At 41.6% G+C, this 144,179-nt stretch overlaps 1 protein-coding gene across 3 annotated transcripts; it reads right to left on the reverse strand.

Annotated features, from left to right (window-relative positions):
• Positions 1–50,720: 50,720 nt before the first annotated feature.
• LOC148039744 (transcription initiation factor TFIID subunit 4b-like) lies at positions 50,721–101,902 on the reverse strand. Of its 3 annotated transcripts, none has more exons than XM_087693593.1 (14): positions 101,594–101,902; positions 101,328–101,502; positions 79,209–79,492; positions 79,022–79,117; positions 78,547–78,939; positions 64,923–65,170; positions 62,950–63,037; positions 59,311–59,446; positions 59,166–59,221; positions 58,993–59,049; positions 58,771–58,914; positions 52,020–52,085; positions 51,751–51,889; positions 50,721–51,669 (listed from the first exon to the last, which is right to left on the reverse strand). In XM_087693593.1, the coding sequence occupies exons 1-14, from the start codon at positions 101,630–101,632 to the stop codon at positions 51,335–51,337; spliced, it is 2,256 nt and encodes a 751-aa protein (XP_087549719.1). In that variant the 5' UTR covers positions 101,633–101,902; the 3' UTR covers positions 50,721–51,334. The 3 variants fall into 3 exon arrangements, 2 of the variants coding, with proteins under 2 accessions (XP_087549719.1, XP_087549717.1); XM_087693591.1 differs by having other exon boundaries at positions 78,547–78,945; XR_015693229.1 differs by having other exon boundaries at positions 51,532–51,669; positions 51,751–51,897; positions 78,547–78,945.
• Positions 101,903–144,179: the final 42,277 nt, after the last annotated feature.

Below are 144,179 nucleotides of genomic sequence, written 5' to 3' on the forward strand. Positions count from 1 at the left end.
TCATAGTTTTGTGAATAAGTCCATCATGGACAAGCTAAATTGTGTTCCCACAGATATATAGCAGCCCATTAGAGTTCAAGTGGCTAATGGTGAAGAGGAAATTAGTACACAGATATGCCCACAGGTTTCTTTACAATTGGTTGAAAATTTTGAAGCCAAGGTAAACCTGATCACTCTGGAAATGGAACCTATAGATATTGTACTCGGTTGTGATTGGTTGATGACACTAGGCAGGATCACTATGGATTTTTGACAGTTGTATATGGAGTTTATCTCTAATGGACAGCTTATCCATTTACAAGGAATTCCTAATAGATCAGATTTTCAGCTTATTACCATTCAACAACTCAAAAGAGAGTACAAGAAGCGCTCACAAATATTTGTTTTGCATCTGAATAAAGAAACACAGGATCAGCCCAATAATTCAGTAGACCATCCAGCCTTGGCATCTCTTCTTGAGGAGTATAGAGATCTGTTTGAGGTACCTACTTCATTGCCTCCTAAGAGAGCAGTAGATCACCCTATTGACTTGGAGCCCAACTCAAAGACAATCAATAAGCCACCTTACAGATTATCAAAGTGTGAATGAGAAGAAGTAGCCAAGCAAATCAAGGAACTTCTTGAAATGGGATTCATTGAGCCAAGTTCTTCACCTTCAGAATGTGCATTGACTATAGGGATCTCAATAAGATCACAGTGAAGAACATGTATCCTATACCCAAGATTGATGATTTGCTTGTTGAGCTTAAGGGGGCTCGATTTTTTACGAAGATTGACTTGAGGTCAGGGTATCATCAGATTCGCATGCGAGAGGGTGATGAAGTCAAGACTACTTTCAGGACTGATCGTGGCCTCTATCATTTCTTAGTGATGCCATTTGGGCTTACAAACGCTCCAGCTACCTTTCAAATCCTGATGAATAAGATTTTACAGCCTTTCCTCTTTCAGTTTGTCTTGGTGTTCTTTGACGACATTTTGATCTACAGCAAGACTTTACAGGATCACTTGGCACATATGAGGAGGGTTTTTGATGTATTGAGACATCATAGGCTTTTTGCTAAGGAGAAGAAGTGTTCTTTCATGCAGACTGAAGTGGAATACTTGGGATATATTGTCAGTGAAAAAGGAATACAGGCTGATCCCAAGAAGGTGCAATGTATAAAAGATTGGCCAACGCCTACTACTACTACCTCTCTTAGAGGATTCCTTGCTTTATCTTCATTCTATCGCCGATTTATTAAGCATTATGCGGCAATTGCAGCTCCTTTGACTGATAGGTTGAAGAAGGAGGCTTTCTTTTGGGATGTTCTTGCAGACAGTAGCTTCAACCAGTTAAAGGAACTCCTTACCTCTGCTCCTATCTTAGTATGCTCGGACTTCTCCAAAGAATTTACTATACAGTGTGATGCTAGTGGCCGTGGCATTGGGGCTGTTTTGCTTCAGGAGCATGGAGTAATTACATTTGAGAGCCGTAAGCTTACAAATAAAGAAATGGCCATGAATGTTTATGACCAGGAGATGTTGGCTATCTTGCATGCAATCAAGAAGTGGCACCATTACTTATATGGCAGCCGATTCAGAGTACTTAGTGATCATAGGGTACTTAAGTATTTTCTTACTCAATCCAATCTTACTCCAAAGCAACGTCGTTGGGTAGCTAGATTACAGAATTATGATTTTGACATCACTCATACAAGGGGCAAAGATAACATAGTGGCTGATTCTCTTTCTCGTATGTGGGCCTGCAAAGTTTCAGCTATGACAGAATTGCATAATGACGGGATTGAAGAATTACAGGAGGCCTATCTTCTAGATGAGGAATTTAGCCAAATTTTTCAGAAATTACAGCAAGGTCTTATAGAAGAAAACTTGCATTACCAGCTTAAAAATGGTCTTATTTGGTTGAAAGGCAAGATTGTTATTCTCTCTACTTCTTCTTTTAAGCGGAAAATTATGGAGGAGCTATATTCTTCGCCTCTAGCTGGACATTTAGGAGTTTTCAAGACCTATGACCGGATCAGTAAAAGTTTTTATTGGAAAGGACTGTGGAAAGATGTCAAGGACTTTGTTATGTAGTGTATGCCTTGTCAGCAGAATAAGGATAGCACCCATAAGCCAGGAGGTTTGTTACAGCCATTGCCTAGTCCTATTGGTAAATGGACTCATATTACTATGGATTTCATTACTGGCTTACCTACTACCAAGAAGGGATGGAATAGTATTTATGTGGTGGTAGACAGACTCACCAAGGCAGCCCATTTTATTCCAACCAAGATTCAGTTTACTGCTTCTCAAGTGGCCAGCCAGTTTATGGAGCAGATTTTTAGACTACATGGATTACCGCAGGTGATTGTCCATGATAGGGACTCAAAGTTTATGAGTAACTTTTGGCAGGTGGTATTTACATCTATGGGCACTAAATTGGCTCCATCTACGGCTTATCATCCTCAAAACTGATGGACATACAGAAAGAGTTAATAAATGGTTGGAGACTTATCTTCGCCATTTTTGCTATGATGTCCAAACCTCATGGGATTCTTGGTTACACTTGGCTGAGTTTGGTTATAACAATTCTACTCATGCGAGCATAGGAGTTTCACCCTTTGAGGCTTTGTATGGTTACAAGGTGCCCTTGCCCACAGTCATCTTTAATGAAAAGATTAATCCTCATGGAAAGGAAGAGTTGGAAAGCACACCCTTCTTCAGCAATGTAAGGTGAATTTAAGGAAGGCTCAAGATCAAATGAAGATGTATGCTGATGAGAAGAGGAGGCCTTTAGAGTTCCAAGAAGGAGAGTTGGTTTTGTTGAAGGTGCCCAAATCCAAGTACTCTACATTAAAAGATGGATTTAGTAATAAGCTTGCCCACAGGTTTTATGGCCCTTACTGGATCCTTAAGCGAATTGGAGATTTGGCATATAGACTAGAGCTTTCCTCTTCCACAAAGATTCATAATGTCTTCCATGTTAGTCAACTCAAGCCCTATTATGGTGATCCAGTGGATATAGTTGATGAGCTGCCACCTATTGATGAAGACGGTCTTATTCAGTACATCCCAGAGGCTGTTATAGGTCAGCGTGAGAAGAAGCTTTGATCACGTTCTATTGTGGAATATTTGATCAAATGGAGAAGTTTACCACCAGAAGAAGCTTCTTGAAGACCTGATTCTATATTGGATGAGTTTCCTTTCTTAAGGGATACATTGGTGGTGGCTGAAGCCTATTGCTTATGGAGCTAGTGATGATGCAGACAAGTTCAGGACAGCACGCTATTTTAGAATAGTTTTTATCGTGCCTAATTTTCAGAATTAAGCTATCTACATGGGCTTAAAGTACTCTTCAAGAGCTTCGTTTTGATATATGGTACGTCCCATTTGGACACTTCTACTAGAAGTTATGGCAGATTTCGTCCAGCAGGGTCTGTTTACACAGCAAGCTGTCTACTTTGTTTTGAGATTATTTGTTGAAGACTTTATGGCTCCATATGCTTTTGAAGTACTCCAAATCATGTATATAGCTGGGGCTTACTTCCGTTCTTCAATTTTAGATCATGTAGTTTGTCATACTTCATTCATTTTCCATTTGTAAAGCTGTAAAAAACAGAGTAGTACTCTGTTCTATCCATCTTTTTCTAGTTATTTCCAGGTTTGTTTTTGAGGGCAAAAACTTTCAGGAAGGGATGGATTGTAAGAAGCTAGGAATAAGGATTTAGTGTAAATAACATTGATATTATGCCATGTCACACTGACATTGGTATAAAAGGAGAGGACATATAATTTTACACATATTTAATACAATTACAGTCTTCCTCTCCCATCTTGCTCACAACTTCTATGGCTTCTCCCTCTTTCATGTCTTTCTCTCTCTAAATCTAGTCTTTCTCTCTCCTCGTCACTCTTTTTCTCTCTCTTCTGCAGTCTTCTCTCTCCTCTTTCTCTCTCCCTACTTCTCTCTCTGACAGCCTTTCGGACCTTCCTCCAATCTGAGAACCTGAGACGGAGGCGATGATCGATGCATTAATGCCCATGGACGTCGAGTCATATGATCCACTAAGAGAAGAAGTATCTATACCATTATATGATGGGTGCTGAGCATCTCACTTGAAAACGCTGCTTGTGCTCCTAAGTGTGTATGCAAAGTATAGGTGGAGCGATGCGAGTGTGACCAAGTTGTTCAAGTACATTCTATACTCCGTTGATTTTTTTAAATCTATTATAAAATAAAAAATAAATATTTTACTCTTCAAGGCATCTTCTGATTTTTTTTCAGGTTGCTAAAGTATCATATATTACCACCTGAAAACACGATGCCTGAGTCCTGTGATGATGCATGATTGGTGTTACAAAAGCTTGGCATGGACTACAATAGCATCTATGCATGTGTCAATGATTGTGTGCTATTCCAAGGAGATTATGGGACTATGGAGACATGTCTGAAGTGTGGTGCTCATAGGTATTGATAATACTTGCAAGGGCAAACCATTCCTCAAATGGTTCTCAAATACTTATACCACGTATATGGCATATGTTTTGTACGTCGGGAATGGAGAGCATAACATTGTGGCATGCGCATAATAGATCCATAGATGGAGTCCAACGAATATAAGCAAATTCACACTCATGGAGCCACATTGACTCCATCTTTCCAGGCTTTGCATAAGAGCTAAGGAATCTTCGGCTTGGTCTTGCTATGAATGGCATGAATCCATTTGGTCTCCACTCAACTTCTTACAATGTGTGGCCTGTAGTTCTTATTAACTGCAACATCTCACCATGGCTTTCTACGAAGAAAGGACACCTGATCCTTAGCTTGCTCATTCCTAGGTGCTACAAAGTCAAGAACATGGGTGTTTATCTCCGTCCATTAGTTGACGAGCTCAAGATTTTGTGGGAGGAGGAGGTTGCTATGAAAGACATGAGCAAGTATGATGGTCGACAATCCGCTAATATACAAGCCATTCTCATACGGATCATGCATGACTTTTCAGGATTCGAGGAGTGCTCAAGTAAGTGGGCTCATTCAAGTTTGTGACATCTAACATAACTCATTCAAGTTTGTGTTGACTAGATAGGGGTGATGCAACATGTCTGCTTACCTCAGGTTGTCATGCATATCCATTGTGTGGGCCATAGTTATAGACTCCCAAAGGTTACAGACCATTGTATATCAAGGACATGCCGCTTTCTTGCCAGAGGGTCATGAACTAAGGAAAGGTTTTCTTGGATGACCTCCAGTACGAATGAATGCCCAAAGCTTGTAGGAGTTGAAAATGGTCCACAAGGAGTTACATCTAAGCAAAATGCGACGGTTCTCTGTTTTCTAAGAGTTACCATATTAGACCCATTTACAAATCAACCATTTGTTGGATCCCATATATATTTTCGAGAATGCGGACAACTTATTATGGGACCACATCATAGGAAAGTTAAACACTATAGGGGCATGAATGGATTTGATAGAGGTAGGCAAGATGGAGGCACTTTGGCCACAGTAAAGCACCGATGGTCGCTTGCAACTATCTCACCCTCCTTAGGTCATGTCCACTAAAGAAGAGTGCATCCTGAAGCAAATTATCAAGTTTATCCACACCCCAATGGGTATGATGTATTTTCTCATGTCAACTTTCTTTAAAGACGACTAGCTATTAGGGTGGAAATCCCATGATTGGCATAAGATATGTTAGGTTTGTCTTGATGTTGATTGCAAGTAGCCTCAATATTTCACTATTTAGTGTCTACTTGATGTCTGTAATGCTTTTCCATTTGTGACAATTTGTACTGCCAATCGCAATCGTGGGATGCCTCACTCTAGAAATACGCGAGGTGTTTTACAAGTTGTTGAATTTAGTGCAATGGATCTCACAGAAGGAGATCAAGACATCCTCTATTGAATCCGCAAGGTGGGGAGCGGTGGAGACTATCTGTCTCTTTGAGAGATACCTATGCACAAGTATGCTCACCATACAAACTCACCTCCTAATGGATCTCATAAATGAAGTGGATATTGTGGGACTTGTCCATACACAATGTATGTTCTTCTTGGAACCCTTTATGAAAACGCTGAAGGACTTTATGCGACAATGAGCTCGGCCTAGCATGGCTGAAGGTTGACTAGTGTCGGAGGCATTAGTACAAATTTCAGAGTGGCTACCGACGGTGGATTCAAACAACAGTATGTTATGGTCACTGAAGGATGATGATAGACTAACCGGAGATTTGGTGGTTGGAAATGGAGTAGAAAAAAGGATGGATACTGCCATGGAGGAGAAAATGAATTGTTTTTGCATGTTGCATCATGCATCCATGGAGAAGTGGTTTTGCTAAGTACGAGCAGGCCAGAAAAGGTTAGGAAGAAGCACGATTGGAATTTCGATGCAGTACATGGCATTGATCGATTTGATATCTTGAGGGCATGGAGGAGATGCCGCAGTTTATGTCTATGCAGTGGTTACATGGAGTTTTGATCGTTCGCAACTTCTCACAAAGGGGTAGAGGTCTCTACCGAGGAGTGGGAATTCTCGAGGGGACGTAGTTCGAAGGTGACTGCATGCTTTATTTATTGTCGTATCTAGATTTCATGCACAACAACTAATCTAATCGTTTTGGTGTACAATACAAAATCTACAATGCAGCAGCATGGTCGCATAGGCGACATTTTCGTGTTGAGCACATCGATAAAATGTGCTCCACAACGGATTGTGGTGTCATGGCAAAGTTCAAACAAGACAGCCAATGGCGGGCCATAGATTCAAATACCATGGTAGATGAGATGGAGTATTTTGGAAACTTTCAAAGTGTTATCTCAGTGGATTGCCATAGCTTCTCCATGATCATATTTGACGTACAATGGTTTAAAGTGGTGTTGGAAGGAGTTAGTGCAACCATTCATGACGACAAGGTACATTTGGATTTTTGGAAATGGATTCCAAGAAAAGATAGACATATTTGCATGACACGTTTATCCTGACATGTCATTGTGAATAGGTGCATGAATTTTTTTCTTTTTTCCATGATGCAAAACAATCACAAATATCGATTCACTCTTATATGTCATATTGAGCATGTAATCTTCTATCCAAATCCCCGACAACCTCAATGGTGGTATGTTGTGCCGTCAACTCCTCAGAGTGCACGAGTGTATGATGAAAGCAATGTTCCCAGCATAGGCAAGAAGAGTATGCAGGTGGAGGGGTTGATATTGCGAGGGGTGGAGGGCGAAGAGGGCTTGGACCATGCAGGGGAGGCATACACTTGTAATGTAGACGAAGAGACAAGAGGCCAAGAATTTTTTGAGAATGAAATGGACTCCTCTATCTAAGGTGACTTATCTATAGACCTTCCAGGTATGCCGAGCTATGCCAAGAGATTGACATGGGGCCATACACCAAGTCGTATTTGCATCCGCTTACTTAATTCATTCATGATTAGCTTTTAAGGGTACTTTAGTATATGTGTTTTAATTAGTAGCATTTTTTCAAAGTTATATTGTCATGCTTTACCTAAATCTTCATATTGATTATGCTAACATCATTTTTTATGTGTGCAAGTTACCTCTAACGATACCCAATGACCAATGAGGAGTAGCAAGAGATATTCACATGTATGTCTCTAGATCAGATGGTCCAATTTAGAGATATGGCAGATCAGGAGTTGTCATAGACATCATCAGGCTATTCACAGTGAGGTCTACTTCGACATGCACTGATGCTTTGATTTCTAGTAGATGAGGTCGATGCTCTAGACTAGCCCTGGATGGAGGGAGTGGTTCTAGGGGGTGTTGCGGGATGTGGATGTTGTGAGATTGCAATTGGTTCCAGAGAGGGTCGCTATTGCTAAACTCTCGTATCGGTTCTAGAGAGGGTGGCTCAGGTGGGTGTTGTGGAGGCACTAATGTAGTGTCTCCGTCTCGTCGATTTGGTGGACACTTGTCGCCTCCAAGATTTGCTTTGCTTGTAGGGGCATCTACTCCTGTGACTTTAGATTTTGCTTAGCTATCCGTAGGTGGCACCCCTATGGGTGCTACTCCGAGAGATACTACCCTTGTAGGCATGTCAAAAATACAAGGGTCTCTTAGTTATGCCCTAGATCATGGTTGCAGGTGGGAGAGGCCACACCTTAGACATACCCCAATAGGATATAGCTACCTCATAGATGATAGGACAAGTGCTGTAATCATGAATGATGAGGGGAGGAGGGCGATTTCTCGCATGAGGGAGTTGTGCCAACAAGTATTTAGGCACAACGTCCTTGGCCATTAGAAGAATATACCCGAGGGAAGCAAGGACTATGTAGTGGTGTCCTTGCATAAGGAGTTTCTAGTACCTATGGTGGTGGCATAGAGGTTCTCCATTGGGTGGATGATGGAGTGTATGCGTGCATACATGTCACACAAACGATCAGACACACACAAGTGTTAACCCTTAAATGAACAAAGGTGGAAAATCTGGAAAAGCTAAAGCAAAAGACAAGGCCAAGGCAAAAGTGAAACGGAAGACGAAGGCACGCCAAGAAAAATATGGAAACACAAGAAGTGTAGAAAATTCCTAAATAAAAGAAAAAGGCGCACAACATTCGGCCCTTTCTACTCGGCCCTCGGATGGGCCGAATCGGGCACTCGGCCCCTGCAATTTAGACATGTTGGGCCGAATTTAGATTTTTTTGAATTTTAACCTGAAGAAAGTGAAACTGACCGAAAGACCATATAGAGCCGAAACCATATCGTAGACCGATCACTGGGTTGAAATCTAGAGCAAGTAGTTCAAAATTTGGCTATGGACGGTCTTTCAGATCGCGCATGGGATTTACCATAACTCCCCCTCTGCACCTCCCCTAAGTAGGTTGGAGAGAAAATGCGCGTCGTGACAGGTCCTCCAAATTGGACCCTAGTGTAGTAATGGCTCTACAGGAGCATGGATTCTCACTTGCAAAAGAGCAACTAGAAGCCCATACCCGAACAGAGACAAATAGAGACCCTAGAACCTCAATGGGCCAATCTAGCCAACAAGGGCAAAAAGGCCACACTGCAAAAACATGTACGTGTTGCATTCGGACTGCATCTAGTCAAAGCGGAAAGCAACAACATCACACTACAACAACGAGAATGACTAGATATGACAGTCCTGACGATAGATGCTCCTTGAATAGCACTGCACTGACGATCCAAGACATCAGTGGAGAATCCACATTTGGTCATGCAGTTGGGGACTCAAGGGCATTTGTCAAAAGGCTTAAATTTACAAGCCAAGACCCATAAGATGAAGACATAGTACCGCTTGCTTATCTTAGGGTCAAACTCACCGCGAAAAGAGAGCACACTATTGATGCTCTGATTGATGAAGGAGCAGATTTTAATATCTTGACCTATGAAGCATGGACCCTACTAGGCCAACCAGAGCTCACACCGACTAATGCAACTCTTAGCCCTTGCAGGGGACACCCACAAGTACTCATAGGGAAGTGTAAAATCCTTGCGATAATTTAAACTGAAAGCTTGCCTATCCTATTTCATGTTCCTCCAAATAGTGCTAATTGCGGGAAGGAAACCCTCCTAGGAAGACCCTTCAAAAGGGCGACTAAGTGTGAGGCCGACTATGTAGCGCAAAGAATACACCTGACACTACCGGGGGTGAGGATAGTCACAACCTTTAGCAAGGGTGACCTCATCGAACCTCGAGGGAAAGGCAAGGAAGGTGCTGACATAACAGTCAACCTGACGAGAGCAAGGACTTGTTGGAAGAGTTGATACAAGCACAGGTCAAACAATGAGAACCAGTGAGAGTGAGGCCATGCCTGAAACAAGAAGGTCAGGAGACAATGCCAAGGACGGGCTTTGGACTTATAAATATCGTAGAAGACCCCAAAAGAAGCCCAAGCCTTATAGATGAAGGCATCGATGGAGAGCCAATAAAACGTCGAGATGGATATCCAAAGTGTTGCCACGTGCTCAAGGGTATTATGCAGGTAACCGATGGATTTGGGTAGCAAAACCCCCTACTAAACCACCTCTATCAGCTGAAGGCCAGATTGCATCAAAAGCAACAAAGCACATGAGGAACTCTAAGAGAAGCTCCAGGTCTCGAGGCAAGAAACCAAACATGAGCGTTTGAAAGAAAGAGCCTCAGCCTAGCATGCTTAATAAGCAGGTGTCATATGTAACCATTGAGTGTGCACAAAGATTACTAGTGCTCAAGGAGCTTTTGACTTCCCAAGAGGATAATGAGAACCAGAGGCACAACGCTGCTCGTGAGAAGGCTGATTGCTCAATAAAGCAAATGGCACAATCGTCTAATAGCCTCGAGCAAATCATTCAGCCAGTGCTAAGTCCACCTAAGAGTCCTAGATCTCCTACACCCTCTTTTCCCAAGCGGACACAGGAAGCACAATAGCAGTCGTCAAGCGCGCGACTGCTCAATCCCAATTTCTATCTCCATCTAAGCTTCCAAATTTCCAAGAGGTGGGACATGATACCATCCGTAGCTCTCGACCCAAGGATATGCCTGTGCAACCTAATGTGACTAGCTCAACTCATGCTCGATCTACACAGGTGAATGCTCAAAGGGCAACAAAAGACACAACCACTTTCGATCGCCCTAAGGACTTGACACTGCAATCTACTAGCAGTAGCCAGCCCACTAAAATAGCTGCGACTACTTCCAATCAGGGATCATAGCAGTCACAACCCTTGGCCGTGACAACGCTCCTTGCGGAACGTGTCCTTAGCAGTTCACCTGTGGAGGAGGTGCTGCAACCAACTTCCTTGACAACTCCAACACTTCTAAAGTGCCTAAATCCTAGGTTGGAGGAGTTAAACAGAAGGGAATTGGCTAAAGAGCTAGCCTCTCCAAAAAGGGAGGCAGTTGTACCCTCACAACCTAGCGAGGCTATTCAGTAGGCCACGACTATGTCCCGTGAGGACACACTAGAGAAAGATAATGCTGAGTCCCAACCAAGCACATCAACGGTTGACCTAGTCCAGGGTCCTGAGTCTTTTAGAGATGCACCTTCACTGACTAAGAAAAAGAGGAGGAAACAACAAAAACAACAGTAGTTACAAGTGGTTGTGGACCCCAAGAGCATTGAGACCAAGAGTGCTGGAGAATTGAGGAATAAAGCACCAAGTCCATCCACCAATGAACCCATTGATGTCTCTCCTGATTGTAGTGAAACCTCAGACATATCCGTGTGTTTTGAAAAATCAAAGCAGTCGTTACCATCAATGGTTGCTTACAACACTCAATCCTTTGACAAACAGAACTTGCATTGACTAATCAAGAGTGGATACAACACTGTCACAACAGGGTGACAAATCTATACCAGTCACATTCGAGGAGAACCATGACAAAATAGCAGCAAAACCTTAGGAAAAATGCACAAACCCCGAGAGCATAAGCGATCCTAGCATTGACCAATCTTGCTCATCTAGGCCTGAGCCCCCAGCTATGCTAAAGCCTAGGGAAACTCCTAGAACCTTGCATGAGATAGCAACCGAGCAAGCCCTCGTTGAACATAGAAGTGTCACTGAATGCTTAATTGAGTTGGATGCTAAACTCAAAGTATTCGCACGTGTCTACATCCTTATGGACATGGGTGCATTCCCTAAGGAGCAACTTGAAGAATACTTGCCATTTTCCCTATCCTGGGAAGAGCAAGAACATCTTAACAAGCACTATGATAGGCTCTTGCATGAACACATGCGACTCATCTCTGACGAGGAAACCGATGAACTACACTTAATTATAACATTCAATGATGTGCTCTGCCAACCAAATCTCTTAGAGATAGAGCAACTAAAGCGACAATCAAAGGGTCGAAGTCAATTTGAAAAACGTTGGTTGGAAAGCCGTGTTGCAATGGCCAAACTAGGAGCCCAGATTATGACAGTCTCAGAGGAGAGATTGGCCAAATGGCGGTCTCAAAGAGACCCAACCTATGTAGCGCCAACTTCCTTTCGAGTGCTAACTGCCATTCGGGGTACGGACTTAGCTGAAACTAGCCAAGATAACTCTTTGACTGATAAGGTTCTCACTGAGGAGGAGCTACATGTTGCAAGTAGACTCGGGACAAGGTACCATGATACTTGATGTTGCAAAATACCTAATGTTATTAAGAAGGCTGCCACGAATATTGGATGCATGTGCCACACTCCAGTACAATCCTGAGTTCTACAATTGATTTTTATCCTTGTGAAGTGACATGGATTCGTAAATATATATATAAATAAACAATGAATTTTGTGACCTTGTATAGACAATATCAACACACGCAAGCAATGATAGTCAAGCGCAGGGAGAAGAGTTGGGTTTGACAGGCTAAGCTCCTTAGGTCCTCCTCTCACCACACATTTAGAAGTTGTGTGACCATTCCCGCCTCTAGGTGGAGGGCATGCAACCCTCATTACTGCCATAGGAAGCCCTGACCAACATCTCTGATGGTGTAGATAGGGTACCATTCCTTTCTATACACCTTTCCCCCTTTTCGGTCTATCCTTCTGAGGATGAGCCCTACTCCACTCTATGACAACCAGTCCAAGCAACTTAGCATAAGCCAATATCTGCTAATGGATGAAGGAAAAACAAACATCATCATGGGAGCCATCCCTCTACAACAAACACTGCATACCTCACCTCTCCCCTCCTCATTATATGCGCTTGATAACCCACTGTCTAATCCCTTCCATGCGAATAGTTTTATCCTGCCTCAAGGCCTAATACTTGGTTCGCATTTTGCAGGTCCCCCTACGGTAGCCAACGTGAGCACCCAGTGTAGCTGGCTTGCAAGGACACTATCCGCCCATTGAAGGGAGCATGTAGCACAAGCTCCTCTGTCGGAACGCTACGTACCTATCCTTAAAAGGTATGCAAAGAAACGAGACCCCAAGCAACACCGCCCCGGATGTATGCCAAAAAATCCCTAGGCCAGGGGAATAGAAGCTCAAGGGAGCACATGGGACATGGCAATATCGGTCGTGCAGGCTCTTGCCAGATGCTCGGGCACCAGGTGCTCAAAAGAGGAGAGGGCAGCTCGAGACAAGTAAGAATTTGACGCATTGTTTAAAAGCATTCTGGAAACAGTTGCGGCCAGGGACTACACAATTCGGGTTCCAATCGACAATTTCCCCACCCAGCCTCACAGGAGCCCCTCACCAGCACAGCCTCAGTCGCCTGACCACCTAGACTTGCCCCGCCTCGTATAAATAGAGTAGCCCCATCTTGTATAAAAGGCTTATCAAATGCTACCTGGCCATGACTTTTTGTCCTTAAATGGTTAAGTGCTGACATGTTCCCCAATTGTACAAACTTTTCATATCTGCATTTAATATATTTCACGTCTTTAGCAAACGAAAAAGCTAATCAAGCACAGGTGATAAGTATCTAAGTCAACACCATGGAATTCAGATAAGTGATGTCTCCTTGCGTTGCACTGGTTTATTATAGTTGCAGCATATGCCGTGCATGTACTCTCATGAAATGACAAATGGATGCAGGATGACGCAGGTCTTTGTGCAAAAGTGTTCAATGCCCAAGTCACCGTAAGACCACTGACCCCACAAAGAGTTGCGACAAAGCCATGCTGCCGAAAGCAAAAATCACCCGTGCGAGTGCCCATGTCGCATGGCCCAAAGCATGATCTTAACCACTTTCCCTTTCTGGGTTACACTCTACGCCGGGCACTCACGGCAGCTGTTACCCCAATTGTACCAACATCGCATGCTCCAAAGAGGGTTGCAATATCTCAAGTGTATCTCCCCACCTCAATGACTGCTTCTCTAACAATGAGGCTAGGGCACAATCATCACTGTAATATCCATTTCGTGAGCCTTCGAAGCTTGACATTTCCCAACCCATTGAAAGGCTGATAGCCTCAACATATTGCAATGGTTGTACTTAGGCAAGTCAAAAAAAAAAAGAGAGAAAGGAAAAAGAACAAGAAAGGAAAAAGAAAGAAAGGAAAACGAACAAGAAAAGAAAATGAAAAAGAAAATGGAAAAGGAAAAAAGAAAATGAAAAAGAAAAAAAAACGAAAAGCTACGAAGCACCCACAATCACATCACAGCACCTAGGGGTCCTCAAATTAGGTACGTCCAGTGACCTTGGTCGGCTGGCTCCGTCCCTAGTCCCCTAGCCCTTTAGCATCACCCACAATTGTTCAGGGCACATCAAGGGCATGACATACCTATGGAGCTTGTCTCGCCTGTGGTTAGACCTGTCACCCTGACCCATTCACACGATTCCCTCTTGCACTTTGCCTTAATACCATTGCAATCAATTGTGGTGAGCACTGCACGAATGGCCATGAAAAGTACACCGTCCTCATCAAGCAAGTCCCATAGCTCCCAGCTAGTGAAAGTGCGGTGTCCCTGTGTTCAATTATGCTACATCGTGCAGTCACAATGCAAAGGATGTCCCATACACCTTCATGTGTACTTCTTCTCAACATGGACAACTTTGCTTCATCCACACATTGTTACGAGAAACTAGCCCGTGGTCTTCTAATTACGTAATATCTAAGTATGCACGAGCACTCACATAATATCTGCACCAAAATATATACACAGTTTGGGTCCTCAAGTGTAGGACAATACTCTCACCTTGCTTAGAGTTCCAACATGTCTCCCAAACTAATTGAACTATGTCTTGTGCACAATAGAGAAGACTAGCACTACCCCTAGGGAGAGATCACCTATGAGAGGTTTTCAATTGCAGGTATTGAAGACTCCAACGAAAGTGTCGTTCGCTCTTCATCGACACCCAACTCTGAATTCTTATCCTTTATCGTCCTGCAAGCCCACCAAGAATCGTCATGTGTAGAATCCCTAACAAACCAACACTTGTGCTGGCCATCAGTGCAATCCCCAATAAAGAATAGTCTTACCACCAACTCCAACAACCCTACCACCAGCCACCTAGGCCACCAACGACCTTCCTCCACACCACCACCAACACTCCTCCACGGCAATCACAGATGGCCCTTCCACCCATGTCTTCGGTGCATACCAAAGCCTGCTACCTACAATGGTGAGTGCCATGGGATTGGCACTCATCTAGGAGGGGGGTAATGTTAACCCTCAAACGAACAGAGGTGGAAAATCTGGAAAAGTTGAAGCAGAAGACAAGGCCAAGGCAAAAGTGAAACGGAAGACGAAGGCATGCCAAGAAAAATATGGAAATGCAAGAAGTGCAGAAAAGTCCTAAATAAAGGAAAAAGGCACACAAGAAAAGACGCAAGTCAATACTTTTGTAAAAAAGAGCAAGGGCACCATGATTTAATTTAAGGAGCGCCGGGCTCTCACTCGTGAAATTTGTAAAGGTAGATGGGCGGTAGGAAGGAAGCTAGGAAGATAGAAGAACAATGGGAAAAAGGGGACTAGGCCACGACTGGCCATGTAAAAAAGGGGATAAGGGGATGACCGCCCAAAAGGGATTTAGGGTTTTGTATATAAAGTTGAAAAGTGAATGAGAAGATCATTCTTGTGTGTGGCCAAAAGTGGGTCTCCTCTTCTTCTTCTTGCTTGCTTGAGCTTGTGCTTGAGAGAGGGAGTGTGAGAGTGTGAGGGAGTGAGTGTATGAGCGTGAGGGACCAGGGAGGAGAAGCTCTCCATCTTCTCCTCTCTTATTCTCTTCTCTTCGCTTCTTTTGTCTTGCTCACGGCTATGGAGCTTGGAGCATGGAGCTTGCTTGAAGCTTGCACTTGGATCGTGGAGCTACCGGAGTGTGCGAGAGAGGAGGTAACTCGATCGGCATGGAGGTAAGCTCACTACACCTGTAGATATGGATGGCGCGTCGGCTATGTGAGAGGTAGCCATTAGTGCTCGGCTTGGAATGCTTGAAACAATAAGCGGTTCGTGGGTCTTGGCGGTCCCTCACTAATTTCGTCACCACTAATTGCGTCACTATTTGCTGTTGCTGCCACCATTGTCCCAGAGAATCTATCTCTCCTTCCTGAGTCTCCACCAATCCTTTGCGTCTAGCTTCTCGGGCTTTGAGGCACCACTAATTCCATGAGCATTGCAAAGCGTCACTATTTGCGTCACATTTGCGACACTAATTGCGACACTCTCTACAACGAATTTGTAGAGATGCTATGAGGACCCCCACTCCCTCCCCCTCTGAAACTATTGAAAGGGGGACATCCCCCCCGGCTTGGAATGCTTGAAACAATAAGCGGTCCGTGGGTCTTGGCAGTCCCTCACTAATTGCGTCACTATTTGCTGCCGCTGCCACCATTGTCCCAGAGAATCTATGGCCTCCTTCCTGAGTCTCCACCAATCCTCTGCGTCTAGCCTCTCGGGCTTTGAGGCACCACTAATTCCATGAGCATTACAAAGAGTCACTATTTGTGTCACATTTGCGACACCAATTGCGACGCTCTCTACAACGAATTTGTAGAGATGCTATGAGGCATGTATCTTATAGTGGACCCCCCACTCCCTCCCCCTCTGAAACTATTTAAAGGGGGACATCCCCCCCGGCTTGGAATGCTTGAAACAATAAGCGGTCCGTGGGTCTTGGCAGTCCCTCACTAATTGCGTCACTATTTGCTGCCGCTGCCACCATTGTCCCAGAGAATCTATGGCCTCCTTCCTGAGTCTCCACCAATCCTCTGCGTCTAGCCTCTCGGGCTTTGAGGCACCACTAATTCCATGAGCATTACAAAGAGTCACTATTTGTGTCACATTTGCGACACCAATTGCGACGCTCTCTACAACGAATTTGTAGAGATGCTATGAGGCATGTATCTTATAGTGGACCCCCCACTCCCTCCCCCTCTGAAACTATTTAAAGGGGGACATCCCCCCCGGCTTGGAATGCTTGAAACAATAAGCGGTCCGTGGGTCTTGGCAGTCCCTCACTAATTGCGTCACTATTTGCTGCCGCTGCCACCATTGTCCCAGAGAATCTATGGCCTCCTTCCTGAGTCTCCACCAATCCTCTGCGTCTAGCCTCTCGGGCTTTGAGGCACCACTAATTCCATGAGCATTACAAAGAGTCACTATTTGTGTCACATTTGCGACACCAATTGCGACGCTCTCTACAACGAATTTGTAGAGATGCTATGAGGCATGTATCTTATAGTGGACCCCCCACTCCCTCCCCCTCTGAAACTATTTAAAGGGGGACATCCCCCCCCCCCCCCCCCCCCCCCCCCCACCCTTCTTTTATAATCTCATCACACAATGATGAGGAGACTACTCTTGAGAGTGAAAAATTCATTAGATGTAAGGAAATTCTACAAAAAAAGAGAGAGCCATGGTTTGTGCCTCACCACCCTACTTTTGAATCCTTTCTTTTCTACCACCCTTTTCCTATCCACCACTATGGCCCCAGACAAGTGTATCCATGTGGTGAAACCATTAACTAACCAAGATATCGAGAATACGGTCATAAATACGACCCAAGTACAATATTTTATTTCCATAAATGATTTGTGATATTTGAATTTTATTCATATATATTTTAAAAAAATAACAAATTTAAAACTTATTACATATTTTTTAGAATTTTAGTTATTGATAATCTGTTAGATTAAAAATATAGCTAGAATTATGTCAAACTTTTTAAAAATTATTATTTTAGAGTTAAAAATAGATGTAATTAGCAAAAAAGTATAATTAATCTTATAATAATCAAAATATGCTTTAAAAATAAAATAAATTTGGCTAAAAGTTAGATTTTAATAAAAAAATATTTATGATTAAAAATTTAGTTAAATTACTTAAATACTTTTAAAAATAAGATAAAATTATAATTCTACATTACAAATTACTTAAAAATTTAAAGCTTTTGATTTTAAAAAGATTAAACTTTTAGGTAGATTTTGTTTTGTTAAGCCATTAAATAGTTAACAGAAAATGAATGTCTTATTGCTATAACTTAGAAATCATATCAAGAAAAATAATATTTTGATAAGTAGTATTTTCACTTTCATATTTAGTGAAAAAATATATAATTATTCATGAATTATTCCTTTCATGTTTTTTTTGAAAAAAAATCAATTTAAATTTATTGTTCTTTTATTGACATATGTTCATGCACATGGAATATTAAAGTGCATTTATTCTTTTATTGTTCTTTTATTGAAGTATTCATGTGTATCGGATGTTAAAGTGTATTCACACACACAATATAAAACTCAATTTTATGAGTTGGACTATTAGTGAATGAATGAAAATCAGATAATAGTTCCAATTAGAATATTTCAAATTTACTAGAATAACTAACTCCTTGTTTGGAGAGGATGATTATTAAATATTTGCAAACTGATTGTGATTGCATTAAATTATGGAAAAATATTTTAATTATGTTCGTGTTTCAATCATATGGGATTGAGGAGTGATGCAATCCCCATGGTTACCTTAGATACTCTTTATGTAGAGTATATATAGACTACGGTACATTTGGTCTCCTGTATAGGAAGGCGTTGCCTTATGGTGGGTAACAACCAATAGGGCTTTGATTTGAGATTGTAATCTCACTCCCAGTCCTAAGATAGGGAAGGAAAGCTATATGAGCCCAATGTGGTTAAGTGTTGAAAGGGCCAAGATAAATAGGGCAAGGATGACTACTCAATTTATAGGTTGGTTCACTCCTTAGAGTGCGTTGTAAATATGATAATAATATGAACTATTATATTTTCAATAAGGAATGATTTAGTTTTTGTATTTAAAGGCATGATAATGGACCCCACGTAATATTAATAAGAAAATTTGTTTTTTATGCATTCTAATAGTGTGGTTAGTATGCTTGCTTAAATAAGTACAATATGCTATGTCACTTACAGGAAGTAGGTGGACAGTCTTTTTGATGAAACCGTTCTATAGTTGGGTGGACCTGGTTAGTCGAGTGGGTTTCCTTGAGTTTGAACAATATAAAAAAACATGAGTATTCCTAGGATTAAGTCTAAAAATTGGCTAAGCACTCTTTTAAGGGGCCAGTGTGAGACTGTGTCTCATGGGCGAAGGGGTTGATGCTCAACTCCCCATCATTTCTCACTCTCATTAAACCAAGTGCAGTGCTCGCCTACCTTGAGTCTCTAACGACTTGTGAAATTATGGCCATCTTAGCTTGATGCTAGATTATTGATAGTGATCATAGTTGTGTCATTAGGAGCCCACATTCAATCCTTGTGGGATGAGGTTAGATGCTTTGCTTGTAAAGTAGACCTATGAAATACCTAGTTGCCTAAATTAGGACCAACATCCCTTCCTTACCCTTGATTCTTATCATCCTTGGTAGAATTGGAATCTTATAGGTCTTTTGAGTCTAGAGAATGCTTTGGTTAGCCACATATATCACCTTCTAATAAGAGATCACCATTGGTTGGTAATCAAAGCCAATATTGTTTGGGGTCTCCATAAAAGCAAGGTGTAGTGGAAATTGACTGCTATGGAAATGTGGCTTAATAAGACTCCATTAAAATGGAAAGTTTTTATTTGGAAAGTGATGATAGGTAGCTTGGTCCTCACCTTGGACTCTTATTTCGAATGATAAGTGCCAAACTATGCTCTAGATTAGACCATCAACTCTCTTCAACAAGAGGCAATAATTGAAGGTAAGCAAAGTATGCACATCTCTCCTCATGCTTTATTAAAGATGCAAGGAATTGTGCAAAATTCAAATGTGGTTATTTTGCATGATGATAGTAGCTCACATGATTTTATTTGTAAGAATTTGATTAGAAGACAACATTTGGAAGCCACTTCATCATTGTATAAGGTAAAATCACCATGCATATTTCTTAACTCATACTCCTGTCTTGCAATTACTTGATTTTAACTAGCCTTTCTTTTTTATTGTTACTAATACTAGTGGATCAATAATAGATGATGTACTCATGCACAATGACCATCCCATTGGCTATGAGAATTACAAACTAAAACCATCCAAGCAAAATTATATAACCTATGATAAAAAATTATTACCTATTGTTCATGCTCTATATATTTGGAAAGATTGCCTTATGGGTTCAAAGGTTTTAATAAAAACTAATCATCAGCGAACCATAAAGCGTCTTTTATCTCAGTCATTAATTTCTAACATGCATATTAAATAGGCTTCTTTTATTCAAAATTTCCATCCTATGATTCAATATCAATCAAGACGTGCTAACATTGTAGCTGATGCCCTTAGCCATCACCCCCACGATCATGTTTCTACTCATCATATTCTTGGTTTTGACAAGATAAAGACTGTTTATTCAAATTATGTTTCTTTAGCAGCAGTTCAATCTTTGGATTCCATGATTTCTACTTATCCTCCTGATCCTAATTTTTGTGAAGTATAGCATCATATGCATGAATCTAACCTTTATGTTTTTAATGATTATACTTTTGTTAATTGATTTTTTATTTTTGAAAAAAAAATATTTATACAATTTAGAGTTATGGCTATAAACAAAACGCATGCACCTCCCCACCCTATATGGATCATAGAAATATTAAATCTACTCTAACTACTTGCAAATAAAATTTATATTGCCCTAATTTAAAACATGATGTAGCTCAAATTGTATTCGAATGTCTTCTTTGTTAAAGAGCTAAACGTCATCATGGTAAAACATTTGATTTACTCATGTCTTTATCCATCCCTACCAATAAATACAAAACATATTTCCACAGATTCCATCACTAGTCAACCACTTACTTCAATCCATAATGATATGATTTGGATCATTGTTGATAGGTTTAGCAAATAAGCCTATTTTATTCCATGCAAGAAAAATTTAACTGCTCCTCAAGCTACCAAGCTTTCCATTAGTACTTTTTTTTGCACCATGGTTTTTCCTAAATACTTCTATCTGGCTATTCCAGGAGTTTGATTTTGAAGTGGTCACTAAGGCTGGCCGTTCCCATGTCCTAGCCGATCATCTATCACGGATCCCTTAAACTGCAGAAGAGGAACATGATGATCCAGACCTTCCTGATGCTTCCTTGTTTCTAGTTGAAACAGTTACTCCTTGGTATGCAGACATAGCCAACCTCCTGGCAAGTCAACAGTATCCTCATGGCATCTCAAGCCGTGAGAAGAAGAAGCTTCTGTTAGGATCATCCCCCTACACCTTGCTAGGCGGTGCACTGTACAAGAGAGACAAAGATGAAGTGCTACTAAGATGTGTTGCAGGGGATGAAATAGGCATAGTATTGAAAGCATGCCATGATGAACCATGTGGTGGACACTTTGCAGGAGAAGCAACAGCCAGGAAGGCTCTGTTAGCGGGATATTGGTGGCTGACCCTCCACAAGGATGCACATGACTATTGTAAGAGATGTGATGCTTCTCATCAGCGAATGGCAAAACCCACCAAAACAAGTGCCATGCCACTGCAACCCATTCTTTTCCTAATGGGGGATTGATTTTGTGGGTCCCATTGATCCAGCCACCAGACGGAAGTAGAACATATACATCTTAGTATGTATGGATTATGTCACAAAGTGGTGTAAAGCTAAAGCTCTAAAGCGAAACGATGGTAACAACGTAGCCTTGTTCATGTACGAGAATATTATTACCCTTTTTGGCAGTTCCCTCGAGCTGGTAAGTGATAGAGGTGCTCATTTCCTTAACAAAATCATGGAGGAGCTGACAGAGCTATATAAGATCTGCCATCGCAAGTCCACTCCCTATTATCCCAGAGCCAACAGCCAAGTTGAAGTCACCAATCACATCCTTTGCTCGATCCTGACAAGATCGATTGCCGCACATCGTCGCGACTGGGATGATCGACTTACAGAGGCCCTCTGGGCATATAGAACTTCCCATAAGGCAGCTACAAGACAGACCCCTTTCCACAGACCCCTTTCCAGCTAGTGTATAGTATAGAAGCCGTCTTCCCTGTTGAACTGGAATTGCCCTCTTTGCGAGTGGCAGTTAAAGAACTCTTGGGAGATGATGAGTCACTGCAATGCCGCCTCCTACACTTGGAATGCTTGGGAGTGGCAGTTAAAGAACGCTTGGGAGATGATGAGTAACTGCAACACTGCCTCCTACACTTGGAATGCTTGGATGAGATACGGCGGATAGCCCTATAGTGTATGGAAACCACTCAAGCGCGACGCAAGGCCTATCATGACAGTTTTATCAAGCACAAGGAGTTCAAAGAATGTGATCTTGTCCTAGCCTATGATTCGAGATTTGGCAAGTTTCCTAGCAAGCTTTAACAACGGTGGATGGGCCCATACAAGGTACTTGCTGTCAATCCTAATGGCTCTATTCAGGTGTAGACCGTTGATGCCTCTGATGATCCTTTTCTGATCAATGGCTATCGTCTGAAGAAGTACTTCCCTCCTTGGGGAACTTGACAATCACAGTCGACCTACCCTTCCCCTTTTGGGCGTCGCACTGTCTTTCTCTTCATGCTTCTAATAGCCCTTATGATTCTCCTCATGAGGCGGTCTCGTTCTGCTAGCTCCTCACAGATACCTCTCAACCCGACCTTGTTCTCTTCTCGTGTGATCCAACAACGGTGGCAAGGTTGGTCCTGACACATGGTATTTCTACCATTCTCTTTCTTAACGAAAAAAAGGAAAAAAGAAAAAGAAAAGGAAAAATCCAACAAACAAAACTGTTACGGGAGAAAAGGAAGAAATTCCCTGTCATAACAGGCCTCGTTCCAAGAAAAGGTGGAAACACCCTTGGATGGGAAGCTGACTGTGGAAAAGGTGGTAACACCCCGCACTTCAGGATAGCTGATTCATTAGCACAGCAGAACCTTTCCAGCAAGTAATTTGAAGCAACCTCCCTTGGTGAGTTGTCTCTGCAATATCAGTATGTCTGCCCTTTTTAACAGATGATCTTTCTTACAAATCATTGAAGTACAAGACTTGTTGGCTGCCTCCCTGGGTATGCCTCGTCTTCAAGATCCTGATGACAACAACCGCCGACATGATCTTCATCACCAACCCCTTGAGTGATGTGAGCTTTCATCCTAACAGGATGGGGACGTGTGTATGGGCTGCCCTCTGTATCTATCAGCAAGTGAGATAGAGGGTGGGGTGAGTGACCAGTCTTTCCCTTCAAATCAAATGAGAGGTGAGATGTGTGAATGGAGTGTTGCACGCACGGGATGGGCCTCTCAATGCACAATGCACGATTTGTTCCTGTGCACTGCACCATAAGGCTCCTTGGCCTTCCTTCTTGCACTGTATGCTGGCACCAGGCGGGATGCACGGTTGCACCATCAAAATCGCACAAGGTATACAAGTTTTGCACGAGTGACAGTGAGGATTACATTAATGGGTTTCGGGAATGGGCTACCCTCTGTATCTTTCAACAAAGGTGGGCTGAGTGTGACAGATGTTTCTTTAATCAAGTATTGAGTGGTGAGGATTGAGGGACGTTACGACCATTGGAGTTAGGTATGTTTCTGTTTCCCTCTGCACCCATGGGATGGGTCTCTGCCATCAACATAGGACACGCCACTTTGTTCTGAACACTGCACTGCAAGGCTCCCTGGCCTTCCTACTTGCACCTATGCCAGACGGGTTGGATGCACTGATGCACCATTAATTGTGCACCCTGGCATACTCTCCCTACACCACCCCCTTGTCGATTCCTAAACTAGGTGTGAGATCTGGGTTTCCATCAATATTACCTTGAGTGACGTAAGTTATGGGGCGAGTGACTGTTCACTCATTCCACCAGCTACCTCCTTGGGTGCTGCTGCATGGTCCCTGCCATGCTGGCTGAATGTTGGAGCAAGCCATGGTACCTCCAATAGCTAACTTCAACCCTTCTGTGCAGTGACGGTTCCTTCGACCATATGCAAAACATGCCAAGTCTTTCTAACCTTATCCTTATGATTGCAAGTGTACATAATGTTTTAAGTGTGGGAATACTAGAGTTCAGTCGGTTGACGAGTCCTAGGTTATGTTGCTGCATCTAACCCTGTCCGTTAAGGTTTTAAGTGTGGGAACGTGTCCCTGTGCGTCTATGATGCATACCCCCTGCATATGCCTCACTTTAATCCTGTATGTATGCCATGACCTGATTTTACCTTGATGGGTCCCTTTCCCACCCTGCCGTCCCTATTCAGCCCATCATTGGGACTGTTTCTTCCCTATTTTCCTTTATCCCTTGTTTTGATATTTTGATATTTTTCCATGTGACCACATCCTACGTTCATTGAAACCCATATCCAACCTCACAACCCTGTTCGTTCCTTTGACCTGACTATTTTTTCTTTTTATCAACCCCTGTTCTGGTCGACGGTTCTTGCGTTATTAATTTTTGACGTCTTTCTCGTAAATTGGACAGTTTTCCATGTGAATGTACCTTTATTGCTTCCGAGCAACAATCAGATATGACAACCCTGTCCTTCATCTTCCTCCTGACATTTTTTCTTTTTGCTCCCTGTCCTTCCGATGCACGGTTCATCCAATATTAATTTTGCGCGTTTTCGGGCCATTTTCATGTATATTTTTAACATTTTTCCATGTGAACATGCCCTATTTTCACCGGAATTCTAATGTCATTTGACTGCTATGTTTTCTAGCCTTTTCCCACGTTTTTTCTTTTTCTCTCCACCCTATTTTGACTGCTGTATTTTTCGTTCTTAAAATTTCAATATATTTTCGATTCCGTTTTTTGTAATTTTCACATGTGAGCCCCTTTTAACTCCATCTGAAGTGAGTTTTGACATGACAATCTTGTGTATCCCCTTCCGTGAACATTTTTGCTTTTTACTGACCTTCATTTCGCTGCTCGGTTCTTTTCGTATTTATCTTTGAGCCCATTTTCGGATTCGTTTTTTGGGTTTTTTTCCATGTGAACGTGTCCTCTCTCGGTTGGAACTGTGTATCAACATGATAGGATTATTGGGCACATTATTTGGCACATTTTGCCTTCTTTTCGCCCTGTGTTCCGGCGAGCGGATTTTTCCATATTCATCCTCGTATGTATTTTTAGAGTCATTTTTCGTGTTTTTTCCATGTGAACACCCTGATTTCTCCCCGGAACCTGTGTCACATTTTTCTATCATCTTCCCCTTGTCTCCCGGCACATTTTTTCTTTTTACGGACCTTCGATCCGATGTACGCTTTGGGTTTTATTAATTTTTCTTCCTCTTGACGTGTGGTTGCATCTCTCGTGTCGCGTGTGAACGCGCCTGATTTTGGTTTTAAGCGCCTCGGGACGCCTTCCGTGGTGTTTGTGCCTCGTGTGCTGCCATCCCCGCCCCGTTTGATCCTGCCGATGCAAATTTTTTTTTTCTCTCCCGCCCCGCACATGTGCGCGAGACACGGATGTGTTACCTTTTTACTGTCTTTCCAAACAAATACTAAAACCACCCCACACACACAATCCAAAAAAAAAAACCAAAACAGAAAGACACAAATTAAAAGAAAAACCAAAATGAAAAAAAAAAACCAACAACCAAACACTTAAACAAAAAAAAAACACAAAACACAAACAAACAACACAAAAAAAAACAAAATTACTCACTCATTTTTTTTTCACCACAACAATTCAAAAACAAAACAAAAACAAAAACAAAAAAAAAACAAAAAATAAACATAATTAAAATAAATTAAAAAATAAAAAACAACAATAAATAAATAACAAACAAACAACTACTTATATGTTTGTCCCCTCCTCTCCTCCATCGCGTTGGTCCTCCATCTCCTTGGCCCATCACCCGCAATGCCTTCTCTCTCTTCCTCTCCAGCACCTCCTCGTTCTTCTCCCCATTGCGCCTCCTCCCTCTTCTCCATCGTCCCTCCCCTTCTTCTTTGCGGTTGCCTCCGCCGCCTTCTCCTCCCCTCGTTGCCTTCTTCGCCGCCTTCTCCTCCCCTCCCTCCCTCTTCCCCTCCACCGCTTCCTCCTCCCCTCGTTGCCTCCTCCACCACCTCTCCAACCCCTGTGAGCCCATCTCCGTCAACCCCATGCCCCAGTCCTCCTAAGGCCTCCTCATCCGCCTCCACCCTCGCCCACCTTTCCCCCATTCATCATTACCACCATAGCCCCTCCACTCTACCCCCATCTTCATCCATGATGCCTCCACCTCCTTGCCTTGCAGCGTCGACAACATCTCCCCTTTCCCATACCCTTCATCATCCATGTACCAGTGAAAGCAGGCATCGACATGTATTCAATCTCCTCCTATCATAATGTCTTTGACCTATCCCTTATCCACATGTCAAATTCTGGAGTAATTCTTTTTCAACCTCTAAACCTTTACATCACCAAAGCCAACGTCCTAAATCTTTAATTATAAAATCCTTCTCTAAAGTACATTCATATGAAGGTTGCTACAAGACAGACCCCTTTCTAATTAGTGTATGGTACAGAAGCCGTCTTCCCTGTTGAACTGGAATTGCCCTCTTTGCGCATGGCAGTTAAAGAACGCTTGGAAGATGATGAGTCACTGCAACGCTGTCTCTTGCACTTGGAATGCTTGGATGAGATACGACGGATAGCCCTACAGTGTATGGAAACCACTCAAGTGTGACGCAAGGCCTATCATGATAGTTTCATCAAGCACAAGGAGTTCAAAGAAGGTGAACTTGTCCTAGCCTATGATTCGAGATTTGGCAAGTTTCCTAGCAAGCTTCAACAACGGTGGATGGGCCTATACAAGGTACTTCATGTCAATCCTAATGGCTCTGTTCAGGTGTAGACCGTTGATGCCTCTGATGATCTGATCAATGGCTATCGTCTGAAGAAGTACTTCTGTCCTTGGGGATCTTGATAATCACAGTCGACCTACCCTTCCCCTTTTGGGCGTCTCACTGTCTTTCTCTTCGTGTTTCTGATAGCCCTTATGATTCTCCTCATGAGGCGGTCTTATTCTGCTAGCCCCTCACAGATACCTCTCAACCCGACCTTCTTCTCTTCTCGTCTGATCCAACAATGGTGGCGAGGTTGGTCCTGACACATGGTATTTCTACCATTCTCTTTCTTAACGAAAAAAAAGGGAAAAAGAAAAAGAAAAAAATAACAACAAACAAAACTGTTATGGGAGAAAAGGAAGAAATTCCTTGTCATAATAGGCCTCATTCCAAGAAAAGGTGGAAATACCCTTGGGCGGGAAGCTGACTGTGGAAAAGGTGGTAACACCCTGCAGTTCAAGATAGCTAATTCATCAGCAGCGCACCTTTTTAGCAAGTAATTTGAAGCCACCTCCCTTGGCGCGCTGTCTCTGCAATATCAGTTCGTCTGTCCTTCTTAATAGATGACCTTTCTTACAAATCATTGAAGTACGAGACTTGTTGGCTACCTCCATGGGTATGCCTCGTCTTCAAAATCCTGATGACAAAAACCGCTGCCATGATCTTCATCACCAACCCCTTGAGTGATGTGAGCTTTCATCCTAACAAGATAGGGACGTGTGTATGGGCTACCCTTTGTATCTATTAATGAGTGAGATAGAGGGTGGGGTGAGTGACCAATCTTTCCTTTCAAATCAAATGAGAGGTGAGATGTGTGAATGGAGTGTTGCACGTACGAGATGGGCCTCTCAATGCACAATGCATGATTCGTTCATGGTGCACTACACCATAAGGCTCCCTGGTCTTCCTTCTTGCACTATATGTTGGCACAGGGCGGGATGCACAGTTGCACCATCAAATGTGCACAAGGTATACAAGCTTTGCAGTGAGGATTACATTAATGGGTTTTAGGAATGGGCTACCCTCTGTATCTTTTAACAGAGCGTGAGACAAAGGGTGGGCTGAGTGTGACGGATGACTCTTCAATCAATTATTGAGAGGTGAGGGTTGAGGGACGTTACGACCATTGGAGTCAGGTACATTTTTGTTTCCTTATGCACCCACGGGATGGGTCTTTGCCATCAGCACAGGACATGTCACTCTATTCTGTATAGTGCAGTGCAAGGCTCCCTGGCCTTTCTGCTTGCACCTATGCAAGACGGGTTGGATGCACTGATGCACCATCAATTGTGCACCCTGGCATACTCCCTCTACACCACCCCCTTGTCGATTCCTAAACTGGGTGTGAGATCTGGGTTTCCATCAATATTACCTCGAGTGATGTAAGTTATGGGGTGAGCGACTGTTCTTTCATTCCTTTTGAGTGCCCGTGAGCTGCGTGACTCTCCTTCATCAATGACACCTCCCCCGACGAACTTCATCAACCAGCTACCTCCCTGGGTGCTACTACATGGTCCTTGCCATGTTGGTGAGGGAGCCGTGGTACCTCCTGCAGTCGATTACAACCCTTCTATAGTAGTGACGGTTCCTTTGACCATACGCGAAACGAGTGTGTTGAGAGTGGAAAGAGATTGCATTTTTGACTGATTTTTGTTGTTTTTGAGGTTTGAATGGTTGATTTTTGATGGATTTAGAGTGACATATGGTTGTTAATGGAAGTGTTTGAGAGTGTTTTGGATTATGTTGATTATGTTTTGGAAGTTCATGATGATTTTTAGTGGAAATATGAAGCTCTGTAATGTTCTGATATGTTCTGTTGAGGTGCTAATTGGTTCTGATACCTTCTGTATAGCTTCTGTTTGGTGCTGATTTTCTTCTGTATAAAGCATGGATTGATGATTGATGAAGGTTGAAATATTTTGAAAGCTTATTGAATATTTTTTGATATTTTGGAATGGTTTTAGTATGAGTTATGAGGATTTGATGTTCTCTGATGACCTTCTATAATCCTTTGTAAACCTTCTGTAGAGCCTCTGTTTCTGTTCCTCTTTTGTTCTGTTGTGTTATGTAGATCTTCTGTAAGTGTTCTGTAGAATGTATGTGTGACTTTGGGAAAGTTTTCTAGCTTTTGGAAAGGATGAATCTAAGTTCAAAATAGCTAAAAAAAATGGAAGAAGCAGCTGCTGAAGACTGAATAGAAGACTGGAGTGACAGAGACAGTAGTGAGCTATGAAGAGACACTGTAGTGGCTCTAGTGCCTCTTCGACACAGACATACCTCTTGGGAGGTGCATCCACGACCTAAGAAGGATTATTGAGAGTCATTATTGAGTATTGTAGTGAGGAGATGATGTATTATTGATAGATAGATAGAGAGAGAAATCTAGCGATAGCCGATCCTATGAAAACTATGTACCTTTCTATGAGAGATTGAAAGAGAAAACTATGAAGACATTGAAGATGAATACTATGTGATTGATTTCCATTCAAAAATGGTGTATTCTTTTATATTCCTCGTTCTATTGACGGATTCTATGAAGATGTTGAAGATTATGTTGATTCTATCAAGTCCGTGGGAGATTTGTTGTGTAAAGAATTGTTATTTTCTTTGTTTTGGCCATCAAAAGAATGAAATAAAAGTTTGTTGATGTTACAAGATAGATTTTCTTGCAGTAGAATCCCCTTTTCCTTGGTGTCTCTCTTGGGGCTCCAGGCTACTATCAAGATGATCTAGTCTTGGGGGAACTCTTTGCTTTCTAGAGATCATCCCTTTAGGTGCATGCCTATTGAAGGGATCCCTAGTTAAAGAAGAGATTCTTTAAGATCATGAGAAAGAAGGTAAGTGCATATATGTAGCATATAAGAGATTATGACAAAGAAGGTGTCCCTAGCTAAAGAAGAGATTATGAGAAACAAGATAAAATGTATTAATGTAGCATGTAATATACTTTAGAGTATAGGATTGTGAGTCTATTGTGATCTTTTTTCAAACGATGAAATATTTCACGTTACACCCTTTGAGATGTTACAAATACTTATTTTATATATTTTGCATTATCACACACATATATAGCTTGCACATGTACTAACCATTTGCACATGTATATGTGTATGCACACATGCATACACGCGCACTCATAGAGGTCTTACGATATAAGCTGTAAAACAAAATTTTGAGGTTAGATAATAACATATTTGTGTGAATTGATTAGTTCAATTTGAGACTCTACCTCAATTGAATTTTATCCAGATTGCTTTAGAGATTTGAGACATATCCCATTTTAACATTTTAATATACATATCGTATTTAGAGATTTGATACATTTTAATATACATATCCCATTCAATTATTATTATTTATGTTCACACTCAAAATTTCTTTACCTTCACTAAGCTTTTAAAGTTAGCCTCTTCTATTACCTTGTGATTCATACTGTCACTTTGTCGGCCCATTTACTTGATTTGAAATCCAATATAGTTCCACAAAAAAAGAAAAAAACAAGCGTATTTGGGTAAATTTATCAAAAAACTTTTAGGAGTATTGTCTCGGTATTGTTGAAAATTCCACAAAATTTTAGATATTTTTGGTAACTTACCCTGAGTAATTGTCAAATTAGGGGATTTTTATAATTTACATTTTTTTTGAAAATTATGGCTAAATTAGATGAAAAACAAGTTAGACAATAGAGTCCATGAAGAAAATCAATTATGCAGTTGCTAAAAAGAAAATCATATATAATAATGTATCAACAACTTTAATCAACATGCCAAATCATGAACTTGTTGATATCCAAGCATCACTATTAGAGGAGGAAAAGAAGCTAAAAACTAAGGAAGAACCAAGCACCTCTAGAGATGAACATGCATTATATGTTGGCAACAACAAGTACAAAGGCAAGAGGGATCAGCTCTTCTGTGACTTCTGCAAAAGGACAGGACACACCGAGAAGGTCTGCCACGCCAAAAAAAGGTCCCAAAAGGCCTATCTAGTTGCACTCAAAGATGAAGAAGAAAACGGAACAAAGGAAGAAGAAGAAGAAGAAGAAGACAAAGACCACCAGGAGAAGGACAAACCTCATCAGTCCTTCTATTCAGATAGACTTTTTTAGCTTTGCATTTCCTAGCCCTAATGCCTTAGACATAAACTTGTAAACTCCTCAGTTAGCCATGTACTACAACCTCTATACACTTTGTGAGGCCCCTGCTATAGCCTCTGGATGTCCATCATGTTTGTGGTACCAACACTTAGCCTCTTTTGCAACAACCTCTAGAGTTTTGCTATGTTTATGATGTGCCCACACTTTGCAGGTGTTGCTTTTACTAAAGCCTCTACACACTTTGTACTTCTGGTTATGATTGAGGAGGAGTGTTGAGATATTTGCAATCACACCTATTTCCGTCCCTTTGTAAGGAGCAGTGAGGGCTCATGACCAGAATCCCATATGCACAATAGGAGAAAGTACCACCACTCAATTCCTATAAAGCATTGTGCTTGCACTCTTTTTCTAATGCAATGATAGTACTCTTTTCTTTCGAGTAAAGTGTCATGTCACTGTCAATACAAAAGATTGTGTTTATGAGTCCAAGTCTCAATCTTGGAACCTAATTCACTTGTGTAACAATTTGTCCTTGTCAGGGTCAATGTCTTCATGAGTTTCTTTTTCCTCTTTCAACCTCCATAGCTTCCGCATCTGCCATGCTCTAGATCCCGCGTATTCTAACAAACTTGACAATGAGATTGTCTAAGTATCCAGCTTTGAAAAATCTCTTAATGAAAATATTCTTTTGGCTATTAAAGTTGTTGTGCTCAATGTTGCCTAAGCTAGTAAGCCAAGTTTGTCCCTTGTCTCCTAGGCAAAGTCCAAAAGCTTATGCATGTTGAGCAAGGTCCATGAGGTTGTTTGCCTCACACACTTGCTCAAACTACTCAATGAAGTTGTAAGGATTGTTACCTACTTGATACTTCTCAAGTTTCTCTGCAACTATAGGTATCTTGGTCTGGCTTCTAGTATTTGGGGTGATTCCCAGTCTAGCTAGCAATGAAGTTGTTAGGGCTACTCCACTTTGCTCTATGGCAATGTTATCTAGCAGTCGCTTCCTAAGAAGCTCACTCAATGTGAGATCAGAGAGTATCTTGTCAAAATTAGATTTTATGTTTCTAAGGCTAATCATTCACATTATGTGAGAATGGGAGATACATGTTTGGTTACCATAGTCATCTATGTGGATGACTTGATCATTACAGGTGACAATGATAGTGGGATCACACAAGTCAAGAACCATTTGAAGAAGAAGTTTGAGATGAAGGATTTTGGTGAGCTAAGGTACTTTATTGGTATTGAGGTGATCAAATGTGAAGATGATATATGGCTATCCCAAAGGCATTATGGCTTGATAGTATGTAAGCCTCTTTCAGTGCCATTAGAGCAAAATGTGAAGTTGAGTGTTGATATTGGGGATGAGATAGAAGACCCTACTATGTTCAAGAGGATAGTAGAGAGTTTGATTTACATGACTATCACAAGGCTAGACTTGAGTTATGTTGTTGGGCTTGTTAGTCAGTTTATGCAGATACCTAGAAAGCCTTGTTTGAATATAGTTAGATGCATATTGAGGTATGTGAAGTTCACTTTGCATTATGGGCTTTGTTATAAGGCAAGTAAGGATATAAAGGTGTTTGGATACACATATGAAAATTGGACTGGTAGCATTTTTGACAAAAGATATACTAGTAGATTCATGTTTTCCCTTGGTATGCAATTGTTGGGGTAAAGGCGCCTCCGCCGTGCCGCCCCGTGTATTACTACACTGACAGTACCCGCCACTACACACTGCAGGTGGCGGGCGCCCGTCACGTCACTTTATTCTTTACATTCATTTTAGTGACTAGTAAATAAAGGAAGGCCCGGTCACACATTGTGACTGTTGGAGTTCCCATTTCTTGTCTCTCTCTTTCTTGCTCTTGCTCTCCCACCATAGCTCGCGTGCAAGCTTCAATCCTTCTCACCTTTCAATTGGTATCAGAGCTTGGCTTCCTCTTGCTCGAGCTCGACTCGATGCTTCTCTACCTTCGCATCGACTCCCTTCAAGCATTGGATCTCCATCCCGGCAACCATATCCGATCTCCCCGAGCTCCTGTCACTCCTCAGTTTCCCGAGCACCTTCCCGGCCTATTGAGGCACCTTCAAGGCATTGGTACTGAGGTATTTGATCATTCTTTCAGGGTTTTATTTCAGTCTACAGGTTGCAAACAGCAAGGGCAGCCATGGCTTCAAACCCTTGAAGCTTATTCCCCTCATATTGTGCCTTACACTTATCAAGGCTCAAAGAGGCTTATCATAGGCCTTTGATAGGCCCTTCTTGAGCCCCCCATTACCCCCTTTCAGCCCATGTGGAGCAGCAGCAAGTTCAGCACCAACAGGGCAGATTGCGCCATTTTTTCTAGGTTGTTAAGAGGGCTATTAGACTTCATATTTGATGTCATTCAAGCTTCGGGCATTGGTTTTGATCATTCGGGGCTGATTTCTTCATATTTGGGACTGTCATAAACTGTCATAATAGGCTGAAAACAGGGCAGCACCATTGGCATTAGCATTTGTTGCTTATACTCTACTCCGCTTACCTTGTTTGATGCCCGTATGCGGCCTACATGATGCCTAGTGCCTTGGGAATGTATGCACATGATTATGCCATGATTTTGGCCTGAAATATTGGCTGAAATTTCTCAGTTTTGATAGTCAAACTTGGCTGTAATAACAGTGGGCTGAAGGTACTTTGGATGCTTTGTCACTTACCTATTGGTACCGGATGTATGATTTGGGATTTGCCATCATATATCTGACATTTGGGGACGACTTTGAGCTCATGTTTGAATCTATGGAATGTATTTGAGCTACGCATAATCTCCGTCTTGGTTGGTATTCACTGGCATTTGGACCGACTTGGCATGCTCTTGGACCGCTTATGCCTCATGTCTATGCTTGACAGTTAGGCTTCATACATTACATGCTTTGGTTCGTGATATATGCCGCTTGGTTCGTCTATGCTTTGCCGACATTGGGAGCTTTTCCTTGGATGTATTTGAGCATTTCCGACTTAGTTTGATCATTTACTTGGTTGCTATCGGATGTCATTGAGTTGACAGAGATCTTATTTTGGGATTATGTATTGCTCGTTGGTTGCTTCCATCAGTTGCTTCATGTATGCCATGCTCTTGGGATGCGTATGATGCATTGACTTGGTCACTTGTCACTGGTACTTTATCTTGGGTTGCTTGAGCCCTTAACTCGTTTGTACGCCTTTTGTGCCAATGGGAGCATCTTGCATGCTTACTTGACCTTGAGCAGGGATTACATGCTATTGGAGAAGTTACATATATTGGAGCAATCTATGTCATTGAGCAGTTACAGATGTATTGAGACTTTGGGATTATACTCCGACAATTGGATGTTGCATTGAGTATATGTCTTGGTTCACAGGATGCTTATGAGCTGAGTCTCAGTTTTGGATCCGCTTTCCTTTGAGCAGACACCTATTTGTGTCAGGTTTTGGCAGTTGCAGGTACATTTTGCTTGGATTGTCTGGGGGTGTGCCTCTTACTGGTAGATGCTATTTGACATCTCTCGATGTTATGCTCATGTATTTTCACTGTCATTTGGCTTTGCTTTGTCCTCTTTATGCCGGCTTTGGACCTAGCATTGTTTAGTTGACATTAGATCCACTTTTGGGACAGTTTGCTCTCATTATTGCAATTCTGAAATTTATTACAGCAAGCATTTATTGGTGGACTGAGAAGTATTTTTTATGCTGAAATATCTTGATTTGGTGTACCGCACCTAGTACTAAGTGGGCAACATCTTTTGGCACACTTTTCTCGCCATTTGGAGCTCATTTCAGCGAATTTTGAGCATTTTCTGCAATAAAACAGCCAGCAGTTTTACATTGTCTGTGCATTTCCAGCCTGCATTATGGCATCCTCTTCAACTGATAATGCCATATTTAACATCAACAAGTTGGATGGTACCAATTACTCTTATTGGAAGAGTCAAATTTGGCAGGCCTTGGTGCAAAAATCTCAGATTAAGCCACTTCGGTTGAGCGGGGAGTAGCCTGAAACTATGGACAATGACGACTGGCTTGAACTTGATGAGCTATGCAAGTCCACGATTGTATTGTCTCTCACTGAACAGGTACATTATAATGTATTTGAGGAAGCACAGAGTGCATGGGATCTATGGAATAAGATCAAGAATCTTTATGATAAGAAAAGTCCGGCGAGTCAGATGTACTGGTTGAAGCAGCTTATGGATCTGCGCATGAAGGATAATGCGACTATGTCTACTCACTTCATCCAGTTCCATGCTATACTGAAGAACCTGACTTCGCAGGATATCACCTTTGGAGAGGAAGTAACTTCTCTTTTCTTGCTTGGGACTCTGAATGAGTCATGGGATGTATTCCGCACTGCCCTATGTGCCTCTAGTGCTACTCTGAAATTGAATGATGTTGAGAGTGCTCTTCTGCAGGAAGAGGTTAATCGCAAAAACTTGGATGCCTCTCGTGTTTCACATGCTTTGACAGTTAGAGGCAGGAATGACAGGAATGATCGTGGTCATGGCCGTGGCCGTGACTCACAGAAGGGTCGGTCTAAATCTCGTGGAAAGTCGCGTAGTAAGTCGCGTGGGCGCAACGCTAATGTCACTTGTCATCATTGTGGGAAAAAGGGCCATATCAGACCACAGTGTCATGAGTTGCACAATGAGAAGCGCAAGGATCAGGGGAAAGAGAAAGTGCAGGAGAAGTCCTCTAATCGCAACATAGTACCTGCGAAGTCCAGCGTCAAGATTGAAGAAATTAATGTCACGCAGACCGAGGATTCCGATGGTAGTGATGAGTTCATACTTGCAGCTAGTTCTTCTGATGCCTCACACTTGACTGAGACACCTAGTATGTATGCACAGTGCTGGTTATTGGATTCAGGTGTATCCTTCCATGTGACGCCTTACCGTGAGTGGTTTCACTCTTACCGTACTGTATCTGGATCAGTCAGATTTGGAGATGACAGGTCTCTTGATATTGTGGGCTGTGGAGATATTCAGTTGCAATTTTCCATTGGCAGTTCCTTTTTGCTCAGGGATGCATGTCATGTACCTACGCTTACGCGCAGTCTTATGTCTGCAGGACAGTTGAATGATGCAGGGTTTCATGTCTGTTTTGGGGATTCTGCCTGGAAGATTACCAGAGGCAGACTTGTGCTTGCTAGAGGGGCCAAGGCTGGCAGCCTCTATCCTCTTGTTGTATCTGGGTCTTCTGTAGACCATGTTTTGGCAGTGGGCTCTATCCCACATGTATCACTTTGGCATGCCCATTTGGGGCATATGTCTTTGAAGGGAATGAAAATGTTATCTGGTTTGCAGTATCTTCCGCCTTTGGACTATGCACGTTTTGACTCGTGTGATCATTGTCTTTATGGTAAGCAGAATAGGTCTACGCATAAGAAATCGGGTAGGCCATGCATGAGTGAGCCCTTGGCTTTGGTGCATTCAGATGTTTGTGGGCCCATGCCATGTATGTCTATGGGTGGCGCGAAGTACTTTGTTACCTTCATTGATGATTTTTCTAGGAAAGTGTGGGCTTATCCCATAAAGCAAAAGTCCGATGTCTTGGCAGTCTTTCAGCGTTGGCTTGCTCTTGTTGAGAACCAGACTGGGTATAGGCTGAAATGCCTTAGGACTGACAATGGGGGAGAATATGTCTCACATGCTTTTGAGCAGTTTTGTGATGACAGGGGTATTAAGCGTCAGTTGACCGCCCCTTACACCCCCGCCCAGAATGGTTTGGCTGAGCGCATGAACAGGACTATTCAGGAGCGTGTCCGCTCTATGCTTAGCCATGCAGGCCTACCACAGAGCTTTTGGGGTGAGGCAGTTAGTACGGCAGTGCATGTCATAAACCGATCGCCTTCTAGTGGATTGGATTTCCAGGTTGCAGAGGAAGTTTGGGCTGGTAAGCCACCCTCTTATGCGCATCTCCGTGTCTTTGGATGTGAGGCATTTTGCCATGTGCCCAAGGACAAGAGGAGTAAGTTGGATCCAAAGAGCATTAAATGCATCTTTCTTGGTTATGGTGATTTAGGAGAGATGGGCTATCGCCTATGGGATCCGCAAGCGCGGAAAATAGTACGCAGCTATGATGTAGTCTTCCATGAAGACAAGATGCACAGGCAGTCTGAGAAGGTGGTTGAGATCCGCAGAGTGATCTTTCAGGAGGAGCCTAGAGCTCCTGCACAGCCAGTTGGATAGCCTACAGCTACAGCAGATGCTCATGGTCAGGGTGTTGGACAGGCAGCTGGGCAGGCAGCCGAGCTTGCAGTGAGACGGTCTGCTAGAGACAGATGTCCACCTGATAGATTTCAGCCCTCTATGCATTATGTTTTGGTTACAGATGCAGGAGAGCCTTTCACTTATGATGAGGCTATGCGGAGGGGTGGCAGTCACTCCTGGGAGAGGGCTATGCAGTCTGAGATTGACTCCTTGCATAAAAATGAGACTTGGGATTTGGTTGCCTTGCCTAAGGGCAAGAAGGATTTGCCATGCAAGTGGGTGTACAAGCTGAAAAGTATCCATGGACACCCCAAGCCGGCATACAAGGCTAGATTGGTAGCAAAGGGTTTTAAGCAGGAGCATGGTGTAGACTTTGATGAGGTCTTTTCTCCTGTGGTTAAGATGACCACCCTACGCTTGGTCTTGGCTTTGGTTGCTCAGCTTGACTTAGATCTATATTAGATGGATGTCAAGACGGCTTTCTTACATGGGGACTTGCATGATGAGATCTATATGGAGCAGCCTAAGGGCTTTGCAGAACCTGGCAGGGAGCACCTAGTGTGCAAGTTGAAGAAAAGTCTTTATGGCTTGAAGTAGGCACCTAGGGAATGGTATCATAACTTTGATGCCTTTATACAGTCACAGGGCTACAACAGGAGTGCTATGGATCCGTGTCTTTACACGAAGAAAGCCCATGATGGTTCATTGCTTATTTTGGTACTCTATGTGGATGATATGCTGATAGTAGGGAAAGCTCATGATGAGCTAGATGCTCTTAAATCTCAGCTAAAGAAGAGCTTTGAGATGAAGGATTTGGGACAGGCCTCTCACATACTTGGTATGTGCATTAGATGCGACAGGCATCAGGGACTCCTCTACTTGTCATAGAGGGAGCATATTCATAAAGTCCTTGAGCGCTTCCGCATGCAGGATGTAAAGCCTATTGGCTATCCATTGCCTTCTTATGTGAAGGTATCACAGGCCGATTGTCCGCAGACAGATGAGCAGAAGGCCGAGATGGCCCAGATCCCTTATGCTTCAACCGTGGGTAGTTTGCTGTATGCCATGATAGCCACTCGTCCAGATATTGCCTTTGCAGTTGGTGTTGTGGCATGATATATGGCTACACCTGGCAGGAAATATTGGGATGCCGTGAAGGGTATCATGAGGTACCTGAAGGGCACAACAGATATGTGTATTTGCTATGGCAGCCAAGATAGAGGGGTTGTGGGGTACACTGACTCCGATTATGCAGGACATGCAGATAGTAGGAAGTCCACTTCTGGCTATGTATTCACCTATGTTGGGTGTACGGCTTTGTCTACCACTGAGGCCGAGTATGTTGCAGCCACTGAGGCTTGCAAGGAGGCCATATGGCTAGGCCGTCTAGTTGCTGACCTTTGGATTGATGCTATACCTACACTGCATTCGGATTCTATGAGTGCCATTCAGTTGGCTAAGAATCCGGTCTTCCATGCGAAGACGAAACACATTGAGGTGAGGTATCACTTCATACGTGGTGTCGTGGAGGACAAGTCTGTTGACCTTGTCAAGATCTCCACTGACGAGAATCCTGCAGATCTGCTCACGAAAAGCCTCACTACTGAGCGCTTTGCCTTCCTCAGGAGATTGATGGGCATTGGATGAGATGTTGCCTTTCCTCATCCCTTGTACCTATGTACAGTTGTATTGTCTTTTTCTTTTCTTTTCTTTTCTCTCTCACTGGGGCAGATTCGCCTTTAAGTGGGAGGTTGTTGGGGTAAAGGTGCCTCCGCCGTGCTGCCCTGTGTATTACTACAATGACAATACCTGCCACTGCACACTGCAGGTGGCGGGCGCCTGTCACGTCACTTTATTCTTTACATTCATTTTAGTGACTAGTAAATAAAGGAAGGCCCGATCACACATTGTGACTGTTGGAGTTCCCACTTCTTGTCTCTCTCTTTCTTGCTCTTGCTCTCCCACCATAGCTCGCGTGCAAGCTTCGATCATTCTTACCTTTCAGCAATAGTTACATGGAGCTGCAAAAAGCAACCTACGATTGCTTTATCAAGCAAAGAGGTTGAATATAGAAGTGTTGTTATGACAATATGTAAGATGGTATGGTTGCAAAAGTTATTGGGTGATTGTACAAGGAGATAGTCCAATTGGCATTTACTGTGACAACATGAGTAGCATACAACTAGTAGGCTCATTACACATAGGTGGAGCAATGTATCACTTTCACACCACCTCACACATCCCCTCTTCATTACAAACACTAGAGGCCTTTTGACAACACATGCACACTATGCCTTGTATAATGCTACATCTTGTACTATAAATCACCCCACCACTAATACTCACACACACACACTGCCACTACAATATATACATACTATCACCCACACTTAATCATACAGTCACTGGTAGGATAGCCATTCACCTATCTTGCCCACTCTATAGCCACCAAAAATAGTAGGCTGCATGTTAGACCATGGGAACAAGTGATACTTACTCATGCAATCACTTGCACATAGAATCACATCTAGACTTAAACACTAGCCACACCCAATTGCCATCACAATTGGAAAATCTAGCAATTGGTACTCCTAGTCTAAGACTCGCATCACTTAGGCACTCTAGGATCCTTGTCATCTAGGTTTTCACAACTACATGGTTGAGCTTAAAACACTATCATAATGCATGCCTAGCACTAGTCACTAGATGCTTAGGGACTCAACCACCTTGTGGTGACACAATATAGACCAAACCACTCCATCACGCATACATAATAGGGTTAATTCATATAGGTCCTAAGTGGGAACCTCCACACACATGATAACATGCCCTTAGTACACATTTAGAAGCACTAACACAACCCTCCACATCCTAGTTATATATGCACACCTTAGCCTAAGAAGCACATAAGGATAAGCCTTTATCAAATCCTCATGCTCCTATAAGTTACTCATGAATATATGTGTGCATCACGTGGGTTCAAAATAAGGTATTTTTAAAATACCATTTTTATACATTTTTTACATATAGAAGGGTGTGATATAAAGGGATTATTTATATATTGAGTAGAAAAGGATTACATTTCATTTAGGAAAAAATTCACAGATAAGGACATTTATAAATAGGTCTTGAACGCACGTGATGTAGAGGATATATATATATATATATATAGTAACTTCCTCGAGTCCTCATGTCAAGTTTCCAAATAACTCATCAAACCATACTGAGACTCTCAAAGAACTAAGCACCTATACTAGCAGATGTGCAGAATCTTGATATCATGCAAGAAATGTCATTTTCACCAAGTGGAGAATGAAACTAAGTTCGAAGGTTAATAGGAGAAGTTTTCTTGTGCAAAGAAAACCATGCCTTAGATCAAAGCAAGCTCAAATTGTTCAACCATCCTCAGTTATACTCAAAAACATAGAATCCCATACTCATAGTAGCTTTCCTTCAAACTAAGGATCACACAAAGGAACTATAGCATTTGGTTAAACTTGTCAAGACCATGTACTAGATGCATGCACTACACGGAAGTCCCACTCTCTCCATTCACATTCACCCCACTAAACCTAGATTTTGGCATTGCACATGCCAACATTAGCACACCATCACTCTAGTGAGATGTTGTCGCACTAACCACACACTTTCCCTAAACCTTGTATTGCACTTGCATTAACACCACTCTAAGTATATGGAGCTAGGCACAACCCTAGACATAGCCAACTAGGAACACCTCAAATTACCTAGCTAATTCTTAGGATGCACACAGGTGTGGACTCTCACAACATATAGTAGGATTAGGTGCATGAAACAAGCCTAGGTCATAGGAAGCTATCTCACATTGGACCACCAAACATCTAGAAGGATTTTTTATTCATGGTGAACTAGAGCACTACACATAACACCATTTAAAGGCTTGTGAGTCACCATATATTGCAAGACCCCAGTCACAACTACATTCTTGAAACTATCCTCGACCATACTTCAATGCTTTAACTAGCTGCTTTTGGGACACGAAGAGAGTCATTTCCTAGGGCAAGAGGGGCTATAGAGTCCGGTTGAAACCCACAACTATAAGCCAAGAGAGGAAACCATGCTATGCTTGGAAACTCTTGAAACTTCACTCGTGCAAAAAGATAATCAATCATTGTTGAGCAACCATGAGAATTGGAATGGATAGTCGAGGGGAACAAACCAAAAGATAATCATTGAGGGTGCAAAACTAGCATCCGAACCCTAAGGAAACCATCACCTCAAGACCGTCGATGACAGAATCAAAGAGTTTGATTTGGAAATTTATTAGCTTTGAAGTGTTGTGTTGCAATTCTTATGCTAAGTTTTGAATAAAGATGCAACTACACAAAAATTGATTGAGCATCCATGGTAGGATAAAAAACCACATTGAATTCACTCACTTTTCTTGAGAAAGAATTGAAAGCCTATTTGTGCACTATACATGGTTAATTACATTTGGCAAGAAAGGGAATTTTGATGTGATAAGAAGCATGTATACATGTTGTGTCATCCAAAAAGGGTGACAAAAAATCAACCAATCAATAGAAACCAAATAAGAAAATGAAACTCAGATATCACACAAGAATTGAACCACAACAATACTAAGCTAGGGGGGAAAAGGTAACAAAACAAACCTGTGAAGTACATGAATCGAGTGAACCCTCATGGGACAAGCACCTAGACAAAGTGTCTTTCATGGGAGAATCTGTTGCTCTACCAAACCTCATTAGCATCATCAAAACCTACACAAGAACAAAAATTGACCATATCGGCATCAAGATCAAATGCTAGTCACCTAGGGTCACCTCATGAGTTTTCAGCCGAAACCTAGTAGCTCTTGGGACAATATGAGCAAAGGACACAAATAGTGCATGTGGATAGGCCAACAACATGAAATCATCATTGAGATAGATGAAGAAAGAAGGCTAGGGAAGGATCTATTGTTACAATAAGTCATGACATTCATGCAAGTGCAATGAGTCAATAGGTAAAGGAAAGAGGTCAAGCTTAGCCAAATGCAACATCACAAGGTACATGGGAATGGGGATTAATGCTGACATAAAACGAGCACGCGAAGCAAATATTACTCTAGCCACAAACTCCTAACCAAGTGACGACTGGACAATTTAGTCAATGAGTAGAATAATGTTGCACTAGCTGCCTCAATCCTAGCCAGATTAGGAATTGCACCCAATACCAAAAGCCACACAAAAAACTTGATAGTCACAAAACAAGTTGAGAAATACAAGGCAGGAGATGACCCATACAATGTCGTGGAACAATTCGAGCAGGTCTATGAGCCCAACAACCTCCAAGATAAAGTCCAACATGCATGAGCCTTTGGGTTGTGCCTAGGAGAAAAAGGGTACCTAATTCTCGAGATGACGTTGAACGCAATGATTTTGATATCCTAAATGACCTCTTGAGATGACCCATACAATTTCATGGAACAATTTGAGTAGGTATGTGAGGCCAACAACCTCCAAGATAAATTCCAACATGCATGAGCCGTTGGGTTGTGCCTAGGAGAAAAAGGGTGTACATGATTCACTAGTCTTGATGATGCTGAATGCAATGATTTTGATATCCTAAATTACCTCTTTATGAAGAGACTCTCCAAAATTAGGATACCAGATAATATAATTGTCAAATTGATGAATGTCTATCAAAAATACAAAGAGAAAATCTGTGATTACATCACTCACATTCAGAGTCTCTACAAAAGAATTTTGATAGTAGAATGACCCACTTAGAAGACTGACTCCACTATATTCAATAGGATAAATGATGAAGAACTCTACAAGGCACTAGCGAGCAACTTAGGGTTGCAAAGACACATGATAGCTAGGTGTTTTGAAGAGGCAATTTGTGTGGATGACCTGCTAAAAGAGAGAAATGCCAAGGCTATATAGCCTACTATTAGCCTTACCATCCATAGTGAGAGATCCACAATCTGTTAGTGAACAACCTCTTATAGACATCCAAGACAAAGGAAAGAGTACAGATATCTCAAATGAAGTAGCATGACTTAAATTGGAGATGGCAAGAATTCAACATGCCTTGTGATGACCCATAAGACTGCATGTCCAATGTGTTCACTATGGTAGCAATCATCTTCTATCAAAGTGTACGGGGGTCCTCGACTACCCACCTACACAAATTGTGAAAGAATGGGCCATGAGGCCATGCATTGTAAATCCCTATCTCACTTATGACTATTATGGAGGAACCAACCGAAGAGGAACCGATGTAAATCCCTATCTCACTTATGACAAAGAAGGATATCCTATCTTGATGGATTTTTGGCTAATTCCAATCATGGCCCTAGGTAGGAGACAAGGGCGAAGCATGGGAGGGAAACCCATAGCAATAACTGGTGAGATGTTAGACATGTGGCTACCCCAGGCACATATCATATAGATGCCCAAAAATAGAACAAGTAAACAAAGAGAAGGAAAATTTGAGGTGTTCAAAGTATGGTGTCAGACGCATGTACATTGATTGCCCGAGGCAGAAAGTGCTTGGCAATTGTACCATTTGTGCCACTTGAGCTCTTCAATGTTGAAACACCCAATGATGAGGCCACACCAATGCCATTAAATGTCATGACTAGAACTCAAGCCAAACACACTAGCGTTCTACTGCTTGGACCCAGCAGCTTAGACACCTCATCTATAGTAAAAAAGAATCGAAAGAAAATGAAAAAGAGAACCAAAGATGGTGACACAACTGTGATGAAAGGGGAACAAGCTCCTAACAACACTAAAGCCAAGAATTCAGCTCCTAAATTGAATGCAAGTGGGAGCACTAAAGCGGTGGAATACCTAGATCCCAAGTGACAATTAGATGCTATTGATAAAGTAAGCAACTCGGTAAAAGAGGCTCAAGTGCACCTCTACTAGGACACTAAGCCCATCATGGATGAAGGGTTGCATGACATGTTGATAATAAGTCCACCCACTTCTCCTACCTAGATAGGAGTAGAGGAGAACCATAGCCTCGATGCATGCTCTCCATGCAAGTAGGGCCTTGGCCATGGCTCAACCTCAACCACAAAAGGACCACTGGAAGTAAGATATCAATGAATGTACACCAGAGATCGGATGCTAGCTTGTTAGGTGGCTCTAACCTCAACATTGGGTTTTTACCATTTAGGAATAATACTAAAGAAAAAACTTTCACTCTATAATGCATTAGAAAGGTGGATTGATGGACCAATGTAGCCAAAAACACTTCTTATCCAAGGCAACACAGTTGACACACACATACCTAGTGTGACTCTAAATCCCACGATAGGGAACTTGCAAGTATATGCCTTCTGGGAAGGAACTGAAATATATGGAGTACTTCTTGTTATTGCATTGGGAGACTCCACTAGAAAGGGATTGTAGACATATGAGGGGGGGTCAGCATCCTCAACATATAGTATTGAAAGCTTAGGGCAACCCATCTATAGAAACTCTGTGATTTAATGTTACACTATAGCCAATGGAACAAAGGTTAGACCATTTGGTGTGTTGAAGGACTAAATATTGCAAGGGTCTAATTTTCAATGAACTTTATTGTCATGAAGGAAGTTGACTATGACATTCTGTTAGGTTGACCCTCGATGAGAAGTGCTTGAGTGATCAAGGAGACTAGGATAACAGCTTGATGTTCTTTGAAAATCACATAAAATTGTTAAGATTGAGATGGACACTTGGAAGACATGACCTACTGACCTTGACACCATCTCTAACTTGCTAAAGGGTGATGCCAAATCCACACCAAACTACAATCTTCTTATACAAAATACATCATTTGCTCGACGATGAGAGAGATTGGGTGCATATCCTTACTGCCATCAATTTTCCCTTCTTGGATGATGAGGATGATTATATGCAAGTATCCACTACAACCAATAGTGTGGAAAACTAAGGAGAAATGAAGAATAACTTAGACCAAACACCAGCATCAATTTTGATTTGCATGATGCTGCCACACACCAAGATAGCCCTTGGCATGTCCTATCATGTGCCTACAAGCAAGTTGTACTTAATGAAGATCTTGAACTTCTTAAAAGAGAGTTTGCATGATGACCCTAATGCAAACCTAAAACCGCTCAAAGAGCTTTTAGAAGCTCGACATTGGAAGTGGACCAAAGTCCATGACTTGAATCTGCTATATAACTAGGCTCTCCTCTAGATAGACAAGGGTTGGCAAGAAGAAGCAGTTATGAGTGATGAGTACTATGATGTGAAAGATATAGAAAAGCACATATATAGATTGTGAATTTAAAAAAAAACCTCAACCATTAAACTCAAAACCATAGACTATGATACTGGCAAGCATGCAATTGAGCAAATCATTGTCAATTCCAAACCTAGGAAAATGCACATGTTGCTTGTTGATGGAGTAGTCAAGATGGATTGCGATTGGACTTGGCTAGAATACTTGGAAGTATCAGATTATGCATAATTAGGCCTTAATTGAGCCAATTCAACAACATTGTATGAAGTCCAAATTTCTTTTGAGCTGCAACCACCAAGGGAAACACCCTTGTCCAACAAATTCCATAATTTGAACTCTGAATCAGAGGTCACCTTAGATAGCAACCCAAAAATCCCTTCTCTAAGGAGAAGATGGAGAGCTTCTCCACCACGGTCCCTCACCCTCACTCCCTCACACTCTCACACTCTCACACTCCCTCTCTCAAGCACAAGCTCAAGCAAGCAAGAACAAGAAGAAAAGAAGAAGAGGAAGGGAGCTACTTTTTGCCACACACAAGAATGAGTTTCTCATTCACTTTTTAACTTTATATACAAAACCCTAAATCCCTTTTAGGCAGTCATCCCCTTATCCCGTTTTTACATGGCTGGCCATAGCCTAGGCCCTTTTTCCCATTGTCCTCCTATCTTCCTAGCTTCCTTCCTACTGTCCATCTACCTTTATAATTTGCACTGGGCACTCTTAAAATAAATCATAGTGCGCCTTGCGCTCTTTTACAAAAGTATTGGCTTGCGCTTTTTCTTGTGCGCCTTTCTCCTTGATTTAGGACTTTTCTACACTTCTTATGTTTTCAGATTCTTCTTGGCGCGCCTTCATTTTTCGTTTCACTTTTATCTTGGCCTTGTCTTTTGCTTTAGATTTTTCAGATTTTCCACCTTGTTTGTCTGAGGTTAACACCAATATTGTAAACCATAACATTCCCATGGTGCCTAATGTGGTGCCAATTAAGAATTACCCATGTGCAATGAAGCCAAATGCTAATGCAATTAAGGAGAAATTGATAAGATCCTAATTGCTAGGTTAATCGATGAAATTGAGCACATAGACTGGGTTTCACCCATTATCGTTGTGTTAAAGAAGAACGAACAAATTAGAGTGTGCATAAATTGCAAGAAAGTCAATGCAGTCATGAAAAGAGACAATTATCCATTGCCTTATACCAAGCATATGTTGGAAAGAGTTGCAAGAAAGTAAACCTACAACTTCCTTGATGACAGATTTTTAGGATACAATCATGTGCAAGTTCATCTAAATGGCATGCACAAAATAACTTTTGCCATGGAGTGGAGCATGTTTGCATATATCGTAATGCCCTTCAGCCTTAGCAACACACCAACCACTTTTCAATGACTACTATGCACAATTTTCAAATGTAGCTCAATATTCCTAGGCTAGATACATCATTGTTTTTGCTAATTACTTGACCAAGTAGGTTGAGGCTAGGGCCACAATAAAAAATGATGCAAGAATGACAATAAAGTTATTATGGGAATAGTTGATCTCATGATTTTTGTACCCTAGTGATATTGTGAGCAATGAAGGTATACACTCCATTCATGTAGCGATTTCACACTTGTTGTCCACATCCTCCCCATATTACCTACAAAAGTAAATGGTCAAGCTGAATGCTATAAACAAAATCCTGATCAATGTCCTAATGAAAACTGACTCCACTCTCAAACCAATTGGAATAGTAAGTTGATGGTAGCACTTTGGGCCTATCACATAGCCTACAAGATTGTGATTGGCCAAACTCCCTCTAAATTGACTTATGGTACATATGCAAATATGCCAATCACATTCTTTTGTCTTAAGCTTGAGAATGGTAGTGCAAGAGCAGTGGAAAGGCATAAAAGCTTGGACCAACCACTTAAAGAATTTGAATGATTATTGAAACCCTAATTATTGGCCACACATGCTCTTATATGTGAAAAAGCACAAAGGAAGGCACGGTTTGACAAACACATCAAACAATAAGTTGGGAAGGGTGACCTTGTATTTCTCTAGTCCATCCAAGGGCATAAGCAAAAATTGAAATTTTGAGGCCGCCCCTTCCAAGTGAGTGCAATCGATTGAACTGGTAACGTCGAGGTTGAAACATTAGACAGTGATGAAGACCTAGGCTTCTTCAACGAAAACTGAGTAAAAAAGCATTATCCACCTACACACCCATTGCACGAAGCCCCAATGGCACTAGCACCCATTGTTATATGGGCAGTTAGAATCACCAAACTCGACCCTAAGAATGAAAGCCCCTACCTCTGTAGCTTACTTGAGTATCACTCTAACTACAAGGATATCTCACCATGTCATTACTTGATTGATGAAGGTGCTAATTATAACATCCTGACATATAATGAATGGATAAGAATTGGAAAACCACCACTCACATTGATAATAAAAGAAAATCCATATGGGGGATCTCATATGCATTATTAGGGAAATGTCAGATCACCTTGACCATTGAGACTAAAAGTCTACTCGCCATCTTCTACATGCTACCTAATACCGAAGGAGTTGGTAATGAGGTACTATTGGGATGCCCATTTAATTGACTCACCAAGTGTGTAGTTGACCTCGAGCTACAACATATCCATTTGGAGTACCCAATGTCAAGATCATCACAACTTTTAGCAAGGGTACTAACGCCTCAATAGAGAAAGCAATCCCAGTGATGTTCCCCACATAGCCTACTTTACCCCTTAAAAGGAGCAATGATTCTCTCCTCAATGAATTGCTCAAATCTCAAGCACAATATGATAGACTAGCTAGTCATGTACGTCCATTCGATATGAACTATCAAGGGTGGCTACTGTCTAAATAGGCAAAGGCAACATGCTCACTCACATAGGCATCCCCAATAAATACTAACACTAACCATGTATCTACTAGTTATTTGGGATTTGATAGAGATGTATACAAAGAGTGCATGGTAATGTAAAGGCTCTATTAATTGATCTAGTTGTACGTAGGTCTAGTAGGGTTAGATACCATGTTAAAAGATTTGGTTTTAAAGGTTATGTAGCTCATGATTATGCTTATATGGTAAAGGTAGTCAAGGATGTTGAACCCACTTGTTTTCAGTATGTTATTGGTCATGCTCAGGGTCGAGTCAATCTCCTTCCACTTTCCCATTTATATCAACATTCTTTTCTCCTGATAGTTGTGGTTCCCCTACACTTCGTGATCTATTTGGTCTTTGTAAGCTTGGATGTGCTTGTGCTTGATAACTTATGACACCCCATTTCATCATGTTAGGTTCTAGCAATTAGTTCTCTGATCATATTGAATTAATGTATAATCAAGTGTGCTACTCAATGTTCTCACAAGTTCACTAAAAAAACTTGGTCGATAAAGTGAGAAAACTCACATGAGTTCTCAACAAAAAAAAAATATGAATGGGTCTTGGCAAGTTTGCTTGTCAATTTGCAATTCTCTCAAGATTGGTAGAATTGTGGCTCGAATGTTGGTTTTAAGATCAACCCTCACTTTTATTCACTCTTGGATATAGCCTTGTGGATGATTTGAGTTTAACATAGTGCTCTTGACAGTCATAATCAACTTCTCCCTTTACACACATTTTAATGAAAAGAGAAAGCTTGTTTGCCCCAAATGCAAGTGGATACTGCATAAGGTTTATCATGAACTATGATCCTAGGTGACCTAAGCCTAATGTGTTACACCAAATGTGGTAGTAGCAATCTATTGTGCTTCTTCTAAGGACTTGATGACCCTAAATGAGGTGTGCCTTTGTGAGCCTTATCTTAGACATCTATCCAAAATGAAGTGCAAGTGGTGTGACATATGTGTACCCAAGGTTCCAAGTGTGCAAACTACAAGTGATCCTAGGGATTCCTAAGGTGTGATATCCAAGCCTACCTAAAGTGGGATGCTAAGGGTGGGGTGCCCTAAGTTGGTGTGCATTTAAATGCACACTAGTGTGCAAATGACTTGGCATAAGAAGGGTGCAAGGAAACTATCCTAGGGTTGGTATATTTTACCTAAGTTCGAGTGCCTAACGGGGCGGACCTGAGGTTTATAGGGGTGTGGTACATGCTTCAAGTGTGGTAAGTGGATAAGTGTGGCAATAAGATGGTGTGTGTTCAAAGGGTTGGATTCCTATGCACCCAAAGAATGGTAACATGGCCTAACTATCTTGTGACTAGTGTGGGCATGCACATGTGCCCTAAATATTAGAATGGTGGTAATAATGTCCACTATAGCTAAGTGTAAAGTTAAATATTAAGGTGTCCAAACAACTCCCTTTAAGTGTATATGAAGGTGCACTAGGTGGGTAACTATGCAAGGGTGCTTTTGTTGGCTAATGCAATGTTGGACAATCTAGGTTATAACTTGAAGTTCCAACTACTACTAGGGCAAACCACAAGGCTATGAGTATGCAACATGTGTAGTTTACACCAACTACAAGGGCTCGAGACTACCAAGGGTCCATGATATGAGACAACGATCAATGGTTTAGCCCTTGTTAATTGGGCAAGGAGTTGTATGCGCTAGATGATCATGTGAATTTGCGATTGCGATAGTAGATCCCTAGACTTGATGGTGGATGGTTAAGCATGTGTGGTACTACCCTTAGCCTAGCTAAGTGCTTTTAGAGTACTAACAAAAACCTTGTCAACTTATTCTTGAAGGTCACTTCAAAGCAAGCAACAATTAGACACACTAAGTGATTGCTTATTTGCAACTCTCATTGCCTTCCAAAAGCTTTTGCTTGATCTTCTTTTTGCCTTCTACAAATACCTACCCATTCATTTTCATGGTTATAGAGCCCTTTAAAGGAGCAACTTAAGTGAAAATTCACAATCCATATTTTAACCTTTCTATTCAATGTAAAATGGACAATGATAAAGAGCTCACAAGAGTAACCACGTCCTCTAGTGACAAAAACAACACGTAGACACTATGATTTGTAGCAATACAAAAAACATCAAAAGACCATGAGCATTACCTCTACTTCTCATTTATTTGGTAAGAGATCGTTCTACTACACTAAGAGCCACTCAAGTTGTGAGGCTAGTAAAGCTAATCAAAATAATATTCTCAAACAATTGAGTGCTCCCTTTTTTGCATTGCCCATTAGGACATGCTATTTACAATAATATGATGACAAGGTCATTCTTCTTCAAAAAATTACCCCTAGTCAAAGGGGCACTCTTAGAAAGAATGCTAATAGCAAAAGGGCAATGCTGCTTCACACTCCCCTACATGCTTGTTTATAGTAGCACCCATAAGGACCCAATAGCAAATTTTTCAATGAACCTATTTAAAGTTCAACTATGGAAACTTTGTGGCTATAACACATAGATTCGTATTGTGACATATCCTCTAGCACCTTGACAAAATGACACATTCTCTGTTTCATGAAATCATCACAAACATTGCTCTACCAAAAGATTGCACTTCATAATATTCTTCAAAATCACTTCGTTGAACATTATATTGATCTAAATGCCAAATCACTCCTGCAGTTGAGAAATATAATGTTTCCAAAATGTTCAATCATTTTCTATTAAGGATTTTTGAACTTGGGTGGGTGTAATGCTTTACTAACTGTGAATGTGGCAAGCCCATATCTAAGGTTGTATACACTAAAGCAAGAAAACATATGACCATAGAGACTCAGTCCCAAAGTTTTTATCCATGTGGAAGCCCAAAGCCACAATGACACCTACTTTCTGCAAAGACATATTAATCCAGTTTTGGAAGAGGCATGAATATTCATTACATCCTTTGAAGGCTGGAGCAAAATTACAAATTTGTGGTCTTCTTTTCTTATCATCTGGGAGACCACCAAAGTAGTTGTTCCACACATAATTTGCATTGAGGTGACATAATGCATTAGAAATCAGTTTTATACACTGGAGCTACTAACTAAACTTGGACCTTTGAATCTGTGCCTAGTAATATGATCCGGAACTGCAGGAAAAGGTTCAAATCGCTGAACCATCAGATGCATTTTCCATGTGTTCTAACATCTCAATATACTTGAGTTGATTGCTCTGTTTGTGGCTGTAGGTTGCAGCTACTTACCATAGATCCTCGGTCCCAAAGTCCTTGGGTGATATCATTATGAGTTTACCAGAAATGAGGAAAAAGGCTGACAGAATAGCAAGTCAACCAACTTGAGAAGTCAATGCACTCTTGTCATGTAAACGATAAAGAAGAGTGGACTTGGCCATCTGTGGTTCTGTCTCAAGGTAGGCAATCACATCCTTCACAGTTATAGTCCGAGGGGGTGTTTTTGCTATTTGCATGGCTCGTTGACCCAGCCCTTTATTGAAAGATGGACCTGCTTTCTTTAAGGCAGCAGATGCTCCTGGCATTGAACCATCCCCAGCAACCTTACTCGCTGTTCTTGCATCTCCAAATCCGGGTTTTTTATCAACTTCCCGGCTGCCAGTCAATCCACTGCTTGCCCCCATATTTGAATCATTTGATGCAGAGGCTCCTGCATGATATGAAAAACCATCAACACAGTTACATGCATTAACAAGCTACATCTATAATCCAACGGCAAGACTCGACATGCCTAATTCTCCTTCACGTTTCTGTCTGCCTTGCTCAGCCATCATTTGCCACTTCATTAGCATGTCATCAACTCCAGCTGCTGTGCGTGCTGCGATGTTAGCAGCATTAGCTCGTTGCTTGCTTTCTTCAGCCTTCTGTGCCTGAAATGCTGCTATTAGTTTGTTCAAGCTGAATTTCTTCTTCCATAAAAATACCTCTTGCAAGTGATATTTCACTTGCAAATTTTCTGCTGCTAGAGAAACTTTTGAGAGTCAATGGAATCGGCATTACCTTCTTGTCCTTCGTACGTCCATCATCCTTTGCAGTAGCTTCGTTTTGAGAGGCTTTCTCTTTCTCCTGTATGCAAATTCATGATATTCTCTTAGACAGATTTCCAGCCACAGTATAAAGCAGTAAAGATACAACGTACAATAAGAGCATTCCATTTAAGGACAAACACCTTTACAAAAAGGTACTTAAACCGCCAAAGTAAATCTATATCCCCAAAGACTCCATATACCACTTCACTGTAGAATCTGATGGCTCTAGAAATCTGAAACTTACAGTTCCTTTATAACCAGTTTTCACTTCAATAATTATGGTTTAAAAATTGCAGGCAAACTCAAAAACCTACATTATATGTTGAATCCTTTCTCATGATGGAGCTTTGAGAGGGTCCATCTTATTATTCCAAGCCATCTCAGAATGAAAATAGAGCTTTTAACTCTTGTGCTTATCAAGTAGGCTAGCATATTCCCACTAGAGTATCGTGTAATTCAAATGTTTGGCTGGATGATGCTCTATTCCATAGTTCAAACAGCCATACGATGATATCCATTGGCCATCGAATAAAACAAAATAGTTACCAAGGCTCCTTGAAACATTTTATTCTAGAAGAGAAAAGTAGAGAGTGACATAAATCATAGAGTGCAGCAGATTAAACTGAGGAAAAAGAGGTCTCCCCCAAAAATGTCCCAACATTGGATTATGGAGTATGGCAAAGAGTGTGATGAGAGTGGCTTGCAATGTGATATCCTTTTCTTTTTTAACTTTTTACTACCGTCTACAAAAGGCTGTAACGACCTATGACACCTAAGCGTGTGGTAAATATACAGATGTCAGCTCCTCCATACATAATAGAGTCAAACGAAGTGAATCTCCGTTCGAGGCCTACAAGCTCCAAAGGAATCAAAGGTCTTGCCTTGGTAAGAACCCCCAAGAGGTGTAGAGAACGCAACCCAAATAGCATTACACTGTCCTGGAGGTAGATGAATAAGCTTGGTTTGCATTTTGCTCCTTTCCATAGGATAGGGCTAACATACTTTATTACGCTTATCCGAGGCAACACTACAGCTACAATCCCAAGGAGCAAAACAAATACAACTTCCCCAATATGCATGCCAATGATCTAGAAAAGGTATAGAGGTTCCAATCTAGAAATTTGGAGTAGTCATTTGCTAGCTTCATCAAGAATATCAGCAGTTGCTTGGACCTAGCTTGAATGAATAGTCAATTAGGACATCTATAATACCCGACCATGTGGTTCTGGAAAAGAAAGAAACTGCAAGAATCCCATGTCCTGAGAGAAGCACCTCTCGTCCTTATAGTAGTCTCTGAACTGCCCTATATTCTACTTTTGTTAGCGGCCATGTGTGAGCTGCACAATCATATCCTGCCTATGACCCTCAATCTGAGTTAGACAAGGACATTAGGAGCTCTGACACTCAAGTTTGTCACATGTTTTGACAAAGCAGACAGCTCTATTTAGAGCATGCATTTCATTTCCAATGAGTTTCAGGTGTGTTCATACTACCAAAGATCAGTTTCCAGCTCCTTTATTTCTTTTCAGTGGCTGGAGGACCTGTTGATAGCTAGCAGAGGTGATCTACATTATTTATTATTTTCTGCATTAAATAATGCAGGTTGGCCAGCATTAAATGATTGGCCTGATGCTGATCGGCCAGTTGTGACAAGGGCAGCCTATTTATTCTATCCTCTTCAGTTGGCTGATCATTATCTTTTGCAGGTTTCAGCACACTCCGACATTCAGGGATTCTCCTCCGTCTTTCAGTGCTGCCTTCTATCACCAACCTGATCCAGTGCTCTCACTGCCACCTTGGGCTGCATCCAGGGACTGATCAGTCCCTTTATATTCAGCATTCCTTTGGAGTTCAGTGCAGATTTTCTTCTTCCATTCTCCTTTCATTGCAGTCTTTCTCTTCCCTTCTCTCCCCATGTTTCTATTCCTCTTCTATTGCACACTCTCACATGGTATCACTACCAAAAGTGAGGGCTCCCAAATTCTACGAAGAGAAGGCCACACTCAACTTGCTATTTGGAACAGATCTATCGCAAAAAATGCAGATTTCCTGCCTTGTTTGAGCCTTCTATGAAGTTTGTGGGCATGTAGAACTTCTCCTTGCAAGACGTAGCTGATTTTCCCTCTGTTTGGCCAGCCCAACCACAAAACCTAGAAGTTTTTTGTATGTTTGCAGGTCTAATTAAAGAGTTATGGAGTACCAGTTTGCCAGGTTTGATGAGTCACATAAGGAGACCATTTAGTCTTGACTCTTCCATCACATTACATCATGGTTCTTGGTACCACCCAAAGTCCAATCAAATCCTCCTCCTCCTTTGGCATCAGCATCCATGGTTGAGATGAGGTTTCTACTCTTTCATTGGTATTTACAGGTTTCAATATTTATCTATGACATCAGCCTCCCTTCCCTACTGTACCTACCCTTTGCATTGCATGATCATCATCATCTTTGTAAAAGGGTGCTTGGGCAAGTGAACAATTTCTCCACAGGGGACACTATCCAATGGCACCTTGGAACATGCACATTCTCATTATGTAGCATTCATCTATGCATCTCATTGTATAGAGCACCCATCACCCCTAGTTACAACAACTGGCAGTTCTATTACAACCACAATTTCATACTTCTTCATCCCTTTACTTCATCACCAACACCCTAGACAAGTGGTTGGGATAGGCTGTTTTGTGATGTTGTATGTGACCATCTCTTTATTTCCCTCATTGGCATACTTAATTAACCAAAAAGAAAAAATAAACAAGTTCAAAGTGGTTCCATTGCGTTTGCAAATCCTGGAAGGCCACTGGGCAGCTGGCGAGCACCCTTTGCCGGTTTTGTGATTTGCATTTGTCCCAATGTCAATCTGCACAAGGATACCTCAGGTCAACCTTTTGATACTCATAATCACTTTGGTTGATTCGTACTAGGCCAAATCTTGCATACAATTAGTTTGCTTAGTTAGTATTTTAATGCGCCTAGAATATCTCCTTGGATTGCTTGTCTTCGTTGTTAAGATATTTAAATAACTTAAGGTCCAGTTTATACTTCCAGGGATACACTGATTCTGACTAGGCGAGAGATCCTGACACATGATGATCCCATAGCAGCTACCTCTACACCTTGGGCGCAACACCCATCTCTTTGGCTAGCCATAAGTAGAAGACGGTTGTAGCTTCCACAACCGAGACAAAATATCGAGCTCTCTTCGATGGTACTACAAAGGCCATCTATCTGAGGAACTTGTTGGCCGCACTACAATTTCCTTGAAAGTCACCTACAATTGTCTACTGCAACAAACGGAGTACCATTCCCCTTGCGGGCAATCCTATTACTTGGACACAGCACGTGGTGCTTCATCACCACTTCACCAGAGAAAAAGTTAAGCTAGGAACCATTCACCTAGAGTTTGTGCCATCTAATGACAATTTTGCAGATATTTTGACCAAGGCGATCAACAAGCTAGTTCTACAGTACCTTCTACCACGGATCGGCTTGGATATATCCTCCTCTACTTCTTCCAATTGGCAGGGAGAGAGTACTTCCCTCTTACTTCTCCTTCCAGTTTAAGAGGGGACAGTTTCCTACTCTTGATAGTGACAGTCATGATTCTTACAGTTTTTCACTCTCAGACATTTATCTATTTTGCATTGTATATTATGGACATTTGTAACTTCATCCGCACTATCAAGATGACATAATTGTAAAAGGGCACTTGGGCAAGTAAACAATTCCCTGCGAGAGCACTATCCAAGTGACACCATTGCATCACATTTTGCATGAGCATAAAAACTTGCATCTTCCTTTGCATTACCCAATGTATTGGCATTCTACTCATGTAAACATGCATTTGTGCACATTTCCCTTTTCGGTCACCATTGAAGTGGTCGACTCCTAAACCACCATACTCGTGGCATTGCACATGGCAATCTCCAAAGGCAGTTATTCCCTATACTTGCATGTTAGCTTTGCTTGTCTTGCTTCCTTACCCGTCGTATTGCCTTTCTCTCCCTCTATTCTCCATAAGATTAGCACTTATCCTAGTAGTATGTGGGATTATTTGGCTTGTTTTATGAAGATAGTGGGGCTGTCCGTTCTCCTTTCCCATACTCTGAGACACAGTGACTCAATGGAACGAATAGTTATTTGAAACCATCACTTTATACTAAATCTTGTGAATAAATTAACCCATAACCCTCCAAAACAAAAAAAAACACTCACAAAACAAAACAAAAAGTCCATTGTTGATTCTATCTACCTTTGCAGGACTTGATAGGCCCTTGGGCAACAGATGGCACCCTTGGTCCAATGCCCTAGCCTCTCTGGGGTGATCACTTGACCTCCCTTGATAAGATAACCATCACCTCTATAGTCTTGGTAAGCCACTGAGCAATAGACGTGCACCCTTTTCCCAATGCCCTAGCTGCTTTCAGGTGGAAAGGCTTATTTCTCATGGCTCGGTTTTGGGCCTTAGAGAGGATGTTGAGCTAAAAATACATTAGCCTGACCTAAACAATCTCAAAACATGCTTAATTAATGAAAAAACCCTCTTATTTAAAAAGAAACGCAATCCTAAAGAGTTATTATGTCCCACATGCAAAACCCTAATTCGGGTGTCCCAAAATTTCTATAAATAGGCATACAAACCACTACTCTCTCTCAATCTTGTTTTTGTAGGTTTCAAGAGTCATATCTCTGTTACCCACACCCCGTTCGCAAAGGGCATTGCGGTCAAAGCTTCCCCCATCCATCTGCTACCATCTAGCACCTGATTCCAACCTTTGCCACCTGTCTAAAACTATCACCTGGTACCTTGGAGTTGTCACCTACTATTAGATTGCAATTTTTCTCTGCTAACATCATCATCTAGTATTGTCCCCATCAATTAAACACTATCGCCATCTTCAAAATCTGTGTTTGCTGAGTTTCTCTCTTCTCCAACTGTCGCTTGTATCTTCTATACAGTCGCCTGCTAATTTCAGTTGACGCCCAATTTTCCTCTCCTCACGTACCTACATTTTTAGTATTTCTCTCTCTAGCATTGTCATCTGCATCTAATCCGGCCTTCCCTAGCTGCATTTACTGGTGTTCGACACATGGAGGCTACCTTGCTGCTGCAATTCGAGATCCGTTCAAAGTATGACACACTCTCCAACTCATAAACTCTGCCTTGATCTCAAAGATACAAGAGTTTGAGGTTTAGTATTCACTGCATAGTGTGTTTGTTGCATGAGCATTGTATATTCAATATTCATTCATTTTATTATTCATTGTGTTCAGTCTTTGAGTTTACCTAACCCTAACCCTAACTATGTTCTGTGTTTATCAGTCTATGCTTTGTCGTACGATTGGTTTTGTGTTTTTTGCATTTGGAGTATTTCTTCACAAATACTTTGAGAAATTGAGGGCATCCTACTCATGTTTCTTGACTTTGGAAGTCAATTTATGACTAGTATGAGAAGTTTCATGACCACCACCACCCATCTATGCAATGGGTTGATTGTATCAAGATAAACCTAGAATACCTATGTCTAGGCCTCTGATTGTTACATAGTGCTCATATTGTATGTGGATGACATGCAAAAAGTAGTCTCAAAATGATCAAATGATGCATCATGCAAAGAAACGAATTGATCTTCATTTTCCATACACTGACAATGGTCCCTTGTTCTACTGCTTGGTATCAAACTTTAGCATATACTTCAATGTATCATCCCACATCAAAAAAGGAAAATTGATAAAATTCTTCGAAAATTCATTTTTGTTAATTCTTTCATTGTGTCTGCCCCACTTGTAGCAAATCACGACTAGGGAACAATCCTCTATTTTTGCTTTGAGCAATGAGCCACATGCTCAGAATTTAGGACATATAATGTACTCAATTACTTGCACAAGAGCAGACTTGTGTTAAGCAAGGCACATTTCATCTAGGCATCTTCAAAATCCAACCCACAATCATTGGAAAGCCTTAAAGAGGCCTTTGCGGTGCTTGAAAGGAAGCTGTAGTTTTCATCTAAAATAGTATGCAAAAGTGGCACAATATCCTTGCAAAGCCTATTTAGGTGCTGATTGCAGGCAGCCTAATCAAAGGTCTACTTCAGGCTATGTGACATTCCTTCAATGAGGGCCTATCTTCTGCCAAAACTAAAAGGCAGTTATCAGTGGCTCTTTAAAACACAAATATAAAGACCACTAGCTATCGCCAACAGTCAAAGATTGCATTGGTTTACTCATGCTCAAGAGCTCAGACAATTTGATGGCCCCCCCTTCTTCAATCCCTGTTGTAATAACCAGCCCTATGTTTATATTATCTTTGATACTAGAGCATTAGAGAAGTTAAGGTGTATGACTTGCAGTATCATATTGTTCAGAGAATCACTTCCTGGAGTTTGAATATGTGCCCACCAGTCAACTCCAGCCAATTTCCTCACAAAAGTTGTTTACTATGGTGAACAACATGCTGCTCATGGACGTTTAAATATTTATCTAACACAACATTGTAAAATTCCCACCTCACTATCCGAAGGAGGCTTATAGCTTCTAGCAAATTGAGCAGGTTGTATATTTTCTTTTTCTTTTTTTCTTATTAGTGTTTTGACATTAGTCAAGCATCTTCCAAGGAAATATACCATTAGTCAAGACCTTCCTTTATTGTGCATGCGGAAATGAATTTTCAATCAAGTTGTTTCAATCAAGTTGTCCAAGGTGAAGTGCTAATTAAGTATCACCTCATTTAATTTTTTCAAGCGCTCAGATTCCAGAGCTTGCTTCTTGTCCTGTTCTTCCTTGGCCTTCTTCCGTATCAATGCAATCTGTCTCTGAATATCTGATGTGACTACAATCTTGTGCCTTCCCTTTTCTTGATCACCTCTCTAAAACCATCAAAACGGAGGCAAGGTCTTTATGTTGTATATCAGATCTTTGAGCCGTAAATGCATACTACTACATACCTGACATGAAAGCTTGATAAGTTTGTAAAGCATGCTCCGTAAACGCTCTTCTGTAGACTGATTGTGTAAACATACAGGAGATTTGCCACACGAAGGTAACCAAATAAGATTTGAATCACACTTTTGAGGGATGCAAAACCCAGATAAGAAAGGTATATGTTTCAAGAAAATACCATTGACAAACACTGGTCAACCTCTTCATTTATGATACTGATACCATGCTTTGCTGCTGCAGGATACAATGCAATGCTTTTGAACTTAGCAAACACTATAGAATGTGAATTAAAATAGGTCAATTCCATTAAGATGCCTACTCACCAATTGCAGATAGTTTCGAGCGCAATGGACCTTTCTCAAGAAACAAGCGCCCTTCCTCTTCTTGTGCAAACCTCCTCATTGCTTGTGTGCTTCGACTTTCCTCCTTGGGACCTGCCAAAAGTTGTTCCTCTTCCTCCTAAAATGGCCCAGTTTACTTTCAGAACACCAGAGAAATTTACAGGGTTTATTGGACATAAAACATGTTAGTAAAGTTTCTGTTTAGCTCAGAACGCAACAAAATACAACACATTAGCAAAGTTTCCATTGAGCTAAGACTATCATAAAAAAAGGTAGTTTGTTCAATTGCATAATGACACTTTTAAATTTCCTGTTGCATTCTACCAGTAATTTTTGCAAAAACTAACAACAAAAATCACCATAATTCATTTCTGCTCTCAGCAGAAAACAAAGTATTTGTAAGCCTAGCAGTTGCACACATACCTATTTACTATATGAACATATTTACATGTGCATATTGTAAGATGGCACTAGCAAAGTGAACAAAATTAATTGCCACTTATTAACGATTAGAAGAATAACAACATCGTACACAGAAACACTGGAAGGAACAGGCTCTGGCCCCTCAAAGCTCACCTAATACATCTCTCACAAATTGCTAATGCAAAAACTAATTCTCTGCAACTCAAAACCCGAATCTAAGAAGACTGAGTTTCAGTTTCAACTAGCTTCCGTGAAAAAGTTTGAGATCTCAAGACTAAGTGAGACACTGGGTTTTGGCTTGAAGAGTTGCTAACGCCTTTGCTATAATACCTGTAATCGGAAGATCTGTTACAGAAACTGCAAGAGTGAGTTTTGATTAAATAATCACAAGGCTCTGATTCTTTGTTGTTTTCCAAACCTTTTTTTTCCAGAGAAAAGTGAAAATTCTATTAGCACACCTCAGAACAAAGCATCCCAAGGCCAAAACCCCAATTCCAAAGCAGCCCTGTAAGGGACTTCCATATCAAGAATTACACAACAAGGGGAAGTCTATTACAAAGCTTGAGTGAATAGCCAGTCAGGAGCTCTCTAATGCCAAACCATGTGGGTTTGGAAGTGGAAAAAGGTGCCAGAATCCCATATCCTGAGAAAAGCATCTCTCCTCTTCCTCAAGGTCTCCGAGCTGCCCTGTATTCTCTCCCATCTCCCACAAAGAGTATGCTGTGTCCATATCCTGGAAAGATTCTCTGCAGTAGATATGTCCAAAAAATCAATAGCCTAGCTATGTCTGGCTGTCCATATGTACCAAGCAATTATGCTAGCTATGAGCTTGCATATCTGAGAATGTCCCTAAGTCCACACTGTCTATGAGAAATCTGGCATGAAAGTCCTACACATAAGCTGCCCCACGATGACATAAACCTGACACCCCTGTGAATCATCATACCCACAAGCAGGGCCTCTGTCAGTGGCCCATGCAACTATCCCCCACATAGCAATCATAGAATCTATACTGCCATGAAACACCATCCTAAGGGCTCTCCTCCAGAGCTCCTAAGCCCAAGGGCAATCCCATAAGCAATGCCTCTAAGTCTCCTTCTCCTCGTGCTCCCCACATCAAGCACAAGGAATAGGTTCTCTAACATAGCCAAGCCATGTACCAATTGCTAAACTCCTATGTGCTAGTAACCAAAGAAAGAGTGAAATCTTTCTTGGTCTAAAGCTGTCCTCCAATCTAAGTCTGCTAGGAACAGCTGTGATTTACTCTGGATAGTCCAGTGCTCAGCTGCAGCTGGCCACCACTCTGGTCCTACTCATCTATATTCTCCTCCCCAACCTGGTGGTATAGCCAAAGAAGGGAACATCCTGAGGCCTCTCTGCAAATGGATCTCTCCATACCCACTCCCCAAGATTCCGCTGAAGCCTCTGCAATGGTATTCTCCTATATGTCCAATGCCTCCATCCATCTTCCATACAAGTCTAAGGGTCAAGCTCTAAGTACCAAGTCCTATCACAATGAGCCACAACTCTAATCCTTTGTCAAGAGCATCTTGTGATCTCTAACTGATCCAGATCCTCTCGCCTAAGTCTACCATCCATCTCTACTGAAAAAGTAAACACACTCTCTCCACTGGTGGCTACCACTACAAGAAGGATCTCTCCTCTAGTAAAGAGCCCTATCCATGTCTGATCTATCGCTATGTCATCCCTCCATTCAAGGGGTACCACCTCCATGATGCTCTCCATTATGACTCTGGCCCCCTTGATACCTCGAAGTCTCTGTCAGCAGCTCCAGAAAAGCAAACCACTGGCTGCCTCAACTCCTTTTCAGCACTCAATGGGTCAATCTGATGAAGTCTCCATGCCCATATAATAGATGCAGCAAATCTGTCCTCAAAACTGTTCCCAAGCCCTGTAGCTTGGATATCCTGAAATAGCCAGTGTGTGCTAGGCTGCCACAGCCCTCCATGAGAGGGAAATGGTCTCTTATTGATTTCCAAACTTTACCCAGGAGACTACCACTAATCATCAGAAACCGCCACAAAAGAAGCACATAGATTTCTTTAGGAGCCCAAGAAAAATGGGATATTCAGTAAGGCTCTGACATGCATAGGACACAAAAGCAGATAAGATCTGCAAAACAGCTTCTGATGCCATGATGAGCAGATGATCAAGCAGTAAAACCATTGTCAGATGCAGCTGGTAATTGTTCTGGAGAGGTCTGAGGATGGCTGTCTAACAGAATTTGGCTTGAACCCATGAGGGTGAAAATGATGGCTGGACGTATATCTGAGATGTCTATCTGATGCTGGCAATAGCAGGAGATGCATAGGAGCATATAGATGAAAATACTTCAAAAGGTTTACAGGAGTAAAGAAACAAGAATAATTCAAAGGATATGATACATTTATCTTCTACATCGAGAGTTCATAGATTTTCCCATTGACATCAGCCATAGGAAGGCAGTTTCAAAACCAAAGATTGCACTGAAGAATGAATAACACAATGCAGCTTTTCTGCCAATGATCCACCTCCATTTGCTTCTGGGGAAAGGTTCCTTGTCATAAATGTTCTTGGCATAAATCACCCTCTTAGACTAAAATGCAATGCAACTATTGTGAAAATGATCCACCCCTAATTGTTGTGGAGAAAGGTTCCTTGTCATAAATGTTATTGTTGGTCAATGCAATCTTCTCCTACAATGACTAAACTTTTAAAAGGTCCATCCCTTAAATAGAGCAAGTGTCCATTGCTTGATACATAGTCAATCAAATGAGTAAGCAGTAAAACATTGCAAAACATAGGGCCTAAAAACTTAGCTCAACAAGTACACCCTTTCATCCTGCATAGCTCCTTGCAACAAAACACAAAAGGCACATAAATAATGGGGATCACCACAAGCCCCAAAATGTTTCAATGCAGTAGGAGTAATCATAAGCCCAAATAAACTCAATCCACGTGGCTTATAAAACTGAATAAACCCACTAGATATATCAATGGCCTTTTTACGGTATTATCACTGGCAGCTTTATGGTATTGGCAAAGAACATGTATTCTTGACCAAAGATACAGCAAAGATCACATCGAACACGTGACTGCAGAGAATGCAGGCTGCAGGCCTTTGATTAAGCAAAGTTTTAAGCAAACATATAGTTAAAATATCAACTGCCTACAATTTGCAAATATTAGAAAACATACCCGAAGATTTACACCACTAACGGCTGTGACATCATTCAGTTGATCAATGCTTTGCTCCAATACATCTCCACCTACCTTTTGCTTTTTACTGCAGACATATGTTTCCAGCCTTCGTGACAAGAACTTTGAAGCTAAATAGAAATTTAAAAAGACACAGTATGATAGCCCTATTTACATCAGTTGATCAAATAACACTAGCTATACCAGTTCAAGAGATAGAGAGTACAGAGAAATTAAGCACATGTGCTCTCAGAGATCTATGCCCTATTTACATCAGTTGATCAAATATCACTAGCTATACCAATTCAAGAGATAGAGAGTACAGAGAAATTAAGCATATGTGCTCTCAGAGATCTATGCCAGTGAACTCTAGTCAAGGAAATTTCCTAATTTACTCAGATAGTACACTTTTTAGGCATAAGCCTTCTTTTTTCAGAGAAAGCGTACACCATTTTGAAATGACAATCTGTAAGAAAAGCAGAGCAAGCACGACAAGTACCTTATCAAGTCCAGGATTGTTAGAGCAAATTGTTATGGCTTGGGCAACTTTTAAGTCTTCCAGATATACAATATCACATGCAAGGAATCTCTTGAAGTGTCAGATATGAGTACCTCCTGCTCATCATTCAACAGCCAGCTTGATACATTCTGGTGGCAAATACTTCCAAAATGTGTAGAGCCTCTTAAAGATATACAGCATAATTAGCATTGGCTGAGTACCATAAGGGCTTATTTGATTTCACGAAATGCAAGGACATTTGAAATTCAGTAGGCTTAATTGTTAAAAAGTGGGTCTTCAAACTGCAATATGAAATGGATGGTACCATTGGTAGGAAGGCTCATTCAGTTACAAAAAGATATGCTGAATGGTGTGGGTATTGAATACAAACTTTAGTCCCACTTCTTGCATGAGCAATAGACATGCTATGACAGCTCATTTCTGGTCATCAAAACTAATTTGAAGGAAGATGTCAGCCACGGCACCTAGCAAGTAAGCAGACTACGGCACTACGCAAACTCCGGAGCATGGTATAGAAAGAGATATGCATTATTGATCCATGTTTTGTTCTTTCAGAAAGTCAGCATCTGTACTCATTCTCAGTTTCCACTCTGGATGATCTTTAATTCTATCCTGGCAGTCCTTTGTCCAGTCAATCATTTAACATAAACTCTCCATTCACCTAGCAAAAACCTTATGACAGTGACAAGAGCTCATTTGCAGTCACAACCTGTTAAAAGTATCAGAGCCATCATTATGTCTGCTCGTTGGCAGTAGTTAACCCATATCCGCTATCCTTGAATACTGCTTGCTTTCTTTCAGGTCCTCTTCATTTGTAGGACTTCATAGTCTATTTAGTTCTCATCAATGAGCTCCCATTGCTTCTACTACAGGTCTTTATATCAGCATTTTTTCTTCATGCCTCTTGCGCACTTCAAACATACAAGTAAAGTTCTTAAGACCTCACCTTATAGAGAATGGTATGTCCTCCATTAATTCTTTGATCCAGTAATAACAAATTCACGCAGGTACCTTATTCTTTTAGACAAGTGAAAAACAGCATTTAATTCAATCATATTTTGTCAGCTTCATTTCTTTTCCCTGCCCCTCTCAAAGCATGTGTAAATTCCTGAAGGCCTCAGCTCATAAAGGAGCCTTTGATCCACTAATAACCAAATTACCAATGTAGGTCTATTGTTATTCATAATTTGTTTTGAGGGATTTATTCATGGAATTTTCTCTTCTTTGAAAAAAATTACTTCATTGTTATTCAAAAGAATGACCATTATATCATATTCTGTAACTCTGTTGGTTCAAACAGTGTAAACTAATAACAACAGCACACCTCTAATTCTACGATGGCACTCCTAGCCTAGGCAAGCCACCTCACCAGTAAGGCAGAACACAAAATGACATATTTATTGCAACACTTGTTCTGAGCACAATAGTACATGCACTAGAGTAACGACACCACCTTCGACCTTGCATCACAGGAGATGTTTCGGATGATTTTCTTTGATCAATTGTGGACTTCTTGGGAGGTGTCCTAGCCTGATTCCCACCTGATCCTGTTGGCTGCGATGCACTATCAGGAATGTTGAGTGGAACAGGAACTGAATTGGTCTTTGTATTGGTAAGGGATGAGCCAGTTTGAGACATTGAATACGTCATTGCTGTATCAGCTGTAGCACCAGTATTCTGCCCACTTGCGAGATCCCCAACCTGGGAAGACATAAATATATTAAAAAGTATTTATCATGAACTAAAAGACTTACAACTCTTGTCAAAGTAGGTTATACAGTCTATTTCGTTGTCATAAGATTAAACTACAATTTATTGTTCAGTTGCCAAGTATGACAATATTTTCATACAAGGTTTATACGTCATGCAGCTAGCAATGCTGCTGCAATATTCCATATCGCTAAAGCATTGAGTGACCAGTGAAAGTGAGGTCATACACATAGCAGCCATAGGTTTCAGAAACCACAAGGTAAAGAATGAGCTTCAAACATGTTTTCTACAGTATCAATTTTTAGGAAACCTCTAAAAAACATTTCTTACACTTACAGCAAAAAATATGGGTTGTGGAACTTGCATGCACAAAATACTAAAAGAAATTATCCATTACTTGCATAACCAATAATCAGATTCCACAATATAAACCTCCAAATAATGTCAAATCTTGAAGAATATAGTCATTACATCCCATATCTAAACCACATTATGATCTACAGCATCATGATCAAAGGCATGATATTTAAATGGAAACTCATATCCATCAAAGATCAAGGTGAAGCAAAGACATGTTGTGTATATCATAAAACTAAAAACATCAATATAATATTATAACTAGTAAAAGTGTCCAACAAGGCCTATGGACCTTGCCCAACATTTAATAAATATATGGAAACTGCTAAAAAGCCACTACTAAATCCTAGAAAATATATCACCACTCGTCCTCCACATCCTCCTCAATCACCTCATCATCACTCCCACTACACTACATAGTGCAGTAAATTGTTTATAATGCACTAGAGAGAGAGAGAGAGAGAGAGAGAGAGAGAGAGAGAGAGAGAAATCTAACTGCTGTCTGCAACAATAAACTATTTATTGTAGTCAACTGTGCTGTATTTACTCACAGAGAGAGAGAGAACTGGACTATCATGTTAGTGGTCACAAAGCTGTCATAAATTGTCGCATCAGTGATCACAAAGTTACCACAGTTTCCAAGACACCATCCTAAGGCAAAAAGTAAGAACGTCACATTTTAGGGATCACAAAATATTTGGATGATAAGGAACGTCTTTAAATTATTATAAGTATTTCTTACAAGTTACCTGCATTTGGTATTTTCAGAAACAAGTTTGCGTGCAACCATAGTCATATAGATCAAAATATAAATCTTGAGTACATCTGAAAGTGTCATGCACTTATGAGGTAATACCATCTTCCTTGTCAACACTAGAAGACAAAAGTTTTCGGCACCAGAATATGCCAGAATCTTGTCAAACAAGTTCATAGACCATGGCTACACAATTGACCAAAATTTTGGACATTAAAATAATTCCAAACAGTTGTTCTAATAGTTGAAAAGAGGCTGACTTAAACTCTTTTAAAGTGGGTCTAGAGTCCAAGTTTTGGTCACCCTGAAAGATGTGCCGCAAATAAACCCCCAATTCCTATTTTTAGGACTCCTTAATTGCCGGATGCTAAAGGCACATATCCACATGAACCAAGGTTTTGACCAACGTTGCAGGAACCCACCCTAGATGTCCAAGAGTGTAACAATTACGAACCTTGCAATATGGGCCACAGATTCATTTGGTAACAGAGAAGTTTCCAGTATCAAACCTGATCCAATACTTTCTTGTGTTTTTTCGGTCCTACCACAGTCACCTCTGCACCAGCAGGTAGCTGCATTTGCTTGCCTTATTAGATCCTTTGTCCTACGAAGGCTGGCAACTAATCAATGAAGCAGCAAGGTAGCATTGCTAAGGAAAAGAGTACAAATCCACCTAATAGCAGCACAGTCTAGCAGTCACTCCCAACTGAATGGTCCAAGAGGGGATTGAAGGTTGCTGAATAGGTGGCCATACTTTTTGGAAAACTCCAGAGCATGCTGGATCAGCATAAATCCAAAGCCAAGTATGGTGGATTTGCAATTTTAAATTCTAAATTACAAATTGTGGTTCTTGCTGGAAAGTACCCTTGCTTTTTACCCCCTTTCGACCTTGTTGGTGCCATCATAGCTACCGCACAAAAGATTCTCTCTCCAACTGATTCTCTGTCATTTTCTGATATTCCCTCAGCAATTCTCAGCATATTCCAGCCCCTAGTGAACAGCAACAGTGATTTTTGCTGCTGAAAGTCTAATCTACAGCAGCAATTAGGGTTTCTCAGCCACCTCGAGATCCATGCCCGATCATTGAAGGCCCCCTACTTAGAGTAGCAGCTGTTAATTGAGAATTTACAACTGATCTAAGAGGTAAGCCCTTTCCCATTTGGTTTGGCCTACATGCAAGAGCCTAAGGATCAATTTGTGCCCAATCTCCAATCAAATCAAAAGGCAAATTGATTATCATTGTTGCTGATCATTTATGACAGCCATTTCTCTTGATGTTTGAACAAGATCAGTTCAAATTTCAATGTATTTCAACTTAGAGCAATAAAGACGAGGGATGCCAATTGTTGGGGTCAAAGTGGAAGCTGTCCAAGATTAATTGGTAAAGTTTAAATTCCAGATTTGCTATTTATTTGCTTGCTGTAATTAGTGCTTAATCAAGCCATCTACCACCCTTTTGGTGAAGAAAGGTTTGTTTCATGGTTCTATTGTCAGGACTTGAACCAAGGTCGCTCAGTGAGAGCTGAGTATCAAGGCTTTATTCTTAGCTTCAAAATTGTTGAGTTTACAATTGACTTGAGGGGTGAGACTCTTCGTCTATTGTGAATACAAATGTTGTCAATGCCTCTTTTTCCACATTCTAGTCCTGGTGTACTAGCATCCTTCACGACTCTCCAATTCTAGAGAGGGAGTGTGAGAGGGTGGTGATGGTGGTGGTGGGGAATCCTAGTCTCATTGATATGCAAGTGTAGTGGGCCTAGAGTATAGCTTCCCACATATTTTTCTAAGTATGGTAAGATTTGAAATCCTAGAGTTGGGATTGACATACACATTCAAGATGGGCTATGTCGTTTAACAAAGAGCATTTACAAAGAGCAAACCTTGCTCCTAGTCTAAGCTCACATGAGGGGACACTTTGAGGTTTGACCAAAGGTGGGGAATTCATGGTCATGTGTGCTACTACACAGCATTGGTGACAAGCATTGAGTACTACTATTTACTTTCTGTAGTCAAGACCTAATACTATCAACATCAACATCAATGTCTATCCGATCCATTGCCTTGGTATCCACGGTCCTATCTAGTTGTCATTGTCATATCTATTATGATGTGTCATAGCCATTGTATATACTCTTGTATTGATCACCCTATCTGAGAGAGGGTGCTAGAAAAGTGCATCTCATGGGTGAGTGAGTCCAAGCACTTACGTGCATTCAATGATTTATGCAATATGTTTTTGTGGCTAGCAAACCCATGTTTTTAGGCACCCTGATGGCTGGCCAACTAGGATTTTCTCGCATTACCTTATTGCCTATTTATAGGCTTCCCCTCTCCCATTGTCAATCAATCATCAAATACACATTCTTCAACACGATTGCTTCTAGATGGAGAGAGAGAGAGATTGTGCACACTATTGATGACTCAATGCCGGAGTCTTTGTACTATTCTTGTACCTTGGCATATAAATTCCATTTCTTCAGCATATTCTTTTTCAGTTCTCATGTTCTTGTACTGTACTTTTTCAATTCTCATGTTCTTGCACACTATGGATGACTCGGTGCCGGAGTCTTTGTACTATACTTATACCTTGGTATATGGATTCCATTTCTTGAGCATATTCTTTTTTAGTTCTCATGTTCTTGCAGTGTACTTTTTTTTTATTTGTGCTCTTACAACCTAACATCGCAGTGTCTATTTGTTTCCATTGTTACACGCTTTTCTAACATTTTCTACCTATCTTTGAGTTTGTTAATTGGCCAAAACGACCTCAGTAAATATTTCAATTCATTACTTTAAGTTCTTCACAAAAAAAACAAGAATATAGCTTACCATTACATTTCACAGATAGCACAACAATGACTTTACACTAAATAATCAACCTCTATTGTAGGTATCTTTGTGTCTCTCCATCTACGAACTTCCTATGTTCCCTCACTATTGGAACAAACTGACACACAACTATGTGAAAAAATACTCATCTACAGATAACAAACACAATCATACAACAAAGCATAGATGGATAAAGAACACAATTAGGGTTAGGGTAACTCAAGATAATGAACACTAAACAAGATAATGAATGAATAATGAATGTTGAATATATACAATGTTCAATGCAGCAAATACACCATGCAAAGGTGAAATATTGACCCTGAACTCCCATGTCTCTAGAACTGGGGCAAAGAGTACAAATTGCAAAGTGTGTCATACTTTAATAGATCCCAAAACACAACAGATAACATCCATGAATGTCTGACATCAGCAAATGCAGCAGAAGGGAGCTAGATCAGTGAGAGACAGTCAACAAACAATGAATGCTGTCATGAGAAGTGCACATGCCAGCTACAACAACAAAATGCAGCAGTAGATGATGATGTGGCAGCTGTACAACAAGGCAGAACAGCAAAATGCAGGCTGGAATGGTGAGTCAGCAGTTGATGGTAGCTATGGAGGTCCAAACACAGGTTGGAAAGGCAGGATCAGCAGTAAACACAACCAAACAAGCAATGGCAACAGGCTGAAATCAATCATTAGCAAATGGAAGAGGCTGGGCAGTAAGTGCCAGGTGTAGATCAGCAACAAATAGAAGCTCGGACTGAGATATCTTCCTTGAAAGGAGTGTGGACCGTAGAGATATGTGCTAACAATCTGCAAAACATAATTGGACTGAGCGGTGGGCAGCCTGTCTATTTATGATGGATAGGTCCTCTCAAATTAGGGTTTGGGTTATAGAACACAGATAGTCTCTCGGATCACTTTTTTTTAAATAAAATTTTTTCATAAAAGTTTCGTAATTTTGAGTTTTGGGCCTGTTATTAAGAACTAACTAAGTTTAGAATGCATTTTTAGGTCAACAAGCTGTGCTTTCAGTGTGAGGCCTATAAGCTAGTGTTTATAACCTGCTTGACTGGTAAACTGCAAACTGTGACAATGATGTATGAATGTCACCCACAACGATGGCAAATTGAGACAGAGAGTAATAAAGGACACCAAAATCGGTGATAGGAAATTGTTACTACAGATAATGCTGAAAGCCTGCAGTTTGAACAACATTAGTTCCAATCATAGGCAGATCATCACAAGGAAAATAAATCAGCAAATCTAAATTTTGATGCCGTAAAGGAGAGTGTGGCATAAGAGAATCACTCTTTGAAAGAGCATGACCAATATAATTTCCAGCAAACAGCTGGTCATAAGAATGAAGCTTCTAAAGGCTTTTAGCTAGAGTATCTGTCAATACAATAGAAAGAAGACTTGATATTATCATAAATTGCAAAGACAATGATGATGATGATTCATCAAAGGAGTTCTTATCTTCTTCTTCTCTTTCTTCTTCCATAAATGCCGCTAGTTCATTGCATTCCTTTTGAATATGCCTCTTCTTAACACAGTAATAACACTAAGCCTCCATCTTCTTCTTCCTGTCAGCCCTCTTTGAACCTACAAAGTCTCTTGTTGACCACCATATCAAGATGGAAGCCTCCTCTGTAAAACCACAAAGGCGCATCATCCTCAAGCACCATGGAGGACATATAATCAAAGCTAACTGAGGTCATTGATGTCTAAGCTTGTAAAGCATCGGCCACACCTGTAAAGCATTGGCCACACCACTATACTCTAGAGGAAGCTTACACATCACAATCCCCACAAGATGAGCCTTTGAAAGGTAAATTGTATATGGTGAAGCTAATCTTGTCTATGTCACCCAAAGACGAAAGAACCAAATCGTATCAATCGGCTCGAACTTCATAAAGAGAGCTACAACTCGCATGGTTGACAAAGCCTCATAGAGCATCTATAGCTTCTCCAACACTTCTGGAGCTATCCTGCAGGAGGTAACTACTAACAGGTACTATTTAGAGATGCATCTGAGAAAAGCAAAATGAGCATGAGAATTGTCTATCTCCCAAGTAAGAACCACCTCCTTGTAGTAGTCTCGATTCAGATCTATTGGAATAGAATCAAGTATCCACGAATGCATGATAGCTCCTGAAACAACATACCACAGGCCCTTCTACATAAACCATGCTTTCACCAAGCACTCCAAGTGAGATAGTCAGAACCTTTACACTTATCATTAGTTCAACAAGAAGGAGGTGCCATTTTAGAGGAGGAGAGAAGATGAAGTAAAGAATAGATGGAGAGGAAGCATACTACCAAGACTCAAACTAAGAAGTACTTTGCAAGGGTTCACATAGTGTAAAGAACAACTAATCAAACAAAACGCTTGTTGCACAAGAAAAGAAGATTGGGAAATGGAATCCATATACCAAGGCACAAAACATGACAAGATCTTGAGATGTGAGTCACTGGGCTATGGGCAGCAGCTTCCTCTCTCCAACAAGAGTAGCAAGTATGGTGTATGCTTGAATAACTATTGAGGAGGGAATGCCTGCCCAACCCCAATAGGGCCCAAAATAAAATGCCAATCGGCCATAAAATGCTAGCATCAAAATAATGGGTGGCCAAACTCACGGTCTAGTGATAATAATAAATTCCCACCAAAAGTGCAAAAGCTCAAACGCGAGATGTACATACTACGGACTGATGGACAGCAAGAAAGACGAGGAGTATCCCAAGTGGTGGATGTGACTCAATGCCAAGCAAGAGGGGTAGATAAATAGGTCAAAAAAGCTATCACCTAGCTGAGAAAAAGGGGCTGCCAAGCAAAAAGAGCAACTTTCTCAAGAAACACAGCAGAAGTAGATCTATCCACATGAATGTACCGATGAGACTTGTATAAAAATAGCCTAGGATGGCTGCAAAACAGGCCACCACAGTTAGGAAATGTGTCGCCCAAGTTGAATAGGACCCCGCCTTGGTCTGAAAATAGCCACCTATATCTGTAGAAAAGGGCCACCAAGTCCAAGAATGGCCGCCCAGATCAGAATAATGGCTGCACTGGCACAAACCGCAAGGTTGATGGCAGCTATCCCTACATTAAATGCAGATCTGCTGATCTGTCCAGAAGTCGCCAATCAAGAGACTTCATACCTCGCACCGTTTTAAAAGCTCTCTCAAATTGTGCATCATTTTAGGATTTTCATTAAATAAGCATTTTTGGGGAATAGGTGCAGAGAGGGTCCAATGATAAAGAAGGGTTGGCAGATACTGTAGGCGTGGAAGTCTCCTGGGCTTTTCCTTTAGTGCAACGGGCCATCCCTCTGTCCCTAAATCTAGAGGAGGAGCTGGTGTTGAGAGTAGTTGGGCACAATAATCTGGTGCTCGATAGGACAGGGGGGCGTCCACCAAGGTAATCTTTTTATTGGGATATTCTGCCAAGAAGTAACCCAATTGGCCACAAGAGAAATAGTGACCAGCAAAAGGAGCCAACCTAAGGCGGAACCAAAGGGGCAACATACCGTTGCAATTGAGGCACAACCAGTTGGGCCTCTTTTAGGTTGTATTCCATAGCATGCACAACCTGTTTTTGTTGGCTACCTCTAGACTAGGGAGCACCAACACAAGATCCACTGCAGCCATAGCATCCTTGAGGAGGGCCCAATAAACAATGGGGCAATGCTCCACTTCCACCCATACGAGACATGTCTGCTTAGGCAAGCATTAGAAATCTGCCATTGGATGCCAAGAAACAACATGCACCAACTATTTATCAAAAAAGAGGGGTGGTTGATGGAGAAGAAAGTCCCATGCTGAGGAAGAGCAAAGCATGACCACCTAGAGACCACGCAAACCAGCAAGAATCTCCTCCACACCATTAGTCTAGAGAAGAGAGACCGACCACAAACGGATACTGGTGAGGACGGCGGGAATCCGACCAATGAAGAAGAGAATAATACCTCCCTTATGAAAGGCAGCAAAGGAGTGGAGAACTTCCTGAGTAATCACCTATGCATCCAAGATCTCTTCCTCCACGTAGGCAAGAATATCTTGATGATTATGCTTGACATACTCCTCCAAAAGAGAGTTAGCAAATTATTTTTGCTCTTGCAAATCCTATGAGGGAGAGGCCACTTGTGCATAGTACAAGCATGGCAGAGAATCGCCCGAATTAGGGGCCTCAAGGGCAACTGAAAATTCTTCATGCTTGCTGCATTTGATAGAAGCCTAGATGTCACAAGTGATGAAGTCATCGCATCAGTGCAAGGAACCATATCTCTACTACTGCGTCATCTCCGACATCCATGGCCGGAGATCCGGCCGTGGGAGGTAATTTAATGCAATCCACAAATCAGCATCAGCCCTAAATAGAAGAGGCACAACAGGACCCACCATCCTACTGGAGAGAATATGGTGCATCTCTAGGATGCACACGGCCTAGCCTAATGGTTACAAATCCACAATCCATTGTGCATATGTGTAGAGAATACTTCCTTGAATTTCTTGGTTCTTCATCTCCTTCTACCCAGCAAACCACCCATGCCCACTCAACTTTCTATGCCCTAGTTAGGCATCAGGTGTCACTAAATATGTATGATAATTTGGACAAAGATATCTTGGAGGAAAAGGTTATGGATGTTTTGTTGCATCTGCCCAAGGACAAAAGTTCAGGATGGAATGGCTTGACTAATGAGTTTTTTAAAGGCTATGCTACCAGTGATTCATATATATTATACAAAGAAAATTGAAATAAACATGTAAATAGGCTATCTATAATATGGACTGAGTCAAATTACAACATCATGATTCTCATTTCAAAACAAACTAACAAGAATGAATCATAATATATCATAAATAACTCATAAATGAGACTAAAGTCGTATAATAATCAACTCTCAAGACAAGAATAGATACTAGATTGGCAAAATCCAATAACTAAACAAAATCACAAAAAAATCACTCTCTCATCCAAAATCTTAAGCCCTCACAAGTCATTACACATTGTCATCATCATGTTCAACATTGCCCAACAATTCTTTTTCCAAAAAATCATATTTTGGGTTTCAACTTAAAATTTATTTATTTTTTTAACGATGTTTTTACTCTCAGAAACGTTTTGTAAGATTCAAACTGAAAGAAGCGCATTTCTTAGCTATTATGGCCATCTGGCCATTCACTATGCAAAGGATTCCAAGCAGGAAGTCATGCTGGTTCAATTGGAAGCTGAAAAGGCTTTTGACTATTTGGATTGGTCTTTTGTGGCAGAGCTCATGTATGTTATGGGTTTTGGTATGTGCATGTCACATTTGATACACACAAGCAACACAGATGCCTCTTTGCAAGTCATGTTAAATTGTGGGATCACTGAGCCATTCATTCTTGCGTGCTTAGTCAGATAGGGTTGCCCTCTAAGCCCCTTGTTCTTTGCCCTAGCAACCGATCTAGTCCTCTCCATGCTCTCTCATTTGGTGGACACGGGACAGCTAGTTGGTCTCTTCTTCCCTTTGGCAATTGTTTTGTGGGCCAATCGTTAGCAAATGGCATGTTCATGATCCTCAAAGCGGAACAAGAGAACCTCCACAAGGTATTGGATGTATGCAACATTTTTGGACAAGCCTCTAATCTTCATATCAATGCAGCCAACTCCTCCCTCATCAGCTATACTGAACCAAATTTGCAATCTTTACAATGACTAGGGATGGTGACCCCCGTGGAAATGTTACGCAACATCTAGGTTTACCCTTGGGCATTGATTTTCAGCCCAAGCAATTGTTACAACGGATTTCTCAAAAATTGGAGGTGAAGTTTCTTTACTAGAAATCGTAGGCCTGGCCATTCCATGTCCGTCTTAAAGTGGCACAATCCATCATCCTTCCTACACTCACTTATTTTTTGTCGCTCTTGCCTTGGACTGCCTCCATCTTGAAGGTTCTTACTAGGCACATCCGCTTTATGGAAAAGAGACTCTTTGCATGCATGTATATCATGGATCTCCTAGAGCCATGCTTGTACTCCTAAAACTATGGGTGGTGGGACTATTCTAGATGTGCACATTCACATGGTTGCTCTTTGATAGTCTCTCTTTCATGCCATATGCACTGATCATCACCCATAGGTCTTGTGGCTCCGCTCTTTTTGGAAAAGCCAAGTGTGGTCCATGGTAATACGACCATTCATGGTTCTTGATGGCAAGTCCTTAATGTTGATGCTCCTTTTTCCTTATCCTCTTCCTTCCTAGTTGTTCAACTTGTCTCCTCATGGAAGTTGATTCTTCAAAAGGCCTGGTGGTACCCTACAAAGGATTGTTTGGCTACTAACTCTTTTTAGATGGAATTGTTGGTTGTGTCCAAGCTGCTTTTGTGGAATGGGAAGCAAGAGGCTCATCCTAAATTTAATAGCATAGCACAAATGGGCTTATCTTCAACTTTCAATGCCACTTTGCTGACTTGCCAAAGGTTGAAGTCTTTCTATACTGCTAAGAGACTTTTTTGCATCCCCCGAGGCTATATGGACTTATGGGCCTACCTTTTGACGACACTACACCATAGAGAACCCTTCCTTGCCCTTGTTTTTATCGTCCCCAGCAAGATTGGGACCTTTCAAATCGACTCCATCTGGAAAAGGCTTCAGCTAATCAAGTGTACCACCTTATGATTAAGGACCACCACTGGCTAGTCACCAAGGCCAATACTGTCTAGGGCTCGCACAAATCTCGAAATTGGTGGAAAATGACTATCATGGAGAATTGGTTCAATAAGACACTGTACAAAAGTAAAAGTCTTTCTTCAGCGTGTCATAGTTGGTGGGTTGCCTCTCGACCAGCACTCGCAAAACACCATATTTCCAATGGCTCCTATTTCTATTGCCTTACCAACACAGAATCTTCTGTTAGAATTTGCTAATTCCATGGGTAGTGCCCGATGTTTTAGTTAGTGTATAGTGCGAACACAACTACATTCTAGAGTTCATTCTAGAGCTAAATTAACTCTAGTTGAGTTAGGAATAGATCTAACTTACTTAAGACCTATTGTACTTTCATTCTATCATTCTAGCACTTACATCTTTTGAGTATGGAACTACTGCCCACACTTGCTCAATGTCTTGTGGTCACACTTTCTCTCTTCCTCCATTTCCAACATTTGGTATCAAAGCTAGACACATGGATTCTACCTCTCCACTACTTAGCCACTGGCACCCACGCAAAATCCACTCAACTGACAAAGGAAGAGAAGCTCTTGTTTTGGAGGGAGGAGCTATTGTTTTTGAAGAGAAGTTGTTGTTTTGGAGGAGGTGCTACTACTGTTTTCAGCCTGCATGCAGCCCTCCACACATAGCCTCTCTCAATCCTTCTCATAATATTGGGGGGTTTTGAAAATTTCTGAAATTTCTCATCCATCTTGCTCATCTCATAACCAATTTTGAAGACATTCTCAGTTTCTCACACTCCATGCCAAGAAGTTTGGGGATTTGCCAAGAATTTTGTGTAGAAATTTGGGTTTTTGCTCGAGACACATTCCAAGGTACATAACATGTGGTACAATAGCATTAATTTGATTTGACAGTAAAATTTGAGGAAATTCAGTAAAATTTGGTAAGACTTAGCATTTAATTGTTGGAAACTATATTTTTGGGCAACACTTCAAGGCAAGTGCAACACAGGGGTGCATTGCTGTCATTTGTAGACTGAATGTTGATTTGTGTGACATTGGGCACATTTGGCAAGATTTATGACGGTTTGGTACTTGCATCTTAATCTTGTGGGGATTTTTGGTAGTCGAAAGAGTACATTCTATACTTCAACAAAAATCAAAATCATTGACAGCATGGCACATCAAGGACATAATGCTCAAAGCAACATACTTGGTGTCCTCACTCAAGAGGATAAGCTTGATGGCACAAACTACCCGTTGTGGAGTTTCATGGTGCGCAACCTTCTAGTGGCGAATGACTTGTGGAACTATGTCACTAGTGATCTACAGCAACCAAGAGATCTTGCACCTCAAACATCTCAGCATAATGCTCAAGGAAACGTTGTTGGTGTTGTTGTTGCTATCCCTCCTCTCCATCCTACCTAGGATCAACAGAGGTGGGACTCGGAGGATACACAAGCACTATCTTTGATTGCCTTGTCAATGAAAAGGGCTATTATTCCGCATATTTGGTCTTGCAGGACCTCAAAAGCTACTTGGGATGTACTTAAGCACATGTTTACAGCACCTCTAACGAGGCCAAGATAACTTATCTCCACAAAGAGCTGGCTAATGTGAACATGGACGAGAGTGATAGTATGACAAATCACCTTACACACGTACAAGACTTATGTAAGCAGCTAATTAATATTGATGAGGTCATTCAAGATGTAGAATTGGTAGACATTATATTAAACTCTCTTCTTGAGTCATATCTTAGTTTCCACCCCTCTTTGATGTTGTCTTTTGGGGTTTTTTTTTTTTTGGTTTGGGGAGGGGGGGGGGGGGAGGGTTTGGTTTGTAGCAGCCAGCCCAAGACACAAAATGTCCAACAAAAAGGGAGAAATGTCATTATTGCAAGAAGCCCAATTGTTATATTGATGAATGCACGAAAGCTATCCGACACCATGTATATAAGGGTCTCTTTTTGTTGGATACGTATGATAGATGGTCTCATGATGCTCTAACACTTAGTACTCTTTTGCTTGCAATGCAAAGTGTGGAGCTATGGCATGCCCGCTATGGACATACGAGTTTTGCAGTCTGACGACCCTTTATCAGTGTCGGCCCTCCTTTCTAACATTTGGCACACTTTGGTGGGGACTAGGATGAGTCCTTTTAATTGGGTCTTTGGCAAGGCCAAATATCAAGGTCCAGTGCAACCGCACATGATTATCCTGTTTCAGTTTCTCCGATTCTAGGGTCACTCACATATCTGGGTCACTCGCAACACATTCATTTTTTATGCCGCTTTAAGCATCCAACATCATGTGGTGAAACTCAACGGTCTTCTTCAGTGGCAGCTTGATCTTATCCAGCATGCTGATATCTTGACCAGAGATGATTTAGTTTATTAGCGTCCAGCAGTCTCTTCGCTAACCCTGCCCTGAAATTTTTGTAATTCTTCAAAAATTCAACAGCCAAAAGATGGAAACACAGTAATCAAGGACACTCATCCAAGCTGATAAGTAGTTGCAGACAACATGAGCAATATAGTCCAAAACAGTCTAAAAGGGAACTCCTCACAAGATAAAATGTGCTACGTTTGCACAGAAATTAAGGGCATAAATATCCAGATGATCGTGACAATATGTATGCAATATGGCTTGAATGTGACATGGCTATGTTTAATATTGGTACTCGGTGTTGGTTCTAGCCTATGCAATATAAAAGTTTGTTGCATTATGACTGTAAAGGCATCTGCATGAACAAGTAGAAGAGCAAACCGTGGATTTGTCGCCTTCAGTTTTCACTTGTTGCAGATTAATGGAGCTGGAAGCTTGTTGAGACTGCTGCTCGTGCCATTGCTCTGGACGATATTTTGGAGGTGGCATTTGAACAGATGAAATTTGTGATACCCTGGACTGTAGATTGCCTTGATGCTGAATTGGTGTGTCAAGCTGCTTTGCCTGCTGAATGTGCTCTAAGTCTAGCAGGGTTGATTTTACTCTTTCAGAATCATGAGAGTTTTGTCCCTGAATCTGATGCTGCTGGGTTGGCAAATGTTCCAGATTTTGTTTTGACTGTTGCTGTTGTTGCTGTTGTTGTAACACGTGTTGAGAAAAAGGCTGTTGAGAATCTTGTGGCTGTCTTGCTATTTGACCTTGCAGCTGCTGCTGCTGTTGCTGCCGTTGTCATTAACCCACCATTAGAAATAGCCAAAAGAAAACATGCAGAGTACTGGGACAGGATACAGCTCACCTGCAACTGCATTTTTTTCACGGTATTTACAAGAACCTGATCTCCAACAAGTAATCTGGTTGCTCTCAGAAAATCCTCCTTGGATATTTCACTCCTCTGTTATAGCCAAAACAAGAAGAAAAACCAATAATCACAAGTCGTGGGAATTTGCAGAAACTGCCTTCTTTTAATCTGAAAGCACACCTACCCTGAGCCTCTGGTACAGGCTAAGCAGCTTCTCTCCCTGATCCTGCTGTAGTGTGGGTAGAAGCATTGGCATGAGAGTTCCAAATGAGATAGCTTGTGAACTCCCTCCAGGTCGTTTCACAGCATTAGAACTCTGCATAGCATCACCCTGTTGGTGAATAGCAGGTGGTTGATGCTGCTGGCGTACTTCCTGCTGTTGTGGCATAGACTGTTGACGTTGACTTGGAGGCTGCTGTAAGATTAAATTTCTATTGACATCCGCCAATAGCCCTTGGATAGCAACTCCTGAAAATTGAGAAGTTGGCAAATGGAAACCATTAGAATCTTCCAATATTCCACTATCACAATGCTTCAATGCCACTTTCAGAAGTCAGTGTGTGTGACATTGATTACTGCAGCAAAATAAAGCCGCACAAGAGCATTGGTGGTATGTGTTGGTCCCTGTCTGTCTGTGTATGCACACACTTGCACATGCTCATGTCTTGTACATTGTTAACCACTTCTAATATAAGTTATGACTCTTAGCATGTGAATAGCCTACATAACCACCTCTAGAAACCTTGTAACCAATTAGCAAGCATCTTAATGGATGAAAAGGTTCAAATTGGGATTGTAATGTATAATTCTGCATGCCATGTATAGCAAATTGCACACTCACCTACAGATACCAACACACTGTATCTCTGTTTAGAGACCTCAGCTCTCAACCAAGGTGGAAAAATAAATGCATCAGAAACCAATCAAAATATTCAGATAAAAAGGACCACTTTCACAGGAGTATGTGTCGTACAATGGCCCATGGGATCAAGAAAATTTAATGAGAACTTTATACTACCAGGTCTAAAAGAAAGTAACTTATCATGGTTGACTAAAAAAGGCTCCAATATCCTCATCTTCTCACACCATCTCCCCCTTGTCTATCCAATCTAACTATCAGGGTATGGATGATCTCTATCCAGCTTTTTGAAACTCATTACAACCCCAAAACTCAATTATTACCAAACTTTCCTAGAGTGTCTGCATTCCATAAGCTACACCCTAATTTGGGAGGATCTACTCATCTATAAAAAGGAGCACTTATCTATAAAATGGAGGCAGTATGTCCACTCAAACCATCTAGTATTCACAGGTTCTTCATCAGCTGGTGTCATCATCCACTGCTGTTTGCACCCCTCCATTGTCAAATACTGTGAGAGTATGCAATGGAAGGAGGAAAGTGAACACGAAGAGAAAAAGGAGACAAAGAATGCAAGAGAGAGGAGGAATAATGTGACTGCAATGGCTGAAGGTACAAGAGCTACAACAGTCAGCCCCAACACACAACTATACGCATTAGTGTGGGCGCTAGACGGTAGTAGGGGGATGAGAGAATGAGGAGGGTTGGCTGATCATGAAGGGTCAATGATAGATAATAAAAGAGGGAGGGCAAGCTACCTATATATAGGTGAAAAAGAGAGAGAACCCTAAATGTGGTCAAACCCCTAAAAAATAGCCAAAAGTGCACAAAAAGAAATACACTAATGTGCTCTCCATCTAAGTGTCCAAAACACATAAAATGATAGACAAAGACAATGTTAAAGCTCTTAATGTCCTTGTCTCAGGCTGAGGCTCACATGCAAGAGATGACCACGTAAGACAGACTAGGGCAAGGTAGACGGGAAGTATCTAATACCGAAAGGAATACACAATGCTGGGCACAGAAAGGAGCAGTAAATGCAGAGAAAAACAGGTCTTCAGTCTGCAATCACAGCCAATCCAGGGGCTGATAATGTACTAGGAGTGCTAAAAATGGTATACTTGCAATAAACACAAATTTACCCTGCTGCTGGCCTGAAAAAGAGGCCGCCCAAGTGGTCTAAATGATTACCCAAGCCTGTATACCTGCCACCTAGGTCAGAAAGAATGCTGCCCAGGTCTAAAAGAGTGCTGACCAGGTCTAAATAGACCCTTGCCTTGATCTGGGAGGTGCCGCCATGTCCAAATAATGGACTCTCAGGGCAAAGTACAAGTCCTCCTGGCTGGAAAAAGGCCACCCAAGATAACTGGTGGGTCCTACTTGTAAATGCAAGGAGGAAAGCACCAATTCCTACATAGGAGGGACTGCCGAATGCAGAGAGACACAGGAGCAGACCTGCCATGCAGCCCACCCTGCAAAACACAAGTTGTAGAGGGCAGAAATGAGGCCGCCCAGCATTGAATAATGGCCACCCAGCCTAGAAAGAAGCGCCCTCATGCAAAACACAAGGTGTTAATGCCAAATGCAGCCTACTGTGGGCAGGAAACAGGCCGCCCTGCACTATTGAATGTCAAATGCAGGGACTACAACATGTGTGGATAAGCCCGGTTGGTTTTGTTGCAGGCAGCATGCTCCTCTTTGAGATCTCTGACTCCCATGCATGGCTCTAATACCATGTGAGAGTGCTCAACCAAAGGAGAAAGTGTACACACAGAGAAGAAAAAGACAAACCAAATGTAGGAGAGAGAAGGAATAATGTGACTGCAATGGCTGAAGGTACAAGGCTGCAACGGTCAGCCCCAACATGCAGCTCTCCATGTCTGTGTGGGCACCAAACAGTAGCAGGGGGATGAGAGAATGAGGAGGGCTCGCTAATCACGAAGGATCAATGATAGATAATAAAAGTGGGAGGGCACGCTACCTTTATATAGATGACATGTGATCAAACCCCTATAAATAGCCAAAAGTGGACAAAAAGAAATGCACTAATGTGCCCTCCATCTAAAGTATCTAAAACACATTAAATGACAGACAAAGATAATGTCAGAGCTACTAATGTCCTCGTCTAAGTATAGTCACATGAAACAAGTATGACGGCGAACCCTTGGGATGCTGAGACGCCGTCCCCAAGACGGATCCGTGACAGGACGCGTCACTTTCAGATGTGACGTCACTTTTCTGTCTATCACAAAGTAACGGAGCGGGATGCAAAATGTGACGTCAGGTCATGTTTGTGAAAGAAGGTTGGGATGGATCTGTGACGAGAGCAGCCGACTCACGAAAGTTTATTATTAAACTTAAAAGGCTTAAGCCTTATCCAGACGAAACGTGCCGAACATTTGCGATTTAAATATGTTGAAACGAAGGCAAGATAACACATTAGATTAAAAAACGAGGGCTTCAACCAACTCATCCTATGACCGTGGCCCTCGAGTTAGAAACCCACCGACTCCTTTCGCTTTGGTCAACTTTGAACAAGCAATATCAACTTGTCTGCTACAAACGTTCTACACACTTCACTTCAGAATAGTAACTTCAACCTCCCGCTAGCTGTGAACAATAAACTCCATGCTTATGGTCCAGAGCCTGCTGCCTCCTCTCTCTCTCTCTCTCTCTCTCTCTCTCTCTCTCTCTCTCAACTTGTTTTAATCTTCCTCATCATCTCAAATTCTCATGGCATCAACATTCTGAGCACGGAGTAACCACTCTCATCGAGGTGGTCATCATAGCAAAAGAAGTAGGAGGGCGAACACATGGTCTTGGTGGGATGAAGTACATGTTGAGCATCCCGAAAGTGGGGGAGGATCTCACGCATGGACATAAAAATTATGCCCATATCTGCGCATGAGTAGAACAAGCAAAGTTCGAGCTCACTTCTTACACATTGAAGGATATGAGGTGCAATACTGCCCTAGCCTAACCCCCAAGAAGAGGAGAGCTCACAGAGAATGCCGGGCTACAAGCCTCATCTTCTACGAGAAGAGCACCACGTGCACAAGCCGTCAACCTTGCTGCATTTGCGACATCATTGACCTCTCAGGTATCTCATACATCATCTAGTGCTGATATTACTTCATCTATTCGAGATACATTTGCGATAGGAACATCAATTGAGCAATCATCAGTTGATCCTCCTAGGCAACGGTGCACTCTTGATGCTCTTGGGAGCCACAAAAAAAAGAGGAAGTTGATATTGTTGTTGCATGGTTTTTTTCCATGATCACATAGACTTTAATGTTGCAAGGTCTGAATATTTCAAAGCGATCTGCAAAAATATAGAGGAGTATGGTCCAACGTATACTCCTTCATTAGAAACATTGCATACTACATTGCTTGAAAAGGAAAGGCAAGTGGTGGAGCAAGCAGCTAAAAAGACCAAGCATACATGGCAAAGGAATGGTGTGTCACTCATTGCAAATGGATGGAGTGACTCACGCAGGAGATCTATCCATGGGGCAGTTGCTTATTCTCAAGGTGACATGTACTTCATTTCATCTCATAATGCTTCAAGTACAGGAAAGTCAGCTGATGCAATTGCTACTGAGTGGATAGATGCAATAGAGTTTATTGGCCAAAATCTCGTTGTGGGGTTTGTTGTTGATGGTGAGCCCACAAATAGGGCTGCAATTGTTATTTTATATAGCATTTATTCTCATATTACAATTTCTTTTTGCATGGCTCACTATTTGAATAACTTGTTGAAAGATACTGCAAAGCTCTCATGGATAGAGCTTGTCATTGATAATGCAAATTTGATGGGTATCATTTGTGCTGAATCATCAATTCTTGCGCCATGAGTTCAACAAGAACTCAAATAAAATGTTTTTAAAATATTCTGATACCCGGTTTGCATTTACTTTTCTCATGTTGGGTTGATTGAGCTTATGCAATGGTGCTTTCCGACAACTTTTTATTAGTGATGAGTTTACTTCTTCGCCACTGGCTCTCATTGCTCCAAGGATGGAATGTAAAGAATTGGCAGAAAATCTTGTGTTTTGAGATGATGCGAAGCATATTGATGCTATGGTACAGCCAATAACGCATTCATTGAGGCTTGTTGATGGTATGCAGCCATGCATTGTAAGGTGTATGAGGCCATGGACAGGATGATAGAGACATTGAAAGATTTGGAGCCTGATGCAAATAGGTATGAGATTGTCCATGAGTTGTGTCACCAGATAAAATTCCTACTACTCTCCCTTGCATGCAGCAGCACTTGTCTTGGATCCAGAGTTTCACGGAGGTGATCGAATGAGAGATAAAGAAGTATCGGATAGTTGGAGGGCAATATTGCATCGGTTGGTGCCCGATACTAACATTGGGAGAAAAATTAGAAATCAGCTAGCTCAATATAGGGAGCAAGAGGGCTCCTTTGGCTGTCCAGATGCACTTGTAGATAGTTAGTTCATCATGTCTAGAGCAATTATGGAGCTTCTACATGTTAGAGCTGGACATTTATTGGACAAGCAGAAGCAGCAGGAGCAGCTGCTTCAGCACGTACAGCAGGCGATAGGTGCAAGAGTGCCACATGGCAGCTGACGTGGCACAATCGGCCAATTGCAGCCGACCTGCATTATTTTTTGTATTTTTCTTGGCCTATTCATAGGCCCTGATTTCAGCAATCTTCCTCAATTGGTTTTCACAGATATCAAGCTACAAACCGTGGAGATTGCTCTCGGGGCTAACGGAGACTGAGATCTTCGAGGTGGAGACATACGCAGATATTCTCTTTGCACCCATTTATATTTCTACGTCCTTATATAGCACTCTTCACTGCAAATTTTCTGTGTTTCATTGTCTCTCTCTCTCTTCTCTCTCTCTCCTCTCTATGTTCACTCTTTGTCTGGGTCATTCACTTCCGCATTGCTTCACTCTGACATGGTATCAGAGCATTGAAGGACTAGACTGGACCCATCTGAAGAGGAGATTTCAGCGTGACACAAGGCTGAGTTTTCAGCATTCAAGTGCGAGCAAGAGGGTTACGCATCAGAACAAGGCTGAGGCGAGTGCGGATGTGCGTGAAAGGAGAAGATTTGCTAAAGCTCCTGCTGGTTTTTGCTGTTAGAGAAAGAAGAAGGCTGTGTTTTGGGCCTTCAAGTGCAGATTTTACATTCTCATCACCTCCAGCGGGTGAAGGAGCAAGATGAGCAAACCATAGCCCCAGCAGGCTGTATTTTCACAGTCAAAGAGTGCTGCTCTTTGTGTTTTGTGCAGGCATTGCACATGAAGATGTCTTCTGAGGCCAAGACAAAGTTTCAGGCAATCATAAACCGGAAGGTGCCCGTCTTACTGGCTCTTCCATTAGATCAAAAGCTCGATGGCGAAAACTACCGCATGGCAGGTCATGATACTTGCCATCTTGGAGTCCTATGATTTGGCGGATCTTGTTACAGAGGCTATTCATTGTCCTTCTTCGCGAGACAAGTCCAAACTCTCTTCCAATGAAAGGTGGAGTTGGCAAAGGCTCAGGCACATTGGGATAAACTCAATGCTCGCATTCACTAGTTTTTATTTCTCTCATGTACTACAATCGTTATCTCTCATATTGAGCATTTGACGGTGGCCCGAAAGATATGGTTGGAGCTTAATCAAATGTACAATCGAATGACTGTCATGAAGCGGGTTTCTTTGGAAGTGCAAATGAGGACCATGAGTGTCAACAAGTCATCTTCTATGCGGAAGCATATCAACAAGTTGAGGCAGCTTTAGATGCAGATTCAAAACACAAGGAAGGTGATCACTTTTGAGACATGGCGATAACTCTTCTTTCACAATTACTGCCCCATTTTAGTGATTTTTATTCTGTCTTGATTGCTTCGGGGCGGTCTGAGACTCTTTGGTCGAAAGGGTTGGTCCCTATGGCCTTGGACCAAGAGGAGCAACTGAAAGGAACCAATGCTTCAAAATCTGAGGCCTTGGTTGATCAGCCCTCTCAAAAAAAGGGGAAGGACCAAAAGAAGAAGAAGGACAAAGAAAAGAAGTCTACTTGTCACATTTGTGGCCAAACTGGTCACCGGAAGAAGGATTGCCCAGACAAGGAGGAGAAGAAGATATCTTCAAAGGATTCTGGAGAGGTGGCTGCTCCCTCATTAGTTGCTTTCCTCCACTTGGAGGCGGTTGAAGATTCGATCCTAATACCTTTTGATGCTACGTTGTTGGCTCCATACACTTGGGAGTGGATTGTTGACAATGGTGCCTCCCGGCACATGACTCCTTCAGCAGGTGTTGCTCATTTGCGGCCTTCACATGGCCAATTTCTCACTGGTGACAGTTCGTCTATTCCTATACAGGGACAGGGCAAGATGCATCTTATTCCAGATGGACATGGTGGTGCCCATAAATCCGAGATACTTTATGTGCTGGCTTTGGGGTACCATCTTCTTTCAATGCACAAGATTTGTGCCCCCGGCCTTTTGGTCGAATTTGATGAGGATTCTTTTCGGATTCTTGTTCAGGATCGAGACAGGTTCTTTCTTCAGGTTATGAGGAGAATGGAGTCTACAAGTTGCGGTCTTCTTCTGCCTTGACTTCTCTTCTTCTTACTTCACAAACTCAGTCCAAGCTTTGGCATGTTCACTTTGGCCACCTCAATTATGATTACCTTCGAAAGTCATCAAAGGGAGAGCTTGTTTAAGGTTTGCCGAATATTGTGGTGAGCTAGCAACCTTGTGTATCCTGCATCCGTCGAAAGCAAACTCGTGATGTTGTTCCCAACAAGGCTTCAAGGCGGTCTTCAGCACCCTTGGAGCTTGTTTCTACCGATCTTTGTGGATTGATGAGGACGCAGTCCCTTAGAGGGCACTTGTATTTCATGTTCATTGTGGATGATTACAGCAAGATGACATGGGCTTATTTCTTGAAGCTGAAGTCGAGGCTTTCTCCAACTTTAAGGATTGGTTGCTCTTTGAGGAGCACCGATCGGGCTGGAAATTGAAGACCTTACGATCGGATAAGTTTGGAGAATTCGTTTCTAATGAGTTTGCTCATTTTTGTGCAGATCGTGGTATTCACCAGGAGTTTGCCAATACAAACACCCCTCAAGAGAATGGCATCTTGGAGCGGAAGAATCGCAGTGTGATCGGATGGCCCGTACCATGATGGACCATCGCCAGAGACACCTCAGTGTGATCGAGATGGCCCGTACCATGATGGAGCATCATCAGACACACCTTAGTGTCTATGGGTTGAGGCTGTGGCTACTGCAATTCACATCCCTAATCGTTCCCCTACTTCCATTGTTTTTGGTATAACTCCATGTGAGGCGTACTTTGGGTCCAAGCCAGATGTTTCTTATTTCAGGGTTTTTGGGTATGATGCCTATGTTCACATCCCGAAGACATAGCGTGACAAATTTGACATGGCTTCCAAATGACATACGTTTGTGGGCTATAGCTCGCAATCTCAAGGCTACCAATTGTATGATCCTATTAAGCAGGATGTCTATACAAGCATGATGCTCGATTCGTAGAAGTTCCAGTCTCACAGGGGGGTGAGGAACACCTTGTTCTTGGAGATCTCAATGATAGCTAGGCGCCCCAGCGACTGTTCCTCTAGAGCCTGTGCCTCTTAAGGACTCTTCTTCGGATGCACAGCTTAGTTCCCAGCCACCAAATTCACCAATTGCTCCCCCGTCATCAATGGACCTTCCAAAAACTTCGGCAAATGCAAAGCGACGAGGCGAGATCCAGACTCCTCCTCGTTGGGCTTATGACACTCTTCGTGATGTAGGGATTAAGTGTAGTGTGCTTAGTTGCTCCGAGAATGCCGCGGGTCATCCTGCGGCTGCCACTCCTTAACCTACACCTATGCAACGCAACATAACCTAAATGTTAGAGGGAAAGGGTGATGTTAAGAGATAAAGAGGGCTGAGAGGGTTTGAATTTTTGAAACATTTGATTGTGCATTCCATTTAGAATTGCGATAATTAAGTTTTAGGGGCTAGTAGCACGAGAAATAGATGCTAGTCTCCATACATCGAAGCATACGTTTAGTGAAAATCATGAAAGGGCTGTTTTTCCCACATCACAAAATGCTGATTTGATAAATATTGTTCGTGCACTAGGATCATATGCACTATGCATGGTGCATGACATGGTATCAGTCCTGGATTGCATAGCAATTGTCTTCCTAGGATATGACTTATACATTGAGTGGAAAGGAGCATTTGCTGTAGGTACGCTTTCCTTGGGATTGTTTGGTGAGGATTTATATATTCCTAAATTGTACAAAACAAGGAGCAACAAGAAGCAACCTATAGTTACCCTCTCTTCGACTGAGATGGAGTATCGAGCGGCATCTTCTACTACACGTGAGACCATGTGGCTTCGCAGGCTTTTGGAGGAGCTTGGCTGCCCACAAACAGGTCCTACTGTTCTACAGTGCAACAATGAGAGTTGCATTGCCTTGGCTAGGAATCCTGTGTTTCATGCTCAAACAAAGCATATTGAGATCCAATACCATTTCATTCGGGAGAAGATTCTTGATGAGACCATTTCTCCTGTCTATTGCAAGACAAAGGACAATCTTGCAGACTTGTTTACCAAGGCGCTTCCCCAAGCTTTACTTCAACAACACTCTAGATCCCTTAGCCTTCTGCCATGTCCAAAATCTGAGAGGGGGTGTCAGAGCTGGACATTCCCTAGACAGGCAGGAATAGCAGGAGCAGCTGGTACAACAGGCGTCAGGTGCTAGAAGAGTGCCACATGGCAGCTGGTCAGTCGGACTGTGCAGTCTGACAGTTGTTGTCCAGTCGGTTGCATTAATTGCAGCCGACCTGCATTCATTATTTGTGGCATTTTTTCTAGCCTATTTATCAATAGTCTCGGTCTGTTTTTTTCACAAGTTTCAGGCTGCAGAATGTGGAGATTGCCCTTGGGGCTGATGGAGATTGAGATCTTCAAGGTGGAGACATCCGCAGATATTCTCTCTGCACCCATGTATAATTCTGCATCCTTATACAGCATTCTTCAATGTAGATTTTCTGTGTTTCACTATCTCTTTCTCTCTCTCTCTTCTCTCTCTGTTCACTCTTTGTCTTGCTTCGTCTTGGTCATTCGCTTCCGCCTTGCTTGACTCTGACACTATCATCAGCTTTTCTTCAATTAACCATCTGTCAAAGAGTGGGCAGCACGCTGCATTTTCAATAAACTCCGCTGCCTACATCATTCTGCCCCTCTTTTGTCAATTATCCACCCTTCAAGGCTGCCCTGCTACATTTCAAGTTCCATACAAAGTACGACACACTCTCTAGCTCACACTCTCTACCTCAATCCTTCAAAGACACAAGAGTTCGAGGTTCTATATTCACTTTGCATAGTGTGTTTATTGCATTAAGCATCATACCCATTCATTCATTCGTTTATCTTCTATGTTCATTGTCTCTGAGTTTACCTACCCTACTGAGGTTTTTTTATCAATTTGGCATTATCAGCTTGCTGTCCATGCTGTAAGCCTTGTCCAAGATCAAGCATTGCATTTCCCCCAACACTTTGCAAATTTTCAAATTGAGAGGCATCATCCCTACTTGATCCCATCTCACTATCTGAAGACATTATTGCTATAATGCCCAGCTGCATAATGCCCAGCTGAATACAATTTCAGCACTAGAGCAAAGCTTTTGATCTTCAATCAAATACCTCGGGCCCACCAATTCAAGGGAATTAATGGTATCCCAGCAATGGAACTATGAAATCAGCCTTGATCCTTGGATAGGATGGTAATGACCTGACTTAACACTAATTACAAAAAGCATAAAATTCACATAAATTGAAAATGTACACTTTACCACTTTAATCTTGGACAATGGACATAAGGTTGGCCCCAAAATTAGCACCCCTTGCGATATTTCTCTAACTTTTATTGCAAATGGATGGAGTACAACTAAGATCCTCTGATCTCCTCTGCTAATCCAAGTGTCTCTTGCTGTCAAAACTGACCAACAAGCCTCCAAACCAATTTTCCCCTTGGTTTTTGGCCTTCACTCTGCTCCTTGAAAGACAAATTCAACCCCAAATCTATTATTGACTCGTTGGTCTCTTGAATCTCCCTGGAATTCCTCAATTTCAGCTACAAGAATTCAAGTCCTAGACCCTCAATTCTAAGCACATATCTTGAGGTGGCTATCCAAACCTAATTTTTGCCGTAAATTTAGGTTTACAGCAAAGATTTTCCAATGTCTCCACCTCTGATGACTCAAATGGCTGGATTTTGCAAAAATAACTTGAGAGATGGCTGGGGGATCAGAGAGAATGCTGTAGAGAGAGATTTCAAAGTCTCATTGTGAGAAAGGCTGAAAATTTATTGTTGCCTTGCTCAAACAGCGATGGAAGCTATCACCTACAACTTAAGACCACCATAAAGATTATTGCCCCCTTCTATATGTTGTCACATGCACCAGAAGGCCCTTTGGCTGCTGTCACCTGCTCTTGGAGGACTCCAAACTGTTGTCACTTGCTGTAGGAATGGTCCTTGGTGGTTGCATATCACATCAATACCATCTCCTTGCTTTCTAATAACCTCCTCCTCCCTCACAATGGCTGGAATAGACCTCCACCATCCCCAAAAACGTTTTTCCCACTTGCATGGGCAAATTTTGCCAACTGGCAGTCTTCTAATCTCATTTTCCAATATTATCAAGCTTATTAAATTATTTTTAAGAATATTAATTTTAAAAATTAATCTAATAATTATTCTCATGCTCAAAATTTTAATTTCATCAACCAATAATTAAATTGGCTAGGCTAGCTTGTCTTCCAAGTATCCCTAAGCAATTATTACCTCTTATACCAGCATTAATTAATCAATTAATGCGTAGTCTCTAATGTCACCAAAGGCATTAGTGGCCAATAAATTGATTAGGCCAAAATCTAACATCCAGTCCTCCGCAAACGGGGTGTCGGTAGCAAAGCTAGAGCACCCGAAACCTACAAACAAGAATGGTTGGAAGGAAGGGCAAGCTATCTATTTATAGAAAGTTTGGGGCCTCCCAAATTAGGGTTCATATGTGGGACACTAAAACTCTCTTGAACTACTCCAAGTTTAAAAGAATGGTTAAAATTCATTAATTAAGTGTAGTTTTGGGGGTATTTAATTAAAGCTAATTAAGCCCAATAGCTCTCTCTAACGATTCCTTCAATGGAGGCCTAGAGTAGGTATTATGATCTTGATTTTGAGGACAACGCTCCTACTAACCTCTCTTGGAAGGATCACTCACTCAGATCCAACTCTTCTTCGTCTCATACTCCTTCACCAGGTACATCTTTGTTGGAACACTTTGTTGACGAGACTAATCATCTCTCAATTGAAAAGACTATCCACTCGGGAGAGCCAAAAGTTTAAACTCTTCACAATCGGGCCTAGTGGCAGGTTTGTACTATCCGTTTTTATGAGAGTCTGATTTTGTCCATATTGCTATGTCTACTATGCATAAACCAATTGTAAGTCACCATGGAGACTCAAAATGGTATCAGTATGGTTTTCAAGAAAGCTCCATGTTCATATATGTTCCACAAGGTAATCCTTCATCCTCTATTTCATTTGAGTATGAGTTTGGTGCTTCCCATTCACCTTCACATTGCCTGCCCTTCCTTCCCACTTTCACTTCACATTTAGATTCCTCTTCTTTCAATTTAGACCCTTACTTTAAACCTACAATAGGTTATCCCATCTTAGCATACATTGTCTTTGATGCACATCAAGGTTTTAGACCATCACTAGACACTCAGAAGTATACTACTCTACACCCTAGAACATCATTAGTGGGAATGCCACCCTTTGACACTCTACCTTACACACACCCACAAGTGCATTACTCTTTATCTTCTAGTCCTATTATGTGGGGAATCCCCCTCCTATAGACTATACCACCCTCAATTGCTCAAACTCATGAATTCTCATCTTGTGTTGGGAATCGCTGTCTTCTTTGAAGGCAATAAGGAGTGGAAAGAAATCACCTTCACATTTAGACCCAATTCTACCTTCACCAATTGACTCTAAATACAGACCAATGGTAATGAACTTCTATATGCTTTGTGCAGGCATGGAACATTGGGTTCCACACAATGGCCAAAGCACTCTCACTGTCAGTTTAGATAAGCATCGAAGCCGTTTGGTGCACATGAAGATCTACAAGTAACTTACAAAGCCAAACACACTCCGTTATGGCTATGAGCGCTGCTCTATACTTAGCTTCACAACTCAAAGTAGCAACTATAGTTTGCTTCTTGCTAACTAAGAAACAAGAGATGTATCCAAGAAAAAGCAGTTGCCACCTTGAGAGAGACGAGAATCTAAGCATCCAATCCAATCACTATCAAAATATTCACACAAAGAGATTGAGGAATCAAGCTTGTAGAAAAGGCCAAGATCTTGGGTGCCTTTAAGATATCGAAAGACACACTTCAAGTAACTTACAAAGCCAAACACACTCCGTTATGGCTATGAGCGCTGCTCTATACTTAGCTTCACAACTCAAAGTAGCAACTATAGTTTGCTTCTTGCTAACTAAGAAACAAGAGATGTATCCAAGAAAAAGCAGTTGCCACCTTGAGAGAGACGAGAATCTAAGCATCCAATCCAATCACTATCAAAATATTCACACAAAGAGATTGAGGAATCAAGCTTGTAGAAAAGGCCAAGATCTTGGGTGCCTTTAAGATATCGAAAGACACACTTCACTGCTTGTCAATGAAGTACTAAAGGATTGTGCATAAATCGCTCAACTGGGAGTCAGCAAAGTGAAGATCGAACCTCATGTGACATAGATAAATCAAGCATCCAACAACCTACCAACATAAAGTAGTGTCAAAGGATACGCTATCATCATCAAAAGTGAATCTGAAACCAAACTCCAAGGGAGTAAACACGTGCTTGCAATCCTCAAACTGAAAGCGCTAACGAGCTATCCAATATACTTGGATTGTGTCATAATGATGCCCCCCTCAATGGTGGCAAATTGGCTACCCAAATAATAGTGAAGTAGACTGAGATTCGTCCTAGCAAAGATTTGCTATAAATCAACCTTAAACGCTGCAATTTGTCCAACATTGGTCCCAATGACAAGCATGTCATCAACATAAAGTACAAGAATAATAAAATCACACTCCTGATGTCAAATGTAAAGAGTAGCCTCAGTAGGGCTATTCTGAAATCCAAGTTGCAATAGATGTGAATGTATGCAGGCATACCAAGCCCATGGGGCTTGCTTTAAACCATGCAAAGCCTTTTTGAGATGACAACCTTGTGCTTGGAGCCTTTGAATTCAAATCCTGGAGGCTGAGAGACATTTACCTTAACAATGAGATATCCATGGAGAAATGCCATCTTGATGTCCAACTAATGCACCTCCCAATGAACGTGGGCAGCAAGGGCAATAATACTCTTAATGGTAGTAATGTAAGAGGTAGGGGCAAAGGTCTCCTCCAAATCAATTCCTTGCTACTAGGCATAGCCTTTAGCAATGAGACGGGCAAAGGTCTCATCAAAGTCGATTCCTTGCTACTAGGCGTAGTCCTTAGCAAGGAGGCAAGCTTTATACCTGTCAATAGGACCATATGACTTTTTTTTTATTTTATAAACCCATTTAGACCTATTGCATGCTTGCGGTGAGGCAAATCGCATAGCTCCCAAGTGTCATTCTGATGGATGGAATCAATCTTTGCCTTCATCGTTTCCATCCAACAATCATCTAAAAAAGCATCTTTATAGCATAAAGGTTCTTCATTGCATGTTGTAGCCACCAATGCACATGCAAGAAGATTACCTTGTTCCTTGCAAGTGAAGGCTCGTGTGCAAGCAGTCAAGGGAAGAGGCTGCTTGCTATCCCGAAGAGTGTCTAGCAGCCACTAATGAGAGACTCTTTTAGGTTGCTGAATTTCAGCCCGTGTGCTCCAAGTGATCATGAATAGGGGGCTCTCATTAAACAAGGTATCACGATGCTATTGTGGCTGTAAGTCAAACTGAATAGGCTGCAATGTATTTGTAAGTGGCATAAATGAAAGCTGAAAAGAAGGATTAGCTATGGAACCATTGTGGAAAAGTGGTAGTAGGCTGCCAAAGATGTCTGACGCATCAATAATAGGCCATTTTTGACAGTCCAGCAAGGGATGAGTGTTAGCAGATCAGTCAGCTCAGGGTGAGTCTATGCTGCAGAGGCTACGGCCTTTCTATAGTATTTTTTTCTGGCATTTTTTGGTGCCCTTTTTAGGGCTAGGGAGCGTTTAATGCTGGCCGACTACATTTAATGCTCCCCCCATTTTATGCCTATATATTGCTAGGGCTCCTCCTCCTCTTATGTACTTCAGCCATCATTTGTGGATTCTTCTGAGGAGAGAAGAGCCGGTGCCAGGTGCCCACACAGCCAGTGACTCATTGTTGTATGCTGCTGCCTCGTGTTTGATATGGATTCCGTTTCCGGGGCATACATCTGAGTTCTCATCTATATTTGTGTTTATTTCTTCTTGTCTTGTGTTTCAGTAGTTTATTTCAGCATGTTGTTTATGCTTCCATTGCTGCACCACTTCTGACATGGTATCAGTTTTCAGGTTTTGTGTTTCTGCTGTGTTTTATTGCTGATTCCCTCTTGCTGATCAAGCAGCTGCTGCTCCAATTAGGCGACCAGTTTTGCCTGTGTTTTTTGCTGACGTCAGCATCCGCACAACCTGTGCATCCCTTTTAGCCTGCGTTTTGGTGTTTCTGCATCTCCTCCTGGCTGGGCGCTTACATCATCAGGTAAATTTTTCCTGTTTCTGACAGTTTTTGACTGATTTTTTTTTACTTTGTAAAGCAGATTTTGGCTTATTTTGATCAGCTTTTGGGTTATCTTGCATGTGAACTCTTGTTTTTTGCAGTCTGTGCTCGTGGTTTGGCTGTGTTCCCTCTCCCAATCCCTTCTTTTCACAAGTTCTTTTCTAAATCCTCTCCAGATAGCTCCTCCATGCACATCCACTTATGACAAGCTCCATGGACCTAATTATTACACGTGGAGTGCAATGATGAAGGCTTAGTTTATTCAGAAGCGGTTATGGTACATGGTTAACGGAGCTGTGGCACGTCCTCGACCACCTTCTCCAGTTCCGTCTGATTTTGATGAAGACAACCATGAGGAGGCAATGCTTACATGGGATTCGGATGATGCCCGTGCTTATTCAGCATTACTTCGGTGTATTTCCAAAGAAGTCCTACCGGCGGTCGCCTCCTGTACGACAACTTCAAATGCATGGTCGAAGTTACAGTTGATATACGAGGCTCCTTCCACCATGAGGACTCTTACTCTATATGGTCAGCTCCAGCAACTGAAGTTTGAATCCAAAGATATGATTCAATCCTTCCTACTTCGTGTTACCCAACTCCAGGACCAGCTTCGTACTATGCAGTCTGCCCTAACAGAGGCACATCTTGTTGGTACGGTACTCTAAAAGCTTCCTCGGGAATTTGATGGAGTGGTGAATGCTTTACGGGTGGACATCTACGACTCTTGTCAGTTTTCTTCACATGTCCTCCATGCTACTTGAGCATGAGACTACTTTCGACTACAAGGGAGGCTTCCGTCACATTATGGAGGTTCAAGTGAGGCTCTTGCAGCTCCAGAGAGGGGTTCAAAGATGAAGAAGTCGAAGGCCCAGTGTTACCACTGTGGTAAGAAAGGTCATTTAAGGAAGAACTACAAAGAGTTAGTGGCTTTCAGGAAGAACAAGGAGCAGAAGAAGAAGCGGGATGCGGACTCCTCCAACGAGTCATCTGCCTCTGATTCTGATCTCGATCCTCCAGCCAAGGCAAAGTCCAAGGCACGGAAGGGATCCTCTTCTTCGGATCGTGGGAAGGGCTTAGTGGCCCCTTCCTCAGCTGCTCTCTAGTGGTGGTGATGCGGACATCCCTCACGACTCTCCAGTGCCAGAGAGGGAGTGTGAGAGGGTGGTGAGATGGGGTAGCCGTGCCTCATCTATGTCTATACAGATGCACAGGATCTAGAGAGGGACTTCCCTGACGCATCGACCGAAGTCTGGCAGGTACAAATCCTGAAGCTAGGATTGACATCTAGGTACATGATGGGCTGGCTACTTGACAGAGAGCGGAAGGCTTTCGTTTGGAGCTCACATGAGAGGACACTTTGGCGGTTTTGGCCAAAGGCAGGGATTCCATGGTCACATGTTCAGAGACATGTTTGGCAGCTTGGTCTTGTATGTCCTGAGTGACATAGGTGACATAACACAGAGAGCTGCTATGATTCTTCTCTATTGTCAGGTGGTGCTATTATGATCGACATCGGCGTCAGATACTCTCCGAGGCATCTTGGTGGTGGGCTGGCCACTCACTGCTTGGATATCCATGGTTCTTCTTGTTAGCAGAGTATTTGTCAGCTCATGTGTGAGTCTGAGCTTGATCTGGGCTGGGCATTTTTATTAGGTATTTTAGGTATTTTTCTGGTGTGGCATTTTATGCGAGTGGAGCATTTTATGCACCAGTCGGCCAGCTTTAATGCTGTCCGACCAGCATTATTGCTCCCCACTTTTTCAGCCTATTTATACTCAGTGGCTCCTCCTCAGTCAGTCACTTCATCTTCACCATCTACAGACTCTGTAGAGAGAGGAGCCAGTGCCAGTGCCCACGGAGCCAGTGACTCACTGTTGTATGCGACTGTCTCGTGTTCAGATATATGGATTCCATTTCCCGTGCATACATCTGAGTTCTCATCTGTATCGTGTTCTTTCTTTTCTCTTTTTGTCTTGTGTTTCAGCAGTTTATTTCAGCACATGTTTATGCTTCCACCGCTGCTCCACTTCTGACACTTCTGGTGGTTCTATGTTGTATAGTTTATGATACCCCATCATTGTACTATTGTATTGTATCAGATCACCCCTGATCTTAGAGAGAGTGTTAGCAGATCAGTCAGCTCAGGGTGAGTCTGTGCTGCAAAGGCTATGGCCTTTTTTTAGTATTTTTTTCTGGCATTTTCTGGTGCTTTTTTTAGGGCTGCGGAGCATTTAATGCTGGCTGACCAGCATTAAATGCTGGCCGACTGCATTTAATGGCTGAAGGCACAAGGTTGCAACAGTCAGTTCCAACATGCAGCTCTATGCATCAATGTGGGTGCCAAATATTAGCAAGGGGATATATCCTCGAGCACTTCTCTGCAAAATCTGTATTAGAGTATCGGAAGATGACTCTAACTTCTTCCTCTTCCCTTTCTTCTACTTAGATAGTCCTGTATCTAGAGATAAAGCCGCATGAGCACAGCCACACACGGGCTCTGCAAAAATCAGGCTCACTGTAACACACATCCTGCTCAAGCACCAATGGGACTTGCTCCTCCCAAGTGAGAGTCTCCTAGCTATGAGAAGTGAGAAGACTAGTGTAGAGCACATCATATGTCGGTAATGGAAGATTTGAGAAAAGTGTCACAACTAGGTCCTCCGAAGAAATGTTCGTACCAAGGGATGCAAACTCCTCCATCCTATGAATGTGATCCCTCGTCATAGGGGAATCTATGACAAAAAGCTATCATAGCTTCAACTCAAGAGATAAATCAATGCCCAAATGTCTAGATCTAGAAGAGAGATGCCAATCTCTACCCAACCTCTACAGCGATGCAAATACATCTAACATGCACGAGCACAGAATCTACACAACTCAAAAGGAGAAAAGAGTAGGCTTTGGCATTCAACCAATCATGTAAAGCTGCCAAATCTGTGGTCACACCATCACGAGGATCCATAGTAGATTGGGATATAGGGACAGTAACAGAATCCCAAAGGTCAGAATCGTCAAGGAGACACTCCATGTGGCATGACTATAGAGGGTAGTTCGCCCATCCAACATGTTGGAGAGAGGGAGCCGATGGCAATGCCCACACAACCAGTGACTCATTGTTGTACACGATTGTCTCGTGTTTGGTATATGGACATTGGATTCCATTTCTCGAGCATATCTCTGAGTTCTCCCTTTGCAATGTTGTTTTGTTTTCTTTGTTCTCTTGTATTGTGTAGTCTATTAAAGCAAACTTCTATGCTTCTATCGCTACACCCACTTCTAACACTTGAAAGAGAAGACCACACTCAAGTTGTTGTTTGGAGTGGATTTGTCGCAAAGAACATCAATTTTATGCCTTGTTCGGGCCTTCTACAAAGTGTGTGCAAGGCATCTATAGCTTCTCTTTGCAAGGTGTAGCTGATTTTTCCTTTGCTCAGCCAGCCTAACCCCAAAATGCAAGAGTTTTTTGCAGTATGTTTGCACTTCTATTTGAAGATTATGGAGTATTGGTTTGAAAGGTTCGATGTCCCAATGAGGAGACCATTTAGTCTTCCTTTGATAGGAAGTCCCACCAATCAGACCATTGTGAAAAGTGATGCAAAGATCAACATTCAAAGCCTCGTTCTCACTCTGATAGATTGTGAAGATCAAAGCCTCCTTTCCCCCTTACCGCTCTACATGTTTCTCAGAAGGCTCGTACTTCAAGGCCTCCCATAGTCATGATGACTCCTGTTCATGTGCCAGTCCTTCCTTCTCTCCCCAAAGAAGGTCAACTTGATGGTGCAAACTACTCCCTTTGGTCCTACAAAGTGGAGTGTATCCTTGACAACTTCAAGTTATGGGACTTCATTACTACCCTGATCCCTTGTCTAATGGAGGATCCTCACATTAATTCTATGATGGATCAAGCAACCCTTTGGGATCAGCTCAATTCTAGAGCACAATCTTTTCTCTTCATGAGTTTGCAAGATTCTATCCTTGTGGATGTGCCCAAACCTTGGATCATTGCGAATGTATAGGCAAAGCTCTCTTTGGTTCCCCTTCTATGCAAGATCACATCAACAAGATGGAGGACATGCAAGATGAGCTTGCATCCCTTGGCAAGATGATCTCATCGAAGGACATGGCGATGATTCTCCTTATTCAGTTGCCATCTCCTAAGTATGATGTCTTCTAAAAGCTAGCTCTACTTGACTTGAAGCACGAAGAGCAACTCAAAGAGATTGGCGGTGGTGGATCTAGCCTTACTAAATCTTTTACTATAGGTTCAAGAAGGGGTAATGAGACGGATAAGAAGGCCAAGAACAAAAAGAAGCAAGTTAAATATATGGAGTCTTTCTAAGGCTCTAACACAGATTTAGAGAAACCTAAATAGTAAATACCCACACTATGGAAAGGGTACTCATCCCAAGGAAAAGTGTTGGAAAAAATACCCTCACCTTCATCTAGGAGCAAAGGATGAAGCTAAAACATCCAAGTCCTGCTCTACTTCTACACCAACTATTACGTGAGTCTATGTTCCTTCACATCCATGAGGTGGAGGAGCCTTCTTCATCGACTTCAAAGAGGCCTTGGCTTATTGACAGAGGTGCTTCAAGTCATATGACTCCTTGAGGAGATTTGTTGCAAGACCTTTCTTCTTTTGAGGCTATAGTCACAATTGGTGACATCTCATCAATGCCTATTAGTGGTGTTGGCACTTTGCCGCTATTGCCTAGCCATCCATTGAGCTCCATTTTGAAAGTCCTACATGTTCCAAACTTGGGCTTCCCACTCCTATCAATTCAAGGCCTTACTCGACTCAGTACCCACATTATATTCACCAAGCAAGCCACTCTTGCAACGAGTTGGCAAAAGAGGGGATTATATATGCTCCCACCCCCCCTTCATGAAGGGCCCTTGAAGGAAGTTACCTATGGCCACAACCATTCCTGATTGTGCACCATCTTTCCCACATGTTCCATCCCATCCCCCACCCTCTCCTTTAGTGATTCCCTCATACCCCTCATCCCGTTTAGAGGGGGACTATATTGGTAATGCAATTGTGGAGGCCCCACGTGTTCCAAGGGGGCATTTCCACAATCCTAAGTTGCTTCTTCATCGACGGACTACATCAATGGACTTCATCCCTTTTGGCTTCTTCTACCACTCTTGGATCCATTCTATCTTCTTTGGCCTTCAACCACATCTAAGATCTGAGAGGGGGTGTTACCAGTTATGTGTGACTTGCACAATCATCGCCTACCTATGAGCCTTAGTCTAAGTCAAATGGAGACATTAGGAGCTCTGGCATTCAATCTATCATGTGTTCACACTACCAAAAATCAATTTCCAACTCCTTTGCAGTCTCTACAATGGGTAGATCTAATAAGTCTATCACATGGCTAGATCTCACAATCAAAATAAACCACGCAATGATACTAGCTATTAGCTCCTAGTCCACTGGGCTATCCTACTCAAGACCTAACGAGACATGAGAAAGGAGTGAATCCCGAAAACAACCTCATAGATGGAAATCACGCCTCTGTCCATGACCCAAGCGTCTATCCCCAACATCATTGATAATCTCTGAAACCATCTTGAAGGCCCTCCTCCATATCTCTAAGCCTTGGGGAATCCCATAAAGAATGTCTATGCCTCCTCTCACTCTCCACGTCTAATACAAGCAACTCAATACCTACCATAACCAAGCCAATTGCCATCTATTAAACTCCTATGTGTTAACAAACACAGAAAGTCTAAAATCTTCCTCATTATAAAGCTATGATCCATTCTCCTCCAAAGTCAAGAAGGAAAATTGCCAAAACACCCTATTTGTCGTAATGCTGAGTAGCAGCTAACACCGCTCTAATCCTCTCATCTAGATCCTCCTCCCCAATCTAGTAGTGCATTCAAAAAAGGGGACATCCCTAGATCTCTCCATATCCACTAATCTAGGTCCCACAGCAATCTCTAAAGAGACCTACTCCAATATATATCCAATACCTCCAACCATCCAGCAAGTATGTCAGTGGGTCTGGGTCCAAGTTACCATCTCCTGTCACAATGAAGACCAATCTAATCCTCTGGCAACAGCATCTTGAAACTCTGGCTGATCCAAATCCTTTGTCATGAGTCAACCCCCTTCTTGCATTAAAAAAGTGGAACAAAATTTCTCAAGCTACAGCAGTTTATTGAGGTGTATACAGTGCAATAACTGGTGCTTTATCCCATGTCCCACCAGAAATGCATCAGTTTGCTTAGCCATACATACCCTACAATTGGTAAGTTCTTTTTCTTCAGAGCATTACTCAAATCATCAGTATACGACAGTCTAAATCGAAGTCTCTGATCCACTTTTATGAATGAAAAACCATAATCTCTTGAGCACTAGAGTAACAAAGGACCCGGATTCTACCCCGAAGGAAAATAAGGGGTTTTGGGGGAGGGGTTCTGCAAATGTGCACGCCAGCTCCAGCTCCAGTAAAAATCACGCGCATAAAATGGTATTGTTTAAGACGAAGAGCATGCTAACTGCCCCTTTTCAATCGACAAAGCTGAAGGTGTCAATGTGTTAAAAACTAAACACTACAGTCGTGAATTACTAATTTCTCAATTTGATTTTACAAAGGTACAAAATGATCAGGTTGAGTGCATTACCTGCCATCTGCATGTTATGTGTTGTTGAAGACTGGAGATTGTGACCGCCCAAAGAAGTTAATGACTGAAGAGGAATGAATGGTGGTGTGGTGGTGGCACTGCTTGCTGGAACATGATCGGAGCTGGTTCCCATATTGATGTTCCGGTGATCTAACATTATAACCTTCTTATCTTCCTGTTACAAAACCAGCAAAGGTATGGCCTCTGATTTTTGGAAATGGGAAAGCCAAACAGGAGAAACAGCGGTCTCGCCAAAAAGCACAAACCTCTTCATCCTCTGAACCATGCAGAGCTCCTCCGTCCATGGCGGCTGGAGAGAGAGAGAGAGGATGTGTGTGTGTGTGTGTGTGTGTGTGTGTGTGTGATCCTGATTAAATGCCAGCAATGAGATATCCCTGTTCCATGAATGGATATCTATGTTGAGGCACCCATCACTGACGTTATAAGCTTCGATCAAATTTAAGAACCTGTTCCAATTCGTGCTCTGAATCCTGCATGAGAGAAATATTAGCCAAAATAAACACTCTCTGTTCTTGTTTGCTGTTGCACAACTAATTTCGGTCGTCTACTGTCCAACTTCTTACTCGTCTAACATTCAGCTCCGGCTTCTTTTTTAAGGGTAGTTTACCAAAAATGTCCTTAAATTTTGTGACAATACCCCTCAAAGTTACAAAGTTGTGGCAATAGCCTAGGTAAGAGAGGAGGCTTAGTTGAAGGAATCGTTTGAAAGTGGATGTAAAGGATGATAACTAAATGGGAAATTTACATAACTATACATTAAATCTCTAAAGTAGCTAGGATAAAAATCAGTTTGAGATAGGGTCTCCAAATGAACTAATCAAATTACACAAAGGCTTTGTTACTTGGTGTAAAGAATCTAAACTTAGCATTTATTATGTGCAAACATTAGGCTATTTTGTGGTAGCGCACTGTCATGCGAAATTGCCACGAAGCAACATTGTGATGGAAGCAATTTTCACTTTCGTCGCTTCTAGATCCCAATATTGGAGTTAGGATATTAGGTTTCTCTATCATCTTTTGTTTTCTTCTCAACATCATGCACATGCGTGCGCACATGCTCTCTCTCTCTCTCTCTCTCTCTCTCTCTCTCTCTCTCTCTCTCTCTCTCTCTCTCTCTCTCTCTCTCTCTCTCTCTCTCTCTCTCTCTCTCTCTCTCTCTCTCTCTCTCTCTCTCTCTCTCTCTCCATTGTTCTCTTCTTCCTCTTCCTTCTTCTAACTCCATCTCTATCCACAAGCACACACACATACACCACCTGATGTAGCAATTAACACAAATAGAGACAATTGAGAGAGAGAGAGAGAGGGAGAGGGGGGGGGGGGGGGGGGAGGGAGGGAGGGAGGGAGGGGACGAAATTGTTTGTGGATAATGTAAGTGCAACAAAAGGGGCCAATGGAGAGAGAGACAGATAGATAAACAAACGAACGAACGAATAGACAAGCAAACAGAGACACGAAGAGAGAGAGAGAGAGAGCATGTCCAACTATTGCACCTCTTCCTAATGAATGATCACCATCTGACTAAGAGAGAGAGGTGTTGCCAATGCTATCATTGCTAGGTTCCAACATGGTAAGCATGGAAGAAGATCTTTATGGAGTCATCACATTGATACTCTCCCTTAGAGCTACTTGCGGATTTCCTTCAAACTTTCACCCTAGTCCCAAACTACACCATAACTCTCCAAGTAAGACAAAGAATATCTTCATTATTTGAGAGAGGAGGAGACTAATCTTCTTTGTCCAAATCTAGAGTAGTGCTAATGTATGGACTATAGACTAGTTATCCTTAAGCCTATGGCCTTAAGATCCATTACCTCCATGGCTCAACGTGTATGGTGAGAATGCACTATACCTCCAAAAACTCCCCTCTAATGGCAATGTCCAATCCATTACCCCTAGACTCCATTTATCCTATCATTAATAGATTATAGTGGACACTTAAAACCAAAAGGAGATGGCTATGGCAAAGTGATCACCATCTATGGAGGACAATTTGTTGTTATTGTAGCATGTAGATGGAAGGTATTGTATCGTTCAAGACTTTGTATGTTCATATGTGCGTGCAAGCTAAGAGACAAGGAGAGTCTCTCCTACACCTATTCAAATAGAGGTCACCATAATGCAATCTCATGTGGGTACCATAGTTCGCAAGTTGATGTAGATTTGGACTAGTCTTTACTCGTTGAGGTTGAAATCCCTCTTAATGATGCACAAGACCCCATAGCCCTTATTCTATCGCTAGTGCCTTGTGTGTCCAACCATTGCACATAGTTTGCTCCCTTTGAGGACACACACACACATAGAGTAAATCACCGCAATGAGATAGAAAGGGGCTACTAATAGACAAAGAGATAAAATAGAGATTGATCGGATTAAAGAAGAAGATAGAGCTGATAGCAAGTTCTACGAATGTGCATTGCAAGTGGTGCAACTGCTATCAATGGTAAGGGTGTGCATGCACACACACACACACACACACACACACACACACACATAGTACCTACCAAAAGGGGAGAGAGAGTAAATGCCTTTTTATTATATTCTCCTTCCTCTTTCTTTGTCCTACTATGTTGAGAGAGAGATTAATCTATTTTCTCTTCATCCTCCTCTTACCCTATATAGAGGTTTCTACCATACTTGCTCCTCCCTCCCTTGACATTACCCCCTTACCATACTTTGCTCTACATTGTACAACCAACTCTTTTGCAACTAGGAGATCTTTTCCCTTAGTACGCATGTGAACACCCCCCCCCCCCCTTACTACCTCGTTGCTAGACTTGGCCTAAGCAGTTGGAACTAAATATGGTAGAGAATCACCATGAAGATTAAGATGCATGGCATTTGATGACTTAGCCTGGATTGTTGCATTTAGGACACACTACAAAGAATGACTTTCATAATTGCTAATTTAAGACCTACCATGTTTCTACTGTTGAAGCCTCAACATTGCAACGCTTTCGCCCACCCTTGCTCTCAAGAAAGTTACAACGAAGATCATAGTCTCCAAATTGCTTTTAAATCGCAAAGCTACCCTTGCATTCCTCAAAGGTGACTTATACTAGAAGAATTTTGATGTAGATTCAAATCACAAAGCTATCCTTGCATTTCTCAAATGTGACTCATACTAAGAACCCGTCTCTCTCTCTCTTTCTCAAACAAATAAGCACATGTGCACACACACACACACAAAGCCCTCCAAATCCTAACCCTAGAAAATCCTGACACCTTACTCTTTATCATATAGTATAAACACAACAATATGAGATTGTATGCCATGCATACAAGACTTAAGGGATATATGGATGAGGATTCTTTTAAGGGGTGTTTGGGTTCTTTCTTTGGAAAGGTAGACTATTGGGCAAGGAAATGATAATTTTGGGGGTCTTGGGGTTTTGGGGATCTATTGGAGACTACAATTTTTGGGATGGTGAGGTAGGCAGGGTTTTGGGCACAAAGATTTAGGTTTTTGGGGGTTCAAGTCTCTCTCTCCCTCTCTCTCATCAAGTTAGGAGTTTTAGTTGATATTGGGCTCAATGGAAGTGATAGGATTTTGGTAGGGCAAGGCCAAAGGGAGCCAAGGTTCCAAAGTTCTAATAGGGAGGATATGTCCTTTGTCTCCTTCACAAAGTAAAGGAATGTTTTGGGGATAGGAATTAGGGTTTTAAGGAGGATAAGAGTGACTCTCTCCTTGTTACTCTATTTTTTCGCTCAATATTCTTGTTGCTCTCTCTCTCTCTCAAGCAAGATGTTAGGGTTTTCTATTCTGGGAAAATCTCAAGTTAGAGTTTTGTGTGCAAGGGATGATTAAGTTTTGTGGGGCAAGTGAGATGCAAGCACATGAAAGTTTGTGTTGCATATTAGCATTGGGGGGGGGGGGGGGATCATAGATGGGGGATGGCCTTGCATACATGTCCACCACAAGTAGGAGGACAAAGCAATGTCATGTTTTGCAAAAGTTATAGCCAATTGGCAAACTACAACCATACTTTCCAAAAAAAAGACGATGGTGAGGCATGTCATCGAGCCTGATGCTCTATTTTGACTCCACGAGGATGGGTGATGCCTTGAGTAGGTAGTGTGAGAGAGGAGATTAGATTCCTTAAGTAAGTAAATGGAGGTAAGGGTGGTTACACACCTAAGTGCGGCCGCCCAAGCATACAAGATCCAGCCAATAAGAAGGCCGGATCTTCAAGTGGGCTCCTCCTTTGTTGGCCTGTGGGGTCCAGGACAGAGGGCTTCCCATTGCTACAGCCCGTTGCTACACCTCCTGTGATGAAGTATCTCATTCCCGTTGCTGCAGCCCGTTTGGCTCCACCTCCTGTTATGAATCTCTCTGGCTGCCATGCTCTCTCTCTATTTTCTGCCCACATGAGTGGGCTCCAGGTAGGTGCACCCTGTGGCCGTTGACACATAGGGAGCCGTTGATACACTGGATGCTTCCCTGTGTTGCTCGTTTCTCCACATGCATAAATGTACACATCGTGAAGGTTCATCTCTCTGTGTTTTTCTAGATTCATCATCCCTCTCTTCGCATGAAAATGTACACATCGTGAAGGTGGGAAGGCATATTTGATGATCATGCATCCAGCCAGGTCTCTCCCTATTGCAGAAACCAATTCAGGGTTTAATCATGGCCAATTGCTTGCATGTAATTTGTAGGCTTCACATGTGATTAGAAAGCTTCAACGGAGGGTTTTACCAGAGCTCTAGCTCGGAGGCAAAGGTCTTTATCAGAGCAGAACTTCGCAGCCTTCACAGGTATGCTCTCTCTCTCTCTCTCTCTCTCTCTTTTGATTGACCTGGTAATGTTTTCACAGGTGATTCTATTGACCTTGACTGACCAGTTTGCAGCAAGTGTTAATTAGTCAGAAACATTAATTGGGCTGTGTTTTCATATCGTGTCTTGCCTGTTGTGCATGCAACATTTCAAGCCTGTGTTTCAAGCCTGCAACATTTCAGCATGCCTGTGTTTCTACCTCCATGTGTGCTGCTGCCCCACTGTCTTTGGCTTCTCCCAATTTCTGATACATATGAGTGAGCTATTCATCTCTAATAGCAATTTCTGATAGCTATTCATCTCTGATAGCAATCATTGCAGGAATCATCAATCAAGCTTCAATTGAAAATAATGTTATGGAGAATTGTATGAACATAAATGAATATCATTTATGTACTTTCTGAAGTAGAACACTTGTTGACTGCCTGTTTTATTATTAGTTGAAATTTAGAATTCCTTACTGACCGCCTGTTTTATTTATGTTCATACTTTCTGCACCAACGCCTTTGGAACACCACAATATCTTGAAACTTTTTGAGTGGACCCTCATTACAACTGTTGTTCTACCAATTAATTTATTTAATTGTGCCTTACAGACTCACATAGTCTCGAAGGAAAAATCGTAATTGCATGATCTGATTAATTTCCATAAATTATTGGAGGGTTTTTGTTTGCTTAGCAGTATTTCATCATTGCAATGAATCCTTTCTTAGTTTCGCTATATATGTTTAGCATCTATTATAGGTTGACAATGGCTAAAACTTCTTGTCTATACATACATCCCATCATTTTGTTTGAATCAATGTATCTGTATAACATTTCCTTTTCTTTATTGTTCTTTAACCATATTGTTTTCTAATTGTAAGATAAATTGCAATGTAATTGGAGTTATCCTATAGTTGTCACCTTACAATCAATTATTGATATGTAAATAATAAAAATGGATTGCATTATGTAAAGAATAATAAACCTGTTTGTCCATTCACATATTGTAAATGATGGATCAATTTTCATGCGTAAGGTGGAGCTCGATGGATTCTCAAGAGAGCACTCCCATGGAGGAGTTTCACCAGTTCGTGTCTCAAATGAGCCAAGATGCAATATGCAATTATGACTTCATGTACTTTTCGAGCCAAAGTGTGGGTGTTCCAAACCACATGCCAAACCACATTGCCGTTGGCAATATCCTTGTAAATGTGTTTCCAAACCGCCCTCCTTTGATCAATCCCCGTCCTCCTCAATTCGTACCGTTCCAACGACCAAGATGATTAGGTATAGAGAGACCCACAACAGTATACAATAATGTAATTCTTCGTCCAGTTGCACATAGTCCTCAACATGGTCCCTCGGCACCACGACAACAAGAACCACAAGCAATAAGTTCTTGTGATGCCAACCAGGACACATGTGAAGAGGTTGACTTGGTTCAGGCTCAAGAACCAATGGTGCCATCTTCTGAGAATGCCACCAAACAACGTCCACGACGAACATCATCGAAGTCTGATGCTCCTAAACCTCCTAAACCAAAGAGGGTGCGGAAAGGAAAGAATCAGAATGACGGTCCTGAGACACAAGATCATTCAATAGCCACAAAAAAACCATTTGCGCAATGGAAGGATGCATGGACAGTACAACTCATTCACATCCGAGGATCCATGAGTATGGAGTTCTCAAAGCCATCGAAGCAAGGAGTGGATATATGGTCCAAGGTTGCCACCCAGCTAGCATCGCTATTTCTAGAGTTTGACAAAGATGGTGAGGCATGCAGAAAACATTGGGGACGCGTTTATGAGTCATATAGAAAGGATAAGGCCCACAATGCCATATCAAGCAATGATCGCAGAATTATTTGTCAGTGGTATGATATTGTGGATGAATATATGTGGAATCGTGCCAATGTTGTTAGCGATGCACATGCCTCGTCTGTTGGTGGGTTGTCTTCGTCAGAAGACAACAATACATCAGTCTCCAATGATCAGGGTGACCGCACCCAAGAAGACATTGGCTGCAATGAGCCTTCGAAGATCGTGCATGATCAAACAACCAACCAAGGAGCACGCAATAAAAAGGGTAGAAAAATAGAGGAGTCTCTCAGTGACATGGCTAGCACCGCCCGATCAATGTTAGCCAACCAAAAATCAAACCGAGAGGAAAAAAAACATTTGAAGAGCGCAAGCTCGTTATCATGGATACACTTGCCTCCTCGGTATCTGGTCTATTAGATGTAATCAAAAGTCTTAAAAAGGAATGATGAATTCAACTGTAGATGAATTTGGAACTTTAAAAAAAAAAAGTTTTTTATTCTACCTTTACATCTCTCTTCAAGTGTCTCATAAAGTTTCGTCAAATCTTTTGACAGGTGAATGGACGACGAAAGTCTTTTGATAATGTGTGTCATCGGTGTTGTAGTCGTTGTCATAGCAATGTTTCAACTATTGTTGTGTGATTTGGATGACGGGGACGATGATAGCATGCTATTGCATACTTTGATGGAGTGCATGGCTCAAGGTTACATTGCACGTTGAGCCAGGATAGGTCAGCGAAGGCACGATCGACGGTCATGTTGGGCCTATCCAAGACCACAAACTTTTATGGAGCAGGGGCTTTTGGGGAGTTATACAAACCAAATGTTTAAAAGCAGATTACGAGTTAGCAAGAGTACATTTGAATATCTCGTTGCGAAATTAGCACTACAAATGTGACGCAAGAATACGAACTATAGAAGGGCAGTACCTGTGGAGAAGGGGGTTTGTGTGGCTCTGCATCACTTGCCGAGCGGCTCAAGTTTGGGACTAATAGCCGATTTGTACGGAGTCTCAACTTCGTTTACACAACTGGCTGTTTTGGACTTTTGCGATGAATATGCTGGTGCATTTCAAGCCCTTCGGGGCATACCGTATGTTATTGGTGCAGTAGATGGTAGTCATATACCCATCATTGCCCCAAGGGAGAACCACGAAGATTATTTTAATAGGAAGGGCTTCCACTCTATTATTCTACAAATAAGCGTGGCAGCCAATTGCGTTGTTTGGGATTATGACGTTGACTGGGCAGGTTCTATGCACGATTGGAATGTTTTTCAACGTTCAGATCTAGGAAAACGATGCACAAATAAAGCTCTGGGACAATACTGTCTACTAGGCGATTGTGCTTATCCTGCACGCTTTTGAATGCTTCCTCCTTTCAAGGGTAGTAAGGATGGGCTATCTCCGGAACGTTATTATTGGAATTACATACAATCAAGTACTCATATGCCAGTTGAAAGGGCATTTGGCATCCTTAAAGCGCGATTTCGTATATTGTTAAAGAGATGTGACATGCTTTTACAAAATGTCCCAAAGATGGTGGCAGCATGCATTGTTCTACATAATATATGCACTGTGCATGGAGATGGTTTTGATGATGCATGGATACATGAAGCGACAACAGAACTTGATAGAGAAAGTAATGCGGCTCATCAAGATATGGACTAGCAAAATAGTTTGAGGAATGGATTAGCAGAGGTTGCTATGCTAACTAACACAGGTAGCGCACAAGCAATACAAAGAGCTCAAGCAACGGAGCCAACATAAGAGACAATCCATCTTGGGGGGGCATCTCGAAGAGACAACATTGCTCGAGCCATGTATTGAGAGAGGGAGAGCGCAAATGTGAGAACAATATTTGGTGATTTTGACTCTGCGGAGGAGATGGACGTCGAAGACAATGGTGAGTAAACACATTCCGACTCTGCCTATTGTTCAGCCCATACTGTTAAGCACAATCACATCCAAGTAAGTAATTTTCAGCCATCCTTGCATGATTTTTTAAAGCTTTCAGTCATCATTGCATTTGCAGCGCAGGTGGAAAGGTGGAAAGAGGGGTGATATGCTAAAAAAATTTCCCTCTTTCCACCTTTCCGCAGAGAGCTCGGTAGAGCCATGCCTCAACAACATGGCGAAGGGGTTCAACTCCCCTGCTCTCTTGGAAGTAAATGAGCTTCCAAAAGCATGAATAGTAGTCACCATAGAAATAAATATATTGGCGCAAAAAGCAACGGCGCAATAAGGTCATAATCTTGGAGTTCTTTGGTAGGAAAAACTTCAGATTCATGCTTTTAGTTTTATTGGTGACTTTTTTTAAAGGTTTATTAGTCGATTTAAAGTGTTTAATCAAGTATTTTAAAAATAATTATTATGAGAATGATGATCAACATCCGTAGCATCCCTTCATTCGCATGCGATTCAAGAAGTGTCTGATGATAGGTGGTGGCCGATATGTAAACGATTGTGGACGGAAGATTGACAAACACTTATTGATAACGAAAAGTGTCCACTGCCCAGTGTGTAAGCAGGTGGCGAACAAGTGACCGCCCAAGTCAACTTTTCTTGTGCCCACAAACTGGGCACAGATTGGGCGGGCAATGGCGGTGTGTAACCACCGTAAGAGAGGATCTTGCAATGTAAGCCAAGAAGATGACTTATAACATAATAGATGTGTGTGTGTGTGTGTGTGTTAAAGCAAGACACCCACATATAAAATGTCTATCGATTAAGGTAAAGACTCTCTCGTCGGAATAGGCAGCAATGCCATACTGTTCCCCCAGTCGTTCTCTCTCTTGACGTACCACTCCTTGTCGCTGCCGTCGGTCCACACGCCACCACTTCTTTCGCTAAACCTTCCCCCTCTCCATCATCTGACACTGCACCTCCGCAGCTGTCTGAAGCTCACGCTACCGCATTGCCACTCATGCCGGCTCTTGACTGCCTGGTGCTATGCTGGCTGCCGTTTTGCTGTTATGGATTTCCAGTGTGCTCGTGCTGCTGGGCTAAAAATTAGCTCCGATTTTGAGAGAGAGACAGAGAGAGAGAGAGAGAGAGGGGGCACTACCTCCCGTGCCATCTGCGTGCCTTCGCTTGCATCGTTGCTGTGCTCTCCCATATATATGTTTATCTATACGGACGTCCTTTATATCGAGAGAGAGAGAGAGAGAGAGAGAGGCAAGACTTGTCATTGGACTTAAGTTCCCACCTTCTAAAGGTTGGAAAATTTTTGAAATTAGTAATGAGAAGGTTTGGGAGAAAGATTGAGGTCAAGGATCACCAAACTCACAACAAAAATCTATATCTATCTATACTACCTATATTTATAATTGACGAATCTATCACAATGAAAACCATTCCTACATGGCAGCTTAAGAATGTTCCCACACTTAAAATTAATTTTATATTTTAGCTAATTCACCCACATATATAAACCTTCCTCCTCGAAATAGCTCATATCTATGAGCTCCACACACATTCTCTCTTTCCTTTTGTGTACATATTGAAGGTGTTAATGGACGGGAACTTAGGACCTCAAAGGCTACAAGTTATTTTAGCAAGCCTTTATGGCTAATGACCTCACATCCCTCCAATTCTATAGGTCTTATATAGTATATTTATTTTACATGGCACATGTAGATAATAGAGAATAGAGATCTTCCCAAGGCTTTGAAATATTCTAAATTGAAATTGTGGAAAAACCTATATGTATAGTCTATAGAGCCTTCGAAATATTGAAAAGATCTCTTGGTCCTAAATCTGTCCCTAGCACATGGTAGAAAGAGCGAGCGAGAGAGGAAATGAAACGAGTCTCTCTTTTTTTTATTGCCATTAGAAACTAATCACATGTACGCCTCATGGTGAGGATAAGCAAGAGCTCAATATAGAATGCAAGTCTCTCTATCTCTCACATCCCCATTGAATAGAAACATGTGATCAAGGGCAAAGGGATAATGCTCCAACTCCGATTCAAACCTTTTAAGTTTTTTTTTTGGTGGTGAGCAGAAAACTAAAAAGGCAAGGATGATGAGATTGCAACCTGGCCGAGGAAGGCATCTTATTAAGGACCCAAGAATGCGTTGGCATTCTTTGACCTGTCAGCAAGGTCTACACTCTGGAAATGAAGTCCCAGACCTCTCTCTCTCTCTCTCTCTCTCTCTCTCTCTCTCTCTTACTTAAATGTTAAAATGTACCAAAAAAGGTTGAAAAAAAAAGAGAAAAAAGGGAGGAGATAGAAAAAAAATTTAAAAACAGGGGAGAGAGAAAGAGAGGAGGGGATGGGAGAGAGAGAAGAGAGAAGCAAATAGAAAAAAGGGAAGGGGAAAGGAGAGAGAGAAAAAAAGGAGATAATAGACGGAGAGGAAAAGAGAGAGTGGAACAAGAGAAGAGAGAAAAAAGGGAAAGAGGTGAGAGATAGGAGAGAGAGAGAGAGGAGAGGGAGAAGGGGAAAAAGAGAGAGAGAAAGAGGGGGAATATGAAAGAGAAAAGTAAAGTAAAAAAAAGAGGGGGAGAGAGAGGGGGGAAGAAGAGAGAAAAAATGTAAAGAGTAAGACCGTACATGAACCACAGGTAAATACCCAATCACACTAATCAGGATATAAAAGGTATAAGAGACCCATAGGGTATCCATGAATTATCAAGAACTAACTCTTCACCTTCCTTCCAGTTTCCATGACTTCCATTCTCTCTTTCTTTCTCTTCTACTAGTCTTTCTATGTTCTATTCTCTTTCTTTCTCTCTCTTCTCTATAATTTTCTTCCTTCTCTTACCTCTCACTTAGGTCTCCTTCATTATATTGAGTATCAGAGCCCAGTGCTTTGGTCCTTTCTCCCTTTCCTTTTCTCAATCTAGCTCTCTTTTCAAAATAGGAAATCCTAGTTACTCAGGCAGCAAGTACATGTAAATCAAGAAGAACTATAATTGATTGGTAGCTTTCTTGAAGACAAGTGGAAGGTGTGGTTGGAGTTCTTGACATATATGGAGGTAACATGGTTAAATTAGTATGTTGTCACACTTTTCTATGCATTTTTTAGAGGTTCCATGTCAATTTTAGAGTCCCAAGAGTTAGAGAATGAGAAAAACCCTAGTTATTGTTCGCTTCAGACCTTCTCTCTCCCTCTTCTTGTTCAAATTGCGATGGATCCTCAGCTAGGAGATCTTCATTTTCCTCTTGTATCTTCCCTCCTTATGACTCAATGACCACCTAGGAGCACTCCTTTTACATGATTTGGAGCATGTTAAGCACCCTTGATGCCTACAGCAGCAGAGCCACATGGACATCAACAAGTAGCTTGCAAAGTACGCCGCATTTTGCATTGATGGTCATGATGTCTTCTTGTTAGGATAAAGTCTGGATAGGATATTTAGAAATAAGGATATGCAACATGTGGACAAAAGGATCCCATGATATTTAGGATAGGAGCTCACCTACCACATTTGATGTACCATGTATATATACAGTTGCAAGCAACTAAATCAACAACTACAATTTACTCTACCTTCCATACTTTCTCTATCTCTCTCTTTCATACATTGTGCACAATGTCTTCTCATCTACTTATCCCTTAGCCTATGCTTTTTATCACATGGTATTAGTGCACCAAGTTCTAGTTTCCTAGCCTATCATATCTTCTTTACTATTGCCAAAATCACAAACCACTTATCTCCTTTTACTCTCATTACTCTAATGGCTCTCGTCAATGCCACTACCTCTTCCAACTGCCACATCAAGCTTGACAAACTCAATGGCAGCAACTATCAAGTTTGGAAGCTAAGGATGGAATTGTATCTATCCTAAGCTAACCTCTAGAACATCAATAATGGCAAAGGAGAATGCCTTGAACAAGAAGGAGTAAACAAAGGACATTCGATTCAAGGAGATGCAGCTGCAAGGATGGAGATTTTGATCCATTATGGAGATCGACAAGTGCAACTAGTAAGAACAATACCCATTGCAAAAGATACTTGGGATTTTTTCAATGATACTATGAACACACAAATATTGCATATCTAATGAACAGTTCAGAAAGTTAGCCACTACCACTATGCATGAAGACAAATCTGCCATTAAGTTCTTAGAGCAATGGCAATCCCTATTAGATGAAACCATAACATTTGGATTAGTCATCTTTGAAGAACTACAAGCTATGCTTCTTCTCTCCTCCTTGCCTCTATCTTGGAGAGCTTTTATCACCACTCAAAACTCCATCGATAAACTCAAGCTTCAGCTTCTTACTAATAGAATCAAGCAATAATAATTTACGAGGGATACTCTCTCCACTTCTTCTACTCAAGAGACCAAAGCCCTAGCTATAACCACCTAGAATCCAAAACATTTTCACAAAAGAGCTCACCTAAAGCCTAAGTTCTCTCCTTGGTCCAACTTCAAAGGTATCCTTGGCAATCCTCCTCACAAACCCAATTTTCATTAGTCATTTCAATCCTTATCCATATCCAGAAATCCTCACTACCATCTCATATGCAATGTGTGTAAAAGAGAAGGTTACATAGAAAAGGATTGTCAGCAAAAAGATAGATTTAACAAAAATCACTCAAGAGGGCAAGCTCACTTTCTTAGCATTGGAAACTATGACACATAAGGTCAATTGAACACCATCATCAACTTAGCTACAAGTGTTTGGGTACCTCATCAAGACTTTAAAGAAGTGTACACCTAGTTCCTAGACTTTGGAGCTACTCATAATATGACTTTCCACAAAGAATGGTTGGTAAATTTTAAAGAGATATCTACTCCACTCAATGAAGCCATGGGGGACAATAGCATCCAATAGCAAAAGGCTATGGTACAGTTCAAGTGGAACTTCCATCCAACCACATCATCAAAATATGTAAATTCTATTATGTTTCAAATCTCAAGAAAAGTTTTCTAAGCATTAGTGAGCTCGCTTCTCAAGCCTCTCTCATCATTACTCACTTCTTTAAGGACCACTGTATCCTACAACTACTTTCATCTTCTCTCAAACTCACTTGTCCAAAATTAGGCACAGGCTTTACACTCTTGGTTACTCAATTCTTAAGCCTCATAATAATGCTTCTGCTAATTCCACCTCACTATCTAGCTCATGTCAAGACTCTCTTTTATGGCACTTTCAACTTGGTCATGCCTCTCAACATGTCCTCCATCAACTTATCCATAAGAAACTTGTCTTGGGCATCCCATCCTCTCTCTCTCTCAAAATACTTCATGGTACAAATCTATGATTATTCTAGATATACTATTGTATATTTTCTCACAAGGAAGTCACAAGTATTTTCAAAGTTCCAAGAGTATAGAGAAGTGGTGGAGAATAAGCACGAGCTACGAATCAAGGCTCTACAAGTGGATAATGGATGAGAGTATATCTCCAATGAATTTGAAGACTACTACAAAGCCTTTGGAATTCATCATGAGCTTACCATACCGTATCATCCACAACAAAATAGAGTTGATGAACATAAGAACCATACTTAACTAAATGTTGCAAGAGCTATGCTATCAATGGCCTATCTTGACAATGAATATTGGGATGAAGCAATTGCTACTACACCTTATCTCCAAGACAAGTTGTATTCTACATCTCTTCACAATCACACTCCTTGTGGATTATGGTTTGGCCACCCTCCTAACTTATCACATCTCAAGATATTTGGAGGCACTACCTTTCTATTCAACATTGACAAGAAATCAAATTTCTTACCAAGAGCCACATAGCTTGTCTTCATTGGATATGGCGAACCTTATGGCCACAAATCTTATAAATTTTATAACCTAGAGGACAATGTCTTCATCTACGGGAGGAGTGCTATCTTTCACGAACTCAATATCTTCTCAACTTTCTCAACCACCACAAATTCTCCATCTCTTACTTTCTATTGAGTTGCACCCTTTGAATCAACATCTTATAGCTCATCCCTTGCCAATCACACATCGAACACAGGATCCCTGATATTATCTTCCCACTTCCCACTTCCCTATTCATAAGATCTCCAATACACCTACCACATGGGACAACCCCCTTCCACATGTTCAAGCACACTTAATACCTCCAAGGTTTAGCAAAGGCCACATTCAAATAAATCCTCAGTCTAGCTCATGCCTTGACTTTATGTTTGTTGCTAGTGGGTCCATTTCAATTCTTTCTTCTCCTCTCCACTCCCTAACTAATGCTCATCACCACTCCCTCAATGAAGCAGAGCAATATTACCATCGTTTATAACTTGCACCAGGTCAAGTCCATCATCAATTCACAGGTTGCAGAAAATTTAAATCACCTTCAATCATATGCAAACATGGTGCCTAGAAATCCACAGCAATAGGCCACATTTGAAGCATTCAACACGCTTGCTGCCCTTGCACCATTAATAGCTTCTCTCTTATCTCAATCAACATCCCCTAATCACTACCACAACAGCTCACCAGCTAAATACTCCAACTTTCCTCCCTTCTAGCTTAGTATTGATCATTAGAAAGAATAAATAATTAAAACCTCATCTGCTCACCCATCCTCGCTATCTCCAACTCCCAATTAATCTCATCTGTCTTCTTTATCTCTTGAACAAGTCAATCTAGAAACAATAGATAATTAGAGAAGAAAAGATATCTCTTTCTCTATCATAGGTCTTCAAAGGTCAGCAAGGGAAGCTGCAATGTCTTTTACAAAGAGCATTACACCCCTTGTTACTAGCATTCATCCTATTGGGGGTAAAGGCACCTTTGCCTAGTTGCCCATGTATTACTACACTAACAGTACCCGCCACTGCACACTACAGGTGGTGGGTGCCCGTCATTGTCACTTTATTCTTTATTCTTTTAGTGACAATTTGAATAAAGGAAGGCCTGCTCACACATTGTAATTGTTAGAGTTCCCATTTGTGTGTCTCTCTCTCTTCTTGCTCTTGCTCTTCGCCATAGCTCACGTCCAAGCAAGCTTCGATCCTTCTCACCTTTCAACTGGTATTAGAGCTTTGGATTAGAGCTTGATCATGGAGCTTGGCCCGGCATTACTTCAATCCGGATTAAAGACCTAGAGCTTGGAGCTTCAATGCCAGCCATGGCTTCTTCCCCGCGAGGTAATATTTCATCTCCCGCCTCTCCCTGGCCCTCATAGGCTCTTTGCATGTGTTCCTTTGCTTCATTGGGCATCTTGTATGCCCCCATTTTCCCCCTTATCCTCAGCATAACCAGCTCGCATTTTTTTTGCACATGTTTCAAAATCTAGCTAAAAAAATCCAAATTTTTCTCATATCTCGGCCATCTGGAACCCGATTTAGGCAAGGTAAGAGTCTAACTTGGGGTTTTGGCATGCTTCAGACGTGATAGCGATGTCAGATCAGCCAAATTCTAATCACAACATTTTTTGCAACAGATCTGAGTTGATTTACAACAAGAAAATGTCATGCTCTTAGCTTATGTGAGCTTATGTGATACTCTCGAGGCTTGGTATTTGATGCCTAGATACTTTGGGGATGTTTGCCCAATGTTTTGAGATGCTTTGGGACTTGGTCTGAGCTTCCATAGCTCGATTTATGCAGGGATTTACTGCTATACATTGTTTGGGCAGCAAGTTTTTATCAGGGACGGCTTATGCATAATGCTCTTTGTTGACATTCGGATGTCTTGTTGGATGTATCGATGCTTGGTCATCATGGTTTATGCCCGGATATGCTACTTGAGAGCTATTGAGCCTTGATTTGGATGCAGACACTTCATTCTTGGTTGGGATTTATGCTACCTTGGTTGACAGGTTATTTTACCTCCAGTTTGGTTATGCCTATTGGTTTCAAGCTATGTCTTTGGGATATGCAGTGAAGTATTGACCTTCGAGGTATGACATTGAGCTTGTCTTTGGTTTCGGATCTTCATTTGATCTTGAGCTTGGCTTTGGAATGCATTTGATGCTCTGTCTTGGATGTACATATGGCATTTACGTTACCTATGTCTCATCGGTATTGACATGCTTGGCCTATGCCACTACTACATGCTACTTACATTATTTGGAGCAGATTGCTACTAGTGCCTTGTCTTGGCTTGCATCTAGCTTCCGGGAACTTGGGATATTTCTTGGCTTGCCAGAGTTGTATTTGGGATACAGTTGATGTCCATGGATGCTATACTTGGAGGCTACAGAGCCTATATGCTCATGATGTCTTATTTATGTCTAGTCTTGGATCTTTCGTCATTGATGCTCTCATATGCCTTTCTTGAGCTTCTTAGCTTGATCCATATGGCTTTTGTGCCAATGGGAGCATCGTTGGATGTTTGACAGACATTGAGGAGGTGGTTTATGCTATTGAGATTTGAGTCTTTTGAGACTGGGATCTTCTTCACTTGGATGTTGCATGGTTGATATGGCGTGGTCCGCATACATGTACTTGGGCTGATTTGGGCTTCGCACTTACTGAGCATACACCTCTTTGTGTTAGGTCTTGCCAATGTTGTGTACACTTTGCCCTATTACATAGGGGGTGTGCCGACTTACTGACAAATTCGTTTGACATGCTTGGGTGTTTGCTCAATGTCCGTATGATTGTCATATGTTGATTTATGCCCGCTTGATGCTGGTTATGCTTTGATAGTCTGTGGTTGACTTGGTGCATTAATTTTGCCTACAGTTTGCTCTCATTGTATCTGGCTGTAATTTATTATAGTAAGTAGTTATGTATGGACTGATGTGGAATTTTCATACTGAATCATCCTGATTTTATGTACTTTTGATGGTACTTGGTGAGCAGCATCATTAGCTATCGATTCGTGGTCATTTTGCCTTAGTTTTGGTGGTATTTTGACTGTTTACAGCAGAAAATAACAAGCAGTTTTAAACTGTTTGCACTGCATTATGGGTTCTTTTTCCATTGATAGTGCTATCTTCAACATCACTAAGCTTGATGGTACAAATTATGCCTATTGGAAGAGCCAAGTTTGGCAGGTATTGATGCAGAAATCACATATAAAGCCACTAAGGATGCATGGCGACTATGACTGACGACGAATGGGATGAGCTTGATGAGTTATGCAAGTCCACCCTCATCTTGTTTCTCACTGAATAGGTGCATTACAATGTGGTTGAGGAATCACAGTGTGCTTGGCAGCTTTGGGATAAAATTAAGAACCTCTATTACAAGAAAAGTCCAGCAAGTCAGATGTATTGGCTAAAGCAGCTTATGGACCTGCGCATGAAGGAGAATATGACAATGTCTACTCATTTGAGCTAGTTCCATGCTATTCTCAAGAACTTGACTTCACAGGGTATTACCTTTAATGATGAGGTTACTCCATTGTTTTTGCTTGGGACTCTAAGTGAGTCATGGGATGTATTCCACACTGCCTTATGCGCTCTTGCTACTATTTTGAACTTGCCTGATGTAGAGAGTGCTCTTCTACAAGAAGAGATCAACCGTAAGAACTTGGATGCCTCTCGTGTGTCGCATGCTTTGACTGTTAGAGGCAGAGATGGTAATGGCAAGAATAACTGTGGGAATGGCCGTGGTAGAGACTCGCAAAAGTCTAGGTCTAAGTCGTGCAGCACGTCTCATGGGAGAAATGCTAATGTGACATGTCATCTTTGTGGTAAAAAGGGTCATATACGCCCATAGTGTCATGAGTTACGCAATGAGAAGCGCAAAGAGAAGGGGAAAGACAAAGTACAGGAAAAGTCCTTTGATCATAGCATTATGCCTGCGAAATCCAGTGTGAAAATCGATGAGATAAATGTCATGCAAATTGATGACTCCGATGAGGAGTACATACTTGCAGCTAGTTCTTGTGATGCTATGTTGTTGATCGATGTTCACTCTATGTATGCGCAGTGCTGGCTTTTGGATTTTGGTGCTTCATTTCATGTTACACCATGTCATGAGTGGTTCCACTCCTACCGCACTACCTCTGGTTCAGTTCGTTTGGATGATGACAGGTCACTTGCTATTGTTGGCATTGGGGATGTACGACTGCAGTTCTCTATTGGCAATACTTTTCTGTTACAGGATATACATCATGTACCTGTGCTTACACGCAGTCTTACGTCTGTAGGGTAGCTGGATGATGTTGGGTTTCATGTTTCATTTGGGGATTCTGCCTAGAAGATCACCCGTGGTAGACTTGTTCTTGTTAGAGGTGCCAAAGCTGGCAGCTTCTATCCTCTTGTAGTTGATGGGTCCTCTGTTGACCATGTTTTGTCAGAGGGTTCCATCCCACATGTATCTCTTTGGCATGCCCGTTTGGGTGATATGTCCTTGAAGGGAATGAAAATGCTTTCTGGTTTGCAGTACTTACCGCCCCTTGACTACGCATGTTTTGATTCATGTGAGCATTGTCTTTATGGCAGACAAACTAGGAATATGTATAAGAAGTCTAGTAGGACACGCATAAGTGAGCCTCTGGCATTGGTACATTCGGATGTCTGTGGGCCCATGCCCTATCAGTCTATGGGTGGTGCAAAGTATTTTGTGACGTTCATTGACGATTATTGGCATAAAGTCTGGGCCTACCCCATTAAGCTTAAGTCTAAAGTCTTGGCAGTGTTTTAGAGATGGCTTGCATTGGTTGAGAACCAAACTGGGCATAGGATGAATTGCCTTAGGACTGACAATGGGGGAGAATATGTGCCATGTGCTTTTGAGCAATTACGTGATGAGAGGGGTATTAAGCGTCAATTGACTGTCCCTTATACCCCACCATAGAATGGTTTGGCTGAACGGATGAATAGAACCATCCAGGAGCGTGTACGCAGTATGCTTAGCCATCCAGGCTTACCACAGAGCTTTTGGACTGAGGCAATCCGTACAGCTGTGCATGTCATAAATAGATCACCTTCTAGTGGTTTGGATTTCAGGTTGCAGAGGAGGTATGGACTGGGAAACCTCCATCCTATGTACATCTATATGTCTTTGGATGTCAGGCATTCTGCCATGTGCCCAAAGACAAACGTACTAAGTTGGATCCTAAGAGTGTCAAATACATTTTCCTTGGCTATGGGGATGCAGGAGAGATGGGTTACCACCTCTGAGATCCACAAGCGCAGAAAGCCATCCTCATCCATGATGTAGTCTTCCATGAAGACAAGATGCATAGGCAGCCTAAGAGGGTGGTAGAGATACATAAGGTTATATTCCAGGAGGAGCCACGAGCTCCTACAACAGCAATTGGTACACATGGCCAGAGTGCTGGACAGGCAGTAGAGCCTGCCGTGAGATGATCTACTAGAGACAAACGTCCACCTAATAGATTTGAGCCCTCGATGCATTATGTCTTGGTTATAGATGTAGGAGAGCCTCTCACCTATGATGAGGCTATGCGCAAGAGTGACAGCCACTCCTGGGAGAGGGCTATGCAATCTGAGATAGACTTCTTGCACAAGAATATGACTTGGGATTTGGTTGCATTGCCTTAGGGCAAAAAGGCTTTGCCATGCAAATGGGTGTACAAGTTGAAAAGTACCCCTAAAAACCCCAAGCCGGCTTATAAGGCAAGACTTGTCGCTAAGGGTTTTAAACATGAGCATGAAGTTGACTTTGATGAAGAAGTCTTTTTTCATGTGGTCAAGATGACCACCCTACCCTTGGTTTTGGCCTTTTTCACGCAGCTTGACTTGGACATGTATCAGATGGATGTCAAGACTGCATTCTTGCATGGGGATTTGCATGATGAGATATACATGGAGCAGCATAAGGGCTTTGCAGAACCTTGTAGGGAGCACCTAGTGTGCAAGCTGAAGAAATGTCTTTATGGCTTGAAGCAGGCACCTAGGGAGTGGTATTATAAGTTTGATTCCTTTATGCAATCACAGGGCTACAACAGAAGTGCTATGGATCTGTGTCTTTACATGAAGAAAGCCCATGATGGCTCATTGCTTATTTTGGTACTTTATGTGGATGATATGCTGATAGCAGGGAAAGCTCGTGATGAGATGGATGCTCTTAAATCTCAGCTGAAGAAGAGCTTTGAGATGAAGGATTTGGGATAGGCCTCTCACATTCTTGGTATGTGCATTAAGCGTGACAGGCATCAGGGACTACTCTATCTCTCACAGAGGGAGTGCATTCATAAAGTCCTTCAGCGTTTCCGCATGTAGGACGTAAAGCCTATTGGCTGTCCATTACCTTCTTATGTGAAGGTTTCACAGGGTGATTGTCCACAGACGGATGAGCAGAGGGCCGAGATGGCCAAGATCCCTTATGCATCAACCGTGGGTAGTTTGATGTATGCCATGATAGCCACTCGTCGAGATATTGCCTTTGCAGTTGGAGTTGTGGCACGCTATATGGCTACACCTGGCAAAAAGCATTGGGATGTCATAAAGGGTATCATGAGATACCTGAAGGGCACATCAGATATGTGTATTTGCTATGGTAGCCAGGATACAAGATTTGTGGGCTACACAGACTCTGATTATGCAAGACATGCAGATAGTAGCAAGTCCACTTCCAGCTATGTCTTTACCTATGCTGGAGGTGCTGTTTCTTGGATGCCCTGGGTTTAGAAGTGTATAGCTCTCTCTACCATTGAGGCCGAGTATGTTGCGGCTAGTGAGGCTTGCAAGGAGGCCATATGGTTGGGCCATTTGATTCATGACCTTGGGATTGATACTATACGTACGTTGCATTCGAATTCTATGAGTGCTATTCAGCTAGCCAAGAATCCGGTCTTCCATGCGAAGACGAAACACATTGAGGTGAGGTATCACTTCATACGTGGGGTAGTAGAGGACAAGTCTATTGACCTTGTCAAGATCTCCACTGACGAAGATCCTGCAAATCTACTCACGAAAAGCCTCACTATTGAGCACTTTGCCTTCCTCAGGAGATTGATGGGCGTTGGATGAGATGACGTTTTTCCTCATCCTGTTGTACATGTGTACATTGTACCGTCTTTTCTTTTTCTTTTCACTCCTCACTAGGATAGATTCACCTTTAAGTGGGAGGTTGTTGGGGGTAAAGGCACCTTTGCCTAGCCGCCCGTGTATTACTACACTGACAATACTTGCCACTGCACACTGCAGGTGGTGGGCGCCCATCACCATCATTTTATTCTTTATTCTTTTAGTGATAGTTTGAATAAAGGAAGGCCTAGTCACACATTGTGACTGTTGGAGTTCCCATTTGTGTCTCTCTTTCTTCTTGCTCTTGCTCTCCGCCATAGCTCACTTCCAAGCAAGCTTTGATCTTTCTCACCTTTCACATCCTCCATCGCCCATCTCCTCCTCCAAACCCATCAATCTCTTCAACTCATGTGACTTTGACTCGACTTTGATGAAGATGAAGTCGTTTCCTTACTCATTCCATGCTACAAGAGCTTGGATGACCTCTTTGTCCAAGCTAATATTGCAATTGGCCAAGCAAGAAATCAACTTCATGATAGCATTCTAGAGCCACCAAACTATCTATCCATTATTGAAGCACTTTGAAGTAATGAAGCTCCTTATTGGCAAGCTCCCATGCTTGAAGAGTACAAGGCTCTTCTTCAATATCACACTTGGACATTGGCCCCTCTTCCTTTTGGAAAATCAAAAATCAATTGCAAATGGATTCTTCAAAAGAAGCTTAAACCATATGGTACCATTGACAAGTACAAAGCCCATCCATGACTTCTTTACAGGTATTAGTTTCCATGGTTGCTTACTTCAAATTACTTTTGCATCATGTCGATGTCAAAACTACATTCCAACATGGTCACTTAGATGAAGAAATTTATATGTCCCAACCTCTTAACTTTGTAGATCCCAATTTTCCTAACCATGTTTGTCTTTTACATAAACCTCTATAAGGCACCCTAGGAATGGTACACATGCATTCATACTCACTTAGTACACCATGGCTTTGAACATATCATAACATTTATGTCTTCATTCAAGGCAACACGGTCATTATCCTAGGACTTTACGTTGATGATGTTCCTATCCTAGCTTGTACAAGAAAACATGATATTGTACAAATTAGCCCCAAATGATAGCCAAGACAAGGTCTAAATAGAAGAAAACACCAAAGCGTAGGGATATCCACTCACTGCGATTATAGCACTATTGTAATAAATACAATAGTGAATGCAAGATCAATTGTGGGCAATCAATCAGGAAAATCCAAGCTCACATGACTAGGTATATCTTGCAAAAAATAGGATATATAAGAGCAACTAGCAATGAAGATGCATAGAATAGGTACCAAGATTTGTCAGAACCTCAATTGTCAAGGAGAGATACATCCAATGGGCATAAACATCTTGCATATAATAGGTCTCAGGAGTAATAAAAGAGAAATGCTAAATACACAACTAACGAAGAAAGGGTAGCAAAGCTCAATACATAGCCAAGCAGGGTGCATACATCACTAACATCACTTTGATTGAAATAGATACCGGGTCCAAAGCATGAATCAAATTATCTCATTAAGGAGTAACTCCATTTAAGAAGTATCAAGAAGCATAGACATAACTCAACGAGTCCAATTGTCTCAATGAAAGATATTCAACCTCGACTACATGAATCCAAGGCTCAAAGAAAATATCCAAGTGTCAAGTGACTCCCACTAGAATAAAATCAAATGTCAATTGAGCATGACAAGCTCAATACATCATGTGCATGATGCTCGAGCATCCATGATACATGAAGCATAAGTTGCGAGCATAAAACCCAATAAAATCCTCAAGCCCATATGTTACAATCACTATAGCAACCAAAGCATGTAACCATAGCTAAGCTCTTATTCATTAGTCCCTACAAGAATAAAGAATGAAGTGATAATGATAGGCACTTGCTGCCACCTACAGTGTACACATGTGTAGCTACTGCAAGTATAGTGAATACATAGGCAATGTAGACACATGCGCCTTTATCCCCAATAAGAGCATGGGCTATCTGCTAAAGAAAGTAAGTGGATCTTCATGTAGACATTAATGGATTACTTGGGGCACATTGTTAATGAATAAGTCGACCCCAAAAAGGTGCAATGTGTGAAGGATTGGCCACACTATCTAGTACCACTTCCTTATGGGGTTTCCTTAGTCCATTCTCATTTTATAGGTGATTCATCAAGCATTATGCCACAAGTGCAACACCCTTGATAGATTAATTAAAGAAGGAGTCATTTTTTGGTATGCTATTGTTGATTGTAGCTTTAATCAACTGAAGAAAATGCTTCCTTTAGTCTCCATCCTTGTACATCCTAACTTCTCAAAAGAGTTCACCGTTTAGTGTGATGCTAGTGGCAAAGATATAGGTGTTGTTTTATGATAAGAACATAGTGTAATTGCTTTTGAAAGTTGTAAGCTTGATAAAAAGGAGATGTAGATGAATGTTTATGACTAGGAGGTGTTGGCCATCCTTCATGCTATTAAGAAATGGCTCCATTACCTCTATGTCAATTGATTGGAGTGAAGAGCAACCATCAAGTTCTCTAGTACTTTCTAACTCAGCCTACTTTGACTCCGAAGTAGAGGAGATGGGTGGCAACTTTGCAAAATTATGATTTTCACATCTCTTACACTAAGGGCAAAGACAATGTAGTAGTTGATTCATTCTCACAAATGTGGGCATGCAGAGCGTCATCCATATCGAAGTTGCATAGTGATTGGATTTAAGAGCTCTAAGAAGCCTACTTTTGCTAAATGAAGAATTTAGCCACATATTTCAGAAATTACAGCATGGGTAATGGAAGAAAACTCCCAATATCAACTCAAAAATGGACTCATATGGTCCCATGGCAAGATTGTCATCCCTCCCACTTCTCCCTTCACATAGAAGATCATGGAAGTGATTAATTTTGCCCCATTGTTGCTCACTTGGTGTCTTCAAAACATGTGATAGGATTGCCAAGAGCTTTCACTAGAAGGGCCTATGGAGGGATGTCAAGTATTTTATGTTTAGTTATGTTCCATGGCAACAGAACAATGACAACATGCTTAAACTAGTTGGTCTCTTGTAGCCCTTACCTATTCTTGAAGGGAAATTGACACATATCACTGTGGATTTTATTATAGGACTTCCCGAAATCAAGAAAGGATGGAACATCATTTGTGTGGTAGTTGAGAGGCTCACTAAAGCTATCCACTTTATTTCCACTAAAACTTAAAATACCCCATCTTAGGTGGCCACTCAGTTAATGGAGTATGTGTTTAAATTGCATGGGTTACTGCTGGTCATAGTGCGTGACACGGATGCTAAGTTTATGAGCAACATTTGACATACTGTTCACATCTATGGGTACCAAGCTTGCTCCATCCACAACATACCACCACCTCGAGATGGAGGGTTTGATTGAGAGGATCAATAAATGGCCCCAGGCCTATTTAAGGCACTTTTTCCATGATATATAGTACAATTTGGATATGTAGCTTCACTTGACCGAGTTTGCACACAACTACATCCACTCTAGCATTGGGGTTTCCCCTTTTGAGAGGCACTATATCGGTATAAGGTTCCCCCTCCCTATGGTCATGTTCAATGATAAGAAAAACTCTTAGAGCATTGGGGTTTTCCCTTTTGAGAGGCACTATATCGGTATAAGGTTCCCCCTCCCTACGGTCAAGTTCAATGATAAGATAAACTCTTAGAGAAAAAAGGAATTAGAGTGTATACATGCCCAACTTCAGCAATGTAAGGTGAATCTTTAGAAGGCACAATATCACATGAAGCTCTATGCTAATGAGAGGAGAAGGCACATGGAATTCCAAGAGGTTGAGTTGGTCGTAGTGGAAGTGCCAAAGTCCCATTACTCTACTCTCAAAGATGGCAACAGTAACAAGCTGGCCAATAGGTTCTATGTCCCATATCAAATCATGAAGAGAATTGGTGACTTGACTTATTGCTTATTAGAACTCTCCTCCTCCAGTAAGATGTCAAAACACAGATCTAGAGCATGGCAGCTATGGAGGATGGAAGATGAAGACACTACTCATGATGACATGGACTTAGATACTAACTGTTACACAAGTGAATTAGGTTCTAAGATGGAATCTTGGACTCATAAAGACATTCTTGTGTAAGATGGACAATGACACTGACAATAACTCAAACTAATAGTTACATTTCATTGAAATGAGTGTCAATTACATGCTTCTATAGCATTTGGATAGTACCGCTCTACCTCACTATGCTTATGGGATTCTGTTGTCTCTTCCTAAAGCATACATCATATATCTATCTTCCATACAAAGCCACTTATGGGCAAGTATCTTTTGGGCACACATCCAACCTCTATGGGCATACATATCAAGCATAATTTGCTATTCTCAACACCCCCCTCAAATGATGAGTTCCTACACTTGATGGCTTTCCCCCCCTCCCCCCCCTTACATGATGACATGGCTCGAGAGACCAGCTCATAGATAGCCTAGTCAAGTTAAAGCTTGAAACTTTACATCTTTGGTAAGGGCTTTTACATCCACTATGGGAAATAAGATCCACTACGGGAAATAAAGAACCACAGTCTTTTTGTTCAATACTTTTGTGATGCATATAAGTAGGTACATTGTTTTGACTTGACAGGACTTGTTGAACCACTACGTAGATCTTAGGATAGCATGGTGGCAATGTTGTTATTAAACTAGATCTTCAAAAGTCTAAGGATGACAATTGTGTCCCCAAAAAGCCATCTAGTGGTGGAGTGAAGGCTAGAAGGTTCTTAGCCTTTCATGGGAGACTTGGTAAGATAAATTCTAGGAATAGTGGTTCAACTATTACATACAATTAATGGAAGTCGCTACATAATGCAATTAAGGATCATGCTGATAATGGACAAGCTCAAAATAGAAAAGCCAATATTTGGAAAACACCAGATAGAGTATTATTTTATTGCGATAAAGCTAAATGGAATGATGATGATCTCAAATACTTCAAAAACAATTGAAGCTTTTTAAAAAGACAATGACAGAAGCTTAGGATGATCAACATTTCACTCACTATATGATAATAAGTCTGCATATGTATGTCTCTTCATTGTCTAACTCATGTAAGGTTTTTTAAATTAACTTTTCTTATTTATTAACTATGCAGCATATTTTATACAACCATGCTCCATATTTTAGAAAGAAATATGGATCTCTATATATCTGGTCAACCCAGGGTATAGAAAAATCACATTATCAAGCAAGAACAAAATACTTTAGACACATAAGACATGGAGGTGGAAGACACAAAGCAAATAGTTTATTAGGGGTTTTCCAATGGTTCTATAGACAAATTTGGCACAAATTCAAGTTCAAAGACACAACCACATCATGTAATACATCATCTTTGGCAAGGAATATACAAACTATCATCCAAAGAAAACCAAATGTAGATAAAACATTTTCAATCTTTATTATAGCATCTATTCTAACTGACAATGGCTTCAACTTCTATACAAACCCTATATAAAGATGAACAAGCTTTTCAATTATCCTGCAAAGCACATGAAGTGTATAAATATGGACATTCACTAAAGGAATATCTAGGATTGGCTTAAATGGTGGATCCTTGTTGTGCCTAGAAGGAGCTCTATTCCAATTGCTTGAGTTCAACTCTATAGGGACATGAAATCTAGGCAAGGAGATTTGGATTTGACTTCTTTTGACACATTATACATACATTTGAGTGTCCTTAAGCTACCAACCATGTGTCACTCAATCTTATAGTGTTTCCAAATCCTTCAACAAATAGCTCTTCTCTTTCATATTATCTCTTAATAACATCAAGTATTGGTATTTAATGAAAAACCCAAAACAATATACCAAAATTCTATGTATCTACTTCGAATGCTCTTAGCAAATAGATGTTGTGTTCAGATTGAATAGTAAATGACATTGAGTGATTGCAATGACCTGATGAAAGCACTCTATTCATCAAGATAATAGAGAGCCTCTCTAATTTTATGCATTTTAGAATCTCACTTTCATTGAGTTTAACCACAAATCTAGCTACTCCTTGTTTCTCTTCTAATGACAAGTCATAGGATCTGATCATTAAACATTATAGGGTAGACAAGTTAAGGAAAATATTGTTCAATTCATTGAATACAACTTCCTTTTTCCTGCCCTTGAAGCTAGCCTTGATATGGAAAGGATCACCTAGGAATCTCCATCACTTTGTCATTCACTCTTTGTTTGATAGTTCTAAACACATATGGCCTTGGAAGTATGCAATCGTATACCAATCCTTGCTTCATATTTGATTGTAAAAGCTAGAAAAGTTGCATATAAACATATTGACTAATACCAATACTATCTAGTGTCTTTTGTACTCAGTATCCAAAGCATGATCCTTTATAAATGACTCCAAGCATTGTTTCTTTGCCATTTTAAAATTTTTCTTCTCCAAAATCAGCACAATTAATTATAAACAAAGTCATATTTAATATTTTTAAAGTTAAAAAATATACATTAATGCTTGGATTCTTTTATTACAACCACCTCCTCCTCGTTTGAGACTCTCAATATTTTTAAGAGGCCTTTGTTGATTTCGAAGGCCTAAAATCACATGCTTTCGTTGACAAGATATGATGCATTTCTACAATGAATGAATCCTCTATTGAGAGCTCTCCAACTTTTGCAATAATTCATTGTTATGTTTTTATAAAAGATGGTTCTCCCATCTGAGAACATCCTTTTCTGCAACCAAGTTAAGTGTATAACCTAGAAATCCATTATAACCATTGCCAATGAACCTCATCAATGAAGAGCTATTATAGAAAGGTGGAGAGCTATTTTTACTAAGATCTTTAGGATATATTCTGCCATCTAACTAAATATCAAGATTTTTCTTTTCTTCAAACCTGAGTATATGTTTTGTAGACTATGTGATAGTAATGGGTTTTGTTCTCTTCCTTATTGATTCATACTCACTATATCCAACTCAATATAAAGATGATAGAGAGGTCTTTTACTGGAGCTACATAGATCATTGGATGATTGTTCCATAGCTAAGGATATGATTAGAAGGTTGGATTGAAAAACTATGTAAATTAGAAATAAGAAGAAAAACGAAGAAGAAACTAGTAAGGAGGGAAAAGAAAGAAGAGAGTGATAATGGAGGAAAGTAATCAAACATCGAACAAAATTCAAATTGAATATTAGTTTTTATTTTAATGAGGATGAGTAAGATCTTCATTATAACAACTTTTGTTACCTTTATGGTAGTGTAGAGTTCTAGGTTTGATGTGACCATGAGAATATGATGACAAAGACTTATTGATGTTTTTTTTATATATTTACTTATCACAATATAAAGTTTTTAAAAATCTAAAAAATAATTTTATTTTTCAAAATGTTTTCTCTCTCTAAGATCACTTACAAGGCATTTTCAATACCTCAAATCTCCCCTAATGGTGACTACCACCCTCTTTTTGATATAAATGCAAACATAGATAGTTGTGCTATGCTTAAACTCATGATGAGAGCTATCCTATTACCATCCTTTTGTATGAACTTACTAGAGGACATGAGTGATAGTTGGTTCACAAGGTGTAACCACCCATTTTTGTCCGCTATACCTTTGAACGTGAGAGTTAACTTAAAAGGTTATATGCTAAGCCAGTTCTTTCTAAGTAAGTCACTTAAACCTCCACCCAGCTCTACCCTTGCAAGAGAATGGGATGCACCTTACTATCATCCCTTGTAACAAAAAAGAAAAAAGAGAAAAAGAAAAGAAAAACAAAATTTTATCTTTTGTAATGTATAAGTACCACGAACACTGCATATAGGGACTATTAAATCCCTAGCCTCTTCCTACTTCACATACTTAGGGCACATCAAGGGCAGGACATTGTGATAGACCTGTCTCCCTAAGTCATGCACAATACCTCCCCCTTCCACAAATTAGGTCCTTAAGTGTGGGATAACACCTCAGGCTTGCCTATGTGACCCATCTCCCAATTCCACCACCACTTGCACAATGCACTACTACACGGTAAGGCAAACACACCCCTTAGAGATAGTGCACCTATTCTTCTTTATAGGTACTTTCTGTAGTGGTGTAGCCAGTCCACATATATTTAGCACTAGCAATCTCCAATCGTATGTCACAAGCTTATCCTACATAACCAATTTTCCAAAAGCCCCAAGTACCATTTTACAGAACATTCTCAATCTCTCCAATCCATGCCACCTAGTGCCATGGGACTGGCACTTAGCTATGAGGGGGTAATGTTAAGCCTCGAAATGACACAAGACACAAAGAAGGCTTAAGAAGGAGCATAAGAAGACATCCTAATGGGAAAAAAAAACAAGAAGTACGGGAAATTTTTTAAAATCAAGAGTAGGGCATACAAGAGATAAATCACATTTTAGTTCTTTGTAAAAGAGTACCAGACTCCCTCCTGTGCAAGTTGTAAATGAAAATGTGCATATAAAGGAGCCATGAGAATAGGAAAGAATAGGAAAAGAGTGGAAAAGAGGACCAAGGTTGGATGGTTGATCATGGAAACGGATTGGGTGTCCAGGGAGAAAAGGGCATGTATAAAAGCCAAAACATTAATGAATAAGCTCATTCTTGGTGTGAGTGCAAACTAGCTCTCTTCTTATTCTTGTTCTTGCTTCCTACTTGTGCATGAGAGAGAAAGAGAGAGAGAGTGTGTGAGAGAGGGAGAGTGTGAGCATGTGAGAGTGAGGAACCGTGGAGAAGCTCTTCTTCTCCTCTTCTCATCTTCTCTTCTCTTTTCTCGTGTGCACGACTATGAAGGTTGGAGCTTGGAGCATGGTGATGGAGGTTAGCACCTTGAATCATAGAGCCATCAAAGGATTCAAGGAAGAGAACTATAATAATTAGATTCAATGGTAAGCTCACTATATCCTTGTGTGAGAGTGTGTATGGCTATGTAAGAGGTGGCCATTGCCACTTGCTCGAAACACTTGACTTAATGAACGATCCGTAGGGTCTCGGCAATTGCTAGTGATAATATTGGGTCACTTAATGGGGCCTTTACATTACCATGTGCTCTTTGTATATCTAGTATTGTAACTGAAGGAATGCCAAGCTCATCATCTAAACTCTTTGAATCACTAGAATCTCCATCATGAGACCTCAAGAAGTCATTGAACTCATTAGAGAGATATTCTTCCCCTCCATTTGACCTCAAATGCTTAACTTTTAAGCATGTTTCTGCTTCAATAGTAGCCTTGAAAGTTTTCAAGTGCTCAAACACATCACTCTTTTCCTTCACAAAATACACCCATAGCTTTCTTAAACAATCATCAATAATTGAGATAGGTTTTGTGTAGGTCCCCAAACATCAAGTATATTCTTGCTCACATCTCTATCATGAAGAAAAGATTGTCTTTCTTGCTTACCAAATTGACATGCTTCACACAATTTATGAAATTTTGCGACTCTAAAAGCAGGGAACCTTGTAACCAACCCTTTGGACAACATTAATCTTAACCTTTGCACATTCACTGTAATATCCCCCCCCCCCCCCCCCCCCCATGAGAACTCCCCCTAAAAAAATTTTCAAAAAATTTTAAATTATTTTACTCCCTCTCTCTCCCCTTGACGAGAGAGAGAGAGAAGGAGTTAATAGGGGGGCATGCAGCCCCCCAGGTGGAAGGGGGTGGTGGTCGTTAACGGTCGTCTCCACCCCCCCCCCCCCCCCCCCCCCCCCCATAAGGGAGCCTCCCCCCTCCTCCCTGGTGAACAGCCGCAGGCCCTCCCCCCCTCGTCGTGAACAGCATGCCCCCCCTCTAGCTTCGTCAGCGGGTAGCCCCCCCTCCGTCTTCATCAAGCAGCAGCACACACCCCTCCCTCCCCCCACAGAGAGAGAGAGAGAGAGAGAGAGAGAGAGAGAGAGAGAGAGAGAGAGAGAGAGAGAGAGAGAGAGAGAGAGAGAGAGAGAGAGAGAGAGAGAGAGAGAGAGAGAGAGAGAGAGAGAGAGAGAGAGAGAGAGAGAGAGAGAGGAGGAGGAGGAGGAGGAGGAGGAGGAGGAGGGAGAGAGAGAAGGAGAAGAAGAGAAGAAGAAGAAGAGGAAGAGAGAGAGAAGGAGAAGAAGAGAAGAAGGAGAAGAAGAGAGAAGAAAAAGAAGAAGAAGAAGAAGAAGAGGAGGAGAGAAAGAGAAGGAGAAGAGGAGTAGAAGAAGAAGAAGAAGAGGAAGGGAGAGAGAGAAGAGAGAAGAAAAAGGAGGAGAAGAAGGAGAAGAGAGAGAGAGAGAGAGAAGGAGAAGAAGAGAGGAAGAAGAAGAAGAGAGAAGAAAAAGGAGAAGGAGAAGAGGAAGAGGAGAGAGAGAGAAGGAGAATAAGAGTAGAAGAAGAAGAAGAAGAGGAAGGGAGAGAGAGAAGAGAGAAGAAAAAGGAGAAGAAGAAGAAGAGGAGGAGAGAGAGAGAAAGGAGTTTGGAAGCTTCCAAAAAGCTTCCAAAGCATCTCCTTTAGGAGGGTTTTCACCCATAAGACCTGACTTAATTTTTCCTTAATTCGTGACCACATCGATTCAAGTGCAAAGGCCGTGAGGATTGGTGGGAAGCTGCTGGACAATTTACAGGAAATTCCTGCACATCTAATAGCTATCCCCGCACACGAAGGCCACTAGATTTCCACAAAAGATGGCACCCAAGAGGCAGGCAACTAGCAACTCTGTAGATTTTTCTACCCAAGGCGGAGGAGTGGCTGTTAACGAGGTTTCGATTGTCAAGAATCAGGTCCATGATCCCGCACTCCTTGTCGATGAACTCAATATGTTAAATGATTATGTAACCTTGTATATACAAAGTTCATGAAATACGTATCGAATAAATTCATAGGGAATTTTTGCATTAGACACTCTCATAAAAATTGTTTCATTGCATTGTTTAAGAAGGTTCTCTTGAATTTAATAAAAAAAGTCTAGCGCATGAGTTGCATGAATATTTGCAAACGTGGGGTGATTTCATGAAAGTCAGCTGCACTAATGGAACGACTCAATATTACCTTCGTGTCCCAAATCTATTAATTATGCTCCATCGTGTATTGAATTGGAAATGGCATATCCTAGGGTCTTCTCTTGAGATTGATAGTGAAATGCATAAAGTATCACAGTCATATTAGATACATGCAAGGAAAACTTCTACATGCACGGGAAAGATTCTCGCATAAACAAGCAACATGTTAAGTCGCATGCATTGAAAGGACCTTCGCATGTGTCATACAAAACTATTGCTTGTGACTAGTATTTATCATGGGTTTCTTTCATATCTTAATTGCATGATCATGAAAAGATAAGTGTATGGAAGGGTAGACATATCTTAAGGGTCTTTCTCTAGAATTGATTAGCGAAATCAAGTGATATGGTTGTCACATCCATACTAGATGCATACGAAGGAACTATTGCATGCATGGGTAATATCAAGATTGCACACATAGAAAGATTGCATGAAATTAATGTGCATTAGAGTGCTTGAATTCATGCTTTGTACATTGGCCTTGAAATTGTTGAGTAAAGTCAATACTTGTCTTAATCAACGTAGTTAGACAAGCTCAAAGAAAGGGTTAGAAATGGCTAAGCATTAGTGCATATGAGTACTATTGAAAAAGGGGGTTATGATCAGGTATTCTTGTATCACCAAAAGTATCCTTGGTCAATTAGGGATTGAAGGAAAAATCACATAGATACTTCAAGGGATATAGTAAATAACCAGCAAGTTGACCAACCAAGGACAACGGGGTTGTCCATGACCTATTTTTACCAACAGACCTAAGGTAATGATAATTAGGGTTGGCAGTGTACAAACCCTAACCCGAAGATAAAGGGGAAACAAGCAACCTAGCTTGCCAAGCCCTTGGGATCTCACCAAGTCGCGAACGATCTAGGATCGAATGCTAGGAGCATTCGGGAGAAAGGAATCGCACCTTAGCAGCTAGTCGTACAAACGGCCTCTAAAATGATCGTGATTGTACACTTAGGTTCATTGTTTGAACTTTTTTGCTCAAGGAACTAATTCAAGGCAAAACACTTAATGCTTCAGGTTAAAAGCCTGGAGGGAGAGGCATGAATAGTTATCTCCGACTGTCTGCCTGGCCCTATCCAAGGGGATCGTTAGCGCGAGAGGTATATGGACCTAACTCGTCGCGAGAGGTCTCTCCGTGGGTGCTGCTTGGAGTGGGAGGATGCTTGGGTGCTAGGGGAGGCTCTAGCTGTAAATTCCTTGCCTCCGGATTCTGCACAAGAGGTTGACGTGACTCGAGATGGGATTTTGAGGCCCTTATACTAGTCTACAGGCGGAACTTGGAGTAGCAATCCTGTAGTTTGCTGGGATAGCCTTCGGGCATGATATTTGATGTATTCCGGGATTATGATAAATAAAGATAAGATATTTGAAAAAGAAACTTGCTTGACATTATTTTTGTGTGAGTGCTTAAGTTACGTGAAGGAACTTGTGTTTAAATTGATTAATTAAGGAAGCTGCTTTTACATGTCAAACATAATGTGGTAGGTAATTAGATAACTAAGCAAACCGAGAAAAGTGCGGTGGATGTGACTTGGGTCCGTCCTACAGAAGGGTTATCCCGGTTAGCTGGGAACTTTTCTCAAAAGACGAGATAACGAGACTATGAAGACCGAGGATCAGTAGAGTTATAATCTCGATTTATGCTGTTTTAGGGGAAAGGAATGGGACTATGCCTTAGGGCAGAGAGGTTGAGCTTCGCATCCCTCTCGTTTCCCATTCTCCATGAACCAAGTGCAGCATAAATCCGCTTTGACTCTGTTGTTCCTACACAAAGTGGTTCATCTGGAGCTCGACGCTAGCTAGTTCCTAGAGACTTTACTGATAGGGAAGGAACCTTGACTTCAGGTCGATCCTAAGTGGGAACGGCCGGACACTTTTGCTCGCGGCAGACTCGGGAAGACCTAGATCGCAAACCCTGTGATATTCCTTGCGAGTGCCAGGCGGTGCTTTCTAGACTCTCTTTCCGATGGACTGCTAAGACGTGTCCCACAAGCAGAGGAGCGGACACATTACAATTGGTATCAGAGGAAACCAACGAGATCTAAAGATTACAAGGGAATTTAATGGAGGAATATAAAAGGAATAAGGGGATAAACATGGGAAGTGAGTAGAATAGAGCAGTGTTTTCTATTGAAAACATTTCTTTACTCACTTATGGATGCTGGGTTGGAGAGTCACGAAGCATGGGGCAAGTTCTTGGTGTTCTAGGTCATGTTCATGACTGCAATGCATGCTTCAAACTATCGCCAGAGGCTTGGCATGATGGATATTTTGGATTGCATCTATAATCCTTCGCCCCTGTATGTGGAGCGGAGATGGATGGGAGACTCGGGAATATACTACATAGCAGCCCACTGACTCGCGTACCTTCCGACCAACTTGAAGAGAATCAAGTGGATGGAGGATTTAAAGATCGTGAAGCTGCTCATCTTTATCGAAGCTCACCTAAACACAACTTTGCATGTTAGCGGTCGGCAAGTCAAGCAGAACAAGTATGTCTATGAAGAAGTGACTCGGGTAATCTCTGCTGACCGAATCAAAGTGTTAGGGTGCTATGAGAAGAACGGGTATCAAAGGAAGGGATACCCCAAGCTTCCTATGACTTACCGTTTCCTGAAAATCCATGACCCCATTCCATATTCCTGTAGCCGATTGTAACACAATCCTATTTTCCCCAAACTGATGTATCAATCAGCCTGTCCTACTTATCCAAAATAAATGTACTCAAAGGGACATGCCCTTATGAATAAATAATACTTTTTACACTTGTCTATCTTGATCGTAAATGTTAGCTAGGGTGTTAAGTGACTAAATCACTTGGCTAAAAGCTATGCTAGTCGTATTAACGTAATATGGCGGCATATGATAAGATGTTACACTAGTACTTCCCCCCTCCCAATTAATCTGCCCTCTTTGAGTGATGTGACAACTTTGCCTGTCCCGATTCCATTAGCAAATCCGATCATTGCCATGGCGCAACCTATCGTAATCCCTGCGGGAACAGCGGATTTGCCAGCCTTAGGTTTCCCCCTACCCATTTTTAATGGGTTAGTGGAAGAGGATGCGGAGCTTCATATAAGGGAGTTCCAAAAGCTGATGTTTAACTATCGCATCCAAGAGGAAGGGCATCTAATGATGTTCTTCAACATGACCCTGAAGGGAAGGACTGCTATATGGTATCACAGCCTTGAGGTCAAAACTTTAACCACCGTGGACTTATTTTATGAAGCCTTCCGAAGGGAATTCGCCCCTGAGAGGGGTGGCCAATATTGGTTGCGCATGTTGAATTTGACACATCAAGAACCACATGAAGATATACGAGCGTATGCCAAGAAGATCAAAGAGGTTTTTCGTAAATTGGATGCCTCTATCCCTATCCCACTGCTGCCCAGTTACACTACTTCTTGCATGGTCTTGATTTTAACATCCAGGTGCAGCTGAGTAGTGTCACCTTGGCAGATATAGACACTGCCGTTAGATGAGTGTAAGAAATAGAATCCCGATTGCAAGTGGCCTATGCTTCTCGAACCAATTTGAATATGGGTCTAGCGTCGGGAAATAATTCGCAATTGATCAATGGCGGTGGAAGCCAAGGGATAGGGATGGCCAACCCTAACGGGAGAGGGAACGTGATTCCGAATGTGCCGTGTGACTATGCCTGTGGCTAGTCAGATGCCTCCAAATGTGGGAGGCCATGCAACGAACCCTAACCTCGTTCCTCTGGGTCAGCAACCAATGCAACCAATGCCCAAATTGTGCAGCCAAGGGACCGAGCTGATGGGTAGATGATCAGGGCTTGAGTTGAGTTCGTCAAATGTCCCTAGCAAAGTCAATGACATGATGAAGCACTACATGGATATGATCTCTGAACAATATCAGCAAATAGCCGTTGACATTAATTTCCTAAAGAGACAATAGAATTTGATAGGGAGTCAATGCCCCGAAGAGGGTGCACCCTCTAGATTCAGCTGCAAATGGTGTGGTAGGCAACATTATCCACGTACTTGCCCAAATGTCAAGTTGGACATTTGCGGGAAGTCCATCCATTTAGTAGCCACATGTTGGAGCAAGATCAGCTCCCTCCAACAATGCAGTCAGCACCAAGGCATGTTAATCATCATGTGCAAGGAAACAATTTTCAGTAGGATGATGGGCCGAAACAAATACTCCAAAAAGGGGTAAGGCTACTGTCAAAAAACTGCCAGACGACAGTGGGGTGAGCCTCACCGAGGCTGTGCAGGTTAATGGCATTGAAGCTTCTAGCCTACATGCCATAAAAAGAGGCCAAAAACATAGAGAAGGTGACAAAGATAATGTAAAACCTGTCGACGGAAACCCTTGGGAATAGCACAGGTAAAACCCTTGGCGACAAAGATAATGTAAAACATAGAGAAGCTGTTTCTAGGAGTACACAAATAATTTAAAAAGATCTTACGTACGGGTTATATCGTAGAACCCTTGGGAATAGCACGAGTAGGAAATGACTGGTTTGAACATGTCGAAAAGCACTGCCCAAGGGTTGCAGCCTATGTTGATGGGATTCTAGTGGATAATGCTATCCTCGACACAAAATCCTCGGTTAATATTATGAGCTATGAATTGATGGAGAGGATGGATCTTGCGATTCAGAAAGATACCTCCACAATCCTTAGAATGGTTGACGATCGTCTGAGACAACTGGAGGGCTGCATTACTAAAGTCCACGTGATAGTTGCCAATGTAGAATGCCTATTGAACTTTAGGATAATTCAATTTGCAGGGAGTCCGAGTTACCAAGTATTGCTTGGTCAACCTTGGATTTTGCAAGCAGACTATCAAGTAGATATACCCGCTGGTAGATTGATATTTGGCAGAGGTGCTAGACGTGTGGTAGTCAATGCATATCCTGAATCACCTCAAAGTGAGTGAGCTCCATGTCTTCTACAGAGTTAGAGACAATGGAAGATGTGTCTGCAGGTGAGACATCGTCAACTGACGAATCCGAAGAGGGATCGACCTCAAAAGACGTCTATCAAGTAACATTGAATGAGCCATTAGAAGCTCAAGATAGAATAAGGGACGCAGATGTTATCGAGCTAGGCCTTGGTACGCCAAATGATGAGGGCCAATAAAGCTAGGGTCTATGCTTAGTGTGGAGGAACGGGAGGATTATGTCACTCTGATCCAAGAGTTTCGTAATATTTTCGCTTGGAGTTACTGTGAACTCAGGGCATTCGTCCCAACCTCACTGTCCATACAATTTCGTTGAAGGAAAGAAGCCGTCTTGTGCGACAGAAAGTCAAGCGTATGCCATTTGAGTTGCGGGATGGGCTGTTCGAGGAGTTACAAAAATTACGAAAAGCGGGTTTGATCTTCCCTGTGCAACACACTGAATGGTGCTTACCAATTGTGATCAGGAAGAAGAAAAATAATCAAATCTGGCTATGTGTAAACTTTCAAGAGTTGAACAACAAACGGTTAAAGATTACTACCCACTGCCCTTTATCGACTAGATTCCGGATCAATTAGCGGGAAGGGAGATATATTCATTCATGGACTGTTTTGCAAGCTATAATCAAATGGCGATTGTAGAAGAGGATAAGTTCAAAATGACGTTCATAACAGTCTTCAGGACCTTTGCGTATCATGTGATGGCATTTGGTCTATGCAATGCGCCTGGTTCTTGGCAATGAACTACCTATAAGACCTTTGGTGACATTTCTCGTGAGGAGCTGAAGGTATCTATTGACGATTTAGGGGTAGCCACTATGAGAGAAAGACAGTTGATTATTTTACGAAAATGTTTTGAGCGATGCAAACAATTTTGCATAGCTCTCAATCCGAGGAAGTGCATTTTTGGCGTACCTTATGGGCTCCTGCTGGGCCATGTAGTTAGCTCGGTAGGGTTTGCGACATCCTGAAAAGATCAAAGCTATAGTCGCCATGAGTCCGCCACACTCCCCCAAAGAAGTTCGTAGCTTTCTATCATCAGTTGGACATTATCAACAGTTCATAAACACTTTGGCAGAAAGAACGTTACCATTGACAAATCTATTATCCTTCAACTATTTGTTTATGTGGAGTGACCCTTGTAAGGTGGATTTTGAGGATGTAAAGTAGGAATTCGCAAGAGCACTTGTGCTTAAAGCACCGAAGAGGGGTGAAATTTTTTATATCTTTTCAACAGCTACCATGCATAGCATTAGTTGTTGTTTAGCGCAGATGTGGAAGCAGAAGTGGTATCACTCGATTGCTTTTTCTAGTTGAAAGCTGGGTGTCTCTGAAATTATATACTTATATGGAAAAGTTGTGCCTTGTGATGGTCTTTGCGACTAAAAAGTTCAGGGACTACATCCTTTATGAGAAGGTTGTCCTTTATACGAAGGTGGAAGGGCTACGACCGCTAATGAATAAGCTATAACCGCCCAACCATTTGGCAAAGTGGTTAATCACTTTGCAAGAGTTTGACTATGAGGTTAAGAACAAGCCACCCAAGTTGCAGGGTATCATAGAGTGCCTTGTGGACTTTGGGGAGCCAAAGGAAGCTTTGGCTAAAGGCAGTGACTAGGACTCATTGTTCAAGATTGACATGGCATTTATTCCCTCCTGGTATGCGGTGATAATGCATTATTTGTCGATGGGAGAGACTAGGGCTAGTCTATCAAAGTCAGAAAAGTGAAAGATCAAGTAGCACGCTTTAAAATTCACAGTAATCACAGGCGCGTTGTATCAGTGTTGTATCGGCAAGGGGTAGGTGATATATACCGCTGATGCTTAATGCTTAACGAGGTCCCTTTCATCTTAGAAGAGTGCCATGACTCTGCTTGAGGAGGTCATTTTGTTGGGCAACTAACTGTGCAAAAACCCTTGAGGGCAGGATATTGGTGGCCGTCCATCTTCCAGGACGCATTCGAGTATGCTAAAAGATGCGACATCTGCCAATGACATGATAGCCGAGAGAATAGGAAGTCGCCACTCACTCCTATTATGGCGATCCTTCCATTCGAGAATTGGGGGATCGACTTTGTGGGCCCTATTACTCCGTCATCCACTGCACAAAAAAGATATATTATCGTAGTGACTAATTATTTTACTAAGTGGTCGAAAGCACGTGCAACACGGAAAAACGATGCAAAGGAAACCGCCAGTTTCCTATTAGAGCAAATAGTATGTCAATTTGGTCGGCCAAAAGAAATAGTATCGAACCGGGGGACGTATTTTCTGAACAAAGTGATCAATAGCCTAATTGAGGCTTGGCACATCAAGCACAATAAAACAACCCTCTATAACCCACAAGCCAATGGGCAGGTCGAGAGTACCAACAAGCAGCTTGTGGGCATTCTATCTAAGGTAGTATCGAAAAAGAAACGAGATTGGGACAAAAAGTTGTAGTGGCGGTGTGGGCATATAATACGATGTTCAAACAAGCTACTAGTCACACCCCATTCAAGTTAGTATATGGAGAGGAGTGCATCCTACCTCTAGAGATTGAGCTGCCGACGATAAGATTCACGATCAATCATTCTTTGGGTGATGGGGATGCCCTCTTAGAGAACTTTACGACTCTAGCACACCTCGATGAGATTAAATTGCAGAGCTTGCTATATCAGAAGGTGACCAAGCGTTGGATGAAGCAGCTTCATGACCTAAAAGCAAAGAAATACACTTTTAAGAAAGGACAGCTAGTGTTGTATTATGATGCGCATAGAGAACTATTTCTAGGAAAGCTGGAGCCCAAATGGGACGGTCCTTATAGGATTGTCAAGATCAGGAAGAATAAATCCACATCATTATTGGCAGATCTTGAGGGTGTGGAGTTTAAGAATAAGGTTAATCTTAATAAGATTAAGCCTTATTATTTCTAACTGCACTAATGGCATAAGTGCCTTGCACGTCTATGCACGATTGATCACATGTCTGCAAGGAAACAACGATAGAGGTTGATGGGTCACCTGATCCCTTATTTGGAGCACCCATACTTAGAGTAGCGATATCATCTGGTGGAGGTAAAGGCTATAAATTGATTGAGCAAGACGACGGGACATTCATTTGGGAGATTAAGGTCTTTTGTCATCACTGTTTGCAGATTTTGATGAGCGTCCCTATAGTCTTTAATGATGAAGGTGGGATGGAGCTGTCGACTCATCCTCTCAATATGTTGAATTTTGACTAGCATAATTACGAATAGGGGAGGTCTGGATGGATGGCTATGTAAACCCATTGTGGACGTACACATTATATTTTGATGGGGCGTTGAGGGGTCCTAATAAAAAAGGGAGTGTTGGAGTAGTTATCCGAGATCCCCGACGTAGAGTTACAATAAAATTAGATGCTTATCTCGGGGTAGGATTCACTAACAACATGGCAGAGTATAAAGCCTTGATTATGGGACTAAATATTGCCAAGAAAGGTGGTATTCGACAGTTGTTAGTAAAAGGGGATTCCGAGCTGATCTTAAATCAACTCAATGAGACATATATAGTCCAGAATCCTATCCTTCGTATGTATCCTCGAACTGCTATAACCCTACTTGATGAATTTGAGAGCGTATCTCTTCAACTGATTCCACGTTCTTGGAATCAGTTTGCAGATTTACTAGATAATTTTGCTTATGAAGAGGACCTCTTCTTCAACTGTGGTCCTAGTCCGGATGTTGCTCTTGATAATGGGACATGACCTGGTCGTTTGTGGGAAATGTTACCAGACCATGTGTTATATGGCAGGTGATGGTTGATATGGGTAATGCGAAGAGTAGTCGAGACCCATCTACCACTATTATCCTGGACCCATAGGTTGGTCAGATAACATGTTATGCGTACACCTCTTGCTATATATGCAGGAGGTATGGGTCACAACTTGACGCATTTTTTTAAGGGATGAGAGCCCTATTTTTCCCCTTGGAATAGAGAGTATTTTCATATATCTACCCTCTTCCAAGGAGGAATCTATATGAGCTGGTTTGTTTGATTTCTTTAGGCCAAGAGGGCCAGTTAGTTTGCAGTACAAATGTGGTATTTCTTTAGGCCGAGGGCTCTATGTCTATTTGGTGTAGGTATGTTTAATGGTTTGTTGTTTTAGTGATTGCATCATACAGGTTGACAAAGTCACTGGAGGGAGCCTTTGCTGCAGAGGAGCTTCTTGTGGCCATTCCAGGTGGTTTCGTTCCCTTTTCGATTTTTTTTTCCCCTTAAGCAAATAACGGTACATGTGTAAGGGGGTACTTTCTTTTTGTTTGTTGGGGACTGGCAATCGAGACATGAAGTCCCAGGTTTAGGTTCAGTATGTCTGTGGGAGGTCTAAGAAGTCATTGCCTCCTATAAAGGCATTGTCAGGCAATGAAAGACCTGTTTCGACGGGAGTTCTAGTGACCCTGTTTTGCTGACCTACTAGGCGGCCGTTCTAGGAGTTTCTGTTAGTTGTGAGGTAGTTAGAGAAGCTTGTACTTAAATATCAAGAGAAGAACAAGTTCTGAATCTAGCTAAAAATACATATATAGAGGTGTGTAAAAAGGGGTCTAACCCCTATTAAAAAAATATATATAGAAAAGGAAAGACATAAAAAATTTTGAGCAGTTGATCATCGCCTTGCGAAGGCCTGGTAGGTTCTTGGGAATGAGTCAGACTCGGGGCCGATACCTTGTCTTCCTAGGGGTGGCAACTAGCTGAAAAGCATAGCAAATAAAAGAAGGTTGGAGCGAAAATAAAAGTGAGTGTTAGAAAAGGATTAAGTGTCGCCTTGCGAGGGCTTGGTAGGTTCTCGGGTACCAAGACAGGACCTAAGATCGATGCCTCATTCTCCTTGGGTTACTATGCTCAGCTCCCTCCTTTTTACACACCTGAGTATGGAAAATAAGAGGCTAAAGGACCAATGTGCTAAAAGATAATATTTGTTGATCAGGCTATAGGAGTCCTTGCCCAGTAGGAGCTCCTAGTTGAGTTGTCCTTAGGTAACCACCACTTAGGATACCCTCTTTGATAATTCTTTTTAGCTTGGCTGTGTTGGAACAATTGGTTAATGACTAGCTTTAGACTTTTTATCAGATTATGCTAGGCCTACTTCTCGTGGATTTCATGCCTTGATTTTGTCAGGGGGTAGGGTGAGAGCTGTGATGTGTTTTGATACGTATCTATTTTGCATCGGCTTTATGCTTCCTTTGGTTGTTTTTGTGCAGATCTGTTCGTGGGATTCAACAGGTTGAGTCGCCATATCCCATGGTCGCCAATGATAGTTGATTTTTGACGCAGAGAAGTGCTTAAAAATAGCCCAAAATTCCAAATTTTAGGGAAAAAATAGACTTCATTGAAGACATCAGCTGCAATCAGTACGATTTTAAGCGATAATGCCCTAAAAGTGCTTTAAAGATCCACCGAGCGACGGTTGGGGAATTTTCAGAATTTCTCAACATG

The sequence above is a fragment of the Lygodium microphyllum genome, chromosome 2, assembly GCF_053477565.2.
Source record: "Lygodium microphyllum isolate KBCC chromosome 2, Lygodium_microphyllum_v1.1.10, whole genome shotgun sequence".
In the NCBI taxonomy this organism is placed as follows: Eukaryota; Viridiplantae; Streptophyta; class Polypodiopsida; order Schizaeales; family Lygodiaceae; genus Lygodium; species Lygodium microphyllum.

What these genes read in the sequence shown, in the direction of transcription:
- LOC148039744 (XM_087693591.1), bottom strand. Translation starts at nt 101,632, where the DNA reads ATGGACGGAGGAGCTCTGCATGGTTCAGAGGATGAAGAG. An exon ending in GCCTGTACCAGAGGCTCAGG is followed by an intron (nt 79,118 to 79,208) that starts GTAGGTGTGCTT and finishes TGGCTATAACAG; the next exon opens with AGGAGTGAAATATCCAAGGA. An exon ending in CTCGAAACTATCTGCAATTG is followed by an intron (nt 59,222 to 59,310) that starts GTGAGTAGGCAT and finishes TGTATCCTGCAG; the next exon opens with CAGCAAAGCATGGTATCAGT.